This window comes from Musca vetustissima, unplaced genomic scaffold (genome assembly GCF_032173495.1).
Source record: "Musca vetustissima isolate MV318-11 ecotype Yass unplaced genomic scaffold, APGP_CSIRO_Mvet_v1 utg23795, whole genome shotgun sequence".
Lineage (NCBI taxonomy): Eukaryota > Metazoa > Arthropoda > Insecta > Diptera > Muscidae > Musca > Musca vetustissima.
In genome coordinates this window covers 42,147-186,325 of record NW_026880824.1, presented here as the reverse complement: position 1 = coordinate 186,325, position 144,179 = coordinate 42,147, and the positions used below count along the sequence as shown (strand labels likewise).

The 144,179-nt window shown below is 33.4% G+C and overlaps 1 protein-coding gene across 1 annotated transcript; it reads right to left on the bottom strand.

The window, feature by feature from the left end:
* Nucleotides 1–62,567: 62,567 nt before the first annotated feature.
* On the bottom strand, nt 62,568–132,671 carry LOC133326678 (uncharacterized). Its single transcript, XM_061535300.1, has 6 exons — nt 130,759–132,671; nt 68,232–68,350; nt 68,010–68,147; nt 65,766–66,231; nt 64,799–65,694; nt 62,568–63,266 (listed from the first exon to the last, which is right to left on the bottom strand). The coding sequence occupies exons 1-6, from the start codon at nt 132,626–132,628 to the stop codon at nt 62,568–62,570; spliced, it is 4,188 nt and encodes a 1,395-aa protein (XP_061391284.1). The 5' UTR covers nt 132,629–132,671.
* Nucleotides 132,672–144,179: the final 11,508 nt, after the last annotated feature.

The following is a 144,179-nucleotide window of genomic DNA, read 5'->3' as shown; positions in this document are numbered from 1 at the left end:
TTATTAATATTGAGTGAGGTTATGTTATTTTTTTAAGGTTTGACATAATAATAGAGTGGCAAAAAAATATCTGAAAATTTAGAACCTGTTGTCATACGGGAAAATGCACATAAACATAAGGGAACTATAAACTATATAAATTTGTAGAGTGCGATGTACGAAAGTATAAAGGTACACTGTAAAATCTGAAAATTTACAGTTATAGTAGAGTTATTCTTCTAGTCTCTAGTCAACTCCATAATATTCAAAGCAGCTTGGGTGTACGGCTAAGGGTCCGAGCTATAAGAGCGATGCTGATTGCTGATCACTACATAGTTTCGACGAGTACGTCTGCCACCAAACCAGATATCCATAGGTTAATATAGGGAAAAAAACCTCAACGTACACCCGATGTAAGATTTTCGGTTTTACTTTGCTAACCTTTCTTAAGGTGTTCTGGAGCACATTAATTTGCAGTCAAGGAGCACATTAATTTGCTCCAAGATTTTTAGTTTCTAATGAAAAATTTGCCTCAAATTTTTTATACCGTTTGCAACACATCGAAATATTCACCGAAGATCCCATAATATATTACTTATATTCTTGATCAGAATCAAATTCTATGACGATTTAGCCATGTGTGCCTTTTTGTCCGACTGTCAGTATGTTGAAATTACGATAGAGATTTTTAAGCTAGAGCTTTGGAATTTTGCACATATATTGCTACTACTCATAGAATATTATAGGATATATAGACCCACTTTCTGTATTTTGACACTTTTGCTCCATATAGTTCTTTTACTCCATACAGTTTCTTTGATCCAAATAGTTATTTTGCTCCATATAGTTCCGACTCCTGCATAGTTCCTTTGAATCTCTCTCTTTCATCGTTCTTTTTGTTTTTTTTTTTTCATATAGTTCCTTTGCTCCATATAGTTCCTTTGATCCATATATTACTTTTGTTCCATATAGTTGTGCATTAAAAAAAATTAAATTAAGCTACAGAATTCAACTGCAGGACGATAAACTCCAAATACTTTTTTTTAAAATAAATAAAAATATTTAAAACAAAAAAAAAACCAGTGAGCGGAGCAGTATAGTCGGACGGGGCCGACTATACGATACCCTACACAACTACCACGGATGTTTATTCCGAGCCTGGGCAATATTTCGTGATATTTTCCCCCTCTTGCCCGATTAGAAGTAAACAGCACCTCACAGTGACATATTTTCCGAATATTTCGAGTATTCAGTACAGCTATTATCCAGATTCCTTCGACTTTCATTTGTGGTCTATAGATCGACTCGAAAATAACACAAAAAATTAAGTTTTCGGTCCACTTCATTCCAAAATTATTATCTGATCATCATCGAAAATTATAGGCGTTGTCCTTGACCATAACTGAAACCTCATGGTACATTTCAAAGCGATCAGCGCTATATTTCCGCCCTCCAGTATGGTAATGGGTTACTCAATAATATACGTATACGGAGATACCTGTAAATATTTGGGTGTAACTCCCACATCCGAGCACATACAACTATATAATTGGTATTAATTTAAAGGTCAACCACTCCTCTTGGATATAAAATCAACTTCTCGGGTCTATGTCCATCAGGGACAAATATATACGCTATAGAATACAAATTTTGTAATTTTTCACACAAAAGTCAGGGTCCATTTGACCCGCTAAATATTGACCGATCTTTATCAAAACATGCATGCTTATTCTTTGGCCTGATCCCCTTCTCCATGCAAAATTTCAAGATGTTTGAGCCATTATTGCGGCCTCTGGAGCGACCAGAAAAACCGACAAAAATTTAGTATTTGGTCCATTTCATCCCCTAAATATTAACCGATCTTTCCCAAAAACAATAGGGGTCTTCATTGGCCAGAACCCATCCTACATGCAAAATTTCGTGAAGATTGGTCCATAACTGTGACCTGTATCGTGTTTACAAATTATAATGGACAGACGGACGGACGGACGGACGGACGGACGGACACACATGTCTAGATCGACTCAGCTAGTCGAGATATGACGATCGGTATACTTAAAGGTGGGTCTAGGACCAATATTTCGCGGCGTTACAAACTTTTGGGGCTGCACAAAGCTATAATACCCTGACAACATAGTTGTGTAGGGTATAAAAACCAGTAAGGAAAGCAGTAAAGTCGGACGGGGCCGACTATACGATACCCCTCACCACTATGGGTATATTAAACAGGACTATTAGCATGAAATTGGATGAAATAAAATATGTGGTATTTATCTAAATGTGAATCTACCTAGATCTATCCATTAAGTATGTAAATCGACTTCAAACAAATATAAATAGGTCATCCGTTGGGCTATGTCTGTACTTCTAGAAAACGCAACTACGTTATTCTATGCTCAATTTTGTACGATGTGCAAAATTTGATGTCAATCTGACTAACATGAGGAGTTTGATGTCCAATTTACTTGAAATCGGGCGAAAATATATATGGAAGCTCTAACCAAATATTAAGCGATTTCAAACAAACTTGTCACAGGTTAGGTTATACTAATTTCAGAACGTTTTGTTCCTATTGGTTCTTTGGTGCGTCAATTACTTAAAATCAATCTATAATATAAGGGAGCTACATCTAAATCTCAACCGATTTTCACTAAACTTGGCACACATTATTCTGGATTAAATTCAAAACGCTATGCAACGGAAGAACTTGGTACATTATTTGGATTAAATCGGACGAAAATATATATATCATAATCTGAATCGATTTTCACGAAACTCAGCACACATCATTCCAGCATCAATTCAGTATGTTATGCCAAATTTCGTGCAAATCGAAAGATATATGGGACTTTGGTGCACCATTTACATGAAATCGGACGAAACTATATATGGGAGCTATATCTAAATCTGGACCGTTTTTCACGAAACATACCAGACATCATTCTAGGCTCAATTCAGTGCGTTATGCCAAATTTCGTGAAAATCGAAAGATATGTAGGGACTTTGGTGCACCATTTACATGAAATCGGCCGAAACTATATATGGGAGCTATATCTAAATCTATACCGATTTTCACGAAATTTGGCAGACATCACTCTAGGCTCAATTCAGTACGTTATGTCAAATTTCGTGCAAATCGAAAGATATATAGGGACATTGGTGCATAATTTACATGAAATCGGACGAAGCTATATATGGGAGCTATATCTAAATCTGGACCGATTTTCACGAAACATACCAGACATCATTCTAGGCTCAATTCAGTGCATTATGCCAAATTTCGTGCAAATCGAAAGATATATAGGGATTTTGGTGCACCATTTACATGAAATCGGACGAAACTATATATGGGAACTATATCTAAATCTGGACCGATTTTCACGAAATTTGGCAGACATCACTCTAGGCCCAATTCAGAACGTTATACCAAATTTTGTCCAAATCGAAAGATATATAGGGACTTTGGTACACCATTTACATTAAATCGGAAATATATATGGGAGCTATATCTAAATCTGAACCGATTTTTCCCAATGTCAATAGGGTTCGTCCTTGGGCCAAACAAATGAGCTGTGCCAAATTTCATCCAATTCGGATCATAAATGCGACCTGTACTTTGCTCACAAAAATACATGGACAGACAGACAGACGGACGGACATGCTTAAATCGACTTAAAAAGTGATTCTGTGCATATTCTCAAAAGGAACCATGGAAGGAAGGAAATACGAACGAATGAAGAATATGGGAATAAAGGAAGGAGATCAGAAAAAAGAACGTGAAAAAAGGAAAAGAAAATTAAAGAGCTGGAACTAGTTCCGATCGTTCCTTTCTCGGAATAGTTACAATGATCTAGCTCGTTCCGGAACTACCCAACTCTAATAATAATAAAAACATTTTCTAAAAATTTTTCTGTCATTTGTGGTTTTAGTGATTTAAAAAAATTTTACAAATTTTCTTTTATACGACACTTTGAGCTCACCGAATATGCTGCTCAAATGTCATGTTTTTAACGTAAATAAATCACCAACTGCTAACATTCGTTCTTAATTTGATGGAATATCTCATATACAGTTTAAATAATCTATTAAAAAAATAATTAAATCTTAATATGGATAAACATTTACAGCTACCACAGACACTGCAACGAATATTGCTGTTAAATGCCGTTGAAGTAGCTTTTAATTGTTACAGAAGGGCATGAGAGACGCCAACTACATTGACAATAGTCTGAAAGATCACCTAGTGTTACAGGTTTGCAAAGTTAACGCCATAAATTGCACATATAGTGACAACAGACAGAATAAGAAATTCCATTTTTGTACAAACAGTAAGAATGCTGTAATCGACATGGCTACCGTTACCTTGAGATGTGCTTAACCCTTTCAGTGTTTTTGTCGAATATATTCGACATTTAAAATTACTCTCTTTCTTTACAATTTTACCGTTACAATTAATGTTTTTGTTTTTGCTGAAAGACAGACAAAACTGTCCAAGGGTTAAAATAAGAATTGCTTTTTTTCTGAAGTCCGTGCCTTTATATGATCTTAATTACAAAATTTTAGATTATTATTCCGACAAAAATTTTTTATGACACTGAAAGGGTTAACATTAGTTTCTATGGATGGATATTACAAGAATAAATTAAAACCAATAAAGAAAGTTCAAAAGTCGGACGGGCCTGACTATATAATATCCTTTACCACGTTGGATACATATTTGAAATGGCCATATGTACAATATCATGTAGATAGAATACACTTAGCTTCTTTGGGGGACCCTTGAAATGTAATCGGAATACATGAACTGTGTGAAGTACATCGACATTTGAACTAAATTAAAACAACCCATAATGTGTAATCGGAAACTTATGACAAATTGAATACCAATCATTTGTTTGCAATCGAGCAAAATATGTATGGTGCTATAAATAAGTGGACGTATATGAACAACAGTATGCTGCAGCACACTGCGCTATCAAAAATGTATCTCGACACAAAATCCAATACACGTAATTCTTTGCACCATATACATAAAATCGGGCAAAAATATATATGGGAAGAATATTGGTACTGTGGTGTTCCATTTACATAAAATCGGATGAAACTACACGTGAACTAATTTCAACAAAACTTCACATACCTCAATCTGGACCTAATTTAGTACTCTGTGCAAAATTGACAAAACTATATATGGCAGCTATATCTGAAATTGAACTGATTCCAAAAAACTTCGCATACATCAATTAGGAACTAATTAAGTGCTCTGTGAAAATTTTTGTCCTAATCGGACCAATATTGGGAGTTTGGTGCACCATTTATGGGAGCTACATCTACACCTGAACCGATTTCAACAAAACTTCACATACATCAATCAGTACTCTGTGTCAAATTTTGTCTCAATCGAACCAATATTGGGAGTTTGATGCACCATTTACATAAAGTCGAACGAACCGATATATATATTGGAGCTATTTCTATATCTGAACCAATTCCAACAAAACTCCGCATAAATCAATCAGGACCTAATTCAATACTCTGTGTCAATGTTAGGAGTTTGGTGCACCATGTACATAAAATCGGACGAAATTATACTTGGGAGCTATATCGAAATCTGAACCGATTTTAATAGGGTTCCTTCTTGGACCAAATGAGAGACCTGTACGAAATTTCATCCAAATCGGATCATAAATGCGATCTGTACTTTGCTCACAAAAATGCATGGACATACGGGCATGCATAAATTGACTCAGAAAGTGGTTCTATGCATATTATCAAAAGGAACCTTGGGTCTATCTCGACTACTTTAGTTACTGTCAGGGTATTATAGTTTGTGTAGCCCCAAGAGATGTAATATCGCGAAACAGGCCACCATTGTGGCCCAATCGTCACGAAATTTTGTATGTAGGACAGGTTCTGTCCAATGACGGCACCTATTGTTATATTTAGGGGATGAAATGGGGTCTACATATTCGGATATTATTTAATAACTTATTATCACACTAGAGGGTGGAAATATAGAGCTGATCATTATAAATTTTACATGAAAGTCAGATTATGATCAAATATGAATATTCGGCGATTATCAGGTGATATTTATGGGATACAACTTTTTCAAGTCGCTTCACAATTTTAAGCCGAACTTTAACCAACTAATCTGGAGGATTGTTTTGATAATGACCGATCAATAATAAGCTGGACAAATCACCCCGGAATAATATGCCATGATACGAAAGTGGATAAGTATTAATCAGGCACATATGGCCATAACTCTCAAAATTCACGGTGACAGTCGCTCTGAAGGAAGGTGTGTTTGGCACCTTCGGATGTAGTGACCTATTTTCAATTACTTAAGAATTTTCAGAACCCCAAATATAACAATTTGGTCGCATTTTTGTGGTATGTTTTGATAATTGTTTCGTCAATGTCATACGTTCAACTACAAAACTACTGCTATGGTGTTTGATATTATAAAGGGAAAATAGATCCATGTTATTGTACAACACCCTTATATAAGGATTCCACCATATTATCCTAATGTAATTTGACACACCTGGTGTCCATTTTTGAAATAGCCAACATATAAAGGTAGCGCTCTTTTGTTGGTCTTTTAAAGGTTGAAGCCGCAGTTTATCATCGAAGAAGATGTAATTTGGCAATCTTGGTTCTTGAATTATAACCAACCGATAGTTCTCCGGACTAACAGATTTTTTATACAATCTGCTTTATGGCTAAGGAAAACTGCAATGGCAAAAATGTGCCTCATCAAAATGTCTCAGAACGTTTTGAATCGTTTTACATATTCCCGCCAGTCTATAAAATGTTAGAAGATGGAACATATTAAGCTCCTCCTTCTAGAAGATCCTCCACAAAGGGTGATAATTGTAAATCTCATTGGAAGCGAATGGAATATCCAATTTTATTTGAACTTTGCACATCGTAGTATTTTTACCAACTCTAAAATAATACCGAAGTTGGAATCTATCGGTTCACTCCTTCTGGTACCTACCCCACAATGTGTCACTATTTTCAATATTTACAAATCCAAATTTAAATCAAGTACAAAGGTGGAAAATATCGTTCGACTTCTTTTGGTTCTTACCTCACAATGTTGTCAAAAGTTTGCTGAAAATTAATGTTATAACCTCACAAACAAACGAATTTAATATCGTTCGAAAGGAATGTCCGATTTTGTCCGAATATAATTTCTCGATTTTTTATGCGCCTAAATATCGGATTTAAATGAAAATCTATAATCATATATATTAGTAAATAGTCTACTAGTATACCACAGAATTAGTATAACATTTGTTTATCTCGTTTTCTATTCGTTCTTATTATTCTTTTTTTTTTTGCAAATAACTCTAACGTCAACACCGACAACTTTGTTGCAATACTACTTCTCGTATCTGTTTCAATTGCCATATTCGACTTCACTGATCTTGTCTAACTGGTGTTTTGCTTTCACTTATTTGCCGTAACTTCATTATTACATTGCTAGTATTTACATCATTCTACGTTATTTAATGTACTTTATTATTGTCATGGTTTGCGTTTGCTGAGCATGGGCGGCATTTTGACGCTGGTGCTGTCTAATGGCAATGCTCGACTTTGACAGTGAACGAAGTGCAGGAAATCGTACAATGAGAACAGTGTGTCAAGTTTAGGTTGAGTTATTAGAAATATGTTTTTGTTTGTTTATGTGGATACAATTCGTTGCATTCTTCAATAGGTATATGCATGGGTGATTGTGTGTTCGTAGCTATGTAATAGTGATTTGTACCACTAAACTTGATTATATCTTAAGAGTATGATTGATTGATTATCTATCCATAATCAAATTTCCGATATTGTGGATTTGATTCAGCTACGTCTATCTGCACCTTCCAGTTTTAGTATTTCGGTTTCTAAATAAATACTTTCTCATTGGTAGGTCAATTTCGGGTTATCGGAAAATGAAAGTTTAAGCTGGGCTTGGAAGGGATATATTTTCTCAGAGAATAAATTCCCTCCATGGTACCATGTTCTCTAATGAAGGAAGTTATTGAAACGAAATATTGTTGAAAAAGTATTACAGATTGGTGCGACACATTACACGTCTTAATATTTCTTCCAAACTTAATTCAATCTCGAAAACAGTGACGAATACGTTTCATAAATCTAGTTTATTATCTGAATATCCGGTTAAGCAAGAAAAAACCAGTAAGGAAAGTAGTAGAGTCGGACTGGGCCGACTATATGATACCCTTCACCACTTTGGGTATATTCTACATATGTCTTCTAACAGACTCCCCCTTTTTGAAAGATTGATCGAAAGATGAAATTGAATAAACTTGAATATGTAATGTTTCTAGAACCTATGTTAAATTTCATGTCATTCGGGCAAATTTAGAGTCATTTGCGTAAAATGGGACAAATTTATGTAAATCGATTTTATTTACATAAATTTAATCTCAACCAGATACCCGTTTGTAATATAGGTATATGGAAGCTGTGTCTGCATCTGCACCAATTTAAAAAAGTGAAAAAGCATTAAGTTCGGCCGGGCCGAAAACTTTGGATACCCTCCACCACAAGTATACTGACAGGTATTTGAATTGAAAAAGTGGACCGATATTTATAATTTTTAATAGAGATTTTTGGTACCCAATAAGATCCCAATGTACCAAATTTCAGAGAATTCGGTTGAAAAGCGCGCTCAAGAATCCCAAAATACCGAAAATTGGGGGTACCCTTATATGGGGGATATCCGAAAAAATTTACCTTTATTTATAATTTTTTGTGGAGAGATTTGGTACTTACTAAGAACTCAAAATACTACATTACAGCCAATTCGGTGTAAAAATACGATAAAACCCCCCAAAATACTGAAAATTAGGAGGTACCGTTAAATGGGGGCTACAAGAAAAAGTGGACCTATATTTATAATTTTTATACCCTACACAACTATGTTGTCAGGGTATTATAGCTTTGTGCAGCCCCAAAAGTTTGTAACGCCGCGAAATATTGGTCCTAGACCCACCTTTAAGTATACCGATCGTCATATCTCGACTAGCTGAGTCGATCTAGACATGTGTGTCCGTCCGTCCGTCCGTCCGTCCGTCCGTCTGTCCATTATAATTTGTAAACACGATACAGGTCACAGTTATGGACCAATCTTCACGAAATTTTGCATGTAGGATGGGTTCTGGCCAATGAAGACCCCTATTGTTTTTGGGAAAGATCGGTTAATATTTAGGGGATGAAATGGACCAAATACTAAATTTTTGTCGGTTTTTCTGGTCGCTCCAGAGGGCAATAATGGCTCAAACATCTTGAAATTTTGCATGGAGAAGGGGATCGGGCCAAAGAATAAGCATGCATGTTTTGATAAAGATCGGTCAATATTTAGCGGGTCAAATGGACCCTGACTTTTGTGTGAAAAATGACAAAATTTGTATTCTATAGCGTATATATTTGTCCCTGATGGACATAGACCCGAGAAGTTGATTTTATATCCAAGAGGAGTGGTTGACCTTTAAATTAATACCAATTATATAGTTGTATGTGCTCGGATGTGGGAGTTACACCCAAATATTTACAGGTATCTCCGTATACGTATATTATTGAGTAACCCATTACCATACTGGAGGGCGGAAATATAGCGCTGATCGCTTTGAAATGTACCATGAGGTTTCAGTTATGGTCAAGGACAACGCCTATAATTTTCGATGATGATCAGATAATAATTTTGGAATGAAGTGGACCGAAAACTTAATTTTTTGTGTTATTTTCGAGTCGATCTATAGACCACAAATGAAAGTCGAAGGAATCTGGATAATAGCTGTACTGAATACTCGAAATATTCGGAAAATATGTCACTGTGAGGTGCTGTTTACTTCTAATCGGGCAAGAGGGGGAAAATATCACGAAATATTGCCCAGGCTCGGAATAAACATCCGTGGTAGTTGTGTAGGGTATCGTATAGTCGGCCCCGTCCGACTATACTGCTCCGCTCACTGGTTTGTAGATACGTTTACTACCCAATAAGAACCCAATGTACCAAATTTCAGCGTATTCGGTTGAACCCCAAAATACAGAAAATTGGGCGGTACTGTTATATGAGAGCTATACCTAAACGTGGACCAATATATCCCATCTTCGATCTTGACCTGCCTGCAAACAAAAGACAAACCTATGCAAAATTTCAGCACCCTATCTCAATTCCTTCAAAAGATAGCGTGATTACAACAGAAATGGCTAGATCGTCTTAAAATTTACCCTTATCAAGAATATATATACTTTATAGGGTCGGAAATGAATATTTCGATGAGTTACAAACGGAATGACAAAATTAATATACCCTCCATACTATGGTGGAGGGTATAAAAAGGTTACAACGTCATTCTATTCTCAATTTGATACGTTTCGTGTCAACCGGTGCAACATTTACCTAAACTCCAACGAACATACAAATGGGAGCTATATCTAAATCTGAACCGATTTCAACAAAATTGTATGTCAATCGTAAAAACTTCGGACAGACATCATTCTAGACTCAATTCAGTACGCTATGCCAAATGGAAAGAAATATAGGGGCTGTGGTGCACCATTTACCTTAAATCGGAAGAAAATATATATGAGAGCTATATCTAAATTGAACCTATTTTCACGAAACTCAGCACACATCAGTCTTGACTTAATTGAGTACGCTATGCCAAATTTCGTGCAAATCGAAATATATATAGTGACTTTGGTGCACCATTTCCATAAAATCGGTCTAAAATATATATGGGAGCTATATCTAAATCTGAACCGATTTTCACAAAACTTAGCACACATCACTCTAGACTTAATCCGTGCGCTGTGCCAAATTTCATGCAATTCGAACGATATGTAGACTTTGGTACACCATTTACATAAAATCTGACGAAAATATATATGAGAGCTATATGTTAATCTGAATCGATTTTTCCCAATTTCAATAGGGTTCGTCCTTGGGGCAAACAAATGAGCTGTACCAAATTTCATCCAAATCGGATTATAAATGCGACCTGTACTTTGTTTACAATTTAACACCATCAGACGGACAGATCAGAAAGTGATAAATTGGATCAGAAAGTGATTCTATGCATATTCTCAATAGGGATCATATGTCTATCTCGTTTCCTTTTGCATGTTACAAACATATGCACATAGACATAATACCCTGTACCACAGTGTGATGAAGGGTATAAACATGCCGGTAATTATTCGCCTTATATAAGATATATTTATCAAAGAGGTTTTGGAGCTAATAATGATCAAATAGATTATTCAATTCACTTCGAATTAAATTTACAACTTTATCAAATATTGACCCTTTGTGGGGTGGTGCCAGAAGGATAGGATCGACGGGTCCCGTCTTCGGGCTGATACAGGTTTGGTGAATATAGTGGGTTGGGCAACGTTTGGTTCAAATCGGGCATTCCATTCGCCTAATATTGAATTTATCCTTTGTCGGGGATGTACCAGAAGGAGTGAACCAATTATTCCCATATAAGGATTTGATCTAGTCAAGATAAAGATAAAATAACAATTGTAACCTTTTTTGTGGGAGTAGATATCAGAAGGAGTTGACCGATATACCTCATCTTCGCAATATAACTAAGTGTTGGTAAAATATTACGATGTGTAAATTTTGGAGGAAATCCGCTACTCCCTTCGAGAGTTATCGTGCGCACCAAACGGACGGACAGACGACATAGGGTCTTAATCCGATAGAAAATTTGTTGGCAGATGAAAAACGATGTGTGGCCAATGCAAAGCCAACAATAAAAGCCGAACTATGGGATGTAGTTCAAGAAAAATGGACCCAGATACCAGAAAAGCGATACATTGCCGTTGCGAGGCTGTAATTAAAAATAAGGGTTTTACGACAACATATGAAATTGATTGATCAATTGATTATATCCAACATTTTTAAGTTATTTGCGCTTTAAGTTACTTACAACTATTTTTATGAACAGAGCAAATTTTGACTATTTTCTTTTATTATTACAATTTTTTTCAATAGAAAAATATTTTTCTGGAATAAATGGGTTGAAAATAACAAAAAGAAATGAAACTATTTATTTGCGTAATTTAATTGGAAAACATTGTGAATTTCTAACAATTTTATAATTGAGTACTTAGAACCGAACTGCACTACTATTTTAATGAACAGCTGTAAATGTCCGGTCCCCCATTCTAAAGCAGGTCATTGAGGAATTGCACGACCTGTAATTTTCTCTCTGTAATTTGGCTCTTGATATTTTCAGAGAATCAATACCCATGTATTGCCACAGGCCCCATAAGTCGAGTTAGAAGATAGTGAATATTGATCAACTTTTTTCGGTACATCCCGCACAAAATGATGTCCACAGTTTGAACATGTTATTCATTTTTTATTCAAATATGGAATGTAAGGCGTGATTTGATCCGAACTATGCACATCGTAATACTTTTGCCTAATTTACTTTTCTTAGCAAGGATCAGATAATGGTGGAAAAAGGCGCAGCAAAGAAAATATGAAGTCACGTTTTGAAATCTTATGAGCGATATTTTTATGGAATATTTTGAGATCATAAAATCATGTTTTGTGGTAAATAGATTACATTTTAAAAAATAAGAAAACTGAGGAATATTTTACAGAAATATTCCCCATACGATTTGCCTTAAGACATGTGTTCTTAAAAATAACTTGTAGTAGCCAAAACAAATGCTTTTCTTCATAACTTTTATAGTTAACAGCAAAAAAATCATCACACCATAAAACTTGACATATGTTGAATTTTTATACCCCATACAATTTGTAAACACGATACAGGCCACAGTTATGGACCAATCGTAACGAAATTTTGCGTGTAGGATGGGTTCTGGCCAAATAAGACCCTAAGAGCCCGTTTATAATTACGGGATGAATTAGACCAACAACTTTTTTTGTTTGTTTTTAAAGGTCGTTCCAGAACTTGCAATTATGACCCGAACACCACGAAGTTTGACACCAGAAAGGAAATCTCGCCAAAGAAAAGGCATGTCTGTTTTGATAAAAATCGTTCAATATTTTGTGGGTCAACTGGACCCAGACTTTTGTATGAAAAATTACAAAATTTTTATTCTGTATATATTTACTCCTAAAGGGCATAAACTCAACCAACCACATATCTTGGATATACTATCGACTTCTCGATATTATATCCAAGAGATGTGGTTCGCCTTTAATTTTATTCCAATTATACGGTCGTATGTACTCGTATATGAGAGATATACATAAATATTTGTGTGGTGTGTTGATTAATTATCCATCGTGGTGTGTGGATTAATTATCCATCGCTACAACAAAAATCAGCTTTGAAAAGGACTGTTCCTAGAATCAGGGATGGTCCGTATGACGAATTTTTAGGTTTTCGACTGTCAAAAAGGTGTAAACGTCGAAAACGTCATATACCTGTATAAAATGTAGTAAATGTAGAAAACGTCATTTATTCGAATATTATTATCATAAACCGTTATTTTCAAAAATACATATTATTTTTACATATATCTGTCTGTTCCTTACTAGAACTAATACAAAATTCTAAACTTTTTGGAGAAAATTTTTTTGAAATTTTATATGGATCTCAGTAAAGCATACGTAATTTCCAAATTCATTAATGCAAATAAATATTTTGTCAAAAACCTAATAGTTTTGGGTGGGTTTCCGACGTTTCTGACGTATGTAATATACGTCGAAAATGTGTGTCATTTACGTCACTGTTTCTGACGGACCATCTCTGCCTAGAATGAAGACAAATGTCGAACATTGACAAATTTGAATTTAATTCGCATATGCAAGTTTCGCATCAGGGAGGAATAAATACAAGTTATCAACGTACGACCTTTGTAAAGCCACATAGCCCAATATGCCTGATGAGCCGCTTAACCAACGGCGAAACGCGTCGCATAATGGTGGGTACGTAGGTTCTTCTCCTGGCTTTCCTTTTCATTGCAAAACTTAGATCATCAAGCTCGACTCGAAAGAGTACAAATAATCACTTAAGGGGACCCCCCATTCTCGGGGTCAAAAGGATAAAGGCAATCGGTGAAGATCTTCCTTATTTTTTAACTTGGTTTTTGGTCAAAATTCGACGATTTTTCAAAAATATTTTTTCAAAGGTCCGCCATTTTGTTAATTTTAGAGCGAAGTCAATAACCCTAGTTCATACTAGAGCCAGACATGTACTCTTTCAAACACCGTTGGAATTTTCGGATTCCGATGATCCAGTGAGGAGTTATCATGCCCGCCATCAAAAATAAGGACTTTTCTTTAATTACAAAAAACAACAACAAAGCAGTAACAATTTTTTTTTTAAATTATGTTTCTTCTTTTTTAAATCTTCAAATATATATGTGCAAAGTTACAAACCTTAACAATCATTGGTATTGATTTACCAGCCCATTGAAAATCTTGAAAAATTAAAATCGAGAATGGGTGGGGTTCCCTTAAAAGTACTTTCAAATGATCACTGCCCTTACAAGGCAAAAATCAAATAACCAAAATTTAATGATCTCTATGTATTATGTTATTGTTTAATATTACTATTGCCCCACTAGAGGGCGAATATGTCGCGCTGGCCACTTTGAAATTTTACAAGAAGTTTCAGTTATGGTCAAGGACGATGCCTATAATTTTCGGTGATATTAAGGTGATATATGAGATGGGTGCAATGAACCGAAAACTTTATTTTTGACCGAAATTCTAGTCACTCTGGTGGCCATTATTATATCAAGAACGTCACATATTTTACACGCTGAAGGGGATCTGACCTAATACTTAGAAGTTGTGTAGGACATCCTGTGGCCGATCCCGTCCGACTATACTGCTCCGCTCACTGGAATTTTTCTGAGTTTTAAATATGCTCGTTAATATACTCAACTTTCATCCCCGTCAAGAATTTTCCACCCGTGAGAGCATGAGTTGAAATGTGTATCACAGTGTAATAAATTTGATTTAATTTGATAATCTGAATTTTTTTTGATGTCGCTCTCCCATTTCTTATTTTTTTTTCAAATATGTGATTTTTGTTTATATTACTTTTAGCATATTTATTTAGCTATTTTTTTTATTAGTTCCTTATTTATTATGTACATCAACAAACGTATCATTCATTTTCATTCATTTGTATGATATAATATTTCATAATATTGCACAGACACTAACATATACATATAAATATTATTTATTTTTATTTTAAATGTAATTAATTACTGATTTTTATTTTTGTTTTTTCCTTTCTTTTCTAGCATGAAAAAAACCACACACTAGTTTCAGCTTTTTTAATTACACTCATTCGTCGTTTGGTTGTTGCTGTCGTCGTCGTCGCCGCCCTCGTCTTCGTCGCCACTATAATTAATTGTATTATATTACCTATTAGATTTTATTCTATTTCACTTTTTCACACTGGTATTTTTTTTATTTTTTGCTTTTACTTTTACGTTATTATTTATTTGCCTTTGTCAATGCATTTGCAACAATGATACGTTAAGGGAAAATAAGGAAAATTCAATTAACGTTGAAAAACGGGTCGGATCGGATGGTATTAGGGTTTTTTCCAATGCTGCGAGCCGAAGAAGATTATTGCCGAAATTAAAACCGATTTTGTGTGAAAACGAAATTGTAACGGTTGTTTGGCGAAAATAAAATCGAAATTGAACTTGGCCCACACTGTGATTGGTCAAGGCAAAGCTAGTTAGCTGGCACTGCTATGCGTTTTCCTTTGGCTATTTTTGTAACTATCACATTCTCTCCTTTACAAATTTAATTATTATATTATTTTATTTCATAATCGCCATTATCTATTACATTACATTTATTGTTTGAGAATTTTGCTTTTGCGGTTTGATGTTTTTAGGCGGTTTGTTGTTGTTGTTTTTTTTACGTTATCTCAACGTGAACGTAAACGACGTTATTTCCCGAATCACTTCCTCAAAATATACCGCCGTTTTTGTCGAGGAATTCGAATGGTGTTACTCGCGCCAAATCATCAAATAACACTAAACCCCCAATGAGCGACAACAGCGTCCATCGAGAATTGTCATCGTATCTCAATTTGCTTTTGCATTCTTCTAAGCTTTACTGTAGAGCTCTTTCTCATTTCGCTAGAAGGGCACAGGGGGGAGGTTGTAATTGTTTGGCTGTTTTGTTATTGTGGTAGTCGTGAGTGGTGGTTCCACTCACAACAATAACTGCATTCAATTACAAAGCAGAAACTATTGGGAAAAGTCCGTTTGGGTTTTGTGCAGGGGTGTTGTGGAAATTATTGCAGCACAGTGTTTTGCGCAACTGTCTTGGTAGTTTACGATAATCAAAAATCATCAATTAACAGAGCTGATGTCGAGATTCGCCAACTTTTAATTCGGTAAATGTTACAGTATGCCATTAAAATCGACTATAATTGTATATTTTTAGATTTCAAAACTCTGCTATTTGGGCATCGGCATAGATTCATGCCGATGTTTTTGAGAGATTGTCAGAGTGTATGGAAGCCAACATGATCCAGCGTTGACCGTTCAGTTAAAGAACTTAAAATACCCGATTTTGGTAATGATCGGTGAATATTTTGGGGTGAAATGGATCAAAAACTTTATTTTTGTATTTTGTTATGCTACTCCTGAAGGACATATGCCCGAGATGTTGATAGTATATCCGAGATGCCAACTATATTCCCTTATATGTACTTGGGTGTCGAAGTTATAATTAAATACTTACAGTCACCTACGTATTTTGATATTTGTATACCCTCCACTATACTATATCCGTTTGTAACTCAACGAAATATCCATTTCCGACTCTAATAATCAAGGACGAGGCATATCATTTTCAATAATGATCAGTGGATGAAATTAGCAGAAAACATTATTTTTGTCAGGTTTTCTAGTCTCTCAAGACGTCACAATTATTTAACAAATATTACGAGGAAGGGAAGGGAATTTGGCAAACTAATTAGAAGGGTTGTTTTGTTTTAATAATCGATCAATAATCAATGTTTAGCCCGAGAAAACAAAAATTCGGAAAATATGCCAGAATAAGAAAGTGAAGCTGTTGGCCTTAAATCGGCCACGGTGATGCAAATGTAGCAAAATATTGTCCAGTTACGTTGTTGTTGTATAGGGTATCATATGATCGGTCCCGCCCGACTATACTGCTTACTGGTTTCATAAAAATATAATTTTATAACCTTCACCAAACTATGATATTTTCATACAAATGGTACAAAAATGAAATGAAATTAAAATTTGGCAGACTTTGAGCCCTTGTCAAAGTCCGCCAAATTTTCATCATTATACCCTACACAACTACGTTGTCAGGGTATTATAGCTTTGTGCAGCTCCAAGAGTTTGTAACGCCGCGAAATATTGGTCCTAGACCCACCTTCAAGTATACCGATCTTCATATCCCGACTAGCTGAGTCGATCTAGACATGTGTGTCCATCCGTCTGTCCATTATAATTTGTAAACACGATACAGGCCACAGTTATGGACCAATATTCACGAAATTTTGCTTGTAGGATGGGTTCTGGCCAATGAAGACCCCTATTGTTTTTGGTAAAGATCGGTTAATATTTAGGGGATGAAATGGACCAAATACTAAATTTTTGTCGGTTTTTCTGGTCGCTCCAGAGGCTGCAATTATGGCCCGAACGTCCTGAAATTTTACATGGATTAGGGGATCGGGCCAAAGAATGAGCATGCCTGTTTTGATAAAGATTGGACAATATTACGCAGGTCAAATTGACCCTGACTTTTGTGTGAAAAATTAAAAAAATTGTATTCTATGGCGTATATATTAACTCCCGAAGGACATAGACCCGAGAACTTGATAGTATATCCAAGAGGAGTGGTTGACCTTTAAATTGATACCAATCATATTGTTGTATGTACTCGGATGTGGGAGTTACATTTAAATATTTACAGTTGCTTACGTATTCAGATATTATTTAGTAACCCATTACCTCACAAGAGGGCGGAAATATAGCTCTGATCGCTTTGAAATTTTCCATGAGGATACATGTATGGTCAAGGACAACGCCTATAATTTTCGGTGATGATCAGATAATAATTTTGGGATGAAGTGGTCCGAGAATTTAATTTTTTATATCTATAGGCCACAATTGAAAGCCGAACATCGCTACACAACCGACGGTGAAGGGAATACTGCCAGGAAATTAGATGGGTTGTACTGAATATTAGTAATATTGGTCGACCTCTAATCGGTTACGAGTGTGCAAATATCGCGAAATATTGCCACAGAAAGTTAGATTTTCGTGGAAGTTGTGTAGGGTATCATATGGTCGGCCCCTTCCGACTATACTGCTCCGCTCACTGGTTTTTGCATGGATTTCAGAATGGCATATTATAGATTGCTTAAAATAGTTTCACATATCATTATATATACAATAACATTCTTACGAGTTTTTCTAATATACCTAAAGAGGTAATGGGTATCGTTATTCGGTCCGTCCGACTTTTGAACATTGTTTACTGGTTTATTAAAAAGTTTGAACATTGACATAATGCGTGAAACACTGCATCATTTAAATGACCTACACTCGAACTGTAAGCAAGACGTTATCTCAGTCTTAACTGGACGAATATTGGTTTTTATTTGCTTAAGAATTGTGTGTTGCCTAGACACGGTATTTCGAATAAAAATTTCCAATGGTGTCAAATCGTCCCAATGAAAAATACGCGGCCAGAAAATATTACTTGCAACAAAGCCACATTCGCTCGAGTTTTGCGGCATGTGGCATCGTCTTTTTGAAACCACATATTTTCCAAGTACCATTCTTAAATATTAATAAAGAAGTGGGTTATCATATGATCACAACGCTCCGAATTGGCAGTGACAGTCCTTCCAAACTACATAATTTGTTGAAAGGCAGTCCTATCTCCTGAGAAGGGCGAGGAATCGCCACATTCGGGTTTTCGTCAACACTTTCATTTAGAGCAGCGATACAGCAGCGGAAGGACCGAAACTATGATCAGACTTGAGTTGTTAGATGACTATGAAAGCCAGAATCTCCTCATAAAGCTCGATATGTGACAGTGGCGGAATCGCCACTTTTATACCCTTATGTCTTTGTGCATATGTTTGTAAGATGCAAAATGAACCGTATAGACCTATGATTCCTTTTGATAAAATGCATAGAGTCTTATTCTGAGTCGATTTATGCATGTCTGTCTCTTGATGTTAAATTGTAAACAAAGTACGGGTCTCATTTATAATCAGTTCCGATTTAGATATAGCTGTCATATATATTTTCGTTCGATTTTATGTAAATAGTGCACCAATGGCTCTATATTTCCTTCAATTTGCACGAAATTTGGCATAGTGTACTGAATTGAGTCTCTAATGATTTGTGCTAAGCTTCCTGAAAATCGGTTCAGATTTAGATAATTCACCCATATATATTTTCGTCGGATTTTATGTAAATGGTGTACCAAAGCCCCTATATATCTTTCGATTTTCACGAAATTTTGCATAGTGTACTGAATTGAGTCTAGAATTATGTGTGTTAAGCTTCAAAGCAAGTATTATATAGTCGGCATAGTCCGACTTTACTACTTTCCTTACTGGTTGCAGTATGTTTTGATAATTTGTGAAATAAATAAATAATCCATTTTCGTCAACGTCAGACTTTTAACTGGAAGGAAGAACATTGGTTAAACTACTATTGAAACCTCAAAATGGATAACCGTGGACATTAACCCCATATGTGTTATTATGTTCGGGCGGACTGAACTTTACCACCAGTACCACAATATGTACCTTTTGTACTTTCATTATCTCTAACAACATATACTTTTTATACCCTCCACCATAGTAAGGAGGGTATATTAATTTTGTCATTCCGTTTGTAACTCATCGAAATATTCATTTCCGACCCTATAAAGTATATATATTCTTGATCAGGGTAAAATTCTAAGACGATCTAGCCATGCCCGCCCGTCTGTCCGTCCGTCTGTTGTAATCACGCTATTTTCCGAAGGAATTGAGATAGGGTGTTGAAATTTTGCACAGGTTTGTCTTTTGTCTGCAGGCAGGTCAAGTTCGAAGATGGCAGGTCAAGTTCGAAGATGGGATATATCGGTCCACGTTTAGGCATAGCTCCCATATAACAGTAACTCCCAATTTTCGGTATTTTGGGGTTCTTGAGCGCGTTTTTTCATCCGAATACGCTGAAATTTTGTGCATTGGGTTCTTATTGGATACTTAATGTCTCCACTAAAAATTATAAATATAGGTCCACTTTTTCTGATAGCCTCCATATAACGGTACCTACAAATTTTCAGTATTTTGACGGTTTTGATCGTACTTTTCCACCGCATTGGCTGTAATTAAGTATTTTGACCAAAGGTACCAAATCTCTCCACAAAAAATTATAAATATAGGTCATTTTTTTCGTATAGCCCCCATATATGGGTACCCTCAATTTTCGGTATTTTTGGGTTCTTGAGCGCGTTTTTCAACCGAATTAACTGAAATTTGGTACATTGGGTTCCTATTGGGTACTAAATGTCCCCGCAAAAAATTATAAACATAGGTTCACTTTTTCTGGTAGCCCCCATATAACGGTACCTCCTAATTTTCAGTATTTTGGGGGTCTTGAGCACATTTTTCAACCGAATTCGCTGCATTTTGGTATTTTGTAGTCGTATATGGTAACAAATCTCTCCACCAAAAATTATTAGTATTCGCCCACTTTTTGGGGTAGTCCCCATATAACCCCATTTTTTTATATTAAAATCGTTATCTGATTTGTTCAGTGTTTTGGGTTTTGTTCTAAGACTCTGTTGTAATCTTTTCACCTGCGTAGGATATCGAGATAAAAAACTAGAACGTAAGGTTCGATAAAGAACTATATATATATGAACTATAACTGCATTTAGACCTAGCCCCTGTGCGGGAGGTACCAGAAGGAGTGGACCGATGTTCCCAATCTTCGAAATTGAACTAAGTTTGGAAGAAGTAGTAAGATGGATGAAAATCTAAATTTTCTGAAACGGATTTTGTCCAAAGAAAGATGGGGTCTAAAACAAATATATTTCGACGAGGCACATTTTCACCGTGTCAAAGTGTATACACCCTTATTAGCCATAAGGCTGAGGGTATAATTATCTATTAAAATTTTTTGAAATTTATATTATGGTTTACATAATCGGTTTGTAGAAATGTCGGTATAGGTCCACTTTTTGGTATTTTCCCTATATTTTCATTTCAAGTACCTGTTAGTATATCTATGGTGGAGGGTATCCAAAGTTCGGCCCGGCCGAACTTAACGCTTTTTCACTTGTTTTCTTTCATTATCTCTAAGTTAATTTGCCCTGTGAGCGTAATTGATAAAGCCAACAAAGTTTGGGATGCTTGGAGCGAACAAAGAATATAGTCATGTTACTGTTAACCCAAAGTAATTTTAAAGAAAGTGATTTTAATTTTTTGAGTTTTGTGCAACTATTGGTACGTTACGAATACATAAACACATACCTTGTAACCGCAATTAATTGTAAATCTCATCAATTAATTCGGCTTGCAATTACTGTTCACGGAAAGAATTATATCATTCCCGCACACCGAACTTCAATTTTCTGCAGTGTTAATTTCGATTTATATTACCTAAAAAATAGTTTTCCAAACCGAAATGTTTCTTTTTTATTTGTAATTATATTAAACCACTGTTGTTTGTCATATGCCATAATTGTTTACATTTCACGAGCCCAAAATCCAACAAGTCTAATCTATAGTTGTTGGTTATTGTAATTGTTCGCGGAGAATGGCAATGTGTGAACTGATCTCTTTTTGCAAAATATATACTCAACTAACTTTCTTTACTCTATATGACAATTTTAATTGTATTCGTTATGTTTATTTTACTCAATATGTTGTTCTCCCGCAATCGATTTTCTTTCTCAAAAACAAAAAATCGTCTAGATTTTAAAATGTGGAACGTATTTAACTTACCTACAATACATAAACAAATCCAATGCCAGTGCTTTTTGTTTTCTGTTTGTTTCGGATTCTTCATAATGTGTTCTTTATCTTACCATTCTAATGTGTTAAATGTTGCGCTATAAATTTTCTGTAGGTCTAATCTGGTTTTTCGTAGGGAAATTTCATAAATACCATAATATATACAAAATAAGTGAAGACTATATATTTTATTTCCACAAATATGTTATAATGAAATCAGCATTGAAACTGGTAAATTCATTTGATGAAGAGAAATAAATAATTTTAAAAATATAGATAACATTCACTTTTACAATTATGTCGGCAGTATTCAGTAATACTCCAATTTGAGATGGGTACAGGGGGGACTATAGGGCACGGCTCTTTTTTTATACCTTTCACACTGTGCTATAGGGTATTATGTATTTTTTATATGTTTGTAACAGGCAAAAGTAATCTAGATATACCCATGGTTTTTTATTGGTTGGTTTATATTTGAGAACATGCATAGAATCACTTTTAGAGTTGATTTATGCATGTACGTCCGTGGATGTATTTTTTTGAACAAAGTACAGGTCGCATTTATAATCCGATTTGAATGAATTTTGGCACATGTCGCTTATTTGTTTCAAGGACAAATCCTATTAAAATTCGAGAAACTCGGTTCAGATTTAGATATAGCTCTCATATGGGAAATTACAAACATATTTTAAATTCATTGAAACTGATGTTTGCAAGTTTATAACTCGCGAAGTATGAACATATTGCATATAATTTAAACTCATTTCTATAAAACCAAGTGTTCTTTTCAAAATCTTAAAATATTGGTAATAAATAATAAGTTGCATGGAAGCTGTGATGGTGGTAATGTAAAAAAATGGGTGAAAATGTGTTGAAGCCAACGAGTTTTTTTGTGTTCCTTCCTGATTTGTGGCTAAACTACATAACGCACGCACATGTCATCATTGAAGTTGCAGAATACCCCATGGGCAATATGGTTCTAATGTATGATTTTTCGATATAATCACTGCATCCACCCAAAATGGTAATGACATTTTGAAGCCGGATTTTCGGTGTTTCTTGAATTTGTCTTATAATTAGGACGCGCATCCAGATAATGGACTAAACTAAGTATAGGATTGTAGAACTCGTGATTTTGCTTCGTTTAGTGTTTATCTCATGAATGTGCTCACCGTAGCTTCTTTGCAATTGGGTTCCAAAGACGAACATTTGGTGCGTACATTTTTATAAAAAACATATTTTTTGAGTATAAAATTAAGAAAGTCCATTCAAATTCCGTGGAACCCCACGTGATTTTAGTTTTTTTACGTGCCGGATCTAATGAGCCCATCCATGTTCAATTCCGCCCAATAAAACGGCGGATATAGGAAAAAGTAGGAAAAGAAGGAAGTACTGCAAAAACTTATTTTGACAAATTCGCGTATATAATCGCGTTTTTCTTCAAATTGATTTCACACACATTCATTCTTGTGTTATCATATTCGCGAATCTGTGTGAAAATAGGTCAAAAATATATCGATACGCGAATAATATGCGTATTTTATCCAAAATCGATTGTGGAGACACATTCCCGGTTCTTAACCGATCCTTTTAAAATAGGTGTCCTTTTGTGTATTTTCATAGGATATTACTGAAATCGGATGCGCATAAAAATCGTATGCACGTTGCGCCATTTTTAGTGATTTTTAAGGTTTTGCATAGTAAATTGCATCGAACGGCACACTTTGGCCTATTTTTGAGATAAATTGGGTACATCTCTCTTTCGGCTGAAGTTTTTAAAGTTCTCTTTTCGAAAAAGATCAAAATTCGTATGAGGTCATATATTGAAGCGGAAATGATCCACAGAAAACGCAAATAAATCCGCGATATTTTCAAAAACATTTTTTGCTAAATTTCGTGTTTTTGGAAGGCCAGTTGCCGCCGTTCTAGTAGATGGATTTTCACGAAGAAGATTTTATATCGTCCGAAACGTAAAAAACCTTATTGATCGCGGGTACCCATATCATTCAGTTGACAGATCTAAAAATTTGGCCCGAAAAATAGGTTTTTTAGAAATTTGATCGCACAAAATTTTCACCATCGGATGAGTATTACTCTGACAAAACACATATCAAATTACGCAGATTCGCGACTACAATAATCTTATAATCAATTTTTAGAAATTCCTGTTTGCGTATTAAAGCTAGAAGTAAAATTAAAAAAAAAAACACTCAAAATCGAGCTTCAATGTCAGCATCATTTAAAGGTAGATGCAGTTAAAATTTTGAAAAATTATACATAAGTGGCGTAGTCCTCATTTTGTTGGCTTCTAGTTTTACTTTGACACGAAGACCGTGAAATGAGTGGCTTAGTCACAAATCTATAGAGAACATAAAAAACTGGTTCGCCTCAACCTGTTTTTACACATTTTTTTTACATTAAAGTAGACACAGCTTCCACCAAAATAAAGTTTGGATGTCAGTTTGCAACGACAGATCAAATAACCCAAAACTATTCACTTTTTTTCATATACTTAAGTAATTCCCGAGTTATAAAGGGGTGAACCTCCGCTTCAGCTATGTTAAAAAATTGGCATTATTGCCCTTATATAGTTTCGTCCGACTGCCAATATTGGCCCATACTGCCAATATTGGCCCGATTCAGATAAAATTTTACACAGCGTATTGAATTAGGTCTAGGTTGATATATGCCAAGTTTTCTTGAAATCGGTTCAGATTTAGATATAGCTCCCATATATAGTTTCCTCCGATTTTATGAAATGGAAAATCATACTGAATTAGGTCCAGATTGATGTATGAGATGGTGTGAAATGTCAAGTCAAATTTTGCCTTCCTTAAATATGAGATGGTTAGATGGTTAAGTTTAATAAACAATGTATTATTTTAGTATAAATCATTATTACGCACGTTAATTTTTTATAAGTTTAATAGCAAATACAAAAACTCAAGACAATATTTTATGTTCATTAAGCTCACAAAAATATATAACTTCATTACTCTTAATGTATTGCGTATAAATTAAATGTTTTGCATATTAAAAAAAATGTATATTTGAAATCAAGCCTTCTATTCTATTAGAAGACTTGCAACACTTTCACTAGTTATCAGTTATGTGATCAGTATTTGCTAGAGATTTATGCACCGATAGATGAACGTAGCTTTGTATTTGATTTTCAGCTACCTTTTTACTCGACGTGGGGTAGAAAACATTCTTTCAACTGATGCTGCGGTTACTGGTATTTCTATTAAAATTTGTAACAATATATTTATATTTGGAAATAGATTTTTTGTCACATACTACAATCGCATCAAGTGAATTAAATGCGATTAGGTCGTGGATCTTTCGCTTTTCACATAGTGATCCACTGATTCACTTTCAGATATTTTTCATAAAATTAAACAACAACAAAAAAAAAAAAACAGTGAGCGGAGCAGTATAGTCGGACGGGGCCGACCATATGATACCCTACACAACTACTACGAAAAGCCTGGGCAATATTTCGTGATATTTGCACACTTTTTACCGATTATAGATCAACAATTCCACTAAGTCTTGCATATTTTCCAAAATGTTTTTTCTTGAAGTGAATTTTTACGCCATACAACAAAAAAATGGGAAGTTTAGGTTTGGATTGATTTGACACTCGGAAAATTGACCGATCATCATCTAAACAACCGCTCTAAGTATTTGGTCAGATCCCCTTCACCTTGTAAAATATGTGATGTTCTGTATATAATAATTGCCTCTAGAGCGACTAGAAAATCTGGCAAAATTAAAGTTTTCGGTTCATTGTACGCCCTGAATGAAATCTCAACTTCACCGAAATTTATAAGCGTCGTCCTTGACCATAATCGGAACTTCATGTACAATTTCAAAGCGATCAGCGCGAGATTTCCGTCCTCTAATGGAGTAATAGCAATAATATGCACATAGTCACCTTTAATTAATTACGTATAACTCCCGCATCGGAGTACATACAGCCATATAATTTGTATCAATTTGAAGGTCAACAACTCATCTTGGACATACTATCAACATTTCGAGTATATGTCCTTCAGAAACAAGTATATACGCCCCAGAATAAAAATTGTAATTTTTCACACAAAAGTCAGGGTCCATTTGACCCGCTAAATATTGACCGATCTTTATCAAAACAGGCATGCTTATTCTTATCCACGATCCCTTTCTCCATGTAAAATTTCACGATGTTCGGACCATAACTGTGGCCTCTGGAGCGACCCGAAAAACCGAAAAAAAAGTATTATTCGGTCCATTTCATCCCCTAAATATTAACCGATCTTTATAAAAAACAATAGGGGTCTTCATTGGCCAGAACCCATCCTACATGCAAAATTTACAAATTATAATGGACAGACGGACGGACGGACATACATGTCTACATCGACTCAGCTAGTCGAGATATGACGATCGGTATACTTAAAGGTGGGTCTAGGACCAATATTTCGCGGCGTTACAAACTTTTGGGGCTGCACAAAGCTATAATACCCTGACAACGTACTTGTGTAGGGTATGAAAATCATTACATAAAAATATTTTAATTCTTGATAATGGTTTAACTATTTTTTTTATTTTCCAGAAATCTGCTTGTCATGTTTACAATTAGTTTGTCCAAACATGGGGCAAATTGGGTAGTTCTATAAAAATACTCGGTGTTCCAACTAATTACATTTGACCTCTACTTTTGCGTACCAACCCTTCTTAGCTCTGAAACTTCAACTTCTTAGAAATAAATCCAAATAAAATCTAACCCTTTTCCCCTATTTCTTCTAGAGATTCGCTTAATATTTGTAAACAATCATGCTGCTCAACCTATGAATGTAGTCAAAATATTCTACACAATGTAGCAGACTTTTTGGATTTCCTAAAAAATTTGTAAATGTCTAAAATTGTAGAAAAAATGCTTCGAATTTTTGGAATCTTTGAAGCTTCATTTAAACTTAATTTTAAAAATGTGAAAAGAACAATGAATGCGCACCGAATAAATGAATTTTGATTTAAAAATATTCTGCACTCCATTATAATTGACTGACATGTTGGACGCCCCGTAATATTTTTGACCTCTTAAATTTTTTTCATCCAAACCCAAACTGATTACTGTGTTTACTATGACGGTCGAAAATTCTTTTTCTGTTTATCCTTCAAAAAGCGGATGATATATATGTATAATTTCATAGACTTCTACCTATCTTCACCATTTAGTTATATTAACTTTTTCTGTATTCTGGGACTCTGGTGTGTTGATTTTGTGGGTGTAATCCGCAAACATTTTCTAAGTTTACGTCTAACGACAGTATTCAGTGGGCTTTACTACCCATCAAGGCGATGTCTTCCCTTTTACACAATAAAATTATCTCAATGGCCACATTAACTTTATATTTCTGTTCTTTCAATATATGTGAAGCTTGTCTGTCCGTAACATGCTCTAAACGTTTTGAAACATCTTTCGTGCTCGATATAAAATCCTGAGTCCACATCATCGCATATTCCATTTTTTCCTGGGCGGTTTAGCATTCAATAGAATCTTTCCTATTTGTAAGAAGGTGTGACAGAAGTAAATTTGGGACTTGGTGGCTGCCGTTTCCGCACCCTCCTCCGACATTACAAAAATCGCCTTTTGCTAAATTCGAATATACGATACAGGAAACCTGTGGGCCGGGTATAACTAAAATGAAAAACGGGCTGGGATTGGTCGGTCCCGGTATAATTAAAATGAACCAGTAAGGAAAGTAGTAAAGTCGGACGGGGCCGACTATATGATACCCTTCAGGTATGGGTATACTAAACAGAACAATTAACATGAAATTGGATGAACTAAAATATGTGATATTTATCTAAATGTGAATCAACTTAGATCAATCTATAAGCATGTCATGTCAATCGACTCAGAAAGTGATTCTATGCATATGCTCAAAAGGAACTATGGGTCTATCTCTATTCCTTTTGCCTGTTACATACATATGCACAAAGACATAATACCCTGTGCCACAGTGTGGTGAAGGGTATAAAAACGGTCCGGTTTGGGCCAGGTATAATTAAAATGAAAAACAACTCAATTCGAACACTTTTGAACGTACAAGAAAAACATCAAAATATTAAGCGTTTTTTAATATTTTATCCACAATTTATACTTTTCATTAACTTTAAATGTGTTTTGACATATTCTCTACTAGTTTTATTATGATTTCGTCTAAAATGTTGTTACATTCCTCTTGTGTATGTAGAAATTTTTTTAATTCTAGCAGAATTTACATTTTTCTGTTTCAAAACTAAACTTATTTCAAAAAATTTGGGCCCCCTGGCACAAAACTGAAAATATTTGCTCGATTGGGACAAAATTGTGCACAGCGTACGGAATTCAGTCCAATTTGATATCTGTGAAGTTTTTGTTGAAATCGGTCCAGATTTAGATATAGCTCCATTTACCGCTTTAAGGTAAATGGTGCACCAAACTCCCAATATTTGTTCGATTGAGACAAAATTTTGCACAGCATACTGAATTAAGTCCCGTGTGATGTGTGTGCATTTTGTTGAAATCGATTCAGATTTACATGTATCTCCCAAATGTTACACCAAAATTTCAAGTCTGCCCGATTGACATGCAATATTTTTATAGATTTCAGAATGGTATCTGTATTGTTTTTTATTGGTTCAAATATCTATGCAGATCACATTTGTTTGTCACCCGATTTCATGTCAATGGTTATCTAAAGATACTATGTCTATTCATGCAGTAAGTTTGGCTTGGGAAAAATAAATCCATTATTTTTATATGAACTATAGGACATTATTTAACATGCTTTGGAATGTCTGATTTGGGTATAAACAAATAAGCACCGTTTTGTTGTAAGATCTGGTGCCATTTGTATCCGAAAAGAATGGATAGAGCTAAAAACTTAAAATTTGAAATGCGAATTAAGGTCGAGAAGTAGGAGCGTTGTTTTGAAAGCGTGTGCTTATGTGTACTATATGGTACTATATTTGGTACAAATTTAATTTGGAGGTACAGATGGAATTGAAATTAAAATTACCGGACTGCAGTATTGGGATATATACGTGGTTTTGGAAATTTTTTACTCATGTGTACGAAAAGTACTAATTCGTACTATTATTCGTACAATTTGGATTTGGGTGAACCGATAGAACTGGAATCTTGACATTTGGATTTAGGATCATTGTTGGGAAGTAGGTCGATTGAGTAGGGATCTTGAAATTTGGCGTTAGGATCACTGTTGAGATGAAGGATTTGTTTTGGAAAGTTTTGGTTCGCAATCCAATGTTTCGGAAATTCGTACTAATGTGTACTAAATTTGGTAAAATTTAAGTTTTGGTACCAAGTTTGGATTTAAGTGAACCGATAGAGCTGGAATATTTGCATTTGGAGTTAGGATCACTGTTGGGGTGTTGTATTGTGGTATGCTGGAAGTTTTGAAAATGTCTTCTAATATGTACTAAATGACACTAAATTGTACCAAATTTAGATTTAAATTTGGATTTAGAGTGAACTGATAGAGCTGGAATCCTGACATTGGGTAATAGGATTTTCATTGGATTATGTGATGTAGGTAGCAATGAAAGATTGTACGTATGTGTACAAAATGCTACTAAATTTGATGTAATTTGGATTTAGGTGAACCGTTAGAGCTGGAATCCTGGGATTTGGAATTTTGATTGGTGGTATTTTAGAAATTCTTACTTATAATTGTTAAGTAGGTAGTTATGGAAGTTTATACTGATGTTTTCTAACTGGTACTATGTTTTGATTTAGGTGAGTCTGTAATCGATTTTTTTACAAGAGTACAAATTTAGTATAGAACAAATTTAGTATAGAAATTTAGTATAGAGCTGATACTAAATTTAGTATAGAGCTAAATTTCTATTGCGGTCAGAATCGGTGTGTAGAGTTTAGAAATAGAGGTACTTTTGAAAATACGTACTATAAGAGAACATACTAAAATTTTAATTATGGTCGAAGTAGCGGTCATATGCTAGAATTTAATATATGACAAAATTATATAGGTGTAGTGGTGACAAACGCTATAGCAGAAAATTATAAATTTTACATTAGGAAACATCAGTTTCAGTAATCACAATTTTGGTATACTCTTGTTCCTGATGCCCCGCTACAATGTGACCTTATGCTTCTACAAAATATTGTTCATAAATTAAAACAGCAACACTTAATTAAATCCTTGAAAATATTATTTAAAATCTCTTATACATATTTTTGTATACGTTTTCAACAACAATCTGTTTTGCAATTGTGGCGAACGACACAATTCCAATATTGCAAATTACAATCGATTTATATTTGCAAATGGAAACTTTATGCATCTAAATGGTGCCGGTCATCATTGCAGCATACCGAACAACAAACAGTCAAATAATGCATTCAACATTTCGAATGAATTTTAAACACTTCTTACGATGTCCAATCATAGCGTAGAGAGTTGCCAAATGTTCGTATACAATTGATTTTATAAATCCGACATGTAACAGTAACGGCCGATTTTCGAAATTAGTTTTAAATTACTAGGTCATTTCGATCTCACATCGTATCAGCTTTGGAGGAAGATTGCCTTCAACGTGGAAGAAAGCTTAGAGTTGCGAAGGTACCCAAAAATGATTATGGCAACTCTGGTATGACTCAATAACATTTTTACCATACCACCACATACATTTTGTCATTCCTTAACTGATTTGTTTTTCAAATGAGTTACACATTTTATAGCAGAGATTAAATACGCATTTATCAAGAATTTTGAAAACAAAAAGAGTATTACAAAAAATACATCCACCGTCAAAATATATATGAAATGTATATATAAAAGTTATTTGTACTTATATGCCATATTAAGGGGACCCCCCAATTCTCGGGGTCAAACATTTTTTTGATTTAATTAGAATCTACACTAATTCAAGAATGTCCCTACAAAATTTCAAGTGAAAATCTCAAGAACTCTTGAAGATAGCCCATTTATTGTGTCAGCATCAATTGACGGCTGAAGGGCTTCTCAAACTTTAAACGCGTTTTTCTCTTTTGCGAATGGCGGGCACGATAACTCAAAAACTAATAATCCAATCGATTCCAAATTTTTGGATTCAATCGGTGAAGATCTTCCTTATTTTTTAACTTGGCTTTTGGTCAAAAATCTACGATTTTTCAAAAATATTTTTGCAAAGGTCCGCCATTTTGTTAATTGTAGAGCGAAGTCAATAATCCTAGTTCATACGAGAGCCAGACATGTACTCTTTCTAACACTGTTGGAATTTTCGGATTCCGATGTTCCAGTGAGGAGTTATCATGCCCGCCAACAAAAATAAGGACTTTTCTTTAATAACAAAAAACAACAACAAAATTTTTTGTAAATTATTTTTCTTCTTTTTTTAAATCTTCAAATATATATGTGCAAAGTTACAAACCTTAACAATCATTGGTATTGATTTACCAGCCCATTGAAATTCTTGAAAAATTAAAATCGGGAATGGGGGTGGGGGGGTGTTCCCTTAAATAAAAATGTCGGCACGGCCATAGTATTTAAATCGTTATTATTATCGTGTACGGAGTATTCAACAAGAAGAATTAGAATGACACCAGAGTTCCAACCTGCATTGCAGACGTTTGGGATCTGATTGAACTCTACCAAAGGGATGTCAAATCTGTCCGTGATGTGGCGGAAAACATGCATGGAAAAGAAATTTCATTTTATGCCTCCTGCCGCTTTGTTTGGTTACGTATTATAGCTTTTTTTGGTCCCAATAGTATGAAACTCCGAGAAATATTGGTCATAGACCCACCTTATAGTATACCGTTCGTCATATCTAGACTAGGTGAATCGATTAGCCATGTGTATCCGTCCGTTCGACCGTCTGTCCATTATAATTTGTAAACACGACACAGACCACGGCTATCGATCAATCGCTACGGATTTTTTTTTATGAAGAGCAGATTTTGTACAATAAAGACCCTCATTATTTTTGGTAATGACCAAAAACTTTATTCTTGTCTGTTTTTGTGATCGCTCTAGAGGAATAAGCATGGCTCTTTTCAGGAAAATTGGTTCAAGCTTCGGTTGTTGTCAAGGACTATTCCTAAAAGTTCGGTCACGATCAGACAATATTTAGGGGATGATATGGGCCAAAAACTTTTTTGTAGGTCACAATGAAAAGTCGGACATTACAACACAACTAACGGGGAGGTTAATATGGGAGGCTGTTTTGATAATATTCAGTAATATTCACCTGCTCTGATTGGCTTTTACATGGCAAAGCCCAGGCTTATCTTGGTTCCTCTTTCATCTCAATTGCGGACACTGACCTCTGCGCGGTGCCACCTGGGGTAGCTATTTTCATCACCCGTTGAAAGCTGCAAACACCACAGATAGCAGAAGCCTACTCCGCTTAACTTACCCACCTGCTTGACGAAACCACTCCTTGTTTCGATAATAATATAGAAGAACAATGACAAAGAATTGCCCACTACCTATAAATTGCAGCAAAAGGAACACTTGGGTACAAAAACCTCAATCAGAAACCCATGGTACGATCAGTAGTGTCGTAATGCTACTGAGCTGAAAAACGCAGCGTATAGGACAACCCTGCACAAAGTAGCAACACGTAATGCAAGAGAGAATTATCGGGAGAAAAAAAGATATTCAAAGAAAGAACTAGAAAACGTGAGTGTGAGGAATAAGTCTCCTTCCCATCGCATATAAAGTGCTATCCAGCGTGCTGTGTGCACGATTTTAGTCAATGTTCAATGACATTATTGGACCATACCAATGCGGCTTCAGCCTGGCAAATCCATCAGTGCCCAGATTTTTACTCTGCGCCAAATCCTGGAAATCCCGTCCGTTCGTTCATGTATTTTGGTCGCACTAATGATCCGATTTTGATGAAATTTGGCACATGTCACTTATTTTGCCCAAGGACGAACCCTATTGAAATTGGAGAAAATTGTTTTAGATTTAGATAGAGCTCCCATATATTGCTTCGTCCGATTTTATGTAAATGATGCACCAAACACCCAATATTGGTCCGATTGAGACAAAATTTTGCACACAGTACTGACATAAGTCCATTTTGATGTCTGTGAAGTTGTTTTTGAAGTTGGTTTAGATTTAGATAGAGCTCCCGTATATAGCTTCGCCCGATTTTATGTAAATGGTGCAAGAAACATCCAAGGATTGTCCGATTGATACAAAATATGGCAGAGCATATTGAAATAGGTCTATATTGGAATTTTGTTGAAATAAGTTCAGATTTAGATATAGCTCCCATATATAGTTGTGTCCGATTTTATGGAAACCCCATATATTTTTCGGATTGAGTTTACATAGCGTACTTAATTAAGTCAGATTTGATGTCTGTGAAGTTTTGTTGAAAACTGTTCAGATTTAGATATAGCTCCCATATATAGCTTCGTAACTGGTGCACCGAAGAGCCTGTGTTTATAATATATTTCATCAATATATGGTTGGTAAAAAACATTTGCAACCAAGTTTATGTCAATAAAAAGTATTAACTGGTACCCCAATGCAGGCCCAAGCACATAACGGTGTATAATTTGGTAGAACTTATTTCACCAAATGTTTTTTAATAGATGATCATCTTATTTGACCAAATTGACCAATGTTGACGCCGTATTCCTTATTTTAATTGTAAATGGCAGTTTTACTCTTAACTCTAAATCGTTAAATGTTGTAATCGGATTTGTTATATCCTCACATTTTTAACAACTTGGTTTTGATTTAACATTTGAATAAGTTGTTGTTTAAAGTTACATAGGTCCACATCGAAATTTCAAGTTGTCGACCCAAAAAAGAAACATTGTCAAAAAAATAATACACTTTTTTGACAAATATGAAAATGAGACTTCATATCCAACAGCTTGTGCTCTAAAGAAAATAAGACAAAACTTCAAATATTTGACGGGAATACTAATAATGCTATAATTACATTCTTAGTATTAGAACATACACATATTTTATGAAATTAGAAGTTTTGATCTAACTAACTCAAAAAACCAACATTAAATCTCGATACAAAAATTTCGGGATTGTAAATATTACTTAATATATTTGTTTTGGCAGAATCTCAAAATTAGTTTGCATATTTTTCTATTCTGACCATATACGATTTATACGTCCTTTGAAACGTCAAAATCGGTGTAGACATTCTTGAGTTATAACAGATGTAACTAACACAACGTTCGATTATTCCAATTTCACGAATTTTTTAAGTTTTTCTCAACATTCTCTTCGTAAAAAAAATTCTCAATGCAATTACAAACAGCCAAAGAAAAACTTGAGTGAAATCGGTACAGTCAATATACCATGCAAACATTATTCACATATTTAAAAATTCATTTGAGGAACCATAAAAGCACATATAAGTTAGACACAAACAGCAGTAATGTGGAATTGCCTCCATGTAGGACTCGAATTTAAATGTATTCTTCCCGAATATAAGAAAATGTTCAATAATACCTTCGTATTTTGTTGACGTATTTGTAATCGTATATAGCGAATTACTAACATCATTTAACTGTATTAAATACTTTGATAGACGTTTTCGTTTTAATAAAACATAAAAACATATGTCTATGTATTGGTGTATTTCTGTGTATTTTTTCCTATTAAGGACACGTCAAGTTTCGGTCAGTAGCCCAGATATCACATGGGATATGTGTTGTATTTATAAGTTTCAAACAATTTGTTCCATTATTGTGCGCTTTTAAGCATCATTACCCTAAAGTACTTGGAAAGTAGTAACAAAATATCCTTTTAATTGCCTTTAAATCGGTATTCCCCACAGGGTTAGAAACTTCCCTCATAATTGCCGGTATAGTTGTTGGTATAGGCTCCACATAATGGAACCGCTTAATATTTACTTACATGTCTTTCTGTGTTTTAAAAATAATACATAAATTATATTTTCAACCTAAATAATTCTTGATTTTATAGAAAACGCGAGCAAATAATGATAACGATTAATATTACTCTCTACTTTCGATTTCTTTTTATTAAATTTAACTCTAATGAAAATATAAATGTATTTTCATATACAATAGGCATGTCAAGGCAATGACAATCCAATTAATTGTAGAAAATTAACATATTTTGTGAATTTTCCATAACTGGCAATTACTTGAAGATATACGCTGCCCATTTTCGCCCAAAATATGTCCAAAAAGGTTCGATATAAAATGTGTGGAAATGCTAATATCTTTCAAAATATATTTTGCAACATTTTCGCGGATTTTCCTCAAAATGTTCTTTCATTAAAACCTTTCCACTTCAAATACAGACTACTAACAGAAAATTTAAGTAAAATCGGTCCAGCCGTTTCTTTAAAATAATTTTTGCAAGATTTTCACGGATTTTTCTCAAAATTTTCTTTCATAAAAACCTTCCCACTGTAATTACCGACAACTGAAAGAAATTTTGAGTCAAATCGGTACAGCCGTTCTCAATTGATGCGGTAGTATACATTTTTCTTGCTCCATTTTTATATATGGGAAATTACAAAAATCTTTTAAATTCCTTGAAGCTGAGGTTTGCAAGGTTATAGCTCACGAAATACGAACATATTGCATATAATTTAAATTCATTTCTATAAAATGAAGTGTTCTTGTCAAAATCTTAAAATATTGGTAATAAATAATAAGTTGCGTGGAAGCTGTGATGGTGGTAATGTAAAAAATATGGGTGAAATGTGTTGAAGCCAACGAGTTTTTTTGTGTTCGTTCCTTATTTGTGAATCAACTACACAACGCACGCATATGTGATCAATGACTAAGTTGCAGAATACCCCATGGACAATATGAATCTAATGTATGATTTTTATACCCTTCACCACACTGTGGTACAGGGTATTATGTCTTTGTGCATATGTTTGAAACAGGCAAAAATAATCGAGATAGACACATGGTTCCTTTTGAGAATATGCATAGAATCACTTTCTAAGTCGATTTATGCATGTCCGTCATTCCGTCCGTCTGTCTGTCCATGTTAAATTGTAAACAAAGTACAGGTCGCAATTATTATCCGAATTGGATGAAATTTGGCGTAGGTCACTTACTCGGCCCAAGGACGAACCCTATTGAAATTGGGAAAAATCGGTTCAGATTTAGATATAGCTCCCATATATATATTTAACCGATTTAATGTAAACGGTCCCTATATATCTTTCGATTTGCACGAAATTTGGTACAGCCTAATCATTTAGGTCTAGAATGATGTCTGCCAAGTTTCGAGAAAATCGGTCCAGATTTAGATATAGCTCCCATCTATAGTTTCGTCCGATTTCATGTAAATGGTGCCCCAAAGTCCCTATATATCTTTCGATTTGCACAAAATTTGGCATAACGTACTGAATTAAGCCTAGAGTGATGTCTGCCAAGTTTCGAGAAAATCGGTTCAGATTTAGATATACCTCCCATATATAGTTTCGTCCGATTTAATGTAAATGGTGCCCCAAAGTCCCTATATATCTTTCGATTTGCACGAAATTTGGCATAACCTACTGAATTAAGCCTAGAGTGATGTCTGCCAAGTTTCGAGAAAATCGGTCCAGATTTAGATATAGCTCCCATCTATATTTTCGTCCGATTTCATGTAAATGGTGCCCCAAAGTCCCTATATATCTTTTGATTTGCACAAAATTTGGCATAACGTACTGAATTAAGCCTAGAGTGATGTCCAGATTTCTATATAGCTCCCATATATAGTTCCGTCCGATTTCATGTAAATGGTGCACCAAAGTCCCTATATATCTTTCGATTTGCACAAAATTTGCCATAACGTACTGAATTGAGCCTAGAGTGATGTCTGCTGTTTTCGTGAAAATCGGTCCAGATTTAGATATAGCTTCCTTTTATTATAGATTGATTTTAAGTAATTGACGCACCAAGGAATCAATAGGCTGATAGGAACAAAACTTTCTGAAATTAGAACAACCTAACCTGTGACAAGTTTGTTTCAAATCGCTTAATATTTGGATAGAGCTTCCATATATATTTTCCCCCGGTTTCAAGTAAATTGGACATCAAACTCCTCATCTTAGTCAGATTGACATCAAATTTTGCACTACTTACAAAATTAAGCATAGAATTACGTAGTTGCGTTTTCTAGAAGTACAGACATAGCCAACGGATGACCTATTTATATTGAAGTCGATTTACATACTTTATGGATATATCTAGGTAGATTCACATTTAGATAAATATCACATATTTTATTTCATCCAATTTCATGTTAATAGTCCTGTTTAATATACCAATAGTGGTGAAGGGTATCATATAGTCGGCCCCGTCCGACTTTACTACTTTCCTTACTGGTTTTTATATAATCACTGCATCCACCCAAAGAGGATGCTGACATTTTGAAGTCGGAGTTTCGGTGTTTTTTGTATTTTTCTTATAATTAGGATGCGCATCCAGATAATGGAATAAACTGATTATAGGATTATAGAAATCGTGATCTTGCTTCGTTTAGTGTATATCTCATGAATGTGCTCACCGTAGCTTCTTGGCAATTGGGTTCCAAAGACGAAATTTTGGTGCGTTAATTTTTATAAGAAACATATTTTTTGAGTCTAATATTAAGAAAGTCCATTCAAATTCCGTGGAACCCCGAGTGATTTTAGTTTTTTTTACGTGCCGGATTTAATGAGCCCATCCATATTCAATTCCGCCCAATAAAACGGCGGATAAAGGTACCTTGAATGTGGGAAAAACTGCAAAAACTTATTTTGACAAATTCGCGTATATTATCGCGTTTTTCTTCGAATTGATTTTAAATACATTCATGCTTGAGTTATCATATTCGCGAATCTGTATGAAAATAGGTCAAAAATATTTCGATACGCGAATAATATGCGTATTTTATCCAAAATCGATTATGGAGGTACATCCGTGGTTCTTAACCGATCCTTTTAAAATAGGTGTCTTTTTGTGTATTTTCACAGGATATTGCTGAAATCGGATGCGCATAAAAATCGTATGCACGTTGTGTCATTTTTAGCCATTTTTAGAGTTTTTGCATAGTAAAGTGCATCGAGCGGCACACTTTTGGAGCTAAATGAAACATCGAAAAATTCATAATTATTGGAAGAGATTGATTCGATTTACACGAAAACCGCATGCACAAGTGATTTCCATGAACACGCGAATTGCATGCTTTTCAATATCGATCATTTTTATGTATTTTAAGTGCAATATATTTAATCATTTTTAACGTCGAAACTCTTATCAGATGAATCTACCGATATTTAACAATCATGCAAAAGAATTTGCAGAAGAAAGCGTCATATATTTCAAAACCGTATTCTCTTAACCACACTAAAAAATTGAAAATTCAAAAAAAGTTCTGTCTTAATTAAAAAATTAATTTATTTTATTTTCAGATATCCTTATGCTTCTTTTTGTTTTTTCGCGAATATTGTACCGTATTTCAATGTGATTTGACAAGTATGCAAAGAAAACAATGGTGTTCGCGAATTACAATGAATAGGAATTCATTTAATATATATATATATATATATATATATGGGCAATATTGTCAATTTTTTAATATTCCATTTTCAAAAAATCAGCTTTTTTGTTTTTGTGGCACATCAATGATTTTTGGTACACATATAGAGAAAAATGTTCTGACTCCGAAACCGTTCGCGATCAAATTTTTTGTTGATGCGCGCAAAAGTTATCGAGGTTTTAATTTTGGGCATAAGAAAAAAATCTTAAAATTACGCCGTTTATTATATTGACCAAAAACGTTGATATATATCTTCCTCCGTAAAATAAGAATATGAATTTATTATAATAATCACGATAAAGTTGCACATATTCGCGAAATATGAGAAAAATAAAAAATATATAGCAGATTACATCAATATTTTCATTATATTAATGACATACACACACCTAAAAATTAATTTAAAAATATATACAAAATCTAAACACCATGATGAATCAAATGATATCAAAATCACACAAGTCCGTGTAGCGGTTTCTAAATCACAGCGACAACAAAACAAGATATTGAGGAAAAATATTTGTTTTTGGTTCGAAAAAATAATGTCATCATATAAATTTTTTTAATTTTATACAAGAAATTTCAGAAAAAAATTGGGGTTATTCTGCTATTTTCCCCGAATTTCGCCGAAAAATTGCCATATATAATAATAATCACTTTTTGTGTATAAGTATACGCCTTGCGGATTATATCAAGACCTTTCCGATAAATCTTAGAATTCTATAAATAGGAATAAATATTAAAATAAAGTAATATTATGAAATATACATTTTAAATTGCGTGTAAATCGCGTAATTCTCAAAATCATCATTTCCTAGAAGTACTGAAGTTTATCTTCCAATCCATGTATATTTTGCGAAATTTCATTTGACGGCTAAGATGTGCCACACGTTCCATTGAAGTACCCAAAAAATCGTAAAACGCCAATAATTTCCGAAAACTCCATATGTCATTAACGCGCATCCGATTTCGGTGTGCGCCCTAAAAAAATACATCGATCTATACCGATTTCAATGTGGTCCATTAAGAACCATGGATGTGCCAGCTCACACTATTTTTGAGATAAATTGCGTACATCTCTCTTTCGGCTGAATTTTTTAAAGTTCTCTTTTCGAAAAAGATCAAAATCCGTATGAGATCATTTATTGAAGCGGAAATGATCCACAGAAAACGCAAATAAATCCGCGATATTTTCAAAAACATTTTTTGCCAAATTTCGTGTTTTTGGAAGGCCAGTTCCCGCCGTTCTAGTAGATGGATTTTCACGAAGAAGATTTTATATCATCCGAAACGTAAAAAACCTTATTGATCGCGGGTACCCATATCATTCAGTTGACAGATCTAAAAATTTGGCCCGAAAAATAGGTTTTTTAGAAATTTGATCGCACAAAATTCGCACCTTCGGATGAGTATTACTCTGAAGCTGTGCATACTACATACACAAAATACATATCAAATTACGCAGATTCGCGACTACAATAATCTTTTAATCGATTTTTATAAATTCCTGTTTGCGTATTAAAACTAGAAGTAAAATTAAAAAAACACTCAAAATCGAACTTCAAAATGTCAGCATCATTTAAAGGTAGATGCAGTGAAAATTTTGAAAAATGATACATAAGGGGCGTAGTCCCCATTTTGTTGGCTTCTAGTTTTATTTTGACACGAAGACCTTGCAATGAGTGGCTTAGTCACAAATCGATAGAAAACATAAAAAAACTGGTTCGCCTCAACGTGTTTTTACACATTTTTTTACATTAAAGTATACACAGCTTCCACCAAAATAAAGTTTGGAGGTCAATATCATGAACAGTTTGCAACGACAGATCAATTAACCCAAAACTATTCACTTTTTTTCTTATACTTAAGTAGTTCCCGAGTTATAAAGGGGTGAACCTCCGCTTCAGCTATGTTAAAAAATTGGCAATATTGCCCATATATATATATAAAATACAAGATTTAAAACCGCTATAACTTTTGTCCGCAGCATCCGAATTTGTGAACGCGAACAGATTTCGAATCAGCATATTTTTCTTAACCTATGTACCAAAAATCATAAATGTACTCGCAAAAAAATTTTTCAATTTTTATACCCTTCACCACACTGTGGTACAGGGTATTATGTCTTTGTGCATATGTTTGTAACAGGCAAAAATAATCGAGATAGACCCATGGTTCCTTTTGAGAATATGCATAGAATCACTTTCTGAGTCGATTTATGCATGTCCGTTCGTCCGTCCGTCCGTCTGTCCGTCTGTCCGTCTGTCCGTCTGTCTGTCCATGTTAAATTGTAAACAAAGTACAGGTCGCATTTATGATCCGAATTGGATGAAATTTGGCACAAGTCACTTATTTGGCCCAAGGACGAACCCTATTGAAATTGGGAAAAATCGGTTCAGATTTAGATATAGCTCCCATATATATATTTAACCGATTTAATGTAAACGGTCCCTATATATCTTTCGATTTGCACGAAACTTGGTACAGCCTAATCATTTAGGTCTAGAATGATGTCTGCCAAGTTTCGTGAAAATCGGTCCAGATTTAGATATAGCTCCCATATATAGTTTCGTCCGATTTCATGTAAATGGTGCACCAAAGTCCCTATATATCATTCGATTTGCACGAAATTTGGCATAACGTAATGAATTAAGCCTAGAGTGATGTCTGCCAAGTTTCGAGAAAATCGGTTCAGATTTAGATATAGCTCCCATATATAGTTTCGTCCGATTTCATGTAAATTGTGCCCCAAAGTCCCTATATATCTTTCGATTTGCACGAAATTTGGCATAACGTAATGAATTAAGCCTAGAGTGATGTCTGCCAAGTTTCGAGAAAATCGGTTCAGATTTAGATATAGCTCCCATATATAGTTTCGTCCGATTTCATGTAAATGGTGCCCCAAAGTCCCTATATATCTTTCGATTTGCACGAAATTTGGCATAACGTACTGAATTGAGCCTAGAATGATGTCTGCCAAGTTTCGTGAAAATCGGTCGTGATTTAGATATAGCTTCCATATATAGTTTCTCCCGATTTTAGGTAAATGGTGCACCAAAGTCCCTATATATCCTTCGATTTGCACGAAATTTGGCATAACGTACTGAAGTGAGCCTAGAGTGATGTCTGCCAAGTTTCAAGAAAATCGGTCCAGATTTCTATATAGCTCCCATATATACTTTCGTCCGATTTCATGTAAATGGTGCGCCAAAGTCCCTATATATCTTTCGATTTGCACGAAATTTGGCATAACGTACTGAATTGAGCCTAGAATGATGTCTGCCAAGTTTTGATAAAATCGGTTCAGATTTAGATATACCTCCCATATATAGTTTCGTCCGATTTCATTTAAATGGTGCCCCAAAGTCCCTATATATCTTTCGATTTGCACGAAATTTGGCATAACGTACTGAATTGAGCCTAGAGTAATGTCTGCAAAGTTTTGATAAAATCGGTTCAGATTTAGATATACCTCCCATATATAGTTTCGTCCGATTTCATTTAAATGGTGCCCCAAAGTCCCTATATATCTTTCGATTTGCACGAAATCGTTCTGAATTAAGCGTAGAGTGATGTCTTCCAAGTTCCGAGAAAATCGGTCCAGATTTAGATATAGCTTCCATATATAGTTTCGTCCGATTTCATGTAAATGATGCACCAAAGTCCCTATATATCTTTCGATTTGCACGACATTTGGCATAACGTACTGAATTGAGCCTAGAATGATGTCTGCCAAGTTTCGTGAAAATCTGTCCTGATTTAGATATAGCTCCCATATATAGTTTCGCCCGATTTTAGGTAAATGGTGCACCAAAGTCCCTATATATCCTTCGATTTGCACGAAATTTGGCATAACGTACTGAATTGAGCCTAGAGTGATGTCTGTCTTGTTTCGTGAAAATCGGTCCAGATTTAGATAGAGCTTCCTTTTATTATAGATTGATTTTAAGTAATTGATGCACCAAGGAACCAATAGGCTGATAGGAACAAAACTTTCTGAAATTAGTATAACCTAACCTGTGACAAGTTTGTTTGAAATCGCCTAATATTTCGATAGAGCTTCCATATATATTTTCGCCCGATTTCAAGTAAATTGGGCATCAAACTCCTCATGTTAGTCAGATTGAAATCAAATTTTGTACAACTTACAAAATTGAGCATAGAATTACGTAGTTGCGTTTTGTAGAAGTACAGACATAGCCCAACGGATGACCTATTTATATTTGTTTGAAGTCGATTTACATACTTTATGGATAGATTTAGGTAGATTCACATTTAGATAAATATCACATATTTTATTTCATCCAATTTCATCTTAATAGTCCTGTTTAATATACCCATAGTGGTGAAGGGTATCATATAGTCGGCCCCGTCCGACTTTACTACTTTCCTTACTGGTTTTTTAATGGAATTTTAAAAGAATTTTGTAATTTCCCATATAAAATAGGAAAAAAATGTTTCTTTGTTTGTATGTTACCGATAGACGCCAAACACGCTGAACAGATCTTAATGGGATTTACACTGTATGTCGGGGCATACCCTGAAAGTAACATAGGCTTTACAAAATTTTAAAATTCCGCGTGGATGCGGAGTTATAACATCAATAGTAAACATACCTCAAATTTTCTGAACATGTAATATGCGTTTATCTTAAGAACAGTTACAGATAACGCCTTCAAAATGTATCTGTATATCTTAGGTGTGAATACACATTGTTCATAAAAATATGAGCGAGATAAGATCGGTGGAAATGCACTCTCCGTTACACTTAAATAATCTACATGTAGGAAATAAAAATATGTTTTGTTTCTACACTCAAAAACCTTTGAACAGATTTTACTGAGATTTTTACCGCACATCATGCCATCCGAGGGAAATAATATAGGCTATATAAACTTCCAAAATTTCGCGTGAATGTGGAGTTATCGCATCGAGTTTATTATACATCTGAACTAATATTAATTTTCTAAGCTTATATCTTAAGAAGGGTTACAGATTTCCACTTCAAAATTTGTCTGAGTTAGTTGGTAGCAAATACGCATCATCCCTATAAAAATTCGGATGCATTTAATTAATCTATATGTAGAAAATGAAAACTCTTTTGGTTGTTGACACAAAAACCGCTAAATAGATTTTACTGAAATTTTCGTAGTCATGTCAACCCATGTAAGTAAGATAGGCAAGATAAACTTCGAAAATTCTGCGATAACGAGGAATTATAGCATCAACAGCAATCATATCTTTTAACTAATATTAATTTTCTATGCATATATTTGAATATCTTAAATAAATCGGCTCATATAAAATTTGTATGATACGCAGATGATTACATACTAATCTTAAGTGACCAGGAATTAAAAAAAGGTCCAAATCGATAGTGTTCGACTCATCATTTTGGTCCATTTTTGTTATTATCAGTAATGATAAAAACCACCAGTTCAGTAATTCCGCTAATTTTTACATTTTGTGAATTTGTAAAAAAAAATAAAATTTGGATTTTTTAATTTTAAAAATTCAACCACCATTGAAGAAAAAGACTATGAATTCAATATGGGATATATCCAAAAGAGAAATGCTGATTGTGGAATAAAAGTTATAAAAGTCCGAAATCTCTGGTGGCTTATCATTATAGCTGATATATTTCGAGGATGTATAGGGGCAATGACTAAGTCAAATGCCACAAATCCTATCTTCGGACTTGATCATGGTTTCTTCAGAATAACAATACTATATCAAGGTTCGGTAAAAATATTATGATTTGATAATGCATTATTGTGAATTTTTCTTGGCAATGAAACAATTAAAAATACACAACTCAAACTTAACAAGGATCATACGTTACTAATACGTAGACCGGCTGCTACGAAATTATTACTGATATTACACTATGAAATACCTACAAATAGTTTTCGACGTTAACTATCCTAACTTAACTAATGGTAACAAGTTTAGTATGGGCAGCGAAGCGCCACGGGTTCAGTTAGTATACATATATCTATGTAGATCACACATTAACTTTTGCCCGATTTCTTTTCAATGGTCCTCTACACGAAATTTAACAAGGACTACCGACTTCAGATTAGAATGACATGTCTTCTCCAAATCGATACAGGGTATACATAGTTTTAGTTGTTATACCCTACACAACTATGTTGTCAGGGTATTATAGCTTTGTGCAGACCCAAATGTTTGTAACGCCGCAAAATATTGGCCCTAGACCCACCTTTAAGTATACCGATAGTCATATCTCGACTAGCTGAATCGATCTAGACATGTGTGTCCGTCCGTCCGTCTGTCCATTATAATGTGTAAAACGATACAGGCCACAGTTATGGACCAATCTTCACGAAATTTTGCATGTAGAAGACCCCTATTGTTTTTTGTAAAGATCGGTTAATATTTAGGGGATACTTATTTTTTGTCGGTTTTTCTGGTCGCTCCACAGGCCGCAATTATGACCCAAACTTCACGAATTTTTACATGGAGAAAGGGATCGGGCCAAAGAATAAGCATGCATGTTTTCATAAAGATCGATCAATATTTAGCGGGGCAAATTGACCCTGACTTTTGTGTGAAAAAGTGACAAAATTTGTATTCCATGGATTGTATATTTACCCCCTGAAGGATATAGACCCGGGAAGTTGATAGTATGTCCAAGAGGAGTGGTTCACCTTTAAATTGATATGAATTATATCGTCGTATGTATTCGGATGTGGGAGTTACACGTAAATATTTACAGGTGCTTACGTGTTCAGATATTATGTAGTAACCCATTACCACACTGGAGGGCGAAAATATGTCGCTGATCGCATTGAAATGTTCCATGAAGTACCAGTTATGGTCAAGGACAACACCTATAATTTTCGGTGATGATCGGATAATAATTTTGAGATGAAGTGTACCGAAAACTAATTTTTATACCCTTCACCACACTGTGGTACAGGGTATTATGTCTTTGTGCATATGTTTGTAACAGGCAAAAGGAAACGAGATAGACACATGGTTCCTTTTGAGAATACGCATAGAATCACTTTTTAAGTCGATTTATGCATGTCCGTCCGTCCGTCTGTCCGTCTGTCAGTCCATGTTAAATTGTAAACAAAGTACAGGTCGCATTTATGCTCCGAATTGGATGAAATTTGGCATAGGTCACTTATTCGGCCTAAGGACGAACCCTATTGAAATTGGGAAAAATCGGTTCAGATTTAGATATAGCTCCCATATATATATTTAACCGATTTAATGTAAACGGTCCCTATATATCTTTCGATTTGCACGAAATTTGGTACAGCCTAATCATTTAGGTCTAGAAAGATGTCTGCCAAGTTTCATGAAAATCGGTCCAGATTTAGATATAGCTCCCATATATAGTTTCGTCCGATTTCATGTAAATGGTGCACCAAAGTCCACATATATCTTTCGATTTGCACGAAATTTGGTACAGCCTTATCATTTAGGTCTAGAATGATGTCTGCCAAGTTTCGTGAAAATCGGTCCAGATTTACATATAGCTCCCATATATAGTTTCCTCCGATTTCATGTAAATGGTGCATCAAAAGTCCCTATATATCTTTCGATTTGCACCAATTTTGGCATAACGTACTGAATTGAGCCTAGAATTATGCCTGCCAAGTTTCGTGAAAATCGGTTCAGATTTAGATGTAGCTCCCATATATAGTTTCGTCCGATTTCATGTAAATGGTACACCAAAGTCCCTATATATCTTTCGATTTGCACGAATTTTGGAATAACGTACTGAATTGAGTCTAGAGTGATGTCTGCCAAGTTTTAAGAAAATCGGTTCAGATTTAGATATACCTCCCATATATAGTTTCGTCCGATTTCATGTAAATGGTTCCCCAAAGTCCCTATATGTCTTTCGATTGACACGAAATTTGGCATATCGTACTGAATTAAGCCTAGAGTGATGTCTGCCAAGTTTCGAGAAAATCGATCTAAATTTAGATATAGCTTCCATGTATAGTTTCGTCCGATTTCATGTAAATGGTGCCCCAAAGTACCTATATATCTTTCGATTTGCACGAAATTTGGCATAACGCACTGAATTGATCCTAGAGTGATATCTGCCGAGTTTTGAGAAAATCGGTTCAGATTTAGATATACCGCCCATATATAGTTTCCTCCGATTTCATGTAAATGGTGCCCCAAAGTCCCTATATATCTTTCGATTTGCACGAAATTTGGCATATCGTACTGAATTAAGCCTAGAGTGATGTTTGCCAAGTTTCGTCCGATTTCATGTAAATGGCGCCCCAAAGCCCTATATATCTTTCGATTTGCACGAAATTTGGCATATCGTACTGAATTAAGCCTAGAGTGATGTCTGCCAAGTTTTGAGAAAATCGGTTCAGATTTAGATATAGCTGACATATATAGTTTCGTCCGATTTCATGTAAATGGTGCCCCAAAGTCCCTATATATCTTTCGATTTGCACGAAGTTTGGCATATCGTACTGAATTAAGCCTAGATTAATGTCTGTCAAGTTTCGAGAAAATCGGTCCATATTTAGATATAGCTTCCATATATAGTTTCGTCCGATTTCATGTAAATGGTGCCACAAAGTACTTATATATCTTTCGATTTGCACGAAATTTAGCAATTTGCTAAGTTTCGTGAAAATCATATATAGTTTCGTCCGATTTCATATAAATGGTGCACCAAAGTCCCTATATATCCTTCGATTTGCACGAAATTTGCCATAACGTACTGAATTGAGCCTAAAGTGATGTCTGCCAAGTTTCAAGAAAATCAGTCTATATAGCTCCCATATATATGTCATGTTAATAGTCCTGTTTAATATACCCATAGTGGTGAAGGGTATCATATAGTCGGCCCCGTCCGACTATACTACTTTCCTTACTGGTTTTTGATATTTTCGAGTCGATATATAGGCCACAAATATAAACCGAACATCACAACACAACCCACTCTGAAGGGAATCTGGGCAAGTAATTAGAAGGACTGTACTGATTATTAGTAATGTTCGGAAAATATGTCAGTGTATGGAAGAGGTGCTTCTGACCTCTACTCGGGCAAGAGAGTGCAACTATCACGAAATATTGCCCAGGTTCCGAATAAAAATCCACAGGAAGTTAAGGTTCGTGGTAGTTGTGTAGGCCCCGTCCGACTATACTGCTCGGCTCACTGGTTTCATATTATTATTATTTTTTATGTGAAGAAAAACACAAATTATTCTTTGAAGGAAATTTATAAAATATTAATTTGGTTTATTGTTAATAATTGTGTTAGATAATGTAAAAAAGATATTATTTTCTTTCAAAAAATAAAATTATTTTACAATAGAAATATAATTTTTAACATATATAAACTTAATTACTAAAAAAGCAAACTAGACAATACAAATGCTATAAGAAACAATTAACAAGATTATTTAATAGTATTTATAAAACTAATTAAATCTAAGACAATTTGTTAATTATTTTTTTATTTTTAAATTCTAGAAAAATATAATTACACTTACACATATTCACAGCATGTTTATGTAGGTTGGTTGAAAAAAATAAAATTAAAGAACCGAAATATAGAGGAATAATAAATTATATTCATGTTAGAAAGTTTTACAAAAATTAATAAGATATTGTGGTTTTAATAAATAATGAAATAAATTGTTCATAGAATGTGGGGATTTATTTGTTTATTATTTTTTATCAGTAATATTTTTATTTTGAATAGAAAAAAATTTGTTTATATAGTTGTTTTTTTTCGTTTTCTATATACATCCTAAAAAATATTAACAAGAAAAGGGGTTATATATTGGATTTTTATAGCATTTTGTTTTTTGATTATAAGTTTGTTATTTTATTACTTTTTTTTTTAAACACATAATAATGGAAATCGGAAAATATGGGACTGATAACGGAATTACAAAAATTAGCAATGGGTTATATTTGTTGATCTGCTGCTGCATAATATTTAAATTTTTATTCATCATTAATAGGTTGGATTTTTATTTAACCTTTTTGCAATTTTGATACAGATTTTGCAAGGAAATATTAAAACGATTTATAAGAATAAGAAAGAGAGAGAGAGAGGAGGGAAGGAAAATAGAGAGTTAGATATTGATTATAGTTGCCATGTTAAATAAAAATTATTTTTGAACAAAATTTTTCTTTATTTTTTCTTTTTCAATTTTCTATAACATTCGTTTTCTACTTTTCTTGTGATAGGGATTGACTTCATTTAAATTACATGAATGCAGATTGTCATTTAGTTTCAGTGTTTTATGTACTTTTTTAAAAGTGTTGGTTTTAATTTATTAATTATGTATTACATTACTATTGTCCCCATTTGTTGTATCAACCACCAAAGGACCTTTAGATGTACTATATATTTTTTTGATTTAAAAAAAAAAATTAATTAAATATTAAAACATATTTACATTAGAGTCTTAAAAATTTGTTTTTATTATTATTTTTTTTTATTTTTTGTGTATTCGATATTTGAGTTAATAAATCAAAACCGGAAACCTTAGTTTGTTGTGTGCATATTTGTTAACGTGTATGTTTGTTTTGTAGTTAAAAATTATAAATATTATTTGTTATTATGTTGAATCTCATTACTATTTTATGTATCAATAAAAAAGTAATTTTGAATTCTTGTTGTTTTTTTATACAATTTAAACTTTAATCTTTATGTAGGGAATGTTTTTTGAAGAAAGTGTATTTTTTATGTTAATTTGTAAAAAAAATTGAATAGTTTAAAATCAATAAAAAACTAATTTGTCTCTGTTATTTTTATACCCTCCAATATAAGGTTCAATTTTAACAATCCGTTTGTAATATCTCAAAATATTAACTGGAGCCCCATAATGTATGTATATTCATGATCAGAACAGTCTGTTAAATTTTCGATAGTGTTCAAAATATTGAATATAGTGCTTTGAAATTTTGCATATACATTGTTATTACTATTGGGCTATTTGATGTTGAAAATATGATATATATGATATGTTTTCTTATAGACCCCATGCAATGGTAACCAAAAATATTCCGTATTTAGGGTATATTTGGCATGTTTTTCAGCCGAATTTCCTGCCATTTGGTATTTTGAGTTCCATTGGGTAGAACATTTTTAAAATAGCCCCCATATAACGGCACCTGTAATAATTCGGCATTTTGTGGAATTTGGGCACTTTTTTACCTGAATGACCAGTAATTAGGGCACACTTTTCAAGCGATTTGGATGTAATTTGATATTTTTGATTCTTATTGGGTATAAAATCTTTCTACAACACAAAAATTGGTTGGAGTTTTTCAACCAAATTTTTATATTATAATTGTTTTCTTTTACGGAATTCTGCTGAATAAAAATCTTCTTTCCAGAAAGTTTTCAATATGATTTTCAATTTTTGATACATCAATGCTTTCTGCTCAGTTTTCCAAAATGAGTGTATTTTTTTTTTTTTTTTTGATTTACCCAAATAAACAACCTTCTAGCAGACAATTTTCTAAAACATAGTCACCACATGAAGTTTCCAGACATTTTTTTAATGTCTCCACCATGTGGAGAGTTCGAAAAGTTTTTCCTGGCCAAGGTTAACGTCTTTTTTACTTGTTTCATAATTATATGTCAATAAAGTACACATGAACGGAAACTATCAAATATGATTGCTCTATTGTAGACCAGGTGAGAAGTCTGCCATCTAGCGTTGCATAGGAACAACGTGACCGTGAAGTTTTTACAGTTCAGCGTTGTCAGAATTTATAAATTTATTGTATTAGCATCAAGTAACGGGAAGAGTAATTCTCAAAATTGCGTTTTTATAGCTGGCGGGCAAGATTTTTAAAAACCAGAGATGTAATCCTTCTAACACAGTTGGAATTTTCGAATTGGGGAGGATTGAGGAGTTACCATGCCCGCCATCAATAAACAGGACTTGTCTTTAACCAAAAAAATTTGCAAATAGTTTTTCTTCTCTTTTAAATCTTAAAAAGATACAAAAAATCGAGAATATGCATTTTCCTCAATTTAAGTAAAACTTTGATATAAAAAGAATTTCGAGAGTTAGCTTTACATGGGATATGTACCAAAACTGGGACCTATACGTGTTCCAATATTGTTTAGTATTACTAAACTAGAGGGCGTAAATTCCATGAAAATTTGGGGAATGATATAGACGAAAAATTTAGTTTTAATCTGACATTCTTGATGATAATCGATCAATATATAGCCATCAAATGGACCAAATGATTTGTGAGAAAAGTGGCAATGTTTGCACATGACCCCAAAAACTTGCCAGTTATATTTATGGAATGATTGAATTTTAATCTGATAACAAATTTATTGATGCAAAGTACGGATATTGGGGATACACTGTAATTTCTAAAAAGATATAGGGTAAGTGCACCAATAGTCGGCACTTTAAGAATTTTCGCTTTTTAAACATTTCACCATTCCAAGTGCATGTTTTCCACGATATTGTATTTAGGTTCATCTGTTTCGAAATTTTGTTTACTCCCCGATGGAATACAGATTTGTTTAATTAATTTGTGTTAAAGTAGATTAAATTAATAATTATGTAAAATAGTGCCTTTGTGCGAATAGTGGGCACTTTTTTCCAATTGTCGGCATGTTATGTTCCAATATCCGGCATGTCGCATTTTAGTTAAACAAAAATTATATATTTAATCGATTTTTCTGCTATTTGCAATAATAAATTAATACTATGGGACGTTTCCATCAGTGCTGTATTGAAATTGACATGCCCACTAATTTTTTTCTTAAGGGAACCCCACCCATTCTCGATTTTAATTTTTCAAGATTTTCAATGGGCTGTTAAATCAATACCAATACTTGTTAAGGTTTGTAACTTTGCACATATATATTTGAAGATTTAAAAAAGAAGAAAAATAATTTACAAAAAATTGTTGTTATTGCTTTGTTGTTGTTTTTTGTAATTAAAGAAAAGTCCTTATTTTTGATGGCGGGCATGATAACTCCCCACTGGATCATCGGATTCCGAAAGTTTCAACGGTGTTAGAAAGAGTACATGTCTGGCTCTCGTATGAACTAGGATTATTGGCTTCGCTCTAAAATGAACGAAATGGCGGACCTTTAAAAAAATATTTTTGAAAAATCGCCGAATTTTGACCAAAAACCAAGTTAAAAAATAAGGAAGATCTTCACCGATTTGCTTTATCCTAGTTCCTTAAGGAACATGAATTAATGCTAGTGTAGACAAACCTCATTGACCAAATGCCAAATTTTGACTGAATAAATTAGTGGAAGTGATGCAAATGTGGTATAGGTTGGTAATGTGGTATAGTCACTTTTTTTGTAAACTGAAAATTTTTGAATAACTAAAGCATGTTCTATAGTTTGCTGTTCTCAAAAAAATAAGATAGCAATGACCTGTTTAATTTATTTAAATCACGTTGAGAATCAGTACCAAAAATAAAATTGTTCATGAAATTGACTTTTTTCGGTCGAAGTTTAAAAATATTTTTTTGTTTTACGGATGTACTTTAATCCTTATTACTAAAGCATTAAAATAATCAGTATGAACTAAAAATCAAATAATATGCGCGATTGCACCACATAATCACCAATTTGGAAAAAAAAACTAGACATTTCATCAGTAAACACAAGTGTAGGTAATGTGGTATACCTTGATTCTGCATGCAAAAAGGCCAGCACTAGACAAAATCTCATTACTATGTGAAACATTTGTACTCTACGAGAGTCTACCATGAATCACAAGGATGAAAAACAAAGGCTATGAGTTTTAACAACTTCTCCATACAAAAATTAAATATTGCCATGTGTACACATTATTATATAATAAAAATTAAAGTTGCACTCAACGCATCCGTTAAAAATCTTAACAGACATAAATCTCGAGCTAATTCGCATTCATTAAAAACAATAAATTATATAAGATATCAATTGGAAGTGAAAATTATACTATACCACATTAACATCATGTGGTATACCACATTACCTGCACTTTTTTTAAAATCACTTTTTATGGGATTTCAAATATTTTCTCAAATATCTCATAAATTGTTAGAATAATATTATTTTCAAATTGATACATGGGAAGACAACACATGTAGCATGTTAAGTGTAAATTTTCAATTTAATCGGATAAAAAATAAAAATTTGGCAATCTAAAAACAAATGGGTATACCACATTTGCATCACCTCCTATAACTTAGCTCGTGTAAATTTTATACAGAGATAGGTTTCAGTGTTATTGAGGGTTATTAAAGGTATTTTTCAATTTATTTATAGGATTTGTTAGTTATTTGAAGTTATATAAAACAGATGCCGACTATTGGTACATGCCGGAATTAGGTGCGTTTACCATATGTAGTATTAAACGGTTTCACAATATCATTAACGCACCAGAGATTTTAGCTCCGCAGAAAGTTAAAGTACCGTAGTAGTTTTGTAGGGTATCATATTGTCGGCCCCATCCGAAAATGTGGAATATTTATCGAAGATGCCTTATATTCTTGGTCACAATAAAATTCTACGTCGATTTAGCTTTGCCTGTCTGTTTAATATAGAGTTTTGATATTTTGCACATACATTGCTACATCTACTTGGATAATATTTAAAATCGGAAATGGAGGAATTTCGAGATTTGCCTTTACATTTAAAACTGGGAACTAAATAGAAAATTATTAACATGGGGGTATACTGCCCAAATAAAACTCATGCAAGGGCTATGATTAAACGTGAACCGATATATCCCATCTACGAACTTGACCTATCTCAATTCCTTCGAGAGATAACATGCCATAGCTACATCGTCATAGAGTTTTACACTAATCAAGAATACGAGTTACAAATGGAATGAAAAAATATATGGAGGATATAAAAACCGACTGTTTTTTTATACCAAATAAAACCTGAACATTTTAAATTACGACAACATATAGTCGACCTATATTGAAGTAGAATTGTGGGAGGTTATCATTAAAGCAGACATGCTTGCTTCATAGAAATGATCCTGTGTAACATTTCGTGATGCGGTTAGAAAAACAAACACAAATATATTTCAATTATAGTAACTAATTGCCTATTATATATAAAAGTTTTAATCTTAGATTTTCTTCAATATAAGGATTATTTTAATAATTGGATGGAGTGTCAAAAAACGTTTAAAATTTTAAACTTAAATTTTGACATGCTATGTAAAAGAATTTTGTAGTTACAAAAAATTTGTGTGATTAGATGTTTTGATTTTTTTTTTCATAAAATTTTTAATTTTAGAGCTATTTCAAAGTACATAAACACCGCTAATTTCGGTAAATATATCTAAATTAGTTCTTTTTAGACGGTTTCGTATTTTGTTTTTGTTTTCTTACATAATTTCAATTTTTTTTTGTTTCTTTACGTTTTACGTTTATATAAGAATATATAAGGATTTATTGGTATATATAAGGATATACAAGGATTTATTTTTTATAAGAATTTGAATATTTTCTTTCTCCCATTTGTTTCTTAGCAATGGATGATGTTATTGGTTGGTTGGTTTGTTTTAAAAGTACAATGAGTTAGACTACTGGTTCAGCTACGGTATATTGGCCCCTAGATAATAACCATAAATATATCAATTTTTTCATTCTTTTGAATAAGAGTAATAGTAATTTGAATAATGTGGTAGAAAAGTAAAAAAACAAAAAAGAAAATAAATAAAATAAAATATATTCATATGTAGGTATGTATAGGATAGTAATATAGTTTTGTATTTATTTTCCAATTACACCACGGTTTTCTAAGATTAAAAAACATCGTACAATTATTTCAATTACATATAATATAATTTTTGTTATAGTTAATTTCGGTTTTATGGATTATCATTTAATTGGTAGAAATAAAATTTCTTTTAAGTTTTATATTAGAAGTTTTACGGCTCTGCCGTCTCTTTTTTTTTTTTTTTTTTTTTTTTGTTATTATTGTATAATTTAGATCAATTTTGCTTAGATGAGATTTTGTCGGAGATAATATGAAAGTTGACTTAAAATATCTGAAAAATACCGCAACAAAATTCAGTTTTCTTTTGTCAAATACCTGGATAAATAATGAATTTTGTTTGCAATTAAAGCAAATGTTTTTATGAATTATTATATCCTACACAACTGTGTTGTCAGGGTATTATAACTTTGAGCAGCCCAAAGAGTTTGTAACGGCGCGAAATATTGGTTCTAGACCCACCTTTAAGTATACCGATCGTCATATCTCGACTAGCTAGCCGTCAGTCCGTCCGTCCGTCTGTCCATTATAATTTGTAAAAACAATACAGCCCACAGTTATGGACCAATCTTTAGAAATTTTGCATGTAGAATGGGTTTGGCCCAATGAAGACCCCTATTGTTTTTGGTAAAGATCGGTTAATAATTAGGGGATGAAATGGACCAAATATTTAATTTTTGTTGGTTTTTCTGGTCGCTCCAGAGGACGCAACTATGGCCCAAACTTCTCGAATTTTTAGATGAAGAAGGGGATTGGGCCAAAGAATAAACATGCATGTCTATACTGCTCCGCTCACTGGTTTTATAATAGCAATAATGACCTAAATTTCTTTTGTAGCAATAATTTGGCATTTTATAATATTTGTACCCAATACAACTATGTTGAAAGGGTCTTAAAGTTTTCAGTGGCCGAAGAGTTTGTAACGCCGCGAAATATTAGTCCTAGGGCCATTTTTTAGTATGCCGATTGTCATATCTCGTCTAGGCGTGTCGATATGGACATGTGTGTCCACACAGTTCACGTCATAGTTTTGGGCCAATCGTCACGAATCTTTGCACGAATGTAGGTAATAATCGGTTAATACGTAGTGGACCAAAATGTTTATAACAATTATGAGAAGAACATCTCAAAATTGTACACAGAGAGAGGAATGTGACCACGGATCAAATATGGCTTTATTTATATTTATGGTGGTCAACGTGTTCCAATGTTGTTTAGTATAACCAAATTAGAGGGCTACATTGATACACAAATTTAGCATAATGCTTCGGTTATTGTCAAGTACGAAACCCATAGTTTTCCGTGGTGATCCCATGAAATGTTGAGGGATAAAGTATATCGAAAACGTAATTTTTGTCTGATTTTTTAATTGCTATGGATTCCACAAAACTCGACCCGAATGTCACGAAATTATCCACGTACCCCTCTAGCAAACGGACAAGAATGACTCTTTTGATGCTAATCTGTTAATATTTAGTTGTTAAGGTGGACCAAATGATTTGTGACAAAAATAACAAAATTTGCATATATTGGCTTATATGTTCTATGCGGGGAGATATGGTCCGGAAATTTTGCCAGTTTATAATTGTGGGATGTTAATCTGTTAATCTTAATCTGATAACAATATTACTGACGTGAAAGACGAATATGGGCGATAAATTGAAATTTCCAAAAAGGGGTATATGTGTTATTATACGTCTTCAAATTATTATTAACAGAGATTTTTGCTGCGCAGAAATTTCAAGTACCGTGGTAGTTTTGTAGGGCAGGATATATTCTTGATGAGAATAAAATTCTATGTCGATTTAGCTTTGCCTGTCTGGTTATGATAGAGCTTTGAAATTTTGCACATACTCTGCTGCTTCTCCTAAGATGTTTGGTAGTGAATATAGGAAATATTCGGTGACGTTATATGGGACGCTATAAGTTCCCATATAACGTTAGCGCCAAATGTTCAGTACTTTGGGGATAATGAAACATATTTCAACTGATTGGATTGGAAATTTGTATTATGGGTTCACATTCGGTAGAAAACCTCCCCAGCAAAATCTATCTATATTGACTTATGTATGCTTCGGGTTATATCCCACATAACGGTGATATTATAGACTAGCTCGAAAATATATCTCCCAAAATTCATTAATATTGAATTGAATCCTATAAACCAATACCTCCCTAATTTATGTATTTTAGCTACGATTTTTAATCAAATTGGTCGGATTATCAATAATTAGCAAATCTCCCGTCCTATTCAATATGGCTCCAATCTTTGGGTAGCCCCCATATCCCCGTATCACCCAATTTTGGAAATTTTTGGGAATTTGGACACGTTTTTCAACCAAATTGGCATAATATAGTATTTTGAATTCTCATTGGATAGAAAATATCCCTGGAAATTTTGCTGATTGGGGCTTTGAAATTCATGAAAATGATCAAGAATTCCCTGGAAAAATCATCTTGACAGATGAGGCCCATTTCCACAAAGGTGACAACGAAAGACACAAGATTTATCCACTGAAATTTTGTTATTTAAATTGTAATGATTTTTAATTTGTTGGTGTTTTTCGGGTTAAAGAATAGTCCTTATTTTTTTATGGCGGCCATGATAAATCATCTCTGGAATATCGGAATCCGAAGGACAACGCCTATAATTTTCTGATAATCGCCGAAAATTATAGGTGTTGTCCTTGACCATACCTGTAGGCATATTCTGTAACTTTTAACAACATTCGATATTGTTTAAATTTCTTTTGTTTTTGTAAAAACAATAAAACAAACAAATGGAATTGTTATAATATAAACAATATCGAATGTTGTTAAAAGTTACAGAATAGGCCTACTGGATCCTAGTGTGGTAATATGCTACTAAATAATATATGAATACGTAAGCACATGTTAATATAGTGTAGCTGCCCACATCCGACTACATACGACAATATAATTGGTATCAATATAAAGGTCAACCACACCTCTTGGACAGGAAAGTAAACAGGATTTCATTTTGGGGTGGCCCAATAGTATAAAATGAAAAAAATCGCTGTTGGAAACATAAAATTAATGTGAAAAAATTTAATATTGGTGGGGGGGGGCGCCGGGTCCCAGGGCCTCCTTTTGGCTACGTCGTTGCTCTTGGACATGCAATCAACTTCTCGGGTCTTTGTTCTTCAGGGGTAAATATATACGCGATAGAATACAATTTTTTTTTTTTAATTTTTCACACAAAACTCAGGGTCTGATACCCATGTAAAAATTTGCGATGTTTGGGCCATAATTTCGGCCACTGTAGCGGCCAGAATATCAGACAAAAATACATTTCATGCCCTAAGTATTATCCGATCTCCGTTGGCCAGAACCCATCATACGTGCAAAATGTCGTGAAGATTGGTCAATAACTGTGACCTGTACAGTATATACAAATTGTAATGGACAGACGGACGGACGGTCACACATGTCTAGATCGACTCAGCTAGTCGAGATATGACGATGGATATTTAGAGGTGGGTCTAGGACCAATATTTCACGGCTTTAAAAACTCTTGAGGCTGCACAAAGCCATAAGAACATAGTTGTAGGGTATAAAAACCGGAAACCAGAAGTACGTATCTTGATATGGGGACTTTACCTAAAAGTGAAATTTTTATATTTTCAAAAAAAAAAAAAAAAAACAGGTCACATGAGCATCTCTCAGGAGTTGTTGAACATCATCAACGGCGATCCAGTTTAGGTAAAGAATTTTATGCAACATAATAATGATATATGGTAGGTCATTATTGTTACAATGTGTTAAATAACGGAGAAGCAGACTTAATATAGCTTTCATACAATGGCGGAGTGTAAAACATGTTGTGCCAGAGTTGAGAGTTGTGCATTCGAAGTATCTTGGGAACAAACGGATATTACGTCCGTAATCCGTAATTAATAATTTTTTAAGGTACGTCAAAATTAACGTAGTGATCGAATACACAATTATCCATATTTTCATTAGAATGGTTTAATAAATTCTTCAATCAGTATAGTCAGTGAATAGTGAAGTAATTTTTACAAGCCCTGTACACATTTTTCCAGGTTTTTATTAATAGATAGATGTTTGCTTCTTACGCTTCTGAGAGAAAAAAAATTGTGTTCACTATATCCAGGCACAACTGTATTTTAATTTTTTCAATCATCTGTTCCATTATATTTGTCCTAATTTAGATTAGGCGAGTTTACTTGCGGCAAGTTTTAGTTTGCAGGAGAGAGGGACAAGGGAAATAGAAATGGAAAAAATTGCTCGTACCGACAATTTTCTGACAATTCGTTTTATTTTATTTTGTTTTTTTTCTTTTTGTAGTGTCATTAATTTGAAATACCAATCCAAAACATTTTCGAAAATAATAAAACATGCACAAAATAAAAACCAGTAAGGAAAGTAGTAAAGTCGGACGGGGCCGACTATATGATACCCTTCACCACTATGGGTATATTAAACAGGACTATTAAGATGAAATTGGATGAAATAAAATATGTGATATTTATCTAAATGTGAATCTACCTAAATCTATCCATAAAGTATGTAAATCGACTTCAAACAAATATAAATAGGTCATCCGTTGGGCTATGTCTGTACTTCTACAAAACGCAACTACGTAATTCTATGCTCAATTTTGTAAGTTGTACAAAATTTGATTTCAATCTGACTAACATGAGGAGTTTGATGCCCAATTTACTTGAAATCGGGCGAAAATATATATGGAAGCTCTATCGAAATATTAGGCGATTTCAAACAAACTTGTCACAGGTTAGGTTATACTAATTTCAGAAAGTTTTGTTCCTATCAGCCTATTGGTTCCTTGGTGCATCAATTACTTAAAATCAATCTATAATAAAAGGAAGCTCTATCTAAATCTGGACCGATTTTCACGAAACAAGACAGACATCACTCTAGGCTCAATTCAGTACGTTATGCCAAATTTCGTGCAAATCGAAGGATATATAGGGACTTTGGTGCACCATTTACCTAAAATCGGGCGAAACTATATATGGGAGCTATATCTAAATCAGGACAGATTTTCACGAAACTTGGCAGACATCATTCTAGGCTCAATTCAGTACGTTATGCCAAATGTCGTGCAAATCGAAAGATATATAGGGACTTTGGTGCATCATTTACATGAAATCGGACGAAACTATATATGGAAGCTATATCTAAATCTGGACCGATTTTCTCGGAACTTGGAAGACATCACTCTACGCTTAATTCAGAACGATTTCGTGCAAATCGAAAGATATATAGGGACTTTGGGGCACCATTTAAATGAAATCGGACGAAACTATATATGGGAGGTATATCTAAATCTGAACCGATTTTATCAAAACTTTGCAGACATTACTCTAGGCTCAATTCAGTACGTTATGCCAAATTTCGTGCAAATCGAAAGATATATAGGGACTTTGGGGCACCATTTAAATGAAATCGGACGAAACTATATATGGGAGGTATATCTAAATCTGAACCGATTTTATCAAAACTTGGCAGACATCATTCTAGGCTCAATTCAGTACGTTATGCCAAATTTCGTGCAAATCGAAAGATATATAGGGACTTTGGCGCACCATTTACATGAAATCGGACGAAAGTATATATGGGAGCTATATAGAAATCTGGACCGATTTTCTTGAAACTTGGCAGACATCACTCTAGGCTCACTTCAGTACGTTATGCCAAATTTCGTGCAAATCGAAGGATATATAGGGACTTTGGTGCACCATTTACCTAAAATCGGGAGAAACTATATATGGAAGCTATATCTAAATCACGACCGATTTTCACGAAACTTGGCAGACATCATTCTAGGCTCAATTCAGTACGTTATGCCAAATTTCGTGCAAATCGAAAGATATATAGGGACTTTGGGGCACCATTTACATGAAATCGGACGAAACTATATATGGGAGCTATATCTAAATCTGAACCGATTTTCTCGAAACTTGGCAGACATCACTCTAGGCTTAATTCATTACGTTATGCCAAATTTCGTGCAAATCGAAAGATATATAGGGACTTTGGGGCACAATTTACATGAAATCGGACGAAACTATATATGGGAGCTATATCTAAATCTGAACCGATTTTCTCGAAACTTGGCAGACATCACTCTAGGCTTAATTCATTACGTTATGCCAAATTTCGTGCAAATCGAATGATATATAGGGACTTTGGTGCACCATTTACATGAAATCGGACGAAACTATATATGGGAGCTATATCTAAATCTGGACCGATTTTCACGAAACTTGGCAGACATCATTCTAGACCTAAATGATTAGGCTGTACCAAGTTTCGTGCAAATCGAAAGATATATAGGGACCGTTTACATTAAATCGGTTAAATATATATATGGGAGCTATATCTAAATCTGAACCGATTTTTCCCAATTTCAATAGGGTTCGTCCTTGGGCCAAATAAGTGACTTGTGCCAAATTTCATCCAATTCGGATCATAAATGCGACCTGTACTTTGTTTACAATTTAACATGGACAGACAGACGGACAGACGGACAGACGGACAGACGGACGGACGGACGGACGGACATGCATAAATCGACTCAGAAAGTGATTCTATGCATATTCTCAAAAGGAACCATGGGTCTATCTCGATTATTTTTGCCTGTTACAAACATATGCACAAAGACATAATACCCTGTACCACAGTGTGGTGAAGGGTATAAAAATAGTTTTGAACCCGAATTGCCTTGTATAGACGCATGAAGCAATTTCAAAAGAGAACGATAAAAATTGCCGCAAGTAAACTCGCCTAATCTAAATCAGGACTTTCATTCGAATGAAAAACAAAAGAAAAGTTATTGTTTTTTTCATATTACAACTTTACAAATTTCATATGAGCATTTTACCCATAATAACTCAATCGAACAGCATTTATATGTACATATAAGGTGTATGTGCAGCAATTAATTTTTATAGAAAACCAAAACTTCTTTGTTATTGAAAGTAAATTTCCATAGAATGGAATTGAATGCAAGGCATAATCACAGATATTTTTAAATAAAAAAACTGAACCCCATAAAATACTGAGCCAATTTGCATATCATATTTAATAATTTTCGAACATGCATTTCTTGTTTTTGTAAAATATAAACTTGATTTATAATCCTTAAACTTTAACATTTCTTATATTTTTTACAAAAGAAAAAAATTAATTGCACTTACACCTTATATAAATATTTGATTTATTTTTTGACCATCACTGTATGCATATTCCATATTCTCCTTTAAATGCCATTTTCAAATGTTTACATTGTATGTATGTTTTCAGAATACTACTGGTATTGCTTTTATCAATTTTTTAATTCCAATTGAAATGACTTTTAGCAAATTTGTTTATTTTTTCTTTTATAGTTATTATATTTGTTAAAAAAATATACATATATATTACATACAAAAACATAATATGAAGTTTCATTTGATAATAAAACAACATCTAGGGCAAACTTTAGTTACAACATAATTTAGATACTTTGCCAACATTTTTCAGTCTTAACTCGTCTCAATCTAAACAATATATCTATCCTTTTTTCGTGTGTTTAAATAATATGCTCCCTTCTTTTCATAGTGTCTACTTAAAAAATAAACTTCTTATAGTTTAAAATTTGATTTTATAATGTTATTTCTTGTTTACGTTTGTAGTTAGAAAAAATTGGAGAGAAAAATATAAAAAGGGTGTTATGTGGATTGCCAATAATAGTTCGATTTTTAAATACCTTAAATATATTTTTGTTTTATATATATAAGAAAAGATTTGCTTATGTTGCTCTTGTAGGTATCACAATATCTAAATATACATACATCCATACATCGAAATCTAAATCTAAATAATCTAGATACAGACATACACTTACATATATATACTTAGATATATCTCTATTTATGGAGTTAATTATAGTATCAGACATTTAACAAATAAATTGGTATTCTGAATATCCTACAAAGAGAATAAGAGAGTTTTTTGTGTACATATCAATATTTGGCATATACGATTTACATCTAACATACATACATCGATACATACGTACACACATATTATTCTTATGACCTGTATTAAATTTAATGAGGTTTGTTTTGAAAATAATCTTAAATCTAGTTTTTAATTTTTGTTTTTTATATATAAGAAATGTTCCCTGGTTTATTTATAACGACAAATGGAACATTTTACTAAAGCGGAGGTTTTATAAATTTCTCCACATTTTTTTCCTTTTAAAAAATTATTAGTTATATTATTTTTTTTAATAATTTATAATAATAAAGAATGAGCTGCATGACGTCGATGATTCTCGTATGTGTGATGATGATGCTCCGTATTTCCTGTTGTGTGATGATGATGATGGTGGTGGTGATCCTGCGATTGATCATTACTACTTAAGACATGTTGTACCAGACTTGTTGTTGTTGTTGTGCGTTGACAGCATTCATCGACATTGTCGACATTTTCAAAATGCTCCGGCAGCTGCAATGAATTTTGATGCAGCTGATGATGATGATGGTGGTGATGATGATGGTGATGTCTTTGACGATGATGCCGTTGAGAATGATCCTGCTGCTCATTTTGATGATCATTATTCATCAAATCATTACTATTGATATTTTCATCATTATCATCAATATTTTGTATGTGATGTTGCAGTGTTGTTTCTTCGGGCTCAACATCTACATCCTCTTCATGTCGATTATCTTCATTGACATCGTCATCGCCCATGATCACATGTTCATTATCCATATCAATATCCTCCTCATCATCGTTTTCTAGATCGTCATCATTATCGCGATGAGGACTATTTAGATTGCTGTGATGTTGTTGACCGCTGTGAACAACAACGGCTACATTACAATTCTGTGATACACGCTGATAGTGATAATTGCCAGGCATTGAATTTATTGTCTTTTCAATGGCACGCAAACGTTTCTCCAGCGACGTTGTGGCCAAAATGTCAACCTGAAATTATAGAAAAAAAATTATTATTGTAAATATAAAATATATTATATTGGGGAAAAATTATTTTTATATGAACTATACGACTTTATTTATCATGCTTCGGAATGTTCAAAAATGCACCGCTTTGTTATATGAATTGTTGCCATTTTAAAGGTAACTTCATAATGCCTCTCTCATAGAAGTCCTGCTCTCTATTTGCCAAAAAAAAAAAACTATAGTAGTCAATTTTCAGAATATAGCGTGTGACCATATGGAAACAACTCATAATAAATAATCCCCTTCCAGTCCCACCAAATGCATAGCAGAACCTTACTGGCCGTTAGTTCTGGTTTGGCCACCGTTTGAGGTGCTTCACCGCTCTTTGACCACGATCGTTTTCCCAAAGTGTTATCGTATGTGATCCCTTTCTCTTCTCCAGTCATCTCCATCCCTTTCTCATCTCCAGAAATGGGTCTATCTCCTCTCGTTTGGCCCCCAGTGAAAACGCAAAATTCTAATTTACAGACAATTTTGTTGAAACGCTGTCCACACTCCCAGGCTATATGGGGGCTACCTAAAACTGGACCAATATTAAATGTGAAAAAAAAAAAAAAACAAATTGCAGCCAGTTACGGTGAAAAACATAACCAAATTCCTCACAACACTGCAAGTAGAAATACGCGACCCTACAAAGGGGACCAATATTGAGAATCAATATTTGGTTGGACGATTTGTTACCCAATTATAATTCAGTATACCAAATTACAGCCAATTTAGTTGAGAAGCGTGTCCGGGCCATATCCTTTAGATAAGAATTTGTATAATCAAATCGCTACGAATTCGGACGAACCCTATTCATATTGATGAGAATCGGTTATATATGGCTCCCACATATATATACTTTCGACCTACATCTCCATGATACACATGTCATGTTTGCTTGAAATCGATGCAGCTTTATATATAAAATTCGTGAGGCTATCAAGGACATAACATTTCCACCTTGGGATTTGGTGTTTCTAATTTCAGAAAAATAATATGTTTTTGAAATCTTGTTCGTTTTTTTTTCATTATTAACGGGCCCACTTTTCTTTATTCTTTAAAAATATTCCAACAATGTAGTTACATCAGGATTGGTTACGTATACGTACTGACAGTACTCATACGCATCATAGATTGTAAGGTTTGAAAATTATTTAGGTCAATGCATTATGTTTGTCAATTCCATCTGCCAAGTTTGCTTCAACTCGACTTAAATTCCGACCGCAGTGAAGTGTGTTATTCTATACATATGATTTTATTTCTATATATCTATGTCATGTAAATGATATTCCAAGGAGAGTATGTGTGCCGATTAGCACAAAATTCAGCGAAGCATACTGAATTGAGTATCGAATAACATGTGCCCTGTTAAATTGAAAATTTAGTTAATTTAGTCCGATTTTTGGTAACTTAGTTCGATTTTATATAAATGATTTACGATGAAACTATGCCTTTATAGCTACTGCATAAAAACAAATTTTAATTAAAAGTCATTCTCCCTCACAACTCACCTTCAGTTGCGGTCTCAACGGCAGCAATGCAATTATCCACCATGCCCATGCTGGACCATCTTCTCGGCTCGACCAATTCTCTTCCACCATTGGCATTTCACCATAACTCTGAAGTATTTCATGCTTCAAATCTTGCCCCAGACTTTCATACCATGCTATGGCTTTGCCCAAGACAATACTGTGCATACTGGTTACATAACCCAAATGTTCATCGGGTATGGCCTCATCGTGTATGTACTCAACCTTAGCTGTTTCATAGCCATCTTTTTCATTACGGGCCAAAATCTTAAAACGTTTACAACCCATTGTGCTCAAGATGGAACAACCATCGCCCAACAGAAGGCAATCTCGTATATCCAACATACAACCGTAATCATGATAGCGGGCCTTGCCGCTGTGCGGTTGAACAATACCGAATTGTTTGTCACCCGAATCAATGGCACGGCGTACCATCAGACGATAACGTGGCTCATACACAAACAACGGACACGGTACATAAGGGAATGCTGTTGTACAAATGAATATTGGAACCGATGGCTCCATTACCATTTCCTGACGGAAACGTTTTTGATAACTATCTGGAATGAAACGTTTCATGGCGGCCTCAAGGAATTTGGTAACCGGTCTTTTGGTTAAGATCAACGGCACAGGAGATGAGGCACCCTGTACCATATTTACACTGGGCTCTACCAACGGTGCCATACACAGCGGGCAGGATGAGGTATAATCCATGCAGCGATCCAAACACACCAGACAATAGGTGTGGCCACAGGGCGTTACCACAGGTTTCCAAAATGTGCGACAGCAAAGGACGCAATCAAAATCACTGGCATCAATGAGCGTGGGTGCAACGGATATCAGTTGTTTCATGGCATATTCTGGCGAGGATTCTATTTCTAAATCAAACCAAAAAACAACAAAAATTATTATTTTATTCGATTTGTTTGCAAGGTATAGCCTTACTTACTTTTCAGTCTGACAAACTCTTGTTGCAAACGTTCCAAAACATTACGAAACTGACCACTGCAGCGTGCACTCTCCACATCAACTATTGGCAACAACTCAGTCTCTTTGGGTGCCCATTTCCGACGAACATGTTTACGTGATGTCTGCCTCTTCAATTCCATTTCATATTTGCGTGCTATGCTCGCATAGGTGTTACGTTTATCGGCACAATTGAGAAAATCCCGACACAATAGAACCTCATCATCGGTCATTAGTATATCACATTCTTTGCCATAATTGGCCGATAGGAAGTCGTCATCTTCATACGCCGCTTGCAGTGTATCCTCATCTTGTGCGTTAATGTTTCTCCGTTTGATGCGATATTCCCTGGCTGGCAAATCATAGGGGCACTTGGAACGTAGCGTAGACAGATTAACCAGATCCATTTTAATGCATTTCGGTGTTTGAGAGAGAAGTTTTTGGAGAATCTGAAATGTGAAAAAAACTTTAATAAATAATCTGAAATCTATCGGGCGCCAGATTCTGTATACATGCCAAACAATGTGGGTTTGCTCAAATATGGTATAGGCCAAACTATTTTATGTAATTCTAAAATATTTCCTAGGTTTAAATTTGAGTAGAAGTAAAAAAATGAGTTTTACCCCACGCTGGGCGCCAAATTCGATAGAAACAAACTGTAGCAAAAAATGCTGATTAGAATTTGTAAAACTAAAATATTTTAGTGTCGCCTTGAAGCACCTTGTCAGACCGCAATAAAGGAAGTGAGGGAAAACTCGAGATTTTGGGACCAAATTTGTGATGTGACCCAAGAACTACTGAGAATATTGCTGCCGAACTCAAAGTTTTGATTTGAATAATTGATTCTTTATTGTTCTTAAGAATTCAGTAGTCTCTAAAAATCAGGGTCTCATGGATTGTGAAGTTCAAATAACACAAGAACTCAATCCATCAAATCGCTATGACTTTATATCTTTACTGATTGGGTCAATGAAATGCATTAAAATTGTCAGGAATTCCATTAAAAATTATCTTGAGTGCTGAAGCCACTTCAATGGCTACGGCGACATGCAAAAATTATGCATGTGTAGCTCGGAAAATCCAAGAGTTATTTTTGAGAAAAGTATGCATCCTCAACGTGTGGCTATTTGGTGCGATCTAGAGTCCGGCTGGATTATTGAACCTTAGTTGGTCGAAAATGAGGTTGAATCAAACGGCTCAGAGGAAATGTAATTAATTATTTTTTATGTTCGGACTTGGATGATATTGATCTGGGAAACAAACCAGATCATTGCTCTTTTACAGAAAACGTTTTCGGACCGTACTATCCATGGAAAAACTGATCACAATTGCCCAATGCGATTTTGAAATTTAAAACTTTACGACTACACTCTTATGGCCATATAAGGTCTACGACAACAGTACAGCATAGCTTCAATTAGTTTTTTTCAATTTCATGAAAAGTATATGGTTCTGGAATTCGTGCATGTTTTGGCCATTTGATTATTTCATTATTAAGGGCATACTTTTCTTAATTCTAAAGAAATAATTCCACCATTGTAGTTATAACAGGGTTGGTAACGTATACGTACTGACAGTACTCATACGCATCGTAGTTCGTAAGGTGGAAAATTATTTATGTTATTTCCGTTTCGGGTATGCTTAACAGCCTTGTCGAATTTTCCAACTAAATTATTTGAATTTTTTATTTCCTCAAAAGATAAGAAGGGAACAAATATACAGAATTCGTGAGGCTATCGAGGACATAAGGCAGACTGTTTGGCATTTGGTTATGGAACACTTTATAAAAATGGTGTAGTCCTCTAATCGTGTTCGTGGTGAACTTTTGGCAGATATTATTTTCCAATGCATATTTTCCTTCCTTCTTACAAAAATAATTCACCAATATATAATAGGGGTACGTATACATACTGGCAATACTCATACGCTTCGCATATTATTATTTAAAAATTATTTCGGTATGGTTAAGATTCTAGCCGTATTTTCTGTAATTTAGTTATGTTTTCTAAGAGAATCAATATGGTATTTTGAAGGTTTACCTCAGGGTATGAAAAGTTCGACCCTATTAACTTGTCCAAATTTTCAATTGTTAAACATAAAAAATTTAAAATACTTTTTTGTAACTTCTTGAAATTTTAAAATATTTTTTAATTGTTTAAGATTACAATTATTCGGATATTAAAAAAGTTTATGAAAATCCCATTTAAAATAATGCGGAACTACTTACCTTCGTGAGATCATGCTGAAATAATTCAGTACTGCTGAGATTTGAAGATTTATCCAAGTTAATGGCTAAACATATTTCATAAAGAGCTTCTTCATAGCGACCCAAATCGCTCAAAGCCAAGGAACGTAAATAGTGAGCCTAAATGAAAGAAACCAAAAACCAAAAAACACACAGCTTATTACATTTATTACGAATAAAAATTAGCAATGGGTATTTTGTCACCTTAGCAGATGTATAACGGGATTTCAAAGCATTATCCACATCGGCCAATGAGCTCTGGTAATGATTCATTTTTCTTAACACCTCGGCACGTAACAGAAGGCTCTTAAAATTCGAAGGCGCTGAAATGAAAAAAAAAAGAAAAATAAAAACATGAGTTAGCATAAATCTTTTTTTTTCTGATTGGCTAGAAATACAATAAATCCAATAGGAACAAACAAGAATAAAGAAAAAACAAAAACAATTGTTCGAAGTGAATAGAACAGAAATCTAATGAAAACACAGAAGTCAAAAATTATGGCCGTCTCAAGTTTATTTTCAGTTCAAAAATTATGGCCTCTTTAAGTGTATTTTCAGTCAAAATAAATGACAAGCAAATTATTTGTCAAAACACTAACCCAACCCACCCTGGCAACATTTGGCCACTGATCTTGCTGTCAAATTGTTCACAACTGCAGCATCAGCCAGCTGGCTGCCAGTACCATCATGAACATAATAGTCAGCAGTAAAATGATTGACACTTAGAAACTATTAGTGTACACCGCGCCATCGATCTTTTGTCACTTGAAGCCATCACATTCACACTTTGTGAAAAATTCGTATACTTAAATTTCCATTTATTTTGTGTGTGAGTGTTATCCGCTCGCTTGGTCCATGACAATATACATCGTGTGATATAATCCATGTGGCTGCTTTACTTACTGGTTGACATTTTTGTGTGCGGGGCGAAAAATATTTGTGATCGCATCACCTGTATTATGACTAATTTTCTATGTGAAGCTAATTGTGGGTTTTCAGATTTTTTAAAAGTGATTTGAACTGATATTTTTGAAGAATTTCATGTTTCTTCGCAATTAGGAGAGATGATTTTCGCATTATGTCTGTATTTGAATTATTGCCAAATATATGGACTCATCAAATGAAACGTGTATTTCTCTTTTTTCGGAAAATATGCAAACGCATAGCTGTAAGGCATTGAACTACGAGTGTAGATAAATATTAAAAAAGTCTCTGTTTTGAAAAAAGGAACATATATTTCTCCATATAAGCCATTGAAAAATGATCGGCATGACTGTATACCAAATATAAAACCTCGGCTTAAAATAAATGTGAAATGTGAAGCCTCCTTATGTTAAAATGAGGTACTAAATATCAAATCCAATATTTTTTCCAACAAGGCCTGAAACGGAATATAAAAAATCAGTTAATTTCAAGGCATTCTCAAGAATTTGGTATCGCCAGGACCAGATAATGGCGACTTTTGCCTATGGTTCTTGGTTTAAATTTTTAGACACATTACTCATGAATTAAAGTCGAAAGATCATTTGAAATGATAAATGTATATTCAGTTGTCTAATTCCCATTGGCGAACTTCATTGGTAAAAATAATATTCTTAATATGCTCGAAAATGTTTCCATGAAGGTCTGTTATGCTCCGAAAATTTGGAATGCCACATTATCGTCACATCGATTAGAAGCTGAGGTTAGGGCCTTCAAAATACTTATAATAAGTCGGAAAGCTTTTATGGAGTCTATGCAAAAAAAGGCAATGTGGGAGCTATTTCGGTGCCCTGAGCACGGTGGCAAAGCTCAAACATCAAAATTTTTAGCATTTCCTTTGAAATTATGAATTATGAATTATGAATATATTATCCCCATTACATATACCTGATCATATGTAATGTCGTGTCATGGTCTTTCTAATGTGAAAGAATTACTTTGAAAAATCGTCTTGACTGATCATGGTCATTGCAACCTCTGCCGCTATGTCAACAAACAAAGGCTCGGATGAAAATGATAAAGACCATTCTTCATTCTAAAAAAATAATCCAACAATGTAGTTTAGCTGGTTTGGTAACGTATACGTACTCATATAACTCATACGCATCGTGGTTCGTAAAGTGGAGATTTGTCAATTACATTACAAAATTATTTGTAAATTGGTTTTTATTTGCTGAGAGCATAAATAAGCTTCAAACATCGAATTATTGAGGTCATTGACGACATAAGGCAGCCACTTTTGCATTTGGTTATGCACAATCTCATAAAAAGGTTGTAGTACTTTGGTGCAGTTTCTTTTAGCCAATTGGCTACTATTTAGAATTTTTTGTTCTAATTGGGCAGCACCTCTTTTCACCAAAACTTCCCTTTGGTCAACCTTTTAAGGGAAGTCCCCATAAAATGACACCTCCCAAATTTCGATATTTTGGAGAGTTTGGGTACTTTTGTTCCACCAAGTTAAATGTACTTTTGGTTCTCAGTGGGTAGAAAATCTTATTACAATAAAATTATCAATATTTATTCCACGTTCCAAGGTTGCTCCCATATAACGGTTGGAGCATGATTTTCAATAAAATCGGCTTTTATTTAGTAATTCGAATTCTCATTGGGTGGAAAATCTCCCTATAAAAACTATCACTATTGACATAAACATCTAGTAGGTCCCATGTAAGGACAAACCCCTCTATTCGGTATTTTCAGGATCTTGGGTACGCTTTTTTCAACCGAATTGACGATGTTTGATATTTTCGGTTTACTACCAAAAATGTATCAAGTCATAGAATTCTTAAAACGTAAATTTTTCGGGTCTTCTTCATCCAAATTACGCATATTCAATACAATTCTCTGGCAAGATGTCACGAGGACTAAGGCAGTCCTTTATAACCTATGGACATTTTGTCACGTTCAACGATCCACAAGTCCCTTATTCTGCTACAAGCAGATACAATATCAAAATAAGAATTATATTTAAATTTGATATGAATCTATAATTTATAATATCTAAAAAAACAAATATATCAAATCTTTTCGAACATATGCCGGCTTAGATATGGTTTCCACATAGCCAAGCTCATATGTAAATTGTGCCAAATCCATAAGTCAAAATCCGTTTAAAATTATATTACTCACATATAGCTTCAATTCGATAACTACGATTCATGAAAGAGCCAACAAATTGAGTTCGAATCGGTTAAAGTGTGTAATACCATTCCATAACCTTCCACTAAATATCTAAAATTCATTGTTGGAGAACTTATTTTTCCATATGCCCAAAGTGCTACGAGTACCCCAACATTACTGATTTAATTCCATGAATATTCTACATTCCATAGGAGAGAAGTCAATAATGAGTTAAGATGAAATATATATTTATAATAAAATTTTCATCCACACATTTGCATATTACATTTAAATAATTAGGAATATAATTTCCTTTGAAACTACATGCTATGTAATTTCATTTCATTGGAAATTCCTATTTTTCTTTAGGGTTAGGTAACATTTTCTCATTTAACAGTCAGTCAGTCATTTAATTTATTGTGAAAAAACAACAAATTGCAAAATAACACCGCATATTGTTAACATTGAAAGAGTTTTGCAAATTTCTTAAAAACAACAGAAGAGGGAAATATCAAAAGAAAGAGTGCAATTATACAATTAAATGAGACAAAGAGAATTTTAAATGTTTATGTGCAAATAATACTCTTTTGTGAATAAAAGAGTACAATAAAAATTATAAAAGAGATTTAGAAATGAAAATTGTTTTCACTCCTCTCTGTTATTTTTTATTTCCAGAGAAATGTTAACATATTCAATTCTCTTTCTGTTAAATTATAAACAAATCATATTTAAACATTTAATTGAGATTTGTTTCGTCATCGCCATCAACATTGTCGTAATGGTCGTTGTCAGCTGTGCCATAATTCAGATGTTTGAAATTCCATTACGCAACTGGTTTTGTTTTAAAGCGGCCTACATTATTTTTCATTCACATTGTTGACAAAAATTACAATAAAATTTTTTAAGACAAAAAAATGTAGCAAAACTAATAGAAATTCAGTTATACCCTTCAAATATTAAGCAGTTTTTTTCAATTGCTATGTGGAAGTTTTAAAAAATGGATTATTCTGTGAGTGGTACTTAATGGTATGACAATTAAAGTCAATGTCAAATCGAATAAATCGGAAAGCCAGACTTTGGCTCATAAAAAAACTGGAAGTTGTGGGGATAGGACCAAACGTTGAAGATGGTACAAACTATACCATACACCAAACATGATATGTTTAGATGTATGTCTACAGAGTCTTATTATAACCCATAACAAATTTAAGACGAACATAAGTAAGAACCTGATCATGTTTAAATTTTTATTGTGTTAAAAGATACCATGGTTGGAATACTAGACTAGGAACATTAACATAGCAGTAAGAAAGTGGAACCTCTTATACAAAAATTACCTATATGTAAATATTTTCTTTAACAAGAAATAGAATGCCACATTACAGCCTATAATCATAATTTTGTGTGTATCAGCCTCAAAAACCCAAATTTAACAAGTGAAAAAGCGTTAAGTTCGGCCGGACCGAACCTCCATAGTTATACTGACAGATACATGCAATGAAAATAAAGGGAACATACCAAAAAGTGGGAATATACCGATAATTCTGCAAACCGATTTATGTAAACTATAATGTACACCAAATACAAACTTCGACAATTTTTAATGGGGATTTTTCCTAAAATCTGTAAGATCCAAATAGAGGACTGATACTGATAATGCATAGTAGAGTATAAAATACTTAAACGAATGTAATTTAGATTACAAAGTTATATGAGGCTATAACCTAAAGGGGACCAATATTGATTACATAGTTTAGGAAATAGTGAATATTTGGGGATATCATTATATGAGGGCTATGCCTAATTAATGACCGGTATATGTCAATATTCAACCCAATATTTTAATTGTTTATATCAATTCTTTCCTTCAGGAGGTATCACTATATTGAGGAGATGCCTCAATGTATGCCGATATATTCCATTATCATCATGTTTGAGTTTTCTTTTATCACAATATTTTTAGAAGGCGGAATGCCTACAACAGATGTCTAAATAGTCTTTGTAGGGTAAAAATTGACTATTCCCCGTAACGACTACCCAACCCAAACACACGGAATAAATCAGATAACTATTTTAATATAAAAAAGGGGGTTATATGGAGACTACCCATAAAAAGGGGTGAATATTAATAATTTTTGGTGGTCGCTCGGTTAAAAACGCGCTCAAGAACCTCAAAATATCGAAAATTGGGGGTACCCAAACCCCCAAAAACTGGAAATTGGGAGGTACCCTTATATGGGGGCTACCAGAAAAAGTGGACCTATGGTTATAATTTTAAGTGTAGAGATTTGCTATCCACTAAGAACTCAAAGTACCGAATTTCAGCGAATTCGGTAGAAAAATGCAATCAAACCCCCCAAAATACCGCAAAATTGGGGGTACCCTTATATGTGGGCTATCCGAAAATATGGACCCATATTTATAATTTTTAGTGGAGAGATTTGCTACCCAATAAGAACTCAATGTACCACATTTCAGCGAATTCAATTGAAAAACGCCCTCAAGAACCTCAAAATACCGAAAATGTAGGGGTACCCTTAGATGGGTGCTATGCCTAAACGTGGACCGATAAAGCCCATCTTCGAACTTGACTCGAACTTGCCTGCAGACAAAAGAGCTTTTACCGTTGAAAATGCGGCTACAAGGCTCAAAATACCGAAAATTGGACGGGACCTTTATATGTGTTTTTAATAATTTTCTACGCAGATATATGGCGGCCTCCAAGCCATTGAAATGCCGAACTAGAGTATTTTCGATTGGGAAATTTACATTGGGGCTTTTTAATTAAAAATATATGGATATGTCTTGATAATGTACGGCATAGATTAAGGTTATATACCAAAAACCTGGCGTGCCAAATTACAGCCCTCTCTGTTGGTAAATGCACATAAAACATATAAAATACCGACAATTGGACGTTATATGGGAACTATACCAAATAGATGGACGTGGCTAAATAGACATAGAATTTTTTCTGATCAATATACTCAAAATCTAGTCAACATTTCTCTCTACCTTCTTTAATCTGCATTCGTTATTAACAAAAAAACGTTTGTTTTTCCTAAAGATATATATATATATATTTTTTTTTGTTTGCTTATTTACAAAATATGAAATATTTTCATTTGGTTATTGTTCTTTCCGCAATTTATATATGGCACACTAGAAATGATTTTGATTATTAAGTTTTATTTCTTTTTAAATGTGCAATTTAACAAGCATGTTAAACAATAGAAAACACTTCCTATTTTTTTTCTTCTATACATATTATACATTGCTGAGATGTGAGAAAAATCCCACACCGTAAGAATCCTATCATAGATAGAAAACAATATCAAAAAAATATTCAAAATTATATTGTGGTGTATTAGACAAAATATATGGGTGCTTCGACAGTATTTAACAAGAGTAATAATATGAATAAGAAACGTAAACTATTTGGCTTAAGACCGTAGCTGCCATAGCCTCTTATTAAATATATTTAGCTTGTAATCTTCTTAGTTATAAGTTTTAGGTTACAAGTTAAAATTGCACTAGCTGATACTAGCAAAGTTTATAAAACATACTACGGTATATATTACATAATTTTGAAGGGCAAAAAGCCACAAACAAAATAAATAAAATTTAACAATATTCTTGAAACAAATCATACCCAATTGTTTTTACATATCTCAATATGTGAAATAATGGGCTTAGCTACGTTCAAAATAAACAACTTATTTAATAATTTAACTTATCACATTAATATGTACTGATCCATAAAACATTATAAATAAATTTATTTTAGTTAAAAATGGTTTATATTTTTTGTCAAAACCATGGAAACACCCATATGCTTGTCTCCTTTCTACATACTAAAACTATTTTAATTCATTTACTTACACTTATACATATATGTTCGTATATATATTTGTAGTTAATAGCAAACAATTAATATAGCATCATGTCATTGAATGTTGAACAAAAAATTTCATTGTACACTATTACATAATAGTAGCTGTGTTATATTTATTATTTACACATTCATAAATATAATAAATTTTACAAATGTCCGTATTAGCATATATTTATATATATAGCATTAAATTTTATTGTTGTTTTTTGTTTTTAATGGCCATTAATAAGGAAAGATATGAGAAATTTCAAATAGTAAAAATGTAACAAGAAAACAAAATATTTAATAGAAAAATTTGAAGTAATTTAAGTAAGTAATAGATAGGAACATCAAAATACTTAAATGGGGTGGGACCTGAATATGGGGTACAACCACTTTTATTGGAAAATGCACCTCAGACCATCAACATGTGTGATTTGGGCGGATCGTTAAACTCAATTTTGTATAATCTGCCATGATGTTTTCACCCTCCAAGAACCCGGAATTACAAATTACAGCCACTTCGCTAAAGACAATAAAAATAACCAATATGGATCGTGAATACTGTCAAAATATACAATTATTTTTTTAAATGTTCACATACGCTAAATTCAAAATTACAGTCGTATCGGTTGGACAATGCGTCTTGTACATTTAAAATATTGAAAGTAGTGCGGGAACTTTATATGGGATATATTTATTTTCTGTGGGGATATTTTTCATGGGGTTTAAAATATAAAAATTTCAAGGTATTTTCAAATTGAATGCGATTTTTTTACTTTCAGCCTTAGGGCTACGAATGGACATCATTATATTTGGTCCAACCTTAGTTTAAGTTCGAAAATGGATAATCTTTCGGGCCCACCTCCCCCTCAAAATGGTACAAAATATTGCTGAAAATTAACTTGTATTATAACAAGCGAATAGACTATTCGATTTGAACTAAACTTTGAACAAATTATTATCTTTACTAAGCCTAGATCAAGTCTTCGGACGATGGTACTCATTGGTCGACTGCTTAGACGAAATGAATGTCCGATTTGAACTAAATTTTGCATATTCTAATATCTTTACCCAGCCGAGATCAAGTTCGAAAGTGGGGCCCGTCGGCCGCATCCTTCATTTACAACCCCTACAAAGAGTCAATATTTTATAAATATATACAATTATTTTGAAGCGAATTGAATAACATATTATCCATGTATAAAGCGAATACTAAAACCTGTGTGTAATTCTGAAAACCTCCGAAAAATCATTGGCTGAGGGTATATATCTGTCGGCAACACCAACTGAAACTTTTTACTTTTTCTCCTTGTGGTAGAGGGTATACTCATGGCCGTCTGTATATCCTCCGTCTGTTAAAATCGCCATAGAGATCACAATATTTAAAATTAACTACGAAATTTAGCACACACACTAGTACTACTCATAGGACGTAATAGTATAGCCCACCAAAATTTTGTACTTGGAGAATTTGGGCACAGTTTTCGACCACATGGGGTTTAATTTTATAGTTTGGATTCTGCTTGAGTATTATCAAGATTATCACGGTTTGGCGTTGCCCCTAAACTTTTTATTAGTTGCTCAGAAATTTAGGTTCTATCTTTTTAATAGACCCAATACAACAGTGTCACTTAATTTTCGGTACATTGATGTGCCTGGCCCAGTCTTTCAACCTGTGTGTCTGTAATCTGGTAATTCATTTTCTTAGAGCATAACCAATATAATAGTAGACAATTACATTGCTTCCACGTGTTTTAAAAAGTTGAAGCCACACCACATGGTGGCTGGAATTGAAAGTTTGGAAAGTTTCTTAGAGCATAACCAATATAATAGTAGACAATTACATTGCTTCCACGTGTTTTAAAAAGTTGAAGCCACACCACATGGTGGCTGGAATTGAAAGTTTGGACTGAACTTAACATCGTTTTTATTTTATAATTTTTTTATATCCTTCACCACTCTGTGGTACAGGGTGCATGTCTTTGTGCATAGGTTTGTAACAGGCAAAAGGAAAAGAGCTAGACCCATGGTTCCTTTTGAGAATATATAGAATCACTTTCTGAGTCGATTTATGCATGTTCGTCCGTCCGTCCATTAATGCATTTTTGTGAACAAAATACTGATCGCATTTATGATCCGATTTGGATGAAATTTGGCATAGGTCACTTATTTGGCCCAAGGACGAATCCTATTGAAATTGGGAAAAATCGGTTCAGATTTAGATATAGCTCCCATATATATTTTCGTCCGGTGCACCATGTAAATGGTGCACCAAAGTCCCTATATATCTTTCGATTTGCACGAAATATGGCACAGCGTAATGAATTAGGTCAAGAATAATATGTGTTAAATTTCCTCAAAATCGGTTCAGATTTAGATATAGCTCGCATATATAGCTTCGACCGATTTATATAAATGGTGCACCAAAGTCCCTATATATCTTTCGTTTTGCACGAAATTTGTCACAGCGTAATGAATTAGGTCTAGAATGATGTGTGTTAAGTTTTCTGAAATCGGTTCAGATTTAGATATAGCTTCTATATCTGACCAAATGAAAAATTTAGTATCGGTTGCAGAATGAAATTTTTACGGATCCAATGCGACGTCTGTTAGGATTCATCTGTTGAATATACCCAAAGTGGTGATGGGTATCATATAGTCGGCCCCGTCCGACTTTACTACTTTTCTTACTGGTTTAATTTTTAAATTTTTCTATTACTGGTTCATATTTATAATTTTTATAAATTAAAATATATATTCAAATTAAATAATATCCTTAATAACCTTTCTCTCTAAGATTTCATAAAACTTTCCAAACACACATATCGAATCGAATATGTGAACTTTTTTCACAAACCATTTTTTACAAATTTCGTTGGTAACTACTTCGAAGATAGCATTAGCACGCATGACAACACAAATCACATAGTGAATATCTTGTGCGAAAATGCAAATGCAAATATTGCAAGTTTTGTGTAACATAAAATTACAAAGGAAATTTTATATTCTAAATCGGGTGGCACCAGCAGTAGTGGGAAAATGTGTGTGCGTGTGTGTGTCTAACAATGCAAAATGTAAATTTATGTAAATGGTCTTATAAATTGTAGAGAAGACAAAAAACAATAATAACAACAATAAAATGCAGACAAATGTATTCTTTTATGAATACACACATAAAATAGCTATTTGTATTTTTATAACAATAGAGATGGCAAACAATATGTTAAACATAAATATAAAATACGACATATTATTTGTATTATGTCCGTCTGGCTATACAAACAAAAAAGCCACCGACAGACACCACCAGTAGCACCACCCAACAACATTGGCAATCCCCCTTTCATAGTAAAATGATCCGCACGAAGATGTGCAACCTTAGAGATTCTAGTCCACATTTTTTCAGTGGATTCTAAAAGAACAGAGACATTTTTGATTGAATTTCTGTCTTAAGAAAATTCTAAATTTATGTTCATACACATGTAGAATGATCACAGTGACTGACTACCTTCAAAGCAGCATTACTTTACAGTGTTGTCATTTTTTGTTGTTATTTATTTATTTCTATTTATTTATTTTTTTTTTTTTTTTTTTGCTTGTCATTAATTTATTTTTAATATTGTGATCTCTTTTGTATTTGTCATGTCAATGGTGTTCATCATTGTTAGTGTTTTTATTTTCGCCATTAATATTTCTAATTTTTTAATCAGACCATAAAACATGAAACAATCATCACATCATTTTATCTATGTATAAAAATACTTTAGTTTTTTTGTTTTATAAGCGAAACCTCAAAGATATTGTCTGTACAATGCAGGTCTCTTTTTTTTTTGTTCATTTTGTTTTTGTTATTAGAAAATTGTCTGCAACAGATTTATGTGGCATTATATAGCTTAGCAGTTATGGCTTGTCATGTCCACTTGACAATAAATCATAAAGTGATTTCTTTGCAAATTCATTTTTATGAGTCATAAACTAAAATATGCAATTTTACAGATAATTGTTGGTTGTTGGTTAGGAACTACAATTTTTAATAGGCAATTAACTCAGAAGGATAATTTCCATAGGAGTCGTGGAATAAGATGCAAGGTATATTGTAAATTTTAGTATTCTGCTTGCACTTTAAATCAATATTTTTCAAAGTGGCTATTTAATATCTACAACATTTCATCATTCTTTAAATAAAAACCAGTAAGGAAAGTAGTAAAGTCGGACAGGGCCGACTATATGATACGCTTCACCACTTTGGGTATATTCAACAGATGTATCCTATCGATGCACCAATTACATAAAACCGGACGAAAATATATATGGGAGCTACATTTAAATCTGAACCGATTTTCACGAAATTTAGCTCACGTCATTCTAAACTTAATTCAGTACGCTATGACAAATTTTGTGCAAATGGAATGATTTTCAAAGACTTTGGTGCACCATTTATATATATACATATGGGAGCTTTATATACATCTGAACCGATTTTCATGAAACTTGGCACACATTATTATAGACGCAATTCAGCACGCTATGCCAAATTTCGTGCAAAGATATATAGGGTCTTAAAAGCACCAATTACCTTAAATCGGATGAAAATATATGTGGAATCTATATCCAAATTTGAACTGATTTCAACGAAACTTTTCACAGGTTGGGTTATACTAATTTCGGTACGTTTTGTTCTTTCAATCATATATTGGTTCCTTGGCGTGTCAATTACTTAAAATCAATCGATCTATGCAATATTAGAACTTTGGTACATTATTTACATTAAATCTGACGGAAATATATATATATATATATTAATCTGAACCGATTTTCACGAAACTCAGCACACATCATTCCAGGAAACTTGGCATAAAGCACTCTAGGCTCTATTAAGTACGTTATGCCAAATTTCGTGCAAATCGAAAGATATATAGGGACTTTGGTGCACCATTTACATAAAATCGGACGAAAATATATATGGGAGCTATATCTAAATCTGAACCGATTTTTCTCAATTTCAATAGGGTTCCCTGGGCCAAATAAGTGAACTGTGCCAAATTTCATCCAAATCGGATAATAAATGCGACCTGTACTTTGTTCACAATAATACATGGACGGACGGACAGACGGACATGCGTAAATCGACTCAGAAAGTGATTCTATGCATATTCTCAAAAGTAACTATGAGTCTATCTCGATTCCTTTTGCCTGTTACAAACATATGCACAAAGACATAATACCCTGTACCACAGTGTGGTGAAGGGTATAATTAGCAGATTTTCGATTTATTTATTTTTATGTGGTCGGCCATTTCGAATAAAAGTATTTTTTTTTTTCGAACTGTTGTAGAAGTTCAAATTTGGTTAGATTTTTTGTGGTAAAATTGATTAATATCTGACAAAACCGGCAACTTCGTTTGAAGCTCATTGGATGTTCCACATAGTTCGAGACTAACAAGAATGCTTCAATGGATCCCTATGTATCATGTCGAAGGAACTGAGATAGGTTCATTTGAACCGATATAGCAGCAAGATGCCATATTACTGCTGAGAGGTTACAAAACTTCATTGCAGACTATTTTGGTGTCGGATGAGCAAAAAATTGTTATGTAGATAATTTTGGGATTTAGGGGTTTTCTACCTCTTTGTGGTGCGAACCAACTTAACAACGTTTCTACATGTTATACCCTCCATCAATATGTGGAGTGTGTATTAAATTTGTTATTCAGTTTGCAACACCTCGAAATAATCACCGGAGACTAGAATATAAAATTCTACACCGATTTAATCATGTCTGCATGTCTTTCGAATTTACGATTGAGCTCGCAATATTTAAGATAGGTAGAATAAAGTTTTGCACATGCATTGTCAACATCCCAGGGAAGTTTGATATTGAATATACATGAAATATCCTTTCCTAAATCCTAGTCTATAATCCAACTTTTGCTTCACTTTTTTCGTCTAGATTTTTTATTTTATATTCTTATTGACTAGAAAATCTCTCTACCAAAAATGTTCAGTATTGGTCCATGTTTTAGGGTAGAAAATCTCAAAATGATCAGTATTGGCCCGATTTTCCGCGTAGCTCTCATATATAGTATTTTCGATATTATTCGGTATTTTGGGGGTTGGGCCAAATTTATGAAACAAATTGGCCCTTTAAGGTTCTCATCTCTCATGTCAAATCCGCCTACAGAAAATTATCAATATCGGTATACATTTCGGCATTTTGAAGGTTTTTGCCGATAGTCACCACAATCGGTTAATTTTTGCGGAAAATTTATCAAAGTTTTGACATAGCTTCCAAATCATATTTCGAATTTTCTCATCGAAGTAGCTATAATATGGCATATCGGATATCCGCCATATTTTAGCATATTATGAAGTCTTTAATATAATTTTCTATAATTTGGCACATCGGTTTCCTGGTGAATAAACCTCTTCTTTTCAGGAATTATTCAAAATAGGTTAACCCTTTCAGTGTTTTTGTCGAATATATTCGACATTTAAAAGTATTCTCTTTCTTTGCGATTTTTCGGTTATCCTATGTACCGTTACTATTGATGTTTTTGTTTTTGCTGAAATACAGACGAATCTGACCGAGGGTTAAAATGACAATTGCTATTTTTTCTAAACTATGTCCCTTTATATGATTTGAAATAGAAAATTTTAGATTTTTATTCCGACAAAAAATTTTTTGATACTGAAAGGGTTAATATCCCGGTTAATAAACCTGAGTGCGTTTGATATGGAAAAATATTTTTCAAGAGCTTGAACACAACATAATACATATTCCCCATATAAAGCTTCCAACCAATTTAAAGAATTTTGAATGGAGGCTATAAAAAATTGGCCCTGACCGAACATAACGACGTTTTTATTTGTTTTACTATTTTATTTTTCCTCGTTTATTTACTAAAATTTATAAGAAAGTAAAGCCTATAAAAATTTAAAATTCTTAGATCTATTTGTACGCATTCACTATTAAACATTTTATAAATCGCAACGGATTTTGCGTATCATTAAAATGTTTCGTTTCGAATCAATTAAATCATTTGCCATTTTTAATTGCTGTGCTTTTGCTGGTTGTGTGATTTTATTTCCCTGTCTGATGGTTACAATGACTGAATGTTGGCAGCTAATTGTTGTCGGTTCGATAGTGATGCACACAGCATAGTGTGTTAAGCATTATTTGCATTTTTAGTTCTTGTTGTTTTTTTTTTTAATAAAATAATTGCCTCATATTAAGAAAATACCTTAAAAATTCATTTAGAAAATTCTTTAAAATATAGAAAATTCTAATACATTCCAAAATGGAAATATCCAATACTATTAATACAATAAATCTAACATGCTCGAAAGTCATGGCAAATCGTTGGATTAAACTTTGTTCTGTTTTTTTGTTGGTGACAAACAACAAATCGACAACATATGGTTGGATATGAGTCTTTGTTCAAATTTTGCACTTGCAAGACATTTCTATTTATACACGATGTATGCATGTATATCATTATTGACTTTCTAATTTAAAAATATATTGAGAATACAGTATCTTTTTTTGCTATCAATCATTTGCAATTGAATCAGCCTCAACAATTTTGTTTACTCACCCTGCGTTTCAGCTGTTCATTGTTGTGTTTTTTTTTTTTTTTTTGCTTATCAATAAACTGGTTATATTTATTGGCATTCTTATGCATTCGGTTAGGAGGGGTAGGTAATGGGTTCTGTTGGAGGTTTGTTTATTATTTTAATTTTTTGGTTAAAAAAAACTTTTGCTCCCATTGACAAACACACATACACACACATACCAATTATTAAGCGCACTGGGAGTAAACAAAATTTAATCTATGAATATATGGAACACATTGCTGGTGAATGCACACACCATGACCTTGAATTTGGTTAATGTACTTTTATTTTGACGGTGCAAATAATTAAAAAAAAAATTGCAAACAAAATAACAAAACAAACTACAATTGTTGAATAACAAAAATTAAAAAAAACACATACAGATAAATATGAATCGTGAGCATTAAAGTTTTTTTTTTATAAACAACAAAGCAATCTGGAGAACAAAAGAACGCGAATGGATGAAAAGTTTGTTCTTTTTTTCGATAAAATATTTAAAAAAACAATGGATATTTGAAATTAGAAGGCTGATGAATAATATAATGATTTCTCACCAAAATCATTTGTAGCTTTGTGAATTTCCACCACGAAGGATCTTTAATCAGTAGACTACAGGAACATTTTTAAAGAATTTTAACAATTTAACAATTTTAACAAAGCCCAGGGTTTTGTTTAAAATTTAACAAAAATATTCTATTTCAAGGCGTGGACTTTTTAAAAATATTTTCATTGTGTCTTATACAAAGCGTGGATTCTATAAATATGTTCTTGTTGTATTATACAAAGCGTGGATTTTTCATACCCTTCACCACATTGTGGGTATTATTTCTTTGTGCATATGTTTGTAACAGGCAAAAGGACTCAAGATAGACCCATGGTTCCTTTTGAGAATATGCATAGAATCACATTCTGAGTCGATTTATGCATGTCCATCCGTCCGTCTGTTGATGTTAAATTGTAAACAAAGTACAGGTCGCATTTATAATCCGATTTGGCTGAAATTTGGTACAGCTCATTTATTTGGCCCAAGGACAAACCCTATTTGGGAAAATGGGGAAAAATCGGTTTAGATTTAGATATAGCTCCCACATATATTTTTGTCCGATTTACGGACTTTAGTCCCTGCAAATCATTCGATTTGCACGAAATTTTGCATAGCGTACTGAAATAAGAATAAGAATGATGTGTGCCAAGTTTCGTAAGAATCGGTTCAGATTTTGATATAGCTCCCATATATACATTCGGCCGATTTTACGTAAATGGTGCACCAAAGTCCCTGAAAATCTTTCGATTTGCACGAATTTTTGCATAGCGTACTGAATTAAGTCTAGAATGATGTGTGCCAAGTTTCGTGAGAATCGGTTCAGATTTTGACATAGCTCCCATATATATTTTTGCCCGATTTTACGTAAATGGTGCACCAAAGTCCCTGAAAATCCTTCGATATGCACGAATTTTGGCATAGTTCACTAAATTAAGTCTAGAAAGACATGTGTTAAGTTTCGTGAAAATCGGCTCAGATTTAGATATAGCTCCCATATATATTTTCGTCCGATTTTACGTAAATGGTACACTAAAGGTCCATAGCTAGGACACAACGTACTGATGTTAATATAAATTAATCTCTGATAAGTTTCCACGAAATCGGTTCAGATATAGATATAGTATAGCTTACTTACGACTTATTCATGTTAATTGTAGACCAAATAATCAATGAGTATCTGATTGAGATTAAACAATAAACAGTGCAGCATACCGAATAGCGTGTTTGCTTTAAATCGGTTTACAAAATTTAGCATAGGTTGCAAAATTACATGTGTAGAGATTAATGCTAGTCGGTTCAGATATAGATAAAGATCACATATTTAAGTTCGTTCAATTTCATGTCAATTTTCCTTCGACAAATCGACGACGTGGTGAAGGGTATCATATAGTCAGCCCAGTCAGACTTTACTGGTTGAGAAATAGTTTTGTTTTCCCTATCAAGCCTTGGATTTAAAAAAAAAAAACATTTTTGTGTTCCTTATCAAGCCTTGGATTTTTAAAATGTGTTTTTGAGTTCCCTATTAAGCCTTGTATATAAAAAAAAAATATTTTTGTGTTCCCTCTCAAGGCTTAGTGCATTTTATGGTCCGGAGGGTCAGTAGAGCTTACTTTTTCGAAAATGAGGTTTGGTCAATAGTGAGATGATTAATGATTTTTTATGGTCGGAGTTGAATTGCATTGATCTGGACACCTTTCGCATTTAACAAGACGGATCTACGTACCATACAAGGAAAGTTTTTCGAAGCGCTTTATTTCTTCAAGAGGTGATCAAATTTGGCTACCTTGTGCCTCAACACCTGGCAACTTTTTTAGATGGCACTTGAAATATAAAATGTCAAGAGCCCAGTGTCAATCCAACACCGCAAAGGTATAATTCGGTTAAGCGGTGTAAATGTGACATTGGCGATCAGCAGTCTCAAAAACAAAAATTTGTACTGAATATCGGTACTGCTGATATTTCGAAATCATTAAAGATATAGCAAAAATGTCGGGGGATATATATATATATTCTGTGATTAATTTATGTCTGAACTACCTACCAGTGCTAAATATGTTCTTACAAGAAAAAAAATACAATATTATAAGCAAAATTCCAACATTTTCGGTTTATTCTTTACAATAAAAAAAAAAAAAAACAGAAAACTTATTTTCTTTTTTCCCAGTTCCGCCATATAGATGACGTTGACCTTACAATTGAAAACAAACAAAAAAAACTCACACACACAAATAAAATACATGTCTGTAAATTGCATGTCATGTTATGCATATAAATATTTTACATTACCCGATTAGAATTAATAAATACTGGTAGTGCAAGCCTTGGTATTCAACATGCCAGCATTAAATTAAATGATAATAATCAGTAAATAGTTTTGTTAATAATAATTTTTATTGCATTCCCACTTCACGCACATATCGTGTTAATGTAAATGGTGCAGCAAAAGTGAAGGTCAATATTGAAAAAAAAAAAAAACAAAATACAACATGAATGTAAAACACAGACACACATACAAACTCTTACCAATGGCTAAACCAATAAAACATGTAATAAACAAGAAAATTGAACAAAAGACAACAGCAACAACAGCACCAAAAAATATTTGATATATAAATATCCTATACAATTTATCTGCAAATTTTATTATGCTGCTCTTTTCCCCGCTCAAAAGAAAAACAAAAACCATGAGCGAAAACGAAATATCGAAACACTTTTATCCTTTGTGTGAGCCAAAATCACATGGAACATGTGTATGACTGGTTGGTTGGCAAGTACTATGTGCTTGTGTTTGTTTTTTGGTATTCAACGCCATATCCTAACCCAACCAACCAGGCAAGCAGCCAGCCAACCAGTCAGCTCGTGTGGAACCTTTATTTCTATTTACAGGCCTTGACCTCTTTTTTATTTGTGTTTTGGTTTTCAACTACTCCTTTGTAGCAGTACTGTTTTCTCGCCTACCGTTTCCACGCCATTCAAGTGTGAAACATTTTGTGATATATTTTTTTCTTCTTTTTTTTTTGCCCCACGCCTGAGTTGGATGGTTTTTTATTGAATTTTATTGCTTTCTTTGCTGGTTGCTCATTTTTTTGTTATATTATATTTTAGTTATATTACATTTTTATTTATATTTTTTTATTTTAATTATCCTCGTTGAAAGTATGTCAACCATATTTTTTCTGCTAAAAAAATGTTTTACTAACGAAATATTGTTTAATTAAAAGTCATCATTCTAAAAGGGATGACTTTCGTCTTTTGCAATTGGAAGGAATTGGAATACAAAGCTCAAAATGTACGACTTGTATAATGGGCCTTTTGTAATGGGCTATATTGCTCCACATCTAGGTATTACCCTTATATACCCCCTTTTTCGGTATTTCTTGATATCATTTTCAAATACCACATAAAACATAAATTCTTAACTGATAAAACGTTGTCTGGCGCCCAACGCATAATACAGCATTAAATATATTATTATGTGGCTGTCACTTCTAGCTGTAATTGATGAGTTCATAAGTGATGTAGATTTTATTTTCACTTACACAATTTACATATATTCAGATTCATGAGTGCATAATATTCCACTTTATCATTTGGCATTTCCATTGAAAAAGTGAAGACCTATACTAAAGGCAAAAATATAATAGATTTTTTTTTTTTCATTTAAATCCATATGATATCTATAAGATATATTTACATACCCATAAATATTTTTTCATATCAATTTTATTGGAATAACTTGGAAAAAATGTTCTATGCCTTTGCTGCTATCGGTGCAATTTTCGTTTTTATGCTTGAATAGATACCAGAAACAAAATTTCTTAAATGTTCTTTTTTTATAGACTTTACATTTTATCGTTATCGCCTCACTTATGGTATTTGTCAAATAGCCGAACCATAATATTTGGAGATATGTTAATGTGGCCTGGCAGAACATAATATTTTGTTATTGATAATTGCTATTGAAGTTGTAAAATATTTAAAATATTTCTCGGAAGAATTCCAATAAAGCCCTGTGGATTACATAGCTTGCTGGCGAGTGTATTTTGTGGAATTACACATTTTTACAGTGGCGCCAAAGGTATTAAAGGGGGTTTATGTATATCTATATAGTATCTAAGGTTTTTAAAATTATTTAAATAAATCTATTATCAAATTGTGACATAAGGGATGAATACATTTTTGGAACTCAATTCCTGTAGTAGGTATATTAAAAAAATCACAAACGTAGACTGACATAGTTTTGTTCAAATACGCCGCCGACAAGAAGGGCTTTTATTTATTCCCAAAATGATAAATTATATAAAATTATGCAAGCCTAGGAAGCCCCTTTAAAATTCTTCGGAATCTGAAAGCGAGAAAATTGAAACCAAGGTTTAACCTTGAGTTTTTTAGTAAGGGCGGAATAAATTTTATAATTGCAAATAATAATGCATAGTTGAAGTAGGTGTTTTATAGAGATACATGATCTATTCACAAAAAAACTGTATATTAAGTCCAGTACGGAAAACATAATTAGATCTGAATCGGGTTTCATTAACACTAATAAGTTTCGTCCTTGGTCCAATGTAATGAGCCGTGCCAAATTGCATTGCAATTGGAAAATAAATCGGAGCTGTAAATTGTGTACGAAAATACATGTATTGACGGATAGACGGGCATGGATAAAGCAACCCCAAAAGTGTATCCAAAATATTAATTATGGGTCCAACACGTTTACTTCTCGATATTACACACAAATGCACAATACCCTGTTCCCCGTTTTTGTGTAGGGTAAAAACACGAATAATGTATATTGAGGAATAATTTTAATTATAATCGAAATGAAAGTCATATTTTCTGTACTTTTTTCATAACCCAAGAAGCCAGAGTGTGACACAATAGCCCCCTTCGGTTAAAATGTGTCATCAAAATACCAACAAAATGGAACGTATCCATTAAATGGGCAATAACCCAAGAAGCCAGATTGCCAAATTTTAGATCCATCGATTAAAATTTGCATTCAAAATACCAAATATGAGACCTAAACGAATAAGTTTTTTTACCGATTAACAATGCTAATGGTTACTATGCTTTGAAAATGCTACTGAAACCTTCAAAATATCGAAAATGGGCGAGATCTTTATATAAGGACTAAAACAAAACATGCATGTATATTGATAATTTCTTCGCAGTTTTTAGTTCTTTTACCTCCAAGAATCCTAAAGCTTTTTCTTTATGGCACTAGAAGCCGAAAAGCCAAATTAATGTACCTTCGGTTGGAAAATATGGTCAAAAACTTTGAAATACCAAAAATGGGTCAGTAGCATTATATAAGGTGTAAAATCTGGACGAATATATTCTGTTTTCAATGGACAGGCAGACGGAGATGTCTAAATTGATATAAAAGTTTTTTTTTCTGACAGAAAAAGGGTCAGCACTTCTATAAGAGAGGATGTACCAAAATGTGGCTCGATATAATTAGTTTTCAAGAAACAGACATCGGTATTGATATTGATTTTTTTTCTGATCGACTATATATAGGCAAATACGACCGAAGGTGCACAAATTATAATTAAGTGTTCTATGATCGCAGAGGTGTATTTTTTATTAAAAACAAAATGTAATCATGATGTAACGATCGATATACCAGAGGTAGGTTAAGGGAAAGGAACATTTTCAATAGGCCGGTAAATGCATGTTGAGGCTTGTAACTTTACAAATATATATTTGAAAATTTAAAGGAGAAGAAAAATAATTAGCAAAATGTTGTTATTGTTTTGTTTGGTGATAAAAGAAAGGCCCTTATTTTTGATGGCGGGCATGATAACTCCTCATTGGAACATCGGAATCCGGATATTCCAAAGGTGTTAGAAAGAATACATGTCTGGCTCTGGTATGAACTAGGATTATTGACTTCGCTCAAAAATTAACAAAATGGCGGACCTTTGAAAGTTTTGACCACAAACTAAGTTAAAAAATAAAGAAGATCTTCACCGATTGGTTTTATCCTAGTTCATACGATAGCTATACACTCTCAGAGAAACGTGTCAAAATTTGAAACCGATTGGATTATTAGAATGGGGCGGTCCCCTTAAAAACAAAAAAAAATTCATAAAAATGCCCTTAGAATGGCTTCCGTGAATTATAACTGAGCCTGAGGTAGGTAAAACAGAATTGAAGTAATTTGTTATTTTGAATCTCCACGGGGTAGGAAATCTTTCTATTAAAAATGATCAAAATTGGACAACTTTTTAGCGTAGCCCCATTTTAATTGTAGCACTCAAATTTCGGTATTGTGGGGAGCTTAAGCACGGTTTTCAACTAAATTGGGTCTAATGTGAAATTTTGGATTTTACTTGGGAAAATGTTTCATGTTTCCCTTCTATTATTTTAACTTCTAAAAATGATCAATATTGGTCCATGTTTCGGGGAAGTCCCTAGAGAAAGGTACTACCAAGTATGCAGAGTTTTGGAAACATTGATCATATTGAATTCAGTTTATACACATACTCAAAGGGTTTTAAATCTTTCCACTAAAAACATTAATACCGGTCCAAGTTTGGTAGAGCACCCACAAAACGGTACTACCTTTTTTTTGGTATTTTAGGCAAATTTTTCGCCTTGAATTGACTGTATTTGGTATTCCGGGTTTTTTATACAGAAATCACTATGTTTGAATATATCCCCAAAGGTTCTAATATTCCAACCTGAGGGTCTGCAATTTGCTTCTTCATTTTGTCAAGTAAGCAACCTACAGACAATTTACAGCGACATATTCACCATATGAAGTTCTCGACAATTTTAAGTAAATTTTAATGATCATGGTGTTTAACATGCTGTTTATTTCCAGTGTATGGGCTTAATAAGCAAATGTAATGCATACCCATATGCATACCCATAGGTATGTTTATCATGAGCGAACTTATATTTTCTTATAATTATTTTTTTATTTATTGAAAAAAAGGAACATCTAAGAAACCGTGGCAAATAGACCACGATAATTTGTTTATTAAACAAATACAATTATAAATATTTATTATTATTAATAGTTTTCATAACATAATAAATAAACTATTCAAAGTACACAAATATTATTTTGTTGACTATTTTCTCTTTCATAATATATTCATTCGAACAAAGCGAAGAGTAAAACGGTTATCTTTGTGCAAATATTTTCTTATCTAATTAACGCTGAGATAAAAAAATACAAGAAATTGACGTATATAAATAAAAAAAATCTAACAACAACACAAAACAACACCAGGCAGATACATTTTCGACAACATCATTGAACAAGAAAAACAACAATTTGCCCAAGACCGCCGTTTAAAAACAAATTACTTGAGGCAGCGTATTCAACAACAAATGAATGCAATTTATTTCCAGTTCGTTATCCTCAGGTTGTTTTGCATTTTGGGATAGGATGGGGCGGTGCGGTTTTGGCATTCTTCTCGTTTCTTCTTTAGCGAGAATATTCAATTGGGGATTTTAAACCATTTCCATAGTAGTGGAAACATATTTATTTAAGAGAAAGATAAAAAACAATCAAAATGAAATCTTTAGTTAACATTATAATATTAACAACATATATTTATTATAAGGGTAATTTAAAAATTGTGTGATTTGAAATGGTCAGAGGTAACATGATAAACGAATTGGTTTTATCTATAGATATTTGTGAATTTATTTTAAATGTTGTTCCCAAGAAATGGTGTATTAGTATATATTTTGATAAACCTAAAAAAAAAATCCCCCTCTTTGTCGTTAGGCATTTAGCGAACTCAATGCGTCACAAAGAAATGGCAATGACACCAAATACAATTAGGCTAAATTAGGGATAAGGGGATGCCATCACACACGACTTCATTGCAGGTTTTTTGTATCTTTTTGGTGGATGTTGAACTCTGCAAAATATGCAAATACGCTGGGATATAAATGCGGCATTGCAGTATTTGTTATGAAACACATCGTATATATTATTTTCTTACTTAAAAAATTAATTTGTGTATTTTAAAATAGATTATTTATAATTTCAATTTTCGTTATTTGAAGCTCTCAACGATTTGATAAGAAAAATCATAAATTCTAGGAACTGATAGGACAGATTGCGTATGATTATTATGATTGGTACGATATATACATAAAACATACGCCACATGATATTAATAATAGTCATGCTACCTAATTACCATTATTAAATAATATATTTCATTAATTGAATCATTTCTGGCCGTCCATGTGATTTTGGGTGTTAAAAACCCAACCAATTAGCCATTTGACGATATGTCAAAATATAAAATTATAGGGGGAATTTTAGAACGCCATTAAGTTAGACCGGGTCGAAATTTTTTTACACTCCATCATGAGGTGCATATTTAAAATATATGCAATCATTCAGGACTTTGGAGACCGTCCAATGAACCCATTTGTTTAAAAAATAGCAGTCATTAAAGGACATTTGGTTGAAAAACTTGCCCAAACTCCGCAAAATACCGTTATAGTAAAAAACTATTATAAAACATTTGTATCTACTACAAATGTTTGTCATCCAATGAAAACTTCAAATATCAAAATACAGCCAATTTCGTTGAATTATATGCCCAAACTCCCCAAAATACCGAATAATGGATGGAGAATAGCGATTAGTGCTATAAAATCAGAATTCATAATTTTAAATGCTATTATCTAAAAACGTACCCAAAATACCGAAGAAATTATATCACAAATTTTGAAGTTAACATACGGGCTTGTATAAGGTCAAGGAAATAGTGGGGAAGGAGAAGAATACCCTGTTCAGGCAATGATATCCTTGTATAGAATATTTGTCCTGTTTAAGAAAGACTGAAATAATTTGATAAAGCAATCAAAGCCTCTGATTAGTGACACAACATAAATTAGGTTTTCAATGGACGTTCTACCAACTTCGTGACGTATGAGTACTATTCCTTAATATAACGTATATGTAATGTAGTACTCCTTATAATATTAGTTATACGCGCTATGGCCTTTCCAATACAACATTATACGACGTATTGAGTGGTTTAAATAAATAATTATTATGAAAAACATATACATTTCAGAAATTTTGGAATCGATTACCAATGTTTGTCATTTCATCTGTTTGGCATTCAATGACTCTCAAACTAACAAAGTACAGCCAATTCCGTTGAAATGTGTGCCCAAACTACCCAAATTACCGAATAATGGGAAGGGAGATTTGCTATCCAAGCTGAATTTATAATTCTAAATTTTAGCAAATATTATCTAAAAAAATTGCCCAAACTACCGAATAATGGTCATATCTCAAAGCTCTATCTTTAATTTTTCCCAGCTCTGTCGTTATTTCAACAGAGGCACGGACCGGCGGACATGACTATATCGATATGAAATAAATGTGATTTATGGAGTCTCCGGTGAATATTTTTTGGCTTTGCAATCGAAAGGAGAAATTTAATATACACTTCAACTTATGGTGAAAGGTATAATAATAATCCAATCAAAACAACTTAGAATGTCATTAAAATGGCTAAAAGGAAAAATAAGCTATGTCAAAACATGGACCAATAAAAAAATATATATCAAGATGGTTTTTGGCGCCAAATTACAGATGCTTCGGTTGGAAAATTAGCCTTGCTGGCTTCATATGGGGAACATGTCAAAAATATATATATCAAGGTGGTTTTTCGCTCTCTAAGAACCGGAAATGTCAAATCTAAGCATGGGCCTATATTTGGCTAGGATGTTGCTCAATCTCCAAGAACTCGAAATGCCAAATCGCAGTTCCTTCGGTTGGAAAATCCGACAAATTTGTTCCATCTTCCAAAATATGACTCAGTGCCGTTATAGGTTTTCCACAACGCTTACTTATATGTATCATTTATCATACCAAAACAACATAGTAATAGTTAGCTCAGTGCAAAATTCGGAAATATCACATTATAGGCCTCTAAATAAATTTAAGTATATCGATCCCCCACATTGTGATGCATCTGAAAAATATTTCGAGGTTATACTAAAGGAATGACTAAATGAATATACCCTTCGCTTTATAAAAAAAAACAACTTCACTACTTCTTCTTCTGATCAGCCACTTTCGACTATAGCTCCAATAACTAATTTTTTATAATTTATTTTTTTTATATTTTGACTTCTATGCTTTACCATTTGTTTTTATTATATTCAATAAAATTCCGGATTTTTCTACTTTTCAAAGTTGAGTCATGTCTTCATTCACAAAAAAGTGATGAAATTTATCCAAACCATATTCTATTAATCATCGATTTATGTAAGCTCCGAACAAAACATTGTTGCAAAACTTAACATTCTTTTAATGATGACATCGCTAGAAACAACAGCAACAATGGCAAAGTAAGTCCCACCACTGATAATATTACGAACGAAAAAAATTAGAATGTCTACGTGAAATGTTACGGGTAAACACCCAGCTAAATTGACTTAAGAACCAAATAAACAGCAGCAGCAACAACAATAACAATAACAAAAAAAATATTTTTTTAAGTGAAAACAACTGATAAAGAGGACTAACGAACAAAGAAAGTATATACATGAATGCATAACTTGACGTATATACCAGATACCAGTCGGCCATACCTCCCCCCTCCGCCCACCTTAGGTAAATAAATACAACCTAGTATACAGCATGTGTTTGTATGTGCATACAAATGTTTATCATATTTTTTTCTTGTTTCTTTTTCGAAAAAAAAGTGTAAACAAAAGCTACAAATCAGTGAAATTTTTCGCACAGTTTTGTGTATTGGTGTTGGTGTACGTGTCTAGGTCGATCACCTTGTTTGGATTTGCTTTTGTTGTGCTATACCAACAACAAAAACAACAACTACGACAACTCAATGAGTGTTGTGTTCACTTGTATTATTTCTGTATGTGTGTGTGTTTTTTTCTTTATTTCTTTTATAATTTTTGCCATAGTCAAGAGTTTAACGGAACCATTTATCTCTATGGCTTAACTGAGTAGACGAACAGGCCATCAATTTACATATTTACCGTTCTAGCCATGGCTTTGTGTGTGTGTTAAATGTTAATATTCCTGTCTTTGGTTTATTTATAAGATCCTAAAAAAGGTTTTTTTACGTGTGTGTGATGATTTCCCATACACCCCACTGCTAAAGTCTCCAGTTGAACAATATAATTTGCACTCCCTGTGACCATACACAGCAGCGTAACCCCAGCAGTATTTTGTACATTCAACTCGTAGGCAACATCCAAATGAATTGCAAATAAAGTCATAAAACAAAAAAGAACAAAAAACGAAAAACTCTACAATAAAATGTTGAATATAAAGCAGATTATACTAACATGCCCATGGATATGAGAATATATATATACACTGTGGTCCTTTAAAACGTATATATATATACATCTATGGCAATGTAGCTATGAATAAATGAACGGTCACTGGCCAGTAAATTACCCTTTAGTTTTTGAAAGAATTTTCAAAAAAATATTGCATGCCAGAAAATGGAACACACAATTATAGACTAATATACGTATTTTTTTAATGCTGACAACCTTGTATTGTGACATTTTTTTTACTTTTATAATGTCTGCAATTATTTAACAAAGTAATACCAGCCTTCGATTAGTAGACTTCGAATTTTTGCATTGTTTTTATTTTTTCCCGATTGGACTCAAATTTTGTATTTCATGGTTCAACTATTCGATATATCAAATCATATGAAAAATATACGAACAAGATATGCAAATATAAAATATCCGAGGTCTACTGATTAGTGACAAAATTTGAATTCGTTTTTCTATGGCTGTTCTCCCAACTTCGTGACGTATGAGTATTAAAATAATATAATTAATTAATATCACGTATCAGTAACATAGTACTTCTTTCCAACACAGCATTATATGACGTATGGAGTATATATATACATGTATATATATATATATATATATTTCCGAAATTTCGGAATCGATTTATAAATGTTCGCCATTTTGTCTTTTTGGCTGGCTGATGAGCTCGATAATTATCAAAGGGAGTAACTGATTTCATTAAAAATATTAAACATCACAACATTTCTTTTTTTTAGAAACTTAAATCATGTTCGAAGATGGTCCACCTGACGTATGAGTATTCTAATAATATTATTAATTAATATAACGTATCAGTAACATAGCACTTCAAATTAATATTAGTTATACGCACTATGGTCTTTCCAATACAGCATTATCGAATGTATTGGTTGGTTCAAATTAGTAATTATTATAAAAACTCTATTTACATTTCAGGAATTTTGGAATTAATTTGTTTTTCGTCATTTTGTCTGTTCAAGGGAGTAACCGATTTCATTCAAACTTTAAACATCGTAACATTTCTATTTTTTACAAACATAAACCAAGTTCTTTCTGGTAAAAAATGGTCTACATTTTGAAATTTTGAAATATGCAATATAACTCAAACTTTGTACATCGTAATTTTTTTAACAAACCTAGATCAATTCTTAAGATGCGAACTTACCCTTTTTATCGCCTTCCCAACAAAGAGACTACATTATACAAGGATTATAATTTTCATATGAAGAAAACCAAGAATATCTAAATTGAACCAAACATTGCACTACATAATATATTATCCAAGCCTACACAATGTTTGAAGTTGGCACCCATCGTTCCAAACATTGTGGTACCTTCCTCGACTATGAACACATAGGTAGCAAATTATCTTAGCAAATTATCCTTAGTTGTTTTAGTTTAATTATTGAAGGAATTTTCATATAAATATTGCATGCCAGAAAGTACCACGGGCTTGTGCCAGTGGGGTACTGGAAAAGGAGGGAAATGACATAAACTGGACAAGAAGAAACATTGCTAAAAATTTGTATAGGAATGTGTGTTTCTCTATTTAAAAAAATATATTTCACCGAATCCATTTTTGTCTTGCATAAGTAACAATCCTCGGCTAACAAGATTTCCGAACATTGTTGCGTATAAGTACTAAAGAAAGGCAATTAATTAATATAACTTATAAGTAACGCAGCCTTATTAATTAATATTAGTTATACGCTCTATGACATTTTTATATAATGGGCAACACATTGAACCTTTTATATGAAGCAATAAAGTATTCGATTTGACTCATTTATTACACAACGTAACATGTTGTACCAAACTCTTAAATCCAAAAATGGGAGACTTAGAGCCAATTTTTCCCGTACCACCCCTCATGAAATTAATATCAGTGACACCATTTGTTGCATTGATTATTATTTTGGCTGTAATATTTACCCCAAATGTTCAATTATATGACTTTTAACGTGTCGAGTCTCTGACAGATATTATGCAGTAGATGTTAATATTTTCAGACAGCTTCATATATAAATAATGTATGTAAAAGTACCGCCCAATTATTTATGCAACTTAATTCTATGTCATTTGTGATTAATTGCCTAATTGGGTCCAGGGTAAAATTTGGGAGGAATTAACCAATTTGTTTAGATTTTGTATAGATTGAAAAAAAACTTAGGATGTTTGGTATTGGAAATTGGGTATATCCGTATCCTGGGGGACCAATTTTCAGTATGTTTTCCCGTTTTCCTATATTCCCAGATGTTCAAGGGTATTGCTACATTTTCCAACAGAACTGGTTATATATATTTTAGGATTTCTGGGTTTTCTCTGGTTTTTTCCACCTCCTGCGGGACTATTTACAAAAATTTGACACCTATATACATGCCCCCACCGATTTTAGATATTTGGGGCTCTTCACATATAAAAGCAATAAACGCAATTTTTAATAGTTTTTGTTCTTACGGTTGGTATATAGCTATTCTCTGACAATTTTCAAACTCACATCGGGACATTAATTATTAAACGGTATCAGGTATTTGCCAATCATTTTAGTATCTTGTCCAATCCTTCGAACAAACAATTTCATTCAAAGCCATTGGTAGCATTCAGTTCAGACAAGTGTGACACTTTTCCCATTGAATGCCCAATAATTGGAATTCCAATGGCCGCTGCGTACAAAATTGGCAAAATATTCTCCGCTTCTTTCATTCAATGCTGCAATTAAAGCCAGTTGTTATCGATTCCATGACACAAATGTCAAAGAAATCAATGTTGTGTTTTGTTTTTGTTTTCAGTTACTTTGTTGTAATTATTTTCTTGTCACCCAAAAGAAGAGGAAGAAACAGAAGGCATGAATGTCCCAATGGGGGGTTTTTTGTTGCCACACAATCAATTGGTTTTGTAATCACTGTTCAGAGAGTGAAAGAGAGGACAATTATTTGTGAATTGTTTGTCGCCTTTATGACGACAACAGTGATGATGGTCAGTTGCATGACACCTTTTATGCTGCAGCTTAGTTTTGCGGTCAAGGCCACTGTGCCAACAGGACAGGGTCTTAAGAGTGAAAAAAATAAAGTCACCAGACAACTAGCAGGCTATTTGGAAAAAATGCACACACACACTCACCCTCGTGATAAATAAAACAATGCAAATGAACATTGGTTTTATTCTCTTGCGTATTAGCTGTTCGATTGCTCTCATTTTGTTTGTTTTGTTTTATGGTTTCAGGTCACAAAACCAGAATCAAAATATACAATGCGGAATACATTAAACATTTGTATATATGTACATGTTTGTTGTGGTGTGTGTGTGTTCACACCAAAGAACCCTTAGGGGATAATCTATTATTAGCAATTAATTTTATATTCCTATTAGACTTTAGGAAGCTAATAAACAACTCATTTGAGATGAGGTACGTGATGAACTAAAGCAATTTTCGGTCGTCGTGAAGCACATCACCGGATCGCCGAGTTGTTTGGACAACCTAGTAATATGCAGAATAAAACCGTAGCACAAACATGGTAGTCACATATGGGTCATGAAAACTCCAAGAATTATTGTTGAGAAGACTCATGTACCTATATTGAATATTTGCTGGGAATATCATTATTCACTAAGAACAAGGAAAGTCAAATTCAACAACATCACTGTGAAAATATTAAATATATACCAGAGGCATTTTATGAAGACTCTGTAAAAACACGGTCCTATGTTGAAAAGGTTCTTTAAAGATTTTGTAGACCGCTCCAAGAAACGGAAATGCCAAATATACCCCAACATGCCGGTGTCAATATTAGGAAGCTATATCAAAAACGTGTACCTGTATTTTTGCGCGGACATTGATATTACTCCTAGAATGTTTGGTATTGCAAATGGGATAAAAGGGTCCACATTTTGGTGTAGCCCCCATATAACGGTAATCCCCAATATTCGATATTTTGGGAATTTTGACACGTTTTCTAATCGAATTGGCTGTAATTTGGGTTCTCACATAGGTTTCAGGGTAGTCCCTTATAACGTTACCTTCCAATATGCGGTATATTTTGGAAACGTTTTTCAGCCAAATTTGCTGCAATTTAGTAATTTGGATTCGTATTGTACAGGACACCTCCGTACAAAAATTATTTATATTGACCCAAATTTCAGGGTAGCCCCCATATAACTGTATAAATTGGGAAATCACACTCCGACCCGAACACTGAATGCCACATCGATGAGGAAATGTTCATGATACAGAAAATGGGGCCTATCCTTTCATCGAACATTTTTTCAGACGTTTATTGCATTTTAAATTAAAAACAAAATACTGAAATTTATGTTGCGTTCATATGGAGGGCTATGTAAAACATGTACCAATGCCGGCATTAAAAACATTTCTTCTGCATCCTAAGAAGCGACTATGTCATATTAAAGGAATTTTGTGTTTGCAAATGCGTCTTCAAATACACAATCTCAACTTACTTAAGTAGGAAAATGTGGTTAAAACCAATATACCGAAAATGGAACGTGGATGTTAGCCTGGAGATTGTTATCCAAAAATAGCTATTTAAGATTTGTGAAAAAATATTTAAAAAAAAGTATTATGTGTCATTTCCGTATAAAACCCCTGTGCTTTTATATATTTTTCCATTGATAACATTTTAAGGACAAACATGTCCACCTAGCAACGTGCCATTACGTATTCCTTATGCACGCCATTCTAACGGTAATATTTGCTGATATTCTTGATATTATCTAATAACTGTTTTCATACGACGATTTGTTGTTATTGTTGTTATCCGCCCATTAATACGCAACAAATAAAGAGACTGAGAGAGATACTCTTCAGAGTATTACAACTACTTCTCGGAGAGGGCAAACTGTAATTTGTAATGTAATATAACCGTAATATGTCTAACGAAATAAAAAAAAAATCATAACAAACAAAATGCTACAACAACAACTCAAAATGGAAAGAGAAAAAAAACAACTCACAAACACACCGTACTTATGTAAGCGATGAAGCAACAAAAAAACCGGCTTTCGTACTATTGTTGCTCGTTTGTTGTTGTTGTTGGCGCTTGCGTGATTTATTTGCCATTTGAATAACGGTACTCTTAATTACTGGTAGTTACCTTTGATTCTCTTAAGTTTGTAGACTACCAGCTGAAGCTTCTCTCTCTCTCTCGCACTTCGTAAGTTCGACTTTATAAATAGATTTGAGGTTTTTTGAACGAATATTTTTGTTGTTGTTGTTTGCAACAAATAACTGGATATGTGTGAACCATATGCGACTGAGAGTATGAATGTGAGTGTGTATGTGTATGTGTGCTGGTTTTGTGTATTACGAAAGTATGTCAAAGTCAACTCAACTACACTACAAATGGATGAAAAAAAACCGAAAAACAAAAATATCAACGATGACGTTTAAATTGTTGCTGTTGTGCTATGAGCCACAAAACTAAAGGTGCCAGCCAGTCAGCCAGCTTGCCATTTATAATCACTGAACACATTAACAACAATAACAACAAGAGAGGTCTGAGTCGTAGCAGCAAATCTGTTGCTCAAAACACAGTTCATTTGTGTTGTATGGCCACGGTGGTTGTTGCTGTTTTTCTTTTAACAGCTGCTGGGCTGAAATAAAACGCGTCATCTTAATACCATTGGGTATCGGCAGCAGCAGCAGCGTTAAAGTCAACGTTACGCGACAACCGAATGCTGGCTGACTGGCGTGGGCTTACATAATTTCTGTTCGGTTCAAACATTTGTACATCATTCATCCATACTTCTTGCATAAATATGTTTGTAAGAGCTGTACGAAATTATTTTGTAATACAGTTTACCTTTTATATGGGTTTTTGTTGTTGTTGTTTTATGTTACGCTATTGTTGCATCTAATTCCTGTCATTCTCTGTTGGGTTTATTTGTATTGCAACAGTAATGGGTTATGAGGTTATGTAGAAAAAAATAAATAAATAAAACAAATTGGATTGTTACTCCCGCATTTGCGTAGGACTTTCAGAGTGGCATTAAATTTAATGTAGTTCGTTCCGGCGAAAGGCTAATAATTAATTCGATACAATATATAAAATACTAAGTAAATAAAATTTTTTAATTGCGATACATTTTAAATAATTGGTATTTTTATTGCAATTATTTTTTAAATATTTTACAAGTAGTAAAATAGATTATTTAAGATAGCGGATTAAATTTACTCCAGTCAAATGTTTCTGGTTACTTGAGCTAAATTGTGATTATCTGTTATATGATCTGTTGGTATATTTTGATGCAACTATTTTACTAGAAGAACTTTTTTGGATTTTTTTTTAAATTGTTATTTTAAAAATATCCTAAGAGGGATAAATGTTTTGTGGATAATGAAGAGATTTTTGAACTTGAAACACATTTAAACTTACATTGAATGTTGACATTTTGTATAATTACCTGGAAAAGAGAATAAAGAAAACGTTAGTTGGAATCGAATATTTCATAACAAAAAACATAGTAGTGGGATAATATTGTGTAATATAGTCTGATATGTCACTAATGTCACTAATGAATGATAATGTCACTAAAGCAAAATCGCAACTCAGCAGGTCCGAAATACAAAGTGTATTTGTTTTGAAAATGTTCTGCATAGAACTACAACTACAAGAATCCAAACGTCCAAACTACAACTCCTTACCTATCTACCTAAAATGGATCAAAACCAATATAAGCCAAAATATGAACCTTGACTTAAAAACAAAAAAAAATCTTTTAGTAGCCTTTATAACCTTTCGGAAATTTTGAATTACTATAGGAAAAGTATTTCATTAAGTAAATGTTTAAATTAAGTAAGCAAAATATAAACAAATTAAAACAGGAGAAAGAGTTCGTACCTTAACGGTTCTGAATGGTATTTTCAAAATAATTTAAAAAAAGTTTCCATATACACTCAAATAGCCCCATCCCAAAAATAACGGGAGGTCCTAAGAGAAAACTCGTATTTTGATAGGATCTTTAACATACCGAAAAATAGCTGAGAAAAATATGATTGAAATTCTCAAAATATCTAACAATGGGGCTACCGTTATATGGGGGCTACAATAAAACGGAGATCAATATTGAATTTTTTGGGTAATGAGAGTACCAATTCTGTTTGAAATGTGTGTCCAAAATTCTCAAAATACCGACTTTGCTTAATATTAATCGTTTTTAATGCGGGGATGTGGTGATACCGTTATGAGAACCCAAAATACCAAACTAAAGCCATTTTGATTGAAAAAATCCCCATATTGGGCGGTACCATATTACAGGGGCTACCATTGGCCTGGAACGGAAATGTGTTCTACAATGCGAACCCAAAATACAAAATTACAGTCAATTCGATTGAAAAACACCTTTCCTTTAATGCCGAATATTGAGGTGTACCGTTATATAGGAACTACCCTGAAACGTAGGACAATGTTAATAATTTTTGCTACGGATGTGTGTTATTCAATGGGAACCCAAAATTCTAAATTACATCCAATTCGTTTGAAAAACATGTCTAAAATACCGAATACTGGGAGAACCGTTATATTGGGGCTACCTTAAAACGTCAATATTAATAATATTTGGTACGGATATGTTCTATACCATGAAAACCCGAACTACTAATTTAAAGTCAATTCCTTTGGAAACCCCGTCTAAAATCCCCAAAATTCCAAATATTGGCAGGCACGGTTATATGGGAGCTACACCAAAACGTGGACCGATATACCTAACTTGTGGGGTCTCATGTGAATATTTCGAGGTGTTGCAAACGGAATGACAACATTTAAGGGAACGCCCCTCCCCCCTTCACGATTTTAATTTTTCAAGATTTTCAAAAGGCTGGTAAATCAATACCAATGCTCGTTAAGGTTTGTAACTTTGCATATATATATTTGAAGATTTAAAAGAGAAGAAAAATAATTTACAAACAAAAAATTGTTATTGTTTTGTTGTTATTTTTTGTAAATAAAGAAAAGTCCTTATTTTTGATGACGGGCATGATAACTCCTCACTGGAACATTAAAAAATAAGGAAGTTCTTCACCGATTGGCTTTATCCTAGGTTATACGATAACTGTACACTCACAGAGAAACGTGTAAAAATTTGAAATCGATTGAGTTATTAGTTTTTGAGTTATCGTGCCCGCCATTCGCAAAAGAGAAAAACGCATTTTAAGCTTTAGAAGCCCTTCAGCCGTCACTTGATGTTGACACAATAAATCGGCTATATCTTCAAGAGTTCTTGAGATTTTCATCTGAAATTTTGTAGGGACATTCTTGAATTATAGTTGATTCGAATTAAATCATAAAAATTTTTGACCCCGAGAATGGGGGGTCCCCTTAATATACACTCCTCCTTATGGTGGAGGGTATACACCATATTACGTTTTTTAGGAATAACTTGATTTTTTTTTTTTTTTTTGTAATTTATTGCGAGAATTTTTTCCCTACATTTGCATTAGCAGTGGTCTCCAAGTCAATTAACCCCCTCCATATTTCATGTACACAGCCTATAAAAAATGAATTTTGTAGTTTATTGCAGCAACTGGGAAAAATTAGGTCATATACAATATGCAACAGTTGCAACATGTTGCCGTTGGAGCAAAAGCAAAGAAAAATAAAAACGAAATGATATTGCAAAATAACTGCTGTTGGCAAACACAAAGACACAGGCCAGTCACTGCTAAGAAGGCAAAAATCCCATGTAATGTTATTCAAGTTTTTTGTGAGAGCAATGAGTACTCTAGTTTTGTAAAAGTGTTACGGTTTTTTATTGTTGCTAACTTACAAAAAAAAAAAATAAAATAAAATAAAACTTGTTATAAAACTTGTTGTTAAGTAAATAAGCTATTAAAGTCATTTTTTGTATTTTTTTTTGTTTTGTTTATTTTCAGTGACTAATTTAGTCTGAAAAAAAATAATGTGTCTCCAAGGCATTTTAGTTTTGTTTTCATTTTTAAATCGAAATAACCTATTAATTTTGTAATGAAAAGGCAATAATTATAGTAAAGGTATGGCAAAAACTATAATAATCATCGGTGCCAAATAAATATGCCTAATTGGTTTTTGATGACACAAAATAAATATGTACTTACACTACGAGTACATTAAAATCACTCTTTAAAATATACAAAAAAAAAACTTCTGGCTTTCCCACTTTTGTCATAATATTTGAAAATTCAAAGAAAAATGTATACAATATTACCTGTCTCATTCATCGGACTAAAGATAATTCTTAAGATATACTATATATACATATTTTCTATTTGTTTTTGCCTATTACGAAAAGTGTGAGGCTGTGTGTTGGCTCATAAAAACTAACAATCCAGAAAAACCAGCCATCGTCAAGCAATTTTTTTATTACCTCAGATTTTAAGTGTTGACGATTACAGAATTTCGTAACATTCTATCAGTCAATTAGCCGGAATTATTATGTCATAATTGTTGTTGTTGTTGTGGTCATCGTTGTTTTGTAGTTACAGCCATTTCGAGACAAACAATCTTAATTACATTTAATGCCAAATGTCCAATATTAAATAATAATAACAATAACAATAAGTAGTCGCTGTAAAATTTGTAAAATCAAGCATTGTCTGATAATGTAAAAAAATGTGTAAATGGCATGAAAGCTTTTAGAATTCATTGATTGAAAGTGACGTTTTTTAGTTTAGTACTATTTTGTACAAAACTAAAAATTAAACGAGCAGTATAGTCGGACGGGGCCGACCATATGATACCCTACACAACTTCCACGAAAAATCTAACTTTCTGTGGTTCTATATTCTGAGCATGGGCAATATTCCCTTCACCGTGGGTTGTCTTGCGATGTTAGGCTTTCAATTGTGGCCTATAGATCGACTCGAAATAATACAAAAAATTAACTTCTCGGTCCAGTTCATCCCAAAATTATTATCTGAACATCAGCGAAAATTATAGGCGTTGTCCTTGACCATACATGGATCTTCATGGGAAATTTCAAAGCGATCAGAGTTGTATTTCCGCCATCTAGTGTGATAATGGGTTACTAAATAATATCTGAATACGTAAGAACCTGCAAATATTTAAGTGTAACTCCCACATCCGAGAACATACGACAATATAATTGGTATCAATTTAAAGGTCAACCACTCCTCTTGAATATACTATCAACTTCTCGGGTCTATATACTTCGGGAGTTAATATATACGCCATAGAACATAAATTTTGTAATATTTCACTCAAAAGTCAGGGACCATTTGAACCGCTAAATATTGGCTGATCTTTATTAAAACAGGCCTGCTCATTCTTCTCCATGTAAAATTTCACAATGTTCGGGCCTTAATTGCGGCGTCTGGAGCGACCAGAAAAACCGACAAAAATTTAGTATTTGGTCCATTGCATCCCCTAAATATTAACCGATCTTTACCAGAACCCATCCTTCATGCTAAATTTCGTGAAGATTGGTCCATAACTGTGGCCTGTATCGTGTTTACAAATTATAATGGACAGACGGACGGACACACATGTCTAGAATGACTCAGCTAGTCGAGATATGACGATCGGTATACTTAAAGGTGGGTCTAGGACCAATTTTTCGCGGCGTTACAAACTTTTGGGGCTGCACTAAGCTATAATACCCTGACAATATAGTTGTGTAGGGTATAATAAGTGAAAATGATGTTCAGTTCGGCCGGGATGAACATTGTATGGCCTCAACTATGAATTTGGTATTAAAGATACATAAAATTGGTCAAGACCGTTATATGGGAGTTGGAAATTTGTCTGAAAACAAAAATTGGGAGGGCTAGCACCATAAGAATACCAAACTTTCTAGATAAAGCTGGGTTTTTGGAAATTCGCACTAGAATGACCCGAAAAGTACTAAATGTGTAGAACCCATAAATTTGGAATGAGGATCACTAATAGATTATTTGGAAAGATGTTCTTGGAAGATGTTGGTTTACCGAAGGCATTATAAACCGAACCTTAACAAAAGGGTTTTTGGAAATTCGAACTAAAATTATCCGAAACGTATTAAAATGTACTAAATTTGTTACAAAATGGTGGCATATGAACGGTTGGAGTTAACAACTCAAAAATAATCCGAAACGTATTAAAATATACTAAATTTGTTGCAAAATCGTAGCATATGAACGGATGGAGTTAAAAACTCCAAAAAAATTGGTATTCAAATCAAGGCTGAGAAGTACTGTCGATATACCGGGGTGGTTATGGAAGTGTGTACTTATGTATACTAAAAGTACTATATGGTACTATATTTGGTACAATTTTAATTTGGAGTTATGTAAGGAGCTGGATTCCTGAAATTGGAAATTAACATTGCATGCGGAGTGCAGGATTTGGATATGCACATAGTTTTGGAAATCGTTTGTTTATGTGTACGAAAAGTACTAAATAGATAAATACATTCGATAAATCGATAAATTTTCGATATAATGGGGGTGGTTATGGGTAAAATGGTACAAAATTTGGTATAATTTAAATAGAATAGAGCTAGAAAAGTACTATATATAAGGGGGTGGTTATGGAAGTCTATATTTTGTACATATTTTAATTTTAATTTGGAGGTATTTAAGGAGCTGGATTCTTGAAATTTGAAATTAACATTGCCTTCGGAGTGCAGGATTCGGATATGCAAATAGTTTTGGAAATCGTTTGTTTATGTGTACGAAAAGTACTAAATCGTACTATAATTGCTACAATTTGGATTTGGTTGAACCAATAGAACTGCAAGACTGGAATTTGGAAATTAGATTAATGTTCGAGTGTAGGATTTTGGTATGGATGTAGTTTTGGGAATTCATATTTATGGGTACTAAATGGTACAAATTTTGGTACAATTTGAATAGAACAGAGCTAGAATCCTAAATTGAATAGAACTGGAATCCTGAAATTTGGAGTTAGGGCCTAATGTGTTCTAAATTGTACTAAATTTGATAACATTAAGATTTGGTTGAGTCTATAGAGCACGAATCATGCAATTTGAAATAAGTTTTGAAAATAAGTACTACAACAGTACGAAAGGTAACAAGTGACACCAACATTAGCATAGTGCTAGATTTCTGTGTTCTGTCAGAATTGGTGTGTAGTATTGAGATAAGTTTATTAACTCTTGTGACAAAGGCAGTTTTCTGTGAAAACAAAAAACTATATATTTTCTTTATATATGTACCGTAGACCTCAGAAATCCTTTATAACATATTTGTATACCATATATTACAGCCAAACCTAATACTCAAAATTGCTAGGCCACATAACGGTATGTGGGAGCTCTTCCAAATATATATTTTTTTTAAATATTTGATATTTATTTTTTTTTTTTTTTAAATATTTGACACCGCATAAAAACCTAAAAAACTGTATAGCCAATTCTATTGAAAAACACCCTTATATGATGGCTACCCAGGAACATGTGCCACTTTTTATAATTTTTGGTATGGAGATTTTCTGCACAATGAAAATCCAAAATATAAAATTACAGCCAATCTGGACGTAACACGTGCCAAATAAAGAAACTTGATATTTGAATAAATTTGATATTTGTGTAAAATATTGAAGAGCCCACCAGAATATGACTAACCTTTAAAACAAATTCTGGAAACTCGAATTTGAAAAACAGTTTTTTGGCCTTTTTCACAACCCAAAAATGTGCACGTCTTAGGCTTTTTAAAACATAGATAATTTGGTTTTTCTCTAAGTTGTAATGCCTATAAAAAAAATAGTTATTAACCCCATTACATGATAATGTGACTCTTTCTACATTTGACCCAATTCGGAGCCATTGACTGATTTTAGCTATCTTCGAAACCGATTAAAGTTTTGTCTAAATATTAAAAATGAACAACATTTATCTTGATTTGAAATATTTTTCGGCGTATTGAACGTTGCGTATACCTGCTGAGGATATAAAAATTTCTATCAATATTATATATCAATGCCCTGAAGCCTCTTCCTTCATTGCGATCACTCAAACCCTATTACTTCATAATTTGTAACATTTATAATCTATTTTATAATAATTGTGTGTATTTCTGTTATTACAAACCGTTTTTGTTATTGGTTTTTATCTATTTATTTTGTTTTGTAAAATAATATTGCATAAGGATTGTTGTACACACACACTCCCTCCGTCTTTCTCTCTTTATCGATCATAACACATACTAAATTTCTGTTGCTTTTTGCTGTGCGATTTATTTACAACACTTACAGCTGGGTTGCCTTTACTTTTCTCTCCCACCCCTACCCTAGTTGGATGCTAGTCGTAAATCGTAAATGATTTTCCCAATGTAATCAGTAAGCCACCGAGGTGGGTAAATGTAAATAAGAAAATGATAATATTCCAGCTATAAGATTTCTCGCAACTACACACTTCGAACATAGGTTGGTGTATACGGATTTTGAAATGACGTCAAGTTAAATGAAATGATTTTCAAGTGAAGTTCTTTGCTGTAAATGCCACAATAATGTAATTATTTTGTTGAACGGTTTTTAATCTCCCCAGGTGTTTAACATCCCACACAACCGGCATTGTGAATGTGATTAGATATTGTTATATAATATAACATACACACATACCTACTTAGCCACCACATCTCTTTATGGGAAAGGCAATAAATGTTCATATTAATGTTAGAATGACGTTTACATGTTGCGGTTATTTTAATCTTTAGTAATTTCAATGATTAACCCCACCAACAAGGATGGTTGATTAGAATTGTGTTCGAATTTAATCATGATTTTCATTTTCAAATTAATTAATGTGGATTAGAACAGTTCTCCATGTGAACAACGTAAACATAAGATTATGGTTGATAAATTTAATATTTAACAAAAATATTTCAACATGAGAAAAACAGAATTCAAATTCTCAAAATATTTAATAGTAGGGCTGCCATTATATAGGGCTATAATAAAACGTAGATCAAAATTGATATTTTTTGGTAGCCGCCACAATGAGAAATCAAAATATCAAATTACAAATAAATTCAGTTGACGAACGTGTCGAAATTTTTCAAAATGCCGGCTTGGCTGAATATTAATACCGTTATGAGAACCGAAAATATAAAATTTGAGTAAATTTAATGGAAAACGTGTAAAAAAAATCCTATATTGGGAGGTGCCATATTCGTGTCAATAATTATTTGAATGGATATGTGTTATTCAATGAGAACCCAATATACCAAATAACAGCCAGTTCGGTTGGAACAGAATCTCTAAGATAAAATGGTGGGCATCCCTATAGCGGAGCTACCCTTAAACATGGGTCAATATTTATAATTTTTTATACGTAGATGTGATATACAATGAGAATCTACAATACAAAAGTACAGTTAATTCTGTTGCAAAATTGTCCAAGATCTCTAAAGAATAGAATATTGGGAGTATAGTTATATGGGGGCTACCCTGAAGCATATTTTTGGTACGGAAATGTGCTATACTATGAGAACACAACATGCCATATTACAGCGAATTCGGTTGAAAACGTGTCCAAAACACTGGATATTGTGGGTTACCGTTATATGGGTGCCACACCAAAACGTTGACCGATGTATCCCATATTTCCTATACCAAACATCCTAGGAGAACTAGCAATGTCTGTGCAAAATTTCAAAGCTCTATCTTAAATATTGCGATCGCTATCGTGATTTCAACAGACGTACATGTGTATATCGACGTAAAATAGGCCGACGAATTGTTTGGGCAGCTAATCGCTTTAACGTCTTTAGAATGTTTTTGTGAGGTTTTGTTGAAGCTCATGTATATACAAACAAACCCGCTTGAATTGACGCATTGGATGACAATATTAAAGCAGTTATTCGTGCGATACCGACAGAAATGTTGAACTATGCGGATGGAACATTGAATTATATGGACCGCACTATCGCTTAAAATAAAAGATTTCTGCAGTTTTCTGACTTTTATGAGTCTCTCTTTGAAAACATAAAAAACTCAATGAAGCAATATTGAAGCAGTTATTCGTGAGATACCGACAGAAATGTTGAACTATGCGGATGGAACATTGAATTATATGGACCGCACTATCGATTAAAATAAAGATTTCTGTAGTTTTCTGACTTTTATGAGTCTCTCTTTGAAAACAAAAAAACTCAATGAAGGAGAGGGCCAGAAGGTCTTACCTTCGAATTTAATCTTGGCTTGGTAAAGATAATAGGTTGTGCAATAGTTTCTTTAAATCGGACATTCCTTTCGGCCAATATTGAATTTTTAAATATTCAAAATGTTGACCAATTGTTTGGGAGGTACCAGAAGGAGTGGACAAATGGGTCCCAACTTCGGATTTGATCTAGGCTTGGTAAAGATAATATGTTTTCCATAGTTTTGTTCAAAACGGACATTTCATTCGCCTGACATTGGATTTATAAATATTAAAAATGTTTGCCATTTGTGGAGGAGGTACCAGAAGGAGTGGTACCAATGGGACCCATCTTCGGACTTGGCCTAGGCTTGGTAAAGATAATATGTTGTACAAAATTTAGCTCAAATAGTGATATTATAAAATACATTTTTAGTACAATTTGGCCATTTTGTGGGGGAGGTACCGGAAAAAGTTGACCGATACTCCGCATCTTCGAAAATGAACTAAATTTGGAAGAAATATTACGAAGCGCAAAGTTTGAATGGAATCGGTTACTCCCTTAGAGAGTTATCGTGAATACCAGCCAGACAGACAGAAAGAATAACAGACATTTGTAAAACGACTCCAATTTGTCTGAAACTGATACATGGGGTTTCGATGAGGCACATTTTTGCCGTATCTAAGTGTTTTTAACCTAATTAGCCATAAGGCTGAGGGAAAATTAAAATTCCAGTACCTTGGCTTAAAACTCGCAAATACTTTTCTTGAATCTGATATTATAATATTCATGGGAGAAATATATATATATATATATATAATCAAGTTTTGTAGGTTATTTATTTCACCTAGAAATTTTAACCAATGGTCGACACACTCTTCCCCTAAACCACCCAAAATTTGTTAAATAAACACCATGTTCACTTCTGTGTGGGAAAATTCTTCATAAATAATACACTATTTAATTAGCATTGAATAATTCTGAAAATCAAACATTCTATGGTATTCAAAACTCACACAATATGTTAATGTGTAAATAAACCCCCTCCCAAATAGCCCTCAGCAAATCGTTCGCCTCCATGTGGGAAAACTACAAAATCAGTTTCCCCCACCTTTCATGTGAAAAAAATTCTGTCTCTTTTTTGTGTTAAAACATGCAATTGACAACAGCGTGTAAATTATATATTAACAAGTGTGTTGAATTCAATGACATGCCTCAGAAAAAAAGCGTTAAGAGTGTTGACAACAATCGATAGCTATTGTACGTGAATTGGTCCACACATTTTTTATGGCAGGAAAAAATACAACAACATCGTATACAAATCAGTTTACCAACCCAATACCAATAAATTATATTTTTACACATTGTAAAATGTCAAAAACATGGCATATTGGTCCCACAGCATCTGTTGGACAGATGTGTGTGTGTGTATGTGAACTTTTATGACCACCAAAGGCATATTCAGTAGAGTAATGTTTTATGTGTTTATTAATAAACCAAAAAATACATACTGCATATATATATATGCATATTACAGTTCCTAGCACCCAGTGTCTTTTTATGACAGAGCATAGTATTTTTTTTACATTTTTAAAACAAGGACATGCAAGAATTCCATATAATTAAATTATTCATATTCATGTGACTTCATTTGTTTGCCATAGCTGACCTACATCCTCGTACACACATACGTATATATTTTGCCAATTTTCGTCTCTATGGGAAATTATTGCTCGTTAACATGAAGCCTGAAAGTCGAGTAGTTCTTTGATGTTCTATGTGTGTGCTCAATTTTAACGTGCTTTGGGTGGATATATAAATATATATATATATATAACTTTTATTTATAATAACTTGCTCTAAAAGGACAATAATTAAATGAGTACAACATTTTACCACGAAAAACAGAAAAATATTATAACTATAATTAGTAAGAATTTTTTGCAAAGCAAACCTTTTAGTTATAAACGGAAATCATTTTTTTCGTTTTAAATGCTGCCTTGTCATGTTTTGAAGTGTTTGGGCGGATTTTGATTAAGGGAACCCCACCCATTCTCGGTTTTAATTTATCAAGATTTTCAATGGGCTGGTAAATCAATACCAATGCTTGTTAAGGTTTGTAACTTTGCACATATATAATTGAACATTTAAAAGAGAAGAAAAATAATTTACAAAAAATGTTTGTTGTTTTGTTACAAAAATGTTTGTTGTTGTTTTTGTAATTAAAGAAAAACCCTTATTTTTGATGGCGGGCATGATAACTCCTCACTGGAACATCGGAATCCGAAAATTCCAACGGTGTTAGAAAGAGTACATGTCTAGCTCTCGTATGAACTAGGATTATTGACTTCGCTCTAAAATTAACAAAATGGCGGACCTCTGAAAAAATATTTTTTGTAAAATCGCCTATTTTTTACCACAAACTAAGTTAAAAAATAAGGAAGATCTTCACCGATTGGCTTTATCCTAGTTCCCAGAGAAACGTGTCAAAATTTGAAATCGATTGGATTATTAGTTTTTGAGTTATCGTGCCCGCCATTTTTGAGAAAACGCGTTTAAAGTTTGAGAATCCCTTTAGCCGTCACTTGATGCTGACACAATAAATTGGCTATATCTTAAAGAGTTCTGAGATTTTCACTTGAAATTTTGTAGGAACATGCTAGAATTAGAGTAGATTCGAATTAAATCAAAAAAAAAATTTGACACCGAGAATGGGGGGGTCTCCTTAAATCATTTTTACTAACACATAATTGCACCTAACAGATTAAAGACTGCGCGTCGAATTAGGATAATTAAACATAGGTTAATTGAAGGGCAGAATATTTTCAATTTCAATATTTTCAAAATGTAAAATTCAATACCTTCTTCAAATGACAACTGAGGTTGACACATTTTAAATATAAAATAAAAAATATAACTCAAGGTCTGATAGGGTGTCCGTCTGTCCATGTTAAATTGTAAACAAAGTACGGGTCGCATTTATTATTCGAATTGGATGAAATTTGGCACAGCTCATTCATTTGTCCAACGACGAACCCTATTGAAATTGGGAAAAATCGGTTCAGATTTATTTAGATATAGCTCCCATATATATTTTCGTCCGATTTAAGGTAAATGGTGCACCAAAGTCCCTAAATAACTTTCGATTTGCACGAAATTTGGCATAACGTACTGAATTGAGCCTAGATTGATATCTGCCAAGTTTCGAGATTTAGATATAGCTCCCATATATAGTTTCGTCCGATTTAAGGTAAATGGTGCACTAAAGACCCTATATATCTGTCGATTTGCACCAAATTTTTCACAGCGTACTGAATTAGGCCTAGAATGATGTGTGCCAAGTTTCTTGAAAATCGGTTCCGATTTATATATAGCTCCCATATATAGTTTAGTCCGATTTCATGTAAGTGGTGAACCAAAGTCCCTATATATCTTTCGATTTGCAACAAATTTACCATAACATACTGAAGTGAGACTAAAGTGATGTCTGCCAAGTTTAGTGAAAATTGGTCCAGATTTAGACATAGCTCCCATATATAGTTTCGTCCGATTTCATACAAATGGTGCACCGAACTCCCTATATATCCTTCGATTTGCACGAAATTTGGCGTATCGTACTGAATCGAGCGTAGAATGATGTCTGCCAAGTTTCGTAAAAATCGGTTCAGATTTAGATATAGCTCCCATATATAGTTTCGTCCGATTTCATGTAAATGGTGCACCAAAGTCCTTATATATCCTTCCATTTGCACGAAATTTGGAATAGCGTACTGAATTTAGTCCAGACTGATGTGTGCCAAGTTTCGAGAAAATCGGTTGAGATTTAGATATAACTCCCTTACATTATAGATTGATTTCAAGGAATTGACGCACCAAGGATCCAATATATGGCTGATAGGAACAAAACGTACTGAAATTAGTATAACCTAACCTGTGATAAGTTTCGTTGAAATCGGTTCATATTTGGATATAACTTTCATATTTGAATATAACTTCCATATTTCAGATTGACATCAAAGTTTGCACAACGTACAAAATTGAACATAGAATTACGTAGTTGCGTTTTCTAGAAGTACAGACATAGCCCAAAGTATGACCTATTAATATTTGTTTGAATTCGATTCACAGTTAGATAAATATCACATATTTTATTTCATCCAATTTCATAGTAATAGTCCTGTTTAATATACCCATAGTGGTGAAGGATGTCATATAGTCGGCCCCGTCCGACTTTACTGCTTTCCTTACTGGTTCTTACTAAAATTATAAATATTAATCCACATTTTCGAATAGGCCCCTATAACCCTACTTCCCATCATTCGCCTTAGATATCAAACCTTCCTACTAAAAATCATAAATTTTAGTTCATTTTTACCTTACACCATAGTATGAAGGGTGCATTAATTTTGTCAATCGGTTTGTAACTCATCGAAATATTCATTTCCGACCCTATAGCCAAAATATAACGGAACCTCCCAATAAATATTGATCTACTTTTTCGGATAGCCCTATATAACAGTACCCTATATATTTCGGTATTTTGGGTACATTTTTAACTGAAATGGTTATAATTTAATATTGTGAATCACTACATTGGTCCAATTTTGGGATAGTCCCATATAAGGATACTACCCCAAATATCCGGATCATGAGAATTTTTGACAAGTTTTTTCGATTGAATTGCTTGTTATTTGGTATGTTGTGTTCTAATTAGATTACCCTTGAACAATTATTAATATTGATATAATTGTTGGCGTAGACCCAGTATAATGATACCCCAAATTTTGGGTGTTATGGAGGTTTTGAACGGGGTTTTCAACCGTTTATATCCTATAAAATATGGAATTCTATGACGATTTGGCCATTGTCATCCGTCTGTACATCTAGTATTATTATACTAACTTCGAATGGTATCTAGATACAAAACTAAATAGTCAAATTCGAAAATGAGGCATAGCCCCATTGTAATAATACTTCTAGATTTACGGCATTTCCTAAGAGAGGATATGTGTGTGTATAGCCTGATATAACTCTATATTGAAATATTTTAAGGATTTAAGATACATGTCCCACCCTACTATGTCAATATACCTATGGTGGAGAGTATCAAAATTTCTGCCTGGCCGAACTTAACGCCTTTTCATTAGTTGGGAATAGTCCATATATATGTTACACCGCACTATTCGCTATTTTTTGGATAATGGGCGCGTATTTAAAATGAATTGGCTCTAATTTGATTGTCAGTGGGTTAATATCTTCCTTCCAAAAGTGTACAATGGCATAGGCCTAATATAAAGGTTGAAACCCCATTTTTGTTTTCTCAAAAGAAGTACAAAAACAATAAAATATTGTTTTCTCAATTACTCGCTCCAATTAATTTTTGAAATGTTCGCTATAAGGTGTAAAAGCAAAGTTTATACAAAATCTCTGTTATTTATTTTTTTTTATTCTTTTACTTAATTTGCTGTTCTCAATAATCATTTCATGTGGATGGATTCTAAAGAAGCACTTAAAAGAGGTGTTTTTTTTTTAGTTCAACGCTATAACGGTTTAAAAAATACTTGAGTTTAAAGTGAATAAATAATAAAACAAGGTTAAAATAAATCATAGCTAATTGATAAAAATACCACAAAAATAACGTGCAGATGTTTTCAGCAGCGGCGTGAGTAATTAAATGTGCAAAAAAGAAGATCATTGGTGAGAAACGAGAAAATAACTCCACATCTCGTATGGACAATGGTATTATCATTCATTGTGGATAAAGGCAACACATACTAATATGAGACATATCTAACTTGTCCCCTTCAAAGCAATTTAAACTACTTCCTATCCCCGAAATACTTCTGAAATGCACTTTTTAGTAGAGACAACAGCTCTTGTTTCGATGTTTTTATTGTCTTCTCAAATAATTACTATTCAATAATGTATAAGGACCTTAATTCAAAATGATCATAACTACAATGAGCTGCAAAGACGATGTGAATTGTTTGTGATGTTGGCAACATATTTATCTACTTCCCAATTCTATGTCTCTGCTATTATCTTGACCAAGTTACCAAGCGTGGAATTTCAATGGGAAAGAACACAACAGAAACCGAAAAAAAAATATTTCAACGCAAATATTTTGGCGCAAATATTTGAAATACCAATGAGGTTGATTGTGCCATTGTATCTTAGCCGAACCGAAAAGTAATATGCACACACGTACACACAAGGTGATGAAAATATTTGAACAATGACAATCCGCTCTTTTTTGTTTTAAACACACAATTTGTCATATTGTTACAAGCTCAATGATTAAAACACCAACAACAATAATAAATTATTCGTCCCACATTTCGTAAGTAATTTTTTCGAATACGATTTTTAATGTGAGAATAAAACATTTTAGTTAAATATTAGCCCCTATGAAGGGGGAGTATTATTTAACAAATAAAAACGACGTTATGTTCAGCCCGGTTGAACTTTTCATACCCTCCCCCATGAGGATGACAATCAAAATATCTAAAATTAATGGATGCTTCTAGGAGAAAACTCAGTTTATGATAGGACCTTGAACATTGCGAATAATATGTGAAAAAAAATGATTGAAATTCTCAAATATATAATGGTGGGGCCACCGTTGGGGCTATAATAAAACGGAGATCAATAGTGATATTTTTTGGTAATGAGATTTGACATCCAATGAGAATAAAAAATTACAAATAAATTCGTTTGAAATACGAGTCGAAAATTCTCAAAATACCGAATTGTGCCAATATTAATAGTTTTTAGTGCAGAGAAGTGATGATATCGTTATGAGAACCCAAAATACCAGATTATAGCCAATATTATGGGGCCAATATTAAATAAAAAATTAGTCCGCAAATGTGCTATGCCATGAAAACCCAATGTGTGTGCAAAATCTCAGTGCTCTATCTTAAATATTGCGATGTCGTGATTTCAACAGATGTAAGGACAAACTGACATGCGTCGGCCGATAAAGAATTATATTCTGATCAAGATTATATATGTACTATATGGGTTCTACGGTGAATATTTCGAGGTGTTGCAAACGGAATGGCAAATTTAATATTCACTCCACCTTATGGTGGAGGGCATAAAAAATGTTCACAATAGGTCAACTTTTCGATATAGACCATATATTAAATTTCCAATACGTTTATTTATGGTGCGAGATCCATATTCCAAGCGAAAGGTCTGTAATTTGGCATACCGCATTCTATATGTGAAGATTTTAAGTGATTATTTATACTCTTTCGAGTCGAGCTTGATGATCTAAGTTTTGCAATGAAAAGGAACCTACGTACCCACCATTATGCAACGCGTTTCGCCGTTGGTTAAGCGGCTCATCAGGCATATTGGGCTATGTGGCTTTACAAAGGCCGTACGTTGATAACTTGTATTTATTCCGCCCTGATGCGAAACTTGCATATGCGAATTAAATTCAAATTTGTCAAAGTTCGACATTTGTCTTCATTCTAGGAACATTCCTTTTCAAAGCAGATTTTAACTAAAATTTGGTGTTCAATATAGGGGTATTTGCAGAAATATATCAGTCTACTTGATTCTTTTAGTTTCATGTCTTCACATAGCCCCAATATACTGGTCACAAGCCATTTTTAGTACCCTGTAGGCTAAAGCCGACTATATATAAACGAACAAAAAATGCTTTATATATAAATTTTCCAGTGTAGGTTAATGTGTGCCCCCATATGCAGGTCCCAACCGGTTTTATGTATTATCAGAACGCACCGTATGGTGGAGTGTATAAACAATTCGGTCGAAACGACTCGGTCAATCGGTCGAACATATCACAATTTTTAATTGTATAAATTCTTTGAAGTTTGGACTATCATAAGTACCATTTATAAGTAAACACTGTCTTAAGAAATACCGAAAATCGCATAATTTTTTAACTAACCTCATGCGATTGTCATTTAATTTGTGAGTCATTATGAGTCAATATCCGCTCTAATATATAATTGGTATTAATACCTAATACTAATATTTAATTTGTATTAGGTTTGTATTTATTTTTAATTTACAAAAATTCCACTATAAGAAAATTTGAATGAAAATTGATATGAAATCCGGATCTAAGTATTTCACAAGAAAACAAAACACAAAACTATGGATTTAAGCTGAATCATATTGCAAAGACAGTTCTACAAGGTATTTTAATTAAGTTTGTACTTTGAACCAAAGTGTTTGTAGTTTTCAAAAACAATTTTGAAAAAAAAAATATTTTTTTTAAGTTGAAAGGTTATGAAAAATACAGAAAATGAAATAAAATTAAACACATGTTATCTCATTGTCTAAGGCAATATATGTTTGGATTTATTTTTGTGTATATAATAATAAAACACAATAAATTATTTTATGTAAAAGAAGAAAAAAATATGCACACAATCACACATACATATATATAAAGCTAACATTAATATTATATCAAATGTTATTGCCACAACAAAATCTTTTTGTTTGCTGTTGGTGGTGATCGGTGGTTTTAATTATTTTCTCTGTAGCTATTTATTTTTATCATTTTATGAGTGTTTAAAAAGCCAAAAACCCAAAAGAAAAAAAAATTGCTGATAAGACATGTTTTGCTATTACTTGGCTGGGACCCACCCGATTCCCCCCGTCGGTCAGTCGTTGGCCCCCATTAACGATAAATCATAACAAATTTAATTTTAATTATTTTATTTTCGTGTGAAAAAAATCTAAACTACAACAAACACAAATATAGGCAACTAAATATTGACGTAATTTTTTTTAATTATATAAAATTAAAAATTATATAAATTATTTTATATAGTTTAAGTGTGTTATATAAATGAATGTTGGATAATGTTTACATTTTTTGTTTGATAATGTTTAACTTTTTTTTATTTTTTTTTTTTTTTAATTTCAAACCAAAAGCCCGTTTCCATAATCTTTTGAGAATGGGGGAAACGTGTACAGGTTTGCCCATATACGACGGACCCATGTTTTTTTTTAAAAAAATCAAAAAAAAAATAAAAATTTGGCGGTTGGCAATGTTAATCATTTAATTTGTTCCAAGTAAATTTGTTAACATCAATTTTTAAATATTATAACTCTCAAATGGCCGCCTCTGGCGTTGATGACGTATTGTGCCCTTTTTGCTACATTTTCCATCGTTTTTGCCAACATTTCGGCCGGAATAGTGCCTATTTCTTCACGAATGTTGTCCTTGAGCTCTTCTACGGTTCTTGGCTTGTTAACGTAAACATTTCACTTCAAATATCCTCACAAGAAGAAGTCTGGCGGCGTCAAATGGGGCGAAGGCGGTGGCCAGTCCAAATCACCACTTTTCGACATCAAACGGCCCGGAAACAAATTCTTCAGAAAATCAATTGATATGCGACTTGTGTGCGGTGGAGCGCCGTCTTGTTGAAAACAGAACTGCCTCATACGCTTTCGACGAATAATTGGCTTCACAAAATTGGTCATCATGTCACGATAACGCTCCTGATTGATGGTAACAGCATGGCCATTTTCATTTTGGAAGAAAAACGGCCCAACGACCGTTTTCGCACTAACGCTGCACCAAACTGTGACTTTTTCGTCATAAAGAGGTACTTATTGAATCTCCTGAGGATTTTCAATGGCGTAAAAACGGCAATTTTGCTTATTTACGGTCCCATTCAATGTGAAATGGGACATGATAATTTTGTTCCACAATTGCTCGTCATCTTCGGCCATTTCGATGACTCTTTGGGCCCATTCCAATCGACTAGGCACATTCTTTGCGTCAATTGAATTTTGTACGGGAACAAATGCAAATCAATGCGAATAATCCGTTGTAAAGTGGACCGAGCCATGCCCAACTGCTGAGAACGGCGTTTTTGTGTTCTTGAGGACCTCTCAACACTGGCTCGTACGGCAGCGATATCTTTCGCCTTGGTCGACTTTTAATGGCCTCTTCGGATTAATTACCAGAAAATTTTTCGTATAAACGCTTAATGGTGTTCTAGAAGGCGCACTTCTCACATTTTTTAATGTTTTAAAAGCACGTTGAGTTTTCACAATTGACTTCTTTTGTTGAATGTAAATTTCAACTATTTCAGAGCGATCGCGTGGCGTGTATTGGTTCATGGTAAAAATCTGCTTGGACTGACGCTTCAAACGCGGTATGTCATTAAGCGATGTGACATCTCTGTCAAAAGTTATGGCGTTGGCAGGTGGGTCCGTCGAATATGGGCAACCCTGTATTATAATTGAAGGGCATTACTTTGAAGGAGGCAAAAGGGTTATTGATGAATAAAAAATGGTTCAGTTTTTGTTCACAAGTTAAATATTCCTTTTTTTAGTTCACGTATATGGAAAACCAAGTTATTGTTCAAATCCTTCATTTTGATTTGTCTATGACACATTTCTATTAGAATTTATACAGACCAATTTCCCAGGTAATACAACAAATCTACTCTCAATGCGATAAATGTGCCACGTACAAGTGTCACATAATAGATATTTTCGTTTATGATTTTTATTATCTAAGAATAAATGAACCAGAAGAAATCCGTTTGTTTTATTAACCTCTATCCTATGATTATTCCCTTGTGCGAAATATATAAATCATATTACATATTCACACAAGTTAATAAACTGTTGATAGGATTTTCTGTATTTGCGCATGTTCTTATTCTTCTTCTGCTTCTTCTTCTTCATTTCGTTTTGTATAAGTGTTTTATGTTACCCGCTTGTCATAAAAATCCTGCCACTCAATTTCGCTAAACACTTCCGTTTGTCATTTCCTCCTTTGGTAAACAACAACAACAACAATCGCCTTATATTCAACACAAATACAAATGATTGTATCTTTGTCAGTTCTCTTGCCATCAACAATAATTTTAGAATTGTGGTATTGGGCAACAAAGCAAAACTTTTATTTTTAATGTTGTTGTGTTTTTTTTTTACTTTATGCAATGGCTTTTTGCCTTAAAACTCCTATACAAGTTGTGAAGAGAGAACAATAATAAAAAAAAATTGTAACAATGACAGAAACTTACTCAAGGGCAACGGAAGTGCTCTATGGAAGCTATATATATATATATATATTTATACATATTGTGGGTTTCAACAACCATCAACATTATCATCAGCTTCAGTAAATGTGCACTTAGTGTTGGTGCAAAATAAAGATGCAAAGCTAAAGCATATAACAAAAAGAAACCCATAAAACTGTTTGTCTTGAATAATAACGAAAAAATGAAAAGAATTAACTTCTTGGAAAATGCACAAACATTTGAAATACAATTATTTTTATTTATTTATAGTTAAAAGAATTAACTTCTTGGAAAATTAAGTGGCATATTAAATATTTTTTTATATGCACAAACATTTGAAATACAATTATTTTTATTTATTTATTTATAGTTAAGATAAATTCAAGCAGATAATAAAAACGAGGTCTGATGAAAAAACAACCATTATGGCCTGGTCAAACAATTAAACGCTTAGACTTTAAAGTAATCCTCGTTCCTGTTTCAAATTTTCTTCGATTTCATAGGAATACAATTTCCTTTAATAGGTGGTTGCACAATTTTTTACTCAAGATTTGGCAATTTCGGAATTATCTTCTCTACCGCACGTTTCATAACCACAAAAACTCCTTAAAAATAGCTTAACATGAACCGAATGATATGCAAATATGAATCAGCAACTCCCTTTGACATTCAAACTTCGACCAGGTCGACCAGGACGAGTATTGTCATTGACATCTTCTCGCCCTTCCCTAAACGCGTTTATACGACAATTGTAGACTCACCAAACGACGTAGTTAACATGACAAATGTTGTTGCAGATTTACACATTAAATTAATTTTAACGAATATTTTCATAATTTAATTCATAGTTAATATTTTTCCATAGTGTACATGTACCTCAACTTTTAATGTAATTAAAAAATGCTTATAATAATGGGAAAGCCACTATTTTTTCCAAAAAAAAAAAAAAAAACGTTAAAATTGTATTAATACTACAACTGTTTTCCTACTTCGCTCTTCTTTACCGCTATTTATGCTCATTTTCCGCTTTCTCTCTCTCTCCTTATAAAAAAAGTATTCCTCATATTTACACAGTAAAAAGATTAATGAATATTTTCATAATGTCATTCATAGTTAATTTTTTCCATATTATACATGTTATATATGTATAATCATTTGAAATCCATTTTTTTAAAGTAAACATTTCATTAAAATTACAAATGTTTTCCTACTCTACTTTAGCACTATTTGCGCTCATTTTTTCTATCTCTCTCCCTCTTACAAAAACAAATATCGCTCCCAAGAAAAAATGCAGAACCACCATTCATTGTTCGTCTGTGTTTTGCTTTGTTAATGTTCTCCGCCTCTCTCCAAACATTGTGTTTGCTATTCCGGCAATCGTTTATTTGAATACTGTTTCTGTTGCTTACAACCACCGACTTTCCACTCACTCGATTGTGATTAGTTTTGCAGTCCATTGTGTGTTTATTTCAGATACTCTTACCGACCTCTGCGTTGGTATTACATAATTCGCATATGTATTTTTCAAATTATTTCGATATAAATGTTAAATATAATATATCTACCAAACAAGTGTTGATACGAACAACAAGCCCAACCGAATATTTAATATTGTATATGATGGTTCTAAAGCAGAATATGAACATGTAAACAAATTATAATGAAGAGGAAAACACAACCATTCATTGTTCGACTGTGTTTTGCTTTGGTATCGTTCTACACCTCTCCCCAACCATTGTGTTTGTTACTCCAGCAACAGTTCATTTGAATACTGTTTCTGTTGCTAACAACCGCCGACATTCCACTTACTCGATTGTTACTAGTTTTGCATTTCATTGTATCTTTATTTTGCATTACATAATTCACATGTGTATTTTCCAAATTATTTTGATATAAATGCTAATTACAATATATCAAACAATTGTTGATACGAACAAAAAGCCTAACGGAATGTTTAACATTGTATGTGATTGTGAACATGAACATGTAAATAAATAAATAAGAAACAATGAGACAAAACGTAATGAAGAAGACATAAAATCAAAAAAAAAAAAAAAAAAAATTAAAAAGACAAAGAGCCATCACCACAAAACACGCACATCACAAAGTTGTTTTCTTTCATTCTCTCTGACAAGAAACGAGTATCTAAATTTGTATGAATTGGTTTCATAAAATACAGAAATCCCGACTTTGACACGATCAATTTTTCGAATAATAAAATATCGAAAAGCAGTACTTACTATTTTTTTATTTAAAATGCATATCTGTCATTGTCCCCTCCCATTTTAAATATTTTCCTGGTCCTATGGGGCATTTTACGAGCCATGTTTCTGAAGTATGATATTTCGTTTCCTTACAGGATAGGTAGTTTGAAAGCCAGCCTCTTGTTGAAGGGTAAAAAAAAACATAAAATTTCCTGATGATTGATTTCCCTGGCACAGTGTCACGACATTTCATTCCTTTTCATTCCTTGTTTATATTTTTGTTGAATTCTTCCATCTCGAATATTAAACAAATTAAAATAATTATAAATTTTTATTAAATCAGTTGCGATCTCATTATTCTATTATTCTAAAGTATTTCATATCTAATGAGTTCATCATAGTTTACAAATCATGTCTAATAAAAACAAAAACTTATTTTCCAGCTGCTCTGGAGGGACAATACTAAAACAATGACATGAGCACAAAAATATTTATACTCCACATCAAGAACATGACTCTCGATAAAATAAACAGACTGGCATACAAACGACTGAAATGGCAGACAGACAGACAGATAGACACATAAACATACATATACAAAAACGCAGCTGTGCGAAACCCAGAAACCATACGCTTGAATGCCATCGCATCGACAACATATGGTGGACCTAAGGCCCTAAAATGAATTGTAGATATCATAGCCAGTCGCCGCCCATATTTTCCTTCGTTTTTTGTTCCCCTTGCTCTGCTATGGGTAGACATAAATGTTGTTTGGTTTTTTGTTTTTCACTCGCATTTAGTTTTCAGTCTGTTGGCAAACTGATTGATTATGTAAAAGTCATTTAATCTTTAGCATCAAAATTACCCGACATTTAACATGAGTGGGAAATAATAATGATGATGATGGGGTGTAGAATATATATGTATATTTTTGTGTTTGTTCGGTCGTTGTACACCCATTAAGTTCATAGGTAATTAAAAAATGTGTAATTTTTTCATTATCTGTTCAAGTATTGTTACACAATCGAAGGCGTCAAGAGCAATAGACAGACAGTAATTTATGAATAATTTCCAAAAATGTCTTGCAAGAAAAGAAAACAGATGTTCCAAAACAAAATTGTATCTATGTGATTTTTGAGTTTTCTATTGTTAAATATTCTCTTCACAAGTCATAACCAAAATAACATGAACATTGAAGTGATTTGGGTGTCGTGTATAGGAATTTTTTAAAAATGAAGATAATGAACAAATTTATGTTTTCATTATTTACTTCTACTATTGGACACACATTTGCAGACTATTTATTGTATATTATTATAAAATATTTTTAAATAGATAATGATTGAAAATCCTTTTAAAATATGTTTCATTTATTCCAACCACGCGCTGCTCTGAAGCATATAATACATTTTTTAATGCCAACTAAGGGGTTCTTTAAACATTTTTGTTAAAAAATCCCCAGAAAAATTTAGAAAAATACTTTTTTTATTAAAGTTCCTCTTGATGCCATTAATGATTTAAATTATAATGATTCTCGGAAACTATGAAACAATTTTTTTTTTTCAAAATTCTACACTTTCAGAAGATTCAAGAAGACGCCTGGATTTTGAAAAATAATGTTTCAAGGTCTGTATGAATTTTTGAGAATAATTTTTTTTTAAGACCTAAATAGGCGTGGATTTTCTAAGGAAAATTTTTTTATTGCCTACAACAAGCGTAGACCTTGTAAGTATATTTTTTAATATCTATAATATTTTTTCAAGGCCAATAATAGGCGTAACTTTTTTTTAAAATATTTTTTCTAATTCCTATAATGGGATAGGTTTTTTTCAAGCCCATAAATTGGCGTGGATTTGTTTTAGAATATTTTGATTAGCTCACAAATGGGCCTGGATTTTTTAAGAATATTTTTTCAAACCCAGAAATAGGCGTGAATTTTTTTAAGAATATTTTTTGAAGTCCAGAAATATACGTGGATTTTTTAATAAAATATTTTGAAGCCCAGAAATATGCGTGGATTTTTTAAGAATATTTTTTCAAGCCTTAAAAACAGAAAAAATTTTGGGAATATCTTTTCAAGCCCAGAAATAGGTGTGGAATTTTTTATGTATATTTTTTAAAGCCTTAAAATAAAATATATTTTCAAGCACAAAAACAGCTGTGGATTTGTTTAAAAATATTTTTCCAAACCCAAAAATAGGCGTGGATTTTTTTGAAGAAAAAATTTTCAAGCGCAGAAATAGGCGTTTAGGCGGGCTTTTTTGAAGAAAAAATTTTCAAGCGCAGAAATAGGCGTTTAGGCGGGATTTTTTAAAGATTTTATTTTCAAGTGCTATGAAAATATTTCTTAATAATTCTACACCTACCTAATTGTTTCTATAGAGACCTGTGGTCTCCCAGTGGTTCCTATACAGACTTGATCTCTTCATAATGGCCTGTGGTATGTATATAGAGACCAATTCGACTACATAATTCGTACTGTGTTATTTATATAGATTCTATACAGACCTGTGGTCTCTATACACTTGTAACCGGCCTTTATAAAGACCAAATTGTCTTTTCAAAGTCCGGTTTCTATACAGACCTTTGGTCTCTTCATAAAGGTTCGACTATATAATTCAACCTGTGTTCAATATATAAACCAACAGGTCAGTAAACACACTTGTGGTTTCTATACAGACCAGTGGTCTTGATAAAGATTGTTATCACAATACAGACCTATTAGTCTTTAAAAATCCAATTTTAAGAGAAGTGCTTTTACAAATCCAATTAAAAATGTCCGGGCTAAGGTATTTAAGAAATTAACCCATTAAGGTATATATTAACCCGAAATGTGGAATTCTATAACACCAAATGAGTGCAAAAAAATAATAAATTAGAACAAGTGAAGAAGCGTTAAGTTCGGCCGGGCCGAACTTTGGTTACCCTCCACCATAGATATGCTGACAGGTACTTGAAATGAAAATATAGGAAACATACAAAAAAGTGGCCTTTCTACAGACTGATTATGTAAACCAAATTCAAATTTCAGTAATTTTTAATGGATATTAATACCCTCAGCCTTATGGCTAACGAGGGTGTATACACTTTGATACAGTGAAAACGTGCCTCATCGAAATACTGGTTCAAGTGTTGACTTTAGAACTGTTTTTTTATTTTTTTTTCCTTGTTTGGATTTTGTTCGGCTCAAGGTTAAATAAAATGCTGTATTATGATTTCTGATTTCTTATTTTTATTTTCCAATATTTCGACTGTCTTCGACAGTCATCTTCAGGGAAATACTAAAAGATACAATTATTTAATAAGGTTTTCACAGAATAATATAACACAAATATTACGTTTTGAGAAAAGCTACAGGTTTGTTACACCGTCTATGCTAAACTAAACTCTAATTCGTCTGTGCTTATGAACTAAATTTCTATACATATGTGCACAGTGGTCCGTGTCAGTCTTGTAATTCATTCTCTTCTCTTGTGGTACATTTATTATATTAAGCATTTCTAAAGTAAATCGTCGTTTGTAATTGTTTTCTTGTGTCAAAATATCAACGTCTTTGAAATTTGGTGTATGCCCCGTGATTGTGCAATGTGCTGCAAGAGCCGTCTTTTGTTCTAATGGCTTGTCTGTATTTTGATCTGACTTATGACCAGAAAGTCTTGTCTTTAGCTTGGTTTTTGTTGTACCAACATATACCTTTTGGCATAAGTTGGTTTTGTCCCCGTTACATTTTATCTTATATACTACATTGCACTTGTCTTCTTTTTTTATTTTCGATTTTGTCCTGCTAAATAGGCTATTGATATTATTTTTAGATTTTAGGGATAGTTGATAATTGGTTTTGTCATAGATATTTGAATTGCTCAATCTCTCGGAAAGTCCTGGTATATATGTCAGTGACTTGTACGATTTTTCTTCTTTTTCGATTTTAGCTTTATTTTTCGACTTGCAGGATTGTAGTAGTTCGTCAATTGTTTTTAATGGGAAATAATTTTTCATTAATATGTATCGTATCTTTTCTTCATTTGCTTGGTGAAATTGTCCGTCGCTTATGTTTAATACCCTGTTTATAAAGTTTGTGGCCGTATTTATTTTTATGCGTCTGGGGTGTTTAGAATAGAAATTTATTAATCGTCCAGATGCAGTGGGTTTTTGGTACCAATCTATTGTTAATTTTTGGCCTTGTCGAATTATCATTGCGTCAAGATAAGGTAATTTTTGGTTTTCTTCTATTTCGTGTGTAAATTGTACATGTTTATCAAATGAGTTGAGGATTTTTAAAGTGTTGTCTATTTCCGTTCTCTTTACAATGCAGAAAATATCGTCCACATATTTCGTAAGAACTTTTGGTTTGTGTGTCAATTTCTCCATTGTAGCGTCCAATAACTCCTCCATTACTATGTCTGCAATAATCGGTGACGCTGGAGATCCCATCGGTAGTCCTTTTCTCTGTTCATACACCTTGTCATCATAAATGAAATATCTTGAATCTTTTATACAAAGAGTTAGTATTTCTATGAAGACGTCCTTTTGTATATTTGTATATTCTTTTATTAAGTCCCATTTTTCGGTAATAGTCTTCAATGCTAAATTTATGGGTTTGCTGTGGAATAGTGAAATAACGTCAAATAATAGTAAAATCTTGTCTTCTTCTATTGATATATCCTTAATTCTTCTTCTCATCTCCATGGCGTCTTTGATGTTGTAACATGAATTCTTGGTCAAGTTCTTTAAGATGTGTACAATGTATTTGGAAAGTTCATACGTTGGGGAATTAACAGATTTTTTTCTCTAAAATACTTTAGATTTACCATTATATGTGGTGTAATATCTACATTAAAATAATTGCTTGAAATTATAGCAAACCTCTAAATTATGGTAAATTAAAAATTTATTATTCCAAATACAATGCAAGCATTGAAAAAAATCGTAAATGTTCCACATTATGGCTTAAAACTTTTGCCGAAAAAAAACAAACAAAATGAAATCCTCAAAAAATGTATTATCCTATCAAAAAAAAGTTTTCTATTCTTCATTTATAAATTATGAAATCTTTCAAGACCCAAAAAAAAAGAAAAAAACATTCCATTCAGTTAGGCCAAAAAGTTCAAGGATAGATTGCTGTCATGGCTACTACTAAGCTACCAAGCAATGCAAGTTTCGTTGAATCATTTAGTAGCCTTGCTTGTGGAGGCCTCACAAAGGCAATGCATTGTATGGTTGGTTGCATTGTATGGAAACCCAAAAACAAAGTTTTCCTTGTTAATTAAGTCTTTGAATAATTCAAGTTTGTTAGATTGTGTAAAATTCAAATTTAATACTAATGTGCCCGGGGAGGCAAAAAGCAATAAATTAAAGTCGGTTTTTGTGTTGATATTCTTTTGCTTTTTGATTTTCATTTATAATGAAGGCTTCCCATAAGCAACATATATCTCCGCTGATTAGCTTTGTGCAATAAAAAAAAAACACTAACACTCAAACTAGACATCACTAAACTGTCAGCTAATGTTGACAGTTTTTGATTGTTACATATCACTCATGTCAGAATTGTTGTTCTTGTTTTCTGTCTTACTTAGCCATGTGTTTATGTGGCAGAATATCAGACGTTACATCCATTCAACGCACTCGGGACTGGGTAGTATTTTCAAAATCATTACTTATTGTTTATTTAATGTTCAAATTTAACAGAAAATCTGATGGCATTTTCTTACAACGTCACTTTGTAAGATAATGAAAATGAATGCTCACCAGGCAAGTCAGTCCGTCACTCAGTCAGCTATGATGGCCCAAATGGGAAATATGTACATATGTTCGAAATACCCAACAGTAAAATAAAATTATATCAGTCTCGAAATGTAACACCAGAGGCGTAATTTATGTTTAGGATGAAGATAAATTGTGTGATATATAATTTAATTATGTCATAGTTAATATTAATTTATAGTATTGTTGATAATATAACAATGATAAAATCCCTGAAGATACCGTTAATTTATAGATAGTTAAAAAATTCGGTCGTGACGAACTTTTTCTTCACTTCATAATTATGAATTTGTAAAAGGTTTTACCACATCGATTTATCCTCTGAGAAGTCGGTTAGAAAATGCCTTATATGGGGAGTTATTACAAAAACCAATATATGGGCATGAGACTTAAATTTTCGAAATACCGATAATAGGTTTGAAATATATTTGTATAGTTTACGAAGGACAAAAGGTTTTCTTTTGACTTACAGAAATCAGCTGAGAATTGACAACAATTTAAAATTGTGAGAAAAAGGTCAAAGGTTACATTTTTTATCTTACTATGTTTTGCTCTATTTTATTGCAAATAAAACTGACGGGAAATTTATTTAATTTTATTACGCCCATGACGACAAGGATGGCAATGTAAATTCACATCAACGCTGCTAAAGGATATTAACAACAAAATATATAAATAAGTTGTAAATATCCTCTATATATATCACCAATATACACCCACACACACACACATAAAGAAACATGCGGTAAAGGATGCTGTCCTCACTGTTATATTTATAATCTACATATAAAAATAGCTAAGAGCTCAGGGTTCTATTGAGGAGGTTGAACATACAAGTATGACAATATGTTAGTTATCAAACATTTTGTCGTATATCCCTTGGACGTTGTTTGTTGTTGGGTTGAAATTTTCCATTGGGTTTCCTTTTACAAAGTAAAAACTTGTCATATTGTTCTGGTCGACTTAAGTTGTGGTTGTATAATCTAATTTGGTGTCAGCCAAGGGGGATTACAGAAATTTTATTTTCAAAGAGAAGAGAGAGGAACTTAGTTAGTGGAATATTAATTAAATTACTTTGTGGTGAACCCTATGAAAATATGAATATTTAAAAAAAATAGCCATGTGGTCAAGAGTGGCGTTATGAAGAAGTATCTAACCTATTTTTCGTATTGTCTAGTTATAGGGCATTCAAACATTCTTCCGAATTATATTTCCACCATAATTTTTTCATATAATTGTTTTTATCACAGTACTGTTATTGTCTATTGATTATTATTTGCTAAAGGAAGCTCTTTCCAAATTCAAAGCAAGGACATCAGTTCTTCTACGTCGCATTTATGTTTCTTTTAGTAAAGCTTTGCTTTTCCGTATTGTCTTGTGATTAGGATAACCCACATTTCAAATATATTGAATATAATGATATTTTATATTCTTTGTTTATCTACTCTGATCTCCATGGTAATAATATTGTATTGTACCTTTTCCGTATTGTCTAGTGATTAGGATATTCAAACATTTTATTGGAATCATAATTCCACCATCGTTCTATATAATAATTAGTCTTGTCTCCATCGCATTAATCTTATATTTTTTACCGTATTATCTAGTGATTAGGATAACCCACGTTTCAATCATATTGAATATAATAATCTTTATATCTTTTGTTTATCTACTCTGATCTGCATCACAAAAATGGAGTATTGTATATTTTCCGTATTGTCTAGTGATTAGGATATAATTGCCTCCATTGCATGTTTTATATGTTACCATTTCCGTATTGTTTAGTGTTTCAAAACCTGGGTGATTATTTTCGTCATCGTCGCATTAATGCTTCTTATACAAAAGCTTTGCCGTATTGTCTAGTGATTAGGATAACCTGCATCTCAATTATATTGAATATAATCATCTCTTGAATATAATTGAATATAATCATCTCCAAACAACCAAATTTTACTAATATTTATTCTCTGATATCCATCACCATAATATAATATTCCGTATTGTCTATTGATTAGGATATTCAAACATTTTTTTTCGAATTTTTATTTTACCATTATTTTATATCTTAATTTCACTTGTTTATCTACTCCCATCTCCATCGCAATAATTTTGCCTAACGTATTGTTTAGTGATTAGGATAACTCAAAAATTTGTTTTCCGAATCGTTCATAATTCGTCGATATTTCTAAAGCCTTACCTTTTTCTAAACTGACGTTACAAAATTTCAATGCATCGTCGAGCAGATTTAAATGCATATAACTTGTTGCTGTCTCAAGAATTTTTCTTGCTTGCAAATCGGGACCCCACCATTTCTCAACTAAACGTCGCACCAAAACATCGGGCATAAATTTCATGCTATCACTGGAACTGGAACCGCCACGCGATCCTGTACTTAGCGTTGACGAAGATGTTGCAGCCATTGTGGTTGTAGCCGTATCGGTAGTGCATGCCACCGTGGTGGTGGTCACCGTTGTTGGCGATCCTGCCAATGTGGGCGGCATTGGAGACGTGACCATACGTAATCGTGGCATATCATCGGTGCTCATGGAACCAAATGGACTTTCAGAACTATACGACACCCCACCTGTTGCACTAAATGAGACATTCGATTGCGCCTGAGAACCGGAGAAATTTTGTACACTCGGAGTTAAACTGCTGCTCATTGTTCGACTACTACTGCTGGTTGTTGTACTGGTAGCTGTCGATAGGCTGACCAAATTCAATGTCTCCGTTATGGGCTCTTCTTTATGTAAACGCGGGAATTTAATATGGCAAATATTACACATCGTGATTGTATCACAACACTGACGACAAAAAGTGTGGCCACAATTCGCGGTAACCGGACAACGTAAGATATCGCGGCACAGTGGACACAGTAGGGGATCTAAATCGTCTAGTAGAGTAGGGGTTTTATTGCGTGCTAGCTCTCGCGAAGGATTGTGTAAATCTAAATTGCCGTTAGGAATTAATGTTGGGGTATCCGATATCGAATTGGAGTGTGCCAGATGTGGGTTAAATGCACCAGCCATCAGCTGCCATTGTGTGGCTAGGTTTGATGAACCGGAAGCCGAAGAGGTTGTAGTGGATATATTGGTCAATTGTTGCATATCGTCAAGAGGTTTTGTCATTTTCTCTGTGTTTTCAACGGGCTTTTTCGAACTGCTGCTTAGCATTCGTATGTACTCCAATAAGGCTGTAGCCAATATATTGAGTTTTTCCAGGGGTATAAACCCCTTGGGCTGTTCACTGGCAATAAGGGCATAAATGTCGAAAGCCTCCTGCAAGCGACCATGACGGGCCAAGGACTCTCCCACAAGATATGAGAACTGCAACTTGTCACCATTTGGTCCTGCCATTAGAGATTGGGAACGTATCTTGAGATTGTCCTCAATGGCTGAGTTATAGCCTAGAGAATGTCGTGGTCGCTTAGCAGCGTCCCCCGTTGTTGGCTGTTTGTTCAGGCCTGATGGAGAATTTGATTGCACTTTCGCTGATTTCAAGGCTCTTTTGCTAGCCGAAGCTCCTTTGGCATAGAAACCGTGTTGCAGTGGCATTGTGTTGTTGGCTGTATTGGATCTGAAAGATTTTCCTCGTAGCAATGATTGTGCCTGCACGCTGTCACGTAAACAGTTTGTGGACAACGATACAGCTGCTGTTGGTGCTGCTCGAATGCTGCTGCTGTTGTTGTTGTTATTGAGATTGTTCTGAGGAGGTGTGGCAACAGCGTGCGCTTTGTCTGACGCCGCCACTGCAGCTATGCAGTCAGAATCTAAATAGATATCCGCAGTTTCGTCGGCAGCTGTAATCGGTTTGAAATATAACGACGAATGATTCAAGAACTTATCATCAATTTGGAATTCTGGGAAATTCTCTTTGATGATGGCGTCCGATGTGATACCGTTGACGTAACGTGTGAAGATAGGTAATAGTCTATTGTTATTATTATTAGTGATTTCAATATCTTGATTAACTGGCGATGCAGTGCTTGAAATAACAACGGATGTACCGTTTAATGGATGTTTTCTTTTCTTTTTTATTTGAAATTGCTCAGTGGCACTTTTAGACATTATAGAATATCGGCAATTATTTCCGATTAATTTATTTTTTCTTTTTTTCCACAATTTTCAATTACGAAGATTTGTTTCACAATCATGAAAATTCTAACGTAATTTATTTGATTTTTTTTCTTTCTTCATAAACACTTCACTTGTTATTTATAGACATTATTAGTAATACAAAATTATGTTGCATATTTCTTTTTATTTTATTTTCTAGATTTTTTTATTTTATTTTTGTTATTATTTTTTGTTTAATATTTTATTTACACACATATAATATCTTAAATATTTTTCATGTTATTTTTTGTTTTATTCCGCTATTTTTTATTAAAAAATATTTTTTCAACGTTTGATGTAACCATTCCCTTTCGCATACGTAACACGACTGCGTTCAGACAAAATCGTCTCCGTTCCGTTTAGCTGCTGTAGCTGTTCGCTGCTCACTGCCGTTGTGTTGATTTGCGCTGTGGTTGTGGTATTGGTGCTCTGTTATTTGTTTATTGTGTGGTTTTTGGTAATGATTATCTGAAAGCAAAGAAAAAAAGTTTGGAAAATGTTAAATAAAATGAAAACAACAACAATCACATAGGCCATGTCAAGCTCATGCACACACAACCCTACATATATATACACGTTTATTTCCCACTCTAATGAAATAGGCTTTACGTAACATTCTGTCAAATACGAAGCCGTAACACCTAAAAAAGAGCAATTTGGTGTTATAAAATTTGAATGCAACAACACAATAATAAACACAGAGAGACGGAGAGAGAGAGAGAAAATGATAGCCCCCAATCGAGAGCGAAAATGTTCTGTTCGTAACGGAATGGATCTCTTGAAATCAAAGAAATTCAGAGAGGCATTCTTTTGTGTTTTTTTTTCACACAGAAATTGCTCTCAAAGAGAGCACACATGTGGTGGTTTGCATGATTCTGCTTGAAATTGTTTCAGCTTGAAATTGTTTCAGCACATCAAGCTAGCCCCATGTGCCGCCCACAAATGTGGCGGCTCTAACAACTAGGCCAACAAACATTTATTAAGAGAGATTACAGTGAGATGGAGAGAGAGTCGATTAACTAACAACGTTAGAGCACACATTTTAGGTTAGGAGAACAGTAATTTCTGTTGCCTCAACAAAGATGCAGAGAGTATCCACATATACAGAAGAAAACAAAACCGAACATGTCGGCTCTTTACTGTTAAATTTTCATTTATGACTTGTAAACAAATAAATACATTGTATCTCTCATGTTTTCCGCTCCGCATTGTATCTCTCATGTTTCCGCTAGAGAGAGAGACTCTATCCCACACACAAGTGCCCTCTGTTTGACGAGTGAGAACATATTCGGGTCGTTGTTTTCATTCTTCAATGGTGTTAATGTTATTGTTTGCCTTTTTATCTCTGACACATTTTTTTGGACTTGTCTTTCTTCACGATTTGTTTGGTTTATCTCCCTCCCAAAAAACACCGCTCTTGTTTGTTTTGACACCATCAGACCGAATTGTTCGCCGTCATATCCGGAGACAGTTATAGTTGGTAGTTGGAGGCAGAGTCTGTCGCACATTGACAACTAAATGATGATAAAAGTGCGTTTTGACGTTTGACTTGTGTTGGGATGTGTGTTGTTGTGGCTGTTATTTAACACCCATTATCTGAGATCTCATTTACGGCACAGCGGGGTTAGGAGGGCAATTAAGTGCCAGCCAGATGGATGAAATCAAATTATTATTTATATAATTCACAAGTGAATGTTTCCGTTTTATTATTATTATGTGTATATACTAATTTGTGGTATGGTGACATACTGACATAGCTGAAATATTATTCGCACGGTATTCAAAATCGAAATTGGCGCCCAAATGAATTTGGAGACACAAATTATTTATATTAACTTTTATGAGGAGCATATTGAACCCTCATATTCATATGTCAAGACATGCGCCCATACAAAGAATATTCTATCAACGAAAGGTTTTATCATCGATTCCAAAACTACAGAATGATAAGTTGTTGTCCAAAAACTTTATATAACATATCACATAAACACATTTAGTACTAACTTTTATAAAAACTGGTGTTCAACCCCTTTTAGGGGTAGTCCCCATATAAACCCCTTTTTATATTAAAATAGTAAGCTGATTTGTTCCGTGTGTTGGGGTTCTTCCCATGTAGGCGTATTCCGCCATAGTATGGGAGATAGTCGTTACTCGGAATAAACAGAGTTTATCGTGATAAAAACTCGAACCTGACGACAATGAAATATATCGGCAGGCATTTAAGCATCTTCTCCATATAATGATACCTCATGAAGGCAGAAATTGAGACTAGAATGTTGGGTTCAAAATTGACATATATCGGTAATTAATTAGGCATAGCCCTCATATAATGATAACACCAAAAATTCCCTAACTCCTACACTATGTAATCAATATTGGCCTCCCTTTATGCATAGCCGCATATAACTCATAACTACAATCTAAATTACAGTAGTTTGAGGATTGTATACTCTACCATACGTTATTAGTATCAGTCTACGCTTTAGGGTTTTAGGAAAAATCCCCATTAAAAATTGCTGAAATTTGTATTTGGTGTACATAATGGTTTGTAGAATAATCGGTTCACTTTTTGGTATGTTCCCTATATTTTCATTTAAAGTATCTGTCAGTATACCTATGATGGAGGTTATGCAAAGTTCGGCCCGGCCGAAGTTAACGCTTTTTCACTTGTTTAACATAGTTTGTAGACAAAAAAAGGCAATTTTCCATACGAGATACACTCTTTCAATAACGGAATTTTTTCTTTTCTGATACGATTAAGTTTTTTTTTTAATTTATGATATTATTATTTATGTTGTTTTTTGAAAATGAAAAATATTTAATTATAGAACCTTTATCACCTTGTGGAAGATCAACATTTCAATTCTAAATCCAAAGTAGTAGCAATGGGAGATAAGATATACAGTTTTCCGATAGAAATCTGACCGAAATATTATGTTGTGTGTATGGACAGATTTATTAATTAATTTTTGGGATTTGGATTGGAGTTGTTTATTGAGAGGATTTTTTTTAAGTTTTTCTGCAGTTGTTTGTTACACAAAGACAACAACAAATATTTTGGTTTCATTCGGAGTCGACTATATTTCTGACTGGCGACACTAAATGTGGCCCTGCGCCATGTGATATATTTTAGCATTCACATATTCATTACGGTTTAATGTACGATCATGTGTGTGTCGTTTACAGAGACTTGAAGATGATAAAAAATGTACAGCTCGTCCTGTTAAACCATCGAAATATCCACCGGATCTGAATGCAATTCTATGTCAATTGAGCCTGTACGTGTGTTGAAGTCACGATAGAACTCGCAATATTTAAGAAATTGAACGTTTTGATAATATATAGAATATAATTATAAGTTCCGACCCATATGTATTTTGAAGGCTCTAGACTAATTTGCCCATTGAAATGGTTGTAATTTGGCATTCCAGTACATTGAAAGGTAAAACACATTTTTGCCGACAATTTTCTATATAGGTCCAATTTGAGTGTCTCTACTTCGGAACATTATTTTTTCAGAGCATGAGCAACCTAATACATTTTAATGCAATAACATAATCCCCATATAAAGGCCCCAACCGATTTAATATATTTTGAATGCACACCACAAGGTGGAGGTATAATAAGTTAGGCTCGATCGTTAAATGCCGTATAGTTTTAACTTATGTACAAAAACATAATACACTGTACCATACTATGGTACAGGGTATGTATGTTTGTAAGAGGCAAAACGAAACGTGTTAGACACATAGTTCTTTTGAGAATATCTATGCATGTTCTCGAATCACTTTCTGAGTCAAATTATGCATGTCCGTCCGTCTGTCTATGTTAAATTGTAAAGCAATAAACCAAACAGTTTGACCGTGCCTGCGCCTACCTTACCCCTCGGCGAACAATGTCATACATTCCCCACTAATAAATAGTTGTTTTTTATAAAAACAACATACTGGGATTCAACCTGACTGTTTTGCAAAAACAAAATACCTATATATATATTTACATTTTTACGAAATTTTAAATTAAGTTTCGTGAAAATCGGTTTAGATTTGGATAAAGCTTATATATAAATATTTGTCCGATTTACATTAAAGCCCCTATATTTCCTGTTTTGCAAAATTTGACATAACACATATATATGTTTCGTGAAAATCGGTTTAGATTTAGATATAGTTCTCAAATATATTGCCGTCCGATTTTATATTAATGGTGCACCAAAGCCCCTATATTTCATTCGATTTGCACGAAATTTGGCAGAGCGTCCTGAACTGAGTCTAGAATGATGTTCGGTTCAGATACAGATATAGCTCCCATATATATGGTCGTCCGATTTTATGTAAATAGTGTACCATAGCCCCTATATATATTTCGATTTGCACGAAATTTTGCAGAGCGTTCTGAAATGTTACGTTTCGTGAAAATCGGTTCAGATTTTCGATATATCTCACATATTTATTTTCGTCGGATTTTATGTTAATGGAGCACCCTGTATTTCTCATAATTATTTTTAGAATATAAATAATTTTAGAAAGCGATATAAATAAATGCTATTTGTTATTTGCATAGACAAATACACCCCCTCAAATTAGATTGAACAATAATTTTTTTTTATTAATTTGCTTTGATAAACATAAGATAAAGAACACACAAAAATAAAATATAAAACCAAAAAAATCATGTCCATGATCAAACAGCAAACTAACAAGTCAACTAGCCAGCCAACCAACTAACCGACTAATACCAACAACCAACCTTTCATGATCATCAATAATTTGACATTCAAATTACTATCATCGTTCTCATATTGAGTCAAAATGACAACACAAACAACAACGACAACAGCAGTGAGTGAGTTGGTTTGGTTACGTAAAACGCAGCAATTTATACAAAAACAACAACAACAGCATCAACGTTGTATATAACCATATTGTTTCGTAACAACAATTCCAGGAACGTATCTCGTTCAAATAGAATAAACAGTACCCACACACACATACATCTGTATATAGGTATGTACAAAAACAAAATCAGTAGAATTTTGCTATACAATCGCAATGCATATCGTAAGTTACGCGAATACGATTATGCATTCATTACTGACTGTCTTGCTGAACTGACTGAATGACACGATGCATGCCTGAATGCATTTTTACCCAAAACGGATGTTCTTCCAAGGAATTAAGTTTCCATTAGAAAAGCAGCTATTAACGAAAACGAGAAAAATGACAACAAATTACCACTGAACTGAAGATGTCGTCATATACGATGACGCTGATTTTTAATTTCAATGGATGGTATTCGAATTCTAATTTCTTCCAAAGAAAAAAGAAAACGTTCCTCTACAGCACTCATCCGAACCGTTTGGCATGTGGGGATGAAGGAACATTTGTCTTTGTTTCCATGATTTTTAGGAGGAAATAATTTGAGAATGTCTTTTTTTGTTCTTTTGTGTTTTTTCGGTTTTTATTTAACACAACATAATCACATCATCACATTTTGTAGTTTAGAGTAGCCGGATTGCATAACATGATGAATATGAAAATTAACACTGACTGAATCACGTACCCCCACTCATACACACACACACAAGCTCACATAGGAACACAACCAGCCAGCCAGTCAGCCATCGAGTGAGAAAGAAACCAAACAGACACTAAACATAACAAAGTACACAATACCGAAAATGCCGACTACGTTAAGGCGAGTCGAATCGATCGACTTGCCGGCAACTAGTATTGAAACCAAAATCGTCATCATACGGCCACAATCAAATTGGTTGGTCAGAATTGAAAATAAACGGCAAATTTCTTGAATTCAAATAAATCGAATTGAATCAACGGACATCACAAATAATATCAACAGATAGTGTGCGTGTGTATGTGAGCGAGTGTTAATGCGACAACGACATCGTACATATGGTGTATGTATAATATTCTTCTATGTATGACTTTGTATTGAGGTTAGTTAGTTTGTTTACTTTTCACCGAATATATTATTATGTAAACACTAGATGTATATATATACATATATATTTATAAATTGACGTCAAACTTTAAGTCATGATTAAGATAAGATAATGTTAAGCGGAACTAGATTTGGTGGGTTCTATCAGCAAATACCCACAATAAATTTGTGGGTATATTAGAATTAGCAAATACGGGTTCACCCACAGATGGTCACATAATTGTGTACTATCCTATGGGAGACACTAAATCTGAACCGATTTCAGGGAAATTTGCCCTAGATTAATGTATATTAAATTTAACATTTTGCCATATACGGCCTAGCTATTTTTAGTACACCATTTACTTCAAATCTCAAGGATTATATGTAAATCTGAACCAATTTCAAGAACACTTGACACACGAAAGTTTATAGCAACTTCAGTACATTGTACAAAATTGTGTGCGGGTCGGCCAATCTTTAGTTCTTTAGTGTACAATTTACATTAAATCGGCCGAAAACATATATATGGGAGCTATATACAAATCTGACCCGATTTTCTCGAAACTTAGCACACATTATTCTGGACCCAATTCAGTACCCTATGCCTAATTTCGTGCCAATCGAAATATATATATATAGGAACTTTGGAAACCCATTTACCTTAAATCGGACGAAAATATATATGGGAGCTATATACAAATCTGACCCGATTTTCTCGAAACTTGGCACACGTCATTCTTGACCTAACTCATTACTTTATGCCAAATTTCTTGCAAATCGAAAGATATATAGGGACTTTGGTGCCCCATTTACCTTAAATCGGACGAAAATATGTATGGGAGCTATATCTAAATCGGGACCGATTTTCACGAAACTTAGTATACATCATTCTAGACTATGCCAAACTAGTATGACTACTCTATGCCAAATTTCGTGCAAATCGAAACATATATAGGGACTTTGTTACAACATTTACACAAAATCGGAGATAACTATATATGGGAGCTATATCTAAATCTGAACCGAAACTTTGAACACATAATTCCGGTCCTTATTCAGTACTCTGTGCCAAATTTCGTGCAAATCGTATAATTTATAAGGACTTTGGTGCACCATTTACCTTAAATCGGACGAAACTATATATGGGAGCTATGTATAAATCTGAACCGATTTTCTCGAAACTTGGCACATATCATTCTGCACCTAATTCAGTACTCTATGCCAAATTCCATGCAAAGGTTCAATCCTTGGGCCAAATAAGTGACTTGTGCCAAATTTCATCCAAATCGGATCATAAATGCGACCTGTACTTTGTTTACAATTTAACATCTACAGACGGACGGACATGCATAAATCGATTCAGAAGATGATTCTATGCATATTCTCCAAAGGAACCATGTGTCTATCTCGTTTCCTTATGCCTGTTACAAACATATGCACAAAGACGTAATACCCTGTACCACAGTGTGGTGAAGGGTATAAAAATAACGAAAATCATGTGGTACCGTTATATAGGGCCAAATAACACAACGTGGTACTGCTCTTTGGGAGATCGATCGTAGATCGATGTTGTAAATTTTTGGTCCGAAAATATTCTACCATAGTAGAAAATATGAAATTATAGCCAATTTGGTTGAAAAATGCATCCGTACTACCCGCATTTTCGGCAGATTTTGGAGCTACTGTTGAACATGAATCACTATAGGTAATTTTGGTTAGGATGACTTCATTCACAATGAAATCCCAAAATATCAAATTAGAGCCGATTCGGTTGAAAAAGGAGACCTAATAATCGGGATACCGTTATATCGGGGCTACCCCGAAATATTGGCCAATATTTATATTGTTACCCAATGAGCATCCAAAATATAAAATTACTGCCTATTTGGTTGAAAAATTTGCCGAAATTCTCCAAAAATACCGAATTTTCGTATCGTTATTATGGGGCTACCCCGTAAGTTTTTTAACATACGTGATCAAGTCAGATGACAATTTTGCCGTAAAAAACTGTAACTATTTGCTTCGAAGTGCCTTTTTCCGGAATAAATTTCGTTGAGTTTGGCTCGTCTTCAAAGACCTCCAACCATGTAGAGTCTGTCTATATGTCCGTCTAAAGATCGGAATATTTAAGATCTAGCTCTGAACAGAGATATAGAGGCTTTGATGCACCATTTACCTCAAATCGGACGATCGGAAATTAAACACACACTAATAAATATTCAATACGTTATGGCATTCCGAATGTCGTCTGAATCGGAAAAACACTGGGAGTTTAGTGCACCATTTACGTAAACTCGGGCGAACCTAATTTTATGGGAGCTATATATAAATCTGAACGAATTTCATCGAAACTTAACACATGCCATTCTAGACTCAAACTAATAAGCAATGCATAACTTTGTTTATATCGAAAGAAATATAGAAGTTTTTGAGCACAATATACCTAAAATCGGACGAATATAGTTATGTGGGAGTTATATTTAAATATGGACCGATCTCAACTAAGCTTAGCACACATCATTCTAGACTGAGTCTAATGCGCTTTGTTCAAGTTCGGGTAAATCGAAAGTAATATAAAGGCTTTGGTGCACCATTTACCTAAAATCTGAACAGACTTCCACGAAACTTATCACATATCATTCTAAACTCAATCTAATACGCTATGCACAATATCGGATATATCGAAAGAAACATAGAGACTTTGGAGCACCATTTACATAAAATCGGAAGAAAATATCTATGGGAGCTATATCTAAATCTGAAGCGATTTCAACTTGACTCCATTAACGACTCAATGCGGAATGGTATTCCAAATTTCATCTGAATCGAACAATCATGGAGAATTTATTGGACAATTTAAGTAAAGTCGGACGAAAATATCTATAGGAGCTATATCTAAATATGTACCGTTTTCAACGAAACTTAACACACATCATTCTAGACTCAATCTAATACCCTGTGCTAAATTTCGTGTATATCGAAAGAAATGTAGAAGGTTTTGAGTACCATTTACCTAAAATTTGACGAACATATTTATATGGGAGCTATATTTAAATCTGAAGCGATTTCAACCTGTTACAAACATATGCAGAAAGACAGTGTGGTGAAGGTAATACCGAAGAAGTAAGGTAAAAGCTTACTCACACAAACATTTCAAGATACATAGGTCCATATTTTGACATAGCCCCCATTTTGAACCTTAATTTCAGAGAGGACAAAAATGCTTCAGACAGAATTTTTCACAATATTCTCATAAATAATTGAAGATTTCCTGACAGAAAATTGTAAATATATTTCCATGCTTCACATAATTTCCAGGTGCGATAGTTTTGCTTGCCGGCGTAGTCACCGAGTCTCATGGGTCTCATAAGTCAGTATGACTTTTTCGATTTTTGCAACGATTCGACTTTGTAGATAATTATCCCTTACAGCCAAGTTTTTTTATGAAAAATCCTTACGTTCCCGGCCATTTAATTACTTATTATCATCACCAACGATATTGTATCATTTTTCCGTTCTTTCAATTTTTTATTAATTTCCGTACACAATTTTAAAATCCCGCCAACTTATTAACATTATCTGGCAACATTTGATTGAGATGCCATATTTTAAATAGTCAACGTAATCTTCGACCCGTAAGTACCAGTAGCATGTCATACAAATCTTTGATTACGTGTAAGTTTATTTGCACCCATAACAAACTGAGTACGTGAGACCAAGCATGAAGGATGCGCAGGGTATCAGGTGGCATTATACAACTTAATGCATTTTCGTCATCGCACACCAACATCAAATGCAACGAGCACTATTCTCTTTAGAATAGAAATGAGTTCTTAAAATGTCCAACATTTCTCTGAATAATGTTATTCTCTGTTATCATGGATTTCTAAGAAAATCAAATTTGAAAAGAGAAGAAATGTGCTCGTCAGTTGTTTTTTTTTAATAAATAACACTATGTATGAGCGGGTAAACACAAACCAACGAATGTATTGTTTTGATACAAAAGCGCACGTTTTTTCTTCGCCTTCGTTTTTCATTTTCTATGATAAAAAAATGTTGTTATGCCGGCATCTGATGATACGCCTTAACATATTGACATACATACACATAAACATCGACACATAGTTACATATATACAGAATTGTATCGCGCGATATTTTCAATTTTTTTTTTATTTGTTTAGTTTGCTTAATTTGTAATTATTTTTTTCGAGCATACACACATTATATTGTGTGTATTTGTTGTTGTACTCGTTTGCCATTCTCTTTGTCGGTGGCTCTTTGATTCGCACACAAACACACACACTCTCCCTCTCAGCAGTGTTTGGCATTGTTTGTTATGTAAACAAAGTTTTCTTTGAAAGTGTGCAAAATTCTAAATTATTTATCTAGTCGATGTTTTGTGTGTTTCGGTTGCTGTTGTTGCCATTCTATGGAACTGAAAAATAACCCAACAAACAAAAATTCGGTTGAGACATTTCATTTGAATGTAATCAGATTTGGGAAGATAATGAATTTAGTGGGAATTTATGTTATTAAATGTGATATAATCCAATTTTTTATGGAGTACATTATCAACTGCAAAAAAAAACAGTAAGGAAAGTAGTAAAGTCGGACGGGGCCGACTATATGATACCCTTCACAACTTTGGGTATATTCAACAGATGAATCGTAACAGACGTTAAAGGACCATTAACACAAAAAATGGGTCCATAAACATGTCATTCTACAACCTATACTATTTTTTTTTCTTTTGCTCAGATATAGGGTTGCTTCTTACAATGGGACAAAATTGTGTAAATCAATTTAAAGAATATATATATATATATATATATATATTAGCTATATCAAAATCCGAACCGAATTCAATGATACTTGCCAGAGATTAAGTTATATTAACTACAGTTCATTGTTCAAAATTGTGTGGCAATCGGACAAACTGTGGGTCTTTAGTGCACCATTTACATTAAATCGGAGGAAAATATATATGGGAGCAATATCTAAATCAGAACTAATTTTCAGGAAACTTAATACACATCATTCTAGACCTTATTCAGTACACTATACCAAATTTCGTGCAAATCGAAAGATATATATGGACTTTGGTGCACCATTTACATTAAATCGGACGAAAATATATATGGGAGTTATATCTAAATCTGGACCGACTTTCAGAAAACTTGACACACATCAACCTAGACCTAATTTATTACGCTATGCAAAATTTCGTGCTAATCGAAAGATATATAGGGACTTTGGAACACCATTTACTTTAAAACGGACGAAAATATATATGGGAGCTATATCTGAATCTGGACCGATTTTCAGGAAACTTGACACAAATCAGCCTAGACCTAATTTATTACGCTATGCCAAATTTCATGCAAATCGAATGATATATAGGGACATTGGTACACCATTTACATTAAATCGGACGAACATATATATGTGAGCTATATCTAAATCTGGACCGATTCTCAGGAAACTTAACACACATCAGTCTATACCTAATTAATTACAATCTGCCAAATTTCGTGCTAATCGAATGATATATAGGGACT

Coding starts and splice junctions, on each gene's coding strand:
- LOC133326678 (XM_061535300.1), bottom strand. CDS start 132,628: ATGTCTAAAAGTGCCACTGAGCAATTTCAAATAAAAAAGAAAAGAAAA. Junction 68,351..130,758: donor TAACGTCAGTTTAGAAAAAG/GTAAGGCTTTAG, acceptor TTTTCATTTCAG/CGCCTTCGAATTTTAAGAGC. Junction 68,148..68,231: donor CCCGTTATACATCTGCTAAG/GTGACAAAATAC, acceptor TCTTTCATTTAG/GCTCACTATTTACGTTCCTT.